Source organism: Microcaecilia unicolor, chromosome 3 (genome assembly GCF_901765095.1).
Source record: "Microcaecilia unicolor chromosome 3, aMicUni1.1, whole genome shotgun sequence".
In the NCBI taxonomy this organism is placed as follows: domain Eukaryota; kingdom Metazoa; phylum Chordata; class Amphibia; order Gymnophiona; family Siphonopidae; genus Microcaecilia; species Microcaecilia unicolor.
In genome coordinates, this window is record NC_044033.1 from 248581879 (window position 1) to 248707037 (window position 125159).

At 46.0% G+C, this 125159-nt stretch overlaps 1 protein-coding gene across 1 annotated transcript; it reads left to right on the top strand.

The window, feature by feature from the left end:
- The first annotated feature begins 16533 nt into the window (after positions 1–16533).
- Positions 16534–118185, top strand: LOC115464578 (vomeronasal type-2 receptor 26-like). Its single transcript, XM_030194942.1, has 5 exons — positions 16534–16745; positions 30076–30367; positions 38386–38613; positions 81693–81819; positions 117275–118185. Exons 1-5 carry the CDS (start codon positions 16534–16536, stop codon positions 118183–118185), a joined length of 1770 nt encoding a protein of 589 aa, XP_030050802.1.
- Positions 118186–125159: the final 6974 nt, after the last annotated feature.

Genomic DNA, 125159 nt, shown 5'->3' on the forward strand with positions numbered 1-125159 from the left:
CCTACAAACTGGGCTCCCAGGAACCTATGGTCAAGTTAACTATAGGGAGCCGCTCAATTCCATTCATGATTGATACAGGAGCTGAACATTCTGTTGTGACGGAGCGATTAGCGCCTGTGTCTGGAAAAACTGTCCGAGTGGTGGGATCCACGGGGGTGCAGAACCGGAGGCCCTTTCTGACGACCCGTAGATGCCAATTAGGCTCACACACAGTCACTCATGAATTCCTGTATATGCCAGACTGTCCAATCCCTTTGTTAGGTCGAGACCTGCTGTCCAAGCTTAGGGCCCAAATTTCCTTTGACTCTGATGGCCAGACTTCAGTCTCCTTTCGGCCCCCGACATCTAGCCCTAAGGGTATATTGAGTTTCTGCTGCCCCCTTGAAGAAGAATGGCGGCTGCATCAGTCGCATGGCCAAGTTGACCTACCCCTGGCAGACAGCTTTCAGGTCAGTGGGGTATGGGCAGAAGATAATCCCCCAGGGTTGGCCCGAAATATTCCTCCTGTCCATGTAGACTTACTTCCAAGTGCCCGGCCAATCCATCTTCGCCAATACCCAATCCCCCGAAAGGCTCTGGAAGGGATCCAAGCACACCTGAATCGTTTGTTATCCCATGGAATTATTCGACCTTGCCAGTCTCCATGGAATACGCCACTATTGCCAGTTCAGAAGCCAGGGACTGAGGACTACCGGCCAGTCCAAGACTTACGAGTGGTCAACAAATCCACTATTTCATTACACCCTGTAGTGCCTAATCCATATGTCCTGCTAGGATTGATACCTTCTGGAGCTACCCATTTCACGACTAGACTTAAAAGATGCCTTCTTTTGTATTCGGGTGGCCCCCGCCAGTCAACTGCTTTTCGCCTTTCAATGGGAAAACCCAGTAACAGGAAGGAAGCTTCAGTATACATGGACCCGCCTGCCACAGGGGTTCAAGAACTCCCCCACCATTTTTGAGACTGCCCTAGGACAAGACCTTAAGACTTTTAAATCTGAGCCTTCCAGGCGAGTTTTACTCCAGTATGTAGATGACCTCCTGATTGCAGCAGTGACTCAGGAAGAGTGTTTTGAGGCTACCAGAGAATTGCTGGAGCTACTCTTGGATGCAGGCTATAAGGTCTCACGCTCAAAGGCCCAACTTTGTCAGTCAGAAGTGAAGTATCTGGGCTTTTGTATTTCCCAGGGAAGTCGGAGATTGGATGTCAGTAGGAAGCAAGCAGTTGCTGCAATTCCCCAACCCAAGTCCAGAAGGGAAGTTAGGGAATTTCTGGGAGCAGCCGGATTCTGTAGAATTTGGATTCCAAATTTTGCATTGATGGCGAAACCCCTTTACCAGGCCACAAAGGGGGGTGAAAAGGAACCATTTGAATGGGGACCTACAGCTCAACAATCCTTCATTGCCATAAAGAAAGCCCTACTCCAAGCCCCTGCGTTAGGCCTTCCTGATGTGGAGAAACCTTTCTCATTGTATGTCCATGAGCGACAGGGGGTTGCTCTGGGTGTGCTGACCCAGATGATGGGATCCTGGCAGAGGCCTGTTGCATACCTGTCTAAACAGCTGGATGGAGTGGCTAAAGGATGGCCAGCCTGCATGAGGGCTATTGCAGCAACAGCCTTACTGGTTCAGGAAGCTGATAAGTTGACCTTGGGGCAAGAACTGGTTGTTAAAGTCCCCCACGCAGTTCTCACCCTCATGGAGTATAAGGGCAACCATTGGTTTACAAATAACCGTATGGTTAAGTACCAAGCTAGTTTGTGTGAGAATCCACGGATACACCTGGAAACAGTGGCTACATTCAATCCCGCCACTCTTTTGCCAGCATCTGAGGGACCACCGGATCATGACTGTATCCAAACCATGGATGAAGTGTACTCCAGTCGACCAGATCTTAAAGATGTTCCTTGGAGGGACCCAGATGTAATTTATTTCACAGATGGAAGCAGTTATGTGGAGAACTCCAAGCGATTGGCAGGCTATGCTGTGGTGACAGAGGACAAGGTGATAGAAGCAAGAGCCCTGCCCCAAGGAACTTCAGCCCAGAAAGCAGAACTTGTGGCCCTCATACGAGCTCTGGAGCTAGCAGCAGGACTGGTGGCCAACATTTATACTGATTCCAAGTATGCCTTCACAACTCTACATGCTCATGGAGCTTTGTATAAGGAAAAGGGACTCATAAATGCCGCAGGCCAACCTGTTAAGTATGGACCTGAAATACTTCAGCTGCTAGAGGCTGTTTGGGCCCCTAAGAAGGTAGCGGTCATTCACTGCAGGGGACATCAAAGGATAGATACTCCAGTGGCCCGAGGGAATCGCCATGCTGATCTGGTGGCCAAGGAAGCTGCTCGAGGACCCCCAGCAAGTACTGTGACTCCCCTGTTCCAAATTCGACTGCAAGAATGGACGCCTATGTATACCCAAATGGAAGAGAAATGGGCTCAAGAGGAAGGTGCAGTAAGGAGACCTGATGGCTGGTTACATCTCCCTGATACCAGAGTTCTGGTGCCACGCCACCTAGCTTGGCCTGTAGTGTCTCAAGCTCATGACCTATCACACTTAGGGAAAACAGCACTAGCCCGCCTACTCAGTCGAGTAGTGGTGCTGGAAGGATTGGATAGTCTGGTTGCCACTGCTTCTGCCCGATGTACTCTCTGTGCCCAGAATAATGCTCGTCAGGGACCCCGTATTCCACCAGGAGTTCAGTCTAGGGGACTAACACCCTTTGAGTCTCTAGTTATAGACTTCACAGAAATGCCCAGGAGCGGTAGGCTCCGATACCTTTTGGTCATGGTCTGTACCTTTTCTGGGTGGGTGGAAGCATATCCTACAGTCACTGAGAAAGCCACAGAAGTAGCTCGAGCCCTCCTTAGGGATGTCATCCCCAGGTATGGACTGCCCCTTGCCATAGGTTCAGATAATGGTCCCGCCTTTGTTGAAGCTACACTTCAGGCCCTGTCCCGCGCATTGCGCATTACCTGGAAATTGCATTGTGCCTATCGTCCCCAGAGTTCAGGGCAGGTTGAGCGGGCAAACAGAACCTTGAAAAATAGCCTAGCAAAGATTTGTCAGGAAACCCAACTGAAATGGCCACAGGCATTGCCACTAGCCCTCTTCCGCCTCCGATGCACCCCAACTAAAGGAACAGCCCTCTCTCCCTTTGAAATTGTGTATGGGAAGCCCCCAGCCATTTTGCAGGGAATTAAGGGAGACATAGGGATTTTAGGGTCTGCCCAGGTGCAGGAGCAGGTAGCCCTCTTGGGCAGGATAATTTCTGAGCTTCAGTCTTATGTGAGAGAAATAAACCCTGTCCCCTTCCAGGCTCAGGTACATTCCTTCCTGCCAGGGGATAGAGTTTGGGTGAAAGACTGGAAGCTCCAGCCTTTGGGGCCCCGGTGGAAAGGACCTTTTACTGTTTTGCTTTCTACCCCTACAGCTGTGAAGGTCGCAGGGATAACTCCATGGGTCCATTGGTCTCGAATTAAGTCTGCTGACCAGACTGAGCCCAGCAAGGATCAGACGGTGCCTAAACAGTGGAGAGCAGAAAGAGATCCTGCGGAGCCATTGAAGTTGCGCTTGACCCGAACCAAAGAATCTACTAGCTGAAAAGAAGGGTCAACTGCATACTGCAGGAGTTGCTGAACTTCGGCTTCACACTGAGACTCTTTCTGTCCAGATTCTGGCTTTCTTGGAATTTGAGAGCTTGATCCTTGTCAGTTGAGGGTCTATCCCAACTGGTATAAGAACTCAAAGACTGAGAACATTATATGAGAATAATCTGTGATTAGCACAGACTGTTGAAATATTATTGCTTAATTAGTTTGCTGTATTTGTTTTAGATTAGGAAGAAAGAAAATGTTGGTAGTTTGGATGCTTTTGTTGTTTTCTACTCCTTGCCTCCTTGTTCCTAATACCCCAACTCGCTCCAACCTTTGGTTACACTCAGTCCAGGAACTAATTAGCCAGGCAAAGATTACTTCCCCTTGTATTGTGTGTTCCCGATTTTCTCCTTATACTACAGATGTCCCAGCTGTTCCTGTTCCTGTGCAGCTCCCAGCTCTTATACCTCCCTACTTCTCGAGTTCAGGCCCTTGGAGCCAGGATTATACTTGGTGGTCCTTTTATAATGCTACTTCCCCCTCTGATTCTTCTCTAAGGCCAGTCTTTACGTCTCCCTATCCAGCTTCTGGAGTGTTTTGTTTAACAAGAGACATCTCAACTGTTCTTCCCATTCCCTGTAACTATACTAATGTTCTCCCAGAAAAAGGGGAATCTGTGTGGGTAGTTTCTCCAGGTACTCCTATGCCCCTACTACCATACCTGTAGATTATGACCAAGGTGATTATCTGGCTCCTAACCTTACTACTGAGAAGACTATAGTGTCCCGGCCTATTTTCTACTTTCATAAGTCCCCGGGGTATGAAGGGGTTGCATCATATGAGCGGTCTGTCACAATTGGGGATTGGCACCTACGGTGTACAAAGTCTCCATTTCTTCTTAGTTCCCCCTGGGATAGGGGCTCGCATTATGGGCATCCTAGTGTCCATCCTGTGCCAACATTTATTGGGAACTTTCCTCGCCCTCTCCTTGGTCATTACTGGCTCTGTGATAATGTCCTCCACATGATTCTTCCCCCCACATATGATTTTTGTGTATTGGTAACTTTGAATTATTTTCCTAAAGTTATTCCTCTCCTCAAGCCACCATCCCCGCACCGCTCTAAGCGAGAGGCCTTGTCCTTACCTTCCTCCGTTGCCACAGAGGATGAGGCGATTGAATTAGCCCTCCAGTACATCAATTCTACTTATCCTCTGACTAAAAAGAGACTTGTAGCCCTTTCTGCTACGGCCTGGATTCCAATTGGGGGCCCGGTAGCGGGTATTACTGAACTGGGCATGGCTACCCGGAGACTTCAGTCTCTACTCCATGTTTTAGTTCATGAGCTGAACGTGGTAGTCAATGCATTGCAGGATCAAATTAATGAATTAAGTATAGTTTCTCGGTATAACCGTATGGGTCTTGACTATCTCTTTGCAGCCCAGGGTGGCCTCTGCACAGTGCTAAATTCTTCAGAGTGCTGTACCATTGTCATAAATAGGACGCATGTAGTTAGGCATGCTATGGATAAAGTCCTACAGTTGGCCAGCCTTAATGTGGAGGATTACCGAGGAGGATTAGACCTTACCTCCTGGTGGTGGTCATTGACCTCCTGGATACGTCCTTTGTTTATTTCCCTAATAGTTTTAGTTTTAGCAGGGTTGTTGTTTTGTTTCCTGGCCTCATGTGCTTCGGCAGTATGCCGTCGGACCTTAACAAGTAAGGTAATGGTGATTCACAAGCCTATTCTTAGTTAGGATCACTATAATCTCCAGAGTTTGAGTTGTGAGACTTATCTCTGCATAAGCTGATTTTAGTCTCAAAGGGGGGAATGAGACAGCATGGGCATAATTATACATATATAAGAAGCCATATTAATTGGGGTTTAAAAGTTTGGTTCAGTTCTGCAAGTACAGTGAAGGAATGCCAGATGGTTTAGATTATTTAGAAATCCAGCGTTGCCAGACTAAAGGTTAGAAAGGTCAGTGAGAAATGAAACTCTGTCCCTTGTGATTGATGGATTGCTAATGCAAACACATATGTATCCTATTATGAACAAGGTATATTGCAGGCAATTTAAAAGGATTAGGCTGAAATGCTGTTTAGTTAGATTCTAAATAATTCTAGATATAAATGAGTTAGATTTTAGAAGTTCTTAATATGTAGATATGGCTTATAAGGAATACTGATTCTGCTTATTTTAGAATATGTTTTTCTGTGTAAATTAATAAGTTTTGTTTCTGTGTAGAATGTCTGTTAAATTCTGTATTACTCTTTGTCTGACGTTTCAAGCAAGGACTGCAGTGAAGAGGTCAAACATGTGTTTTGACTTATCTGCAGTTCTGGCTGGTTTAATGTATGGAGCTGGTGGGTGAAAGAGGTCAGGACTAGTCAACTCTCTTCTCCTTGATTAATTATAGGTAAATGTAGGAATGGATCTTGAAAGAAATAACAAACTATAGCTGTATGCTATTAAGTAAGACTGGCCCTTGACCCTTTAATGAATGCCAGAGTTCAGTTAGCAGTTAGTACTAGGAATATGAGAAATTAATCATAATAACATGCAGGAGTTCTGGAGCCCAAATGTCTGGTGTGAGGGGCCCAGGTCACAGGTCAGTTTAGGATGTCTGGAACCTATGTAACTGATATTTTTATAGAGCTGATTGGCTGAGGCAAGGTAACCAATCTATTCTTTACCATCTGGAGAGTAAGGGGGGCTAGGCTAGGAGGGGGATAGCACTGTATTTAAGTGGGAGTAGAAGCAGCTTACGTCAGAAGGAACAGACAAAAGAAAGAGAGCAGAAGGAACAGACAGAGGGAGAGACAGCAGAAGGAGAGAAGCAGCTGAGACAGAAGCCACAAAGACACAGAGAGCTGAGAAAGAGAAGAAGAGACTTAATGCTGATGTTCTACTTTGTTTGCTGGCAAATAAAGAAGATTTCTCTCTCATTTTGATGTGTGCTGTCTGACTCCTGAAGTACCACAGATTCTGCTAACAATAGGGGTAATTCATGCATCCATTCCTGCAACACTTTAACGATCCAGGCGTGAACTTCTAAACCAGCTCCACATCTGGTATAAGTGGTTGTGTAGACTCCATAGAATTACCGTCTGTATAGATACATTTAAGCCACACACCAGGAATATCCCTAATCTCACCTCCACATGAACTGATACACATGAATGCATCTAAATGTTCAAATGTTGGAGTATTGTGTTCTGTTTTGGAGGCCAAATCTTGCTAACGACGTAAAAAGACTGGAAACAGTGCAAAGAAAAGCTACAAAAATGGTATGGGATTTATGTACAAGGAGAGACTTACTGACCTGAACATGTATACCTTGGAGGAAAGGAGAAATGGGGGTGACATGATACAGACATTCAATTTTGTTGGGCAGACTGGATGGACTCTACAGGTGTTTATCTGCCGTCATTTACTATGTTACTATGTTAAATTGTTATATATAAGCGAAGATGGTTATAAAGTCTCTGTATGACATAAAACCTTAATTCTTCAGATACCCAACTCCTCTCCTTACAATGGTGACACTGTGGAAAATTTTGTGAATACATTTGGGGATTTTTTTTGTTGAGCGGTGAAGATTTATGAGCAGATTTAATTTAATTTTGGCATTTATAATCTGCTTAACCTGGGGGAACAACTATTCCCTCATAAAAAAAACACTATCAAGTTCAAGGTGACGAGCAGGTACTTTCTCTGTCCCTGGTGGACTCACTTCCAACTTCCTTTTTAGGTTTAATCAAAAGTTTATTAAAGCATTCTCCTGCAGAATACAGACTGTGCTTTCCCAGATGCAGTTGCTCAACAGTATTCCAGGGCTCCGTTTTCTCCCACAACCCCAAATTAGACTGCAGTCTGTACTTCAACAGTATCTCCCAGCGTCCCAAGGCTGGGTGATGTCCAGAAGGTGACAAAAAGAGAAAGAAAACCTTAACTCTCGGTTCCTAGAACTTCCGCGGGCCTGCAGGGAATGTAAGGCCCCTGCTTCCCCCTCCTTCTCCACAGTTCAAAACTGTCCCCACTTTTTTATAGTCCGACAGCCAGTTCTCAGTCTCTTCACAAAAGGTTATCCCCACAAACAAAGGGAAAAAAAACCTGTTCTAGTACTGTGCTAAATAGGGCCTTGCCCAGGCTAGGACAACCTTCTCCCATTCAGTGTCTTCTACAAACTATCATAAGTACATAACATAGGCAGGCTGCACACACTCTCGCCCCCTCCCCCTCGCTCTTCCCCTTAACGCACTCACAGATCAAGCATGAGACAGATTTCTTTCTGGGAATAAATGGCCACAGCTTTATTAAAACACATTAAACAATCCCTAGGAAGCACCCGTGCCTTGTGTGTGACGTTGCAGATGCTTCTGCCCACCGCCATGCCTTTCCAGCTAGAGAGCCTGCATCCCCGCCCCACGCGTTGGCCAGCCATGACTCCGCCCCCAACGTGGCCAAGCGTCCGTCTGCTTGAGACTGCACTCCTCGACCAGTGTTCCACCTGCCATGAATAGCCAGCGAGGTGATTGGTCCGCCATCAGTGAGTGTTCCTGTCCCTTGTCTGGAACGGCTGATCTTCCTTTCACCTGTTGTTCCGGCACATCCCAGAATTCCCAGGCTCGGGTGCCTCCGCTGCTGTGACAGTGTACAATGGCTGTTCATAACACACCTAGGGGGAGACAAATGACAACAAGTCCCTTTGGCCTCTCCGAGACCCCCTCCTTCCCCGCAGTCTTAACGGTACAGCAATTTCTATCTAGCATGGTAACGCAAAGAAATGACTATTGAATCTTAACATTACTAGGCAATCCCTGACAATCTTTATAGTAGCGTAGTACCACAGAGAATGAACATTCCACTCAACAGTGACCTAACAATAGCAGTGCATGCAGGTGATCCCCCAAGAGTCTGTAGCCATCCCAAGGGGGATTCACGAATTAACAAGTCAATCCTCAGTGGCTATTTCAAGTTAACAGGAAGTTTAGGAGCTGCTGGAATCCCAAGCCCCTATAACCATGGCCTTGTGTACACCACGCGCCTCCTGGGAGGTGTGAAAAAGAGGGGGGAGGGCTGGGAAACTCACGTACCGCTCGCTGCCGAAGGAGAGACTTCTCTCGTCTCATCAGCAGCTTTTATGCAGTGCAGAGGGCTCCTCTCTCCTCCAGCCTCCCCACCAATGACGGGCTGGGCCCCCGTGACGTCACCTAGGTAGTGGGGAAGCCAGAAGAGAAGGGGAGCTCAGCCAGGGTGCTGCTGTGTGGCAGCCGCCATGTTACGTGCGGCTGCTTGGCAGTCACCTCGCCGGCTTTCTCTAAGATAGGCAGGCTGCACACACTCTCACCCCCTCCCCCTCGCTCTTCCTCTTAACGCACTCACAGATCAAGCATGAGACAGATTTCTTTCTGGGAATAAATGGCCACAGCTTTATTAAAACACATTAAACAATCCCTAGGAAGCACCCGAGCCTTGTGTGTGACGTTGCAGATGCTTCTGCCCACCGCCATTCCTTTCCAACTAGAGAGCCTGCATCCCCGCCCCACGCTTTGGCCATCCATGACTCCACCCCCAGTGTGGCCGAGCGTCCGTCTGCTTGGGACTTCACTCCTCGACTAGTGTTCCACCTGCCATGAATAGCCAGCGAGGTGATTGGTCCGCCATCAGTGAGTGTTCCTGTCCCTTGTCTGGAACGGCTGATCTTCCTTTCACCTGTTGTTCCGGCACATCCCAAAATTCCCAGGCTTGGGTGTCTCTGCCACAACCCGGGAGGCCTGAACTTCAAGGTCCTTTGGGTCCCCCCTTTCCCCAGTCATTTTCAGTATAGTCTCTCAAGCGCCTCCTGAAAGTCATTAAAAAGGAGGTAGTCCGCTATTTCTGAGAGATGGATAGAATCCTGGAGAAAGTACTCTTGAATAAGAGGGGAAGCCCAATGGTGCCAGATCTTTGCTCCACCGAGTTGCTCCACCCACTTGCCAATCTGGCGATTGACCTTGGTCACACCTCTGGACCACAGCCTGGAAGTGGATCCATGCCATCGCGGGATGATGTCCGACCAGAGGATAGTGGTGCTGGTCATAAGCACTTGAAGTTCCAGGAGGTCCTGCTGTGCCATGGCAATCAGGCAGTGGCATGAAGTGTGCCCAATGTCATTGCCCCCCAAGTGAACGAGTAGGACATCTGGATGGGGTGTGGCGTCTAGTAGCCAGAGGAGGGATGGCATAAGCCGGTGCCATCTCATGCCAGGAATTCCGATCCATGTGTCACCCCCTTTCTGTCCAACCCTAGGTGCAGGCCCGTGCCCCGAGCTGTCAAGCGCTTGCAAGCGTTGGCAATATAAGAGTGTCTGATGATCCACACTGCCCGTGGGCGCGGCTGGAGACCTGCAAAAGGGGGATGGTCTGATGTAGGCTTGGTAAGCTGTGGATTTCCAGCTGCCTAGCTGTTTGATGGCATGGGCGGAGAGGCCATGCCGGAATGCAGTAGTCGTTGCACCTATACGGAAAGAATGAGTCCAGTAATTGTCGGGGCACTGGCCATTTTCCCGGAGAGATTGTCTAAAGACAGCCGTAAACTGGAAGCATGTGAGGGGGCTCCACTGGCGGTCTAATGCAAGGTTGGCTAGTGGGCAGGTCGGCAAGCCTGGGACACCATGTAGAATAATGGTGTGCCCCTTCCCCGCCTGATCCATTTTGGACCTAGCGACGTGCAAGCAGACCTGCCCCTGCGTTATGGAGATGTCATCCATCCATAGGCCCCCCGTGGGTTTATGCTTGGATTGAACAGCCAGCTCACCTATGCGTAGAGCAGCGAAGAAGGCCAAAGAGAAGGCTGCCCTGAAAAGTGCAGTCTTGTAATTATCGGGGCACACCTTTTCCAGCGCTACCCATAGCCGATGAATGATGTCGTGCATTACGGGGCGCCTGCTGTCTGGGAGTGCCGGGGTGTACCAAGCCCATCCTTTCAACAGTGTCCGGATCAGGAAACTGGCATGAGGGTTGCCCCATCCGCGAAGCTTGGCAAAGAAGGAGAAACCGGCAATGCGTGAGACAACCGCTGTCCTGGAGAGTCCCACTTTGAAGGCGTCCGCGATGTAAGAAGCGACAAGGTGATCTGGGACCGTTCCCCTTCTCCACCCGTGGCTCTGGAGGTATTCGCACACCTGGTGAAAGGCACGCCGGTATGTGCGCAGAGTAGAAGCGGCTAAGGAGTTGGTGATGAGTAAGCGCACAGCGTTCATACCAGCTGCCATAGTTGTTCAGGCACGGGAGTTGGTTCCTTGTTTGCTGCAGGGGCCAGCTGTTGAAAGAGTGAGAGAGCATCAGCTATGCAGTTATCAATCACTGGTACATGCTTCGCTCGCGCAGTCAGATTAATTTGCAGGCAGCATAGCACGAAATGCCTGAGTAGCGCTGCAACATGCGGGCAATGTGCTGTTTGTTTATGATTTGTACCACAGCTGCATTGTCCGACCACAGGATAACACTTCTATTGGCCAGCGCTGGGCCCCAGATGTGGACCGCTGCGACGATGGGGAACAGTTCAAGGAAGGTGATGTTCTTGGGGAGGCCAGAGAGGATCCATTGCCATGGCCACTGGAGGGCGAACCAGGCCCCGTTGTAATAGGCTCCGCACCCTATGGACCCGGCGACATCAGTATAGAGGTTGAGGTCCACGCTGGAAGTTGGGGCCGATTGTATCAGGGCTCTTCCGTTGAAGTCCTGTAGGAAGCACAGCCAGATGCGGAGGTCCTGCTTCATGGGAAGGGTTATGCGCAAATGGTGGTGTTTGCTAAAGCGAGCCTTTGCACAAACACTCTACCCATGGGGATAACTCTACATGCGAAGTTGAGTGAGCCAATTAGAGACTGCATTTGGTGGAGGGTGATCTTGGATGAATGAAGGGCGTTGAGGGTTTTGCATGCTAACTCCTGCAGCTTGTCTTCCGGGAGTTTGGTGGTTTGGGTTACCGAATCTATCTCAATGCCCAAGAAGGTAATGACAGTGCTGGGTCCTGTGGTTTTGCTGCGCGCAATGGGCACTCCGAACTCATAAGCCACTGTGTGGAAGATGTCCATGAGGTCACTGCAGATGTTGGAGAGTCGGGGCCTGACAAAGAAGTCATCCAAGTAATGTATGATTGTGTACGCTGGCGACCGTTGGGATACCACCCAATGTAAGAAGGAACTGAATGCCTCAAAAATGTTGCAAGATACTGCACACCCCATAGGCATGCATCTGTCAAAATAGTAGTGGTTGGCATGACAGAAACCTAATAACGGGAAACAGTCGGGGTGAACAGGCAGCAGACGGAAAGCGGATTCGATATCCACCTTGGCCATGAGCGCATCACGTCCAGCCACTCGGACCAAGGCCAAGGCCGAATCGAAGGACATGTACTGTACAGATGCGGCACCCTCTGGTATGCAGTCATTCACAGAATGACCTGGGGGGTATGAAAGGTTGTGGATGAGGTGGTACTTGCCATGTTCCTTCTTAGGAACAGCTGTAAGGGGTGAGACAAACATTCTGTGAAAAGGGGGATGGAGAAAAGGACCCGCAATGTGACCCACTGCGTGTTCAACCGCTAGCTTGTCAGAGATAATGTGGGCTAGGCGAGACGTGGAGCGAGATGTCTGTGCAGGGGTTGCTGATGGTATGGGACCTTGAAATGGTTTGAGGAACCGGTCGTGGAAGCCACAGAGGAGTACGTTTGCAGCCTGTCGCTTGGGGTACCGCTTAAGCCAAGGCTGCATAGCGTCCAAGCAGATGGGAGTGGGCGCCCTGGCAAATGGGTCAAGGTTTTGGTGGTCCTCCCTGTCTTGGCATGGGTTTTTTTGGGCACAAGGCAAGGGGATGTGGGACACCGCATGTGGCGCATAGGTGCTTGAATTTGCAGTCCTGGATGGTGCAGGCGCCTTTATTGTACTTCCAACATACTTCCCGGGAAAGCGTGGCAGGCCTGCCCCCTGTGCTGGTAGGGACGCCTTGATGCGAGGTTGGGTCGCGTGAGGACATTCCACAGCCATAAGCCCCCGTCATCCATATCACATGCTATATTAGGGTTCGCTTCCATTTTGTCCCTAAAGTGTTCATCTTAAGCCAGCCAGGCGTGTCCCTCGTGCTCCCGATAGATGCTAATGACTGTTTGAAGGTAAAAGAGCATGGGATCGAGTTGGTCGCGTTGCTTCCTGTGCACGATGCTCATCATGCGTACATAAGATGTCACCCAGCACGCAAGGTTCCGTGGGAGCGCTCTGTTGTAATCTGGTAACAGGTCACCCTTTTTTGCACGCTTCTTAGTGTGTCTTCTGCGCCTGCCCTCAGCTAGCTTGAATATATCGAAGTACTGTTTTTGCTGTACCTTTTTTCGCAGGGTCCTGGGAACCCTCTGCCATAAACGCTCTATGGGAACACCATAGGTAAATGCATGCGCTAACGGCAAGGGCAGTGCATTGGGTGCCCTGGTAGGGGAGGGTGAGGAAGAAGAGGAGGAGGACGAGGAAGAAGAGGAGGAAGAATTGGAGGAGGATGTAGAACTGGAGCGGCCAGAATGCTTACGCTTCTTAACTTTCTTCCCCTTTTTAGCCATATTATGCTTCCTCATTTGGGGTTGCGGTGGAGCAGGAATTTGGGCGTGAAGACTTCTGTCCCCCGTGGGGATGTTGTGTTGCTGGGATGTCCCTGGCGGATCGTTGTAATGCCTATGAACTGTCTCTGCAGCGTCCGGTGTTGTTGTGCTGTTCAATGCACGTGGGGGGTCGTGGCCGCCCAGTCTTTGCTGAGGTGAAGCTGTGGATCCCTGTCACTCGCTGTATACACACCGAGACCTGTGCCGGGCGTGCCGTGGAAAGGAGGGAGATCTGTGATGGTCATGTGAACGGCGATGACCGCGACGACGTTTGCGCCTGCAGCAGGATGGGGATCTGTGTCGGCTGTAGCGGGACCCAGAGCTATGGCTTCTGGAGCGTGCCCTGGATCTGCAACATCCCGAGCCACTCCTGGAACTGTGGGGTCTTGTACTGTCGCTGGACTGCCTTATGTCATCCCGGGGGCGATCATCCCATGTGCGGTGGTCTATGGAAGCAGGCCTGTCTCTGCTGTGTCTGGAGAATGACCTGCATCTATGTCGCATGGTGCTGAATTCATATTGCCTGTGGCCGCTTGGAGATCTCGATCTGTGAGTTGGTGCAGCGGCCTGTGCAGCAGGGAGAGAGTGCAGATGAGAACCAGGACTGGCGCTTTGTGCATGCCGAGGGTGGTTGTTGGATCCTGAAGCACTCAGATTATCTGTTAGCGGCATCAAAGCTGCGGGAGCCGGCGGTAGGGTGTCTTCCAGTTCCAATATGCATTCCTGCAAGGGGGTGTGGCGCTGCGAGGGTAGAGGCAGGTGACGGGAAGTCTGTGTAGTCGAGGGTATAATGGCAAGTGGATGCGGAAGGTCAGCAGCATCCATGTACCTCTCCGGGTGTCTGCGCTGCCTCATGGATGAGCGGTGTGCTCTGGTAGTCATGGCATCCTGCATATTTAGCGGCAGCATGCGGGTTGCTTGGAAACTCGTGCCCCGTGAGGCATGATAATCTCTGGCACGTCGGGAGGTTTTTTCCTGCAGCGCGCGAGGAGGGAGGTCAAAATGGACGGCCGGGGTCCAAAATGTTCGGATGCACCGTCAGCTGAACAGATGTCTTTTTTTTAAAAAATTTTATGGAAAGGACGGCCAAAGCAGGTAGCTTTGGGGAAAGGACGGCCAAAATAAACGATCGTGCTGTTAGAGGACCGCAACGCTCACCACTGTAAATTAGAAGACCGCAACGCTCACCGCTGCTGGCTGGCGTGGGCTGGGAGGCAAAGCTTTGTTCTAGGGAGGCTCGCGAGGCACTGGCTGGCGTGGGCTGGGAGGCGAAGGTTTGTTCGAGGGAGGCTTGTGAGGCAGTAGATCGAGGCAGGGAGTGGCACTGCAGTGATTATTCATCTTCGACGCCCTTCGGAGACTTCTACAGCGAGGCAACGAACACATGCGTGAGGCAAACACGACCGAGGCAACTCAACAACTTCCGCCACTACGCGAAAATCGAAAGGGAAAGGCGGCCAAATTGGACAGCCGTAACGCGAAACTCACTCACCGCTCGCTGCCGAAGGAGAGACTCCTCCCGGTCTCGTCGGCAGCTTTTATGCGGTGCAGAGGGCTCCTCCCTCCTCCGGCCTCCCCACCAATGACGGGCTGGTCCCCGTGACGTCACCCAGGTAGTGGGGAAGCCAGAAGAGAAGGGGAGCTCGGCCAGGGTGCTGCCGTGTGGCAGCCGCCATGTTACGTGCGGCTGCTCGGCAGTTACCTCGCCGGTCTTCTCTATGTATTGCCGTACTGGGACAGACCGAAGGTCCATCAAGCCCAGCATCCTGTTTCCAACAGTGGCCAATTCAGGTCACAAATACCTGGCAAGATCCCGAAAAAGTACAATACATTTTATGCTGCTTCTCCTAGAAATAAGCAGTGGATTTTCCACAAGTCCATTTGAATATTGGTCTCTAGACCTTTCCTTTAGGAAGCCATCCAAACCTTTTTAAAACCCCGCTAAGCTAACTGCTTTTACCACGTAATTATTGCCACACTGGGACAGACCGAAGGTCCATCAAGCCCAGCATCCTGTTTCCAACAGTGGCCAGTCCAGGCCACAAGTACCTGGCAAGATTCAAAACAGCTGTCAGGGTTTACACCAGCGATTACCAAACTGTGTGCCGTGGAACCCTGGTGTGCTGCAGCGAACTCTCAGGGGTGCCACGGTGCATCGCTCCCTACTTTCTCCTCCTGCAGGTCCGGCATCTGCCGCTTCCTGCTTCTTCCACTGCCGCTGCTACAGTGCTTGCATCTTACATTTCCGTGATTCACACAGGCTCTGCGGGGACTTCCCTCTGCCGCATCCAGCCCTTGCAACAGGAAGTTGCATCAAAGAGGGCCAGAAGCAGCAGACTAGGAAGGCCCCAGAGTGCCTGTGTGGCCCGAAAATGTAGGGAAAAGAGAAGGAAGTGGCAGCGATCCTGGACCTGCAGGAAGGAAGGTAGCGAACGATGCTGGATTTAGGGAAGGCAGAGATGTGCTGATGTGAGAGGAGGGGGCTGAGAACATGGTTACACACATAGACTGAAACTAACTTCAGAGCAGGTGTCATAGGAGCCAACTTTTCAAAATTATTGGGAGTGCTAAGCCCAGTGGAAATAACCCTTCCTTGGACACATACAAGGAATTTTGTCAATTTTGTCAGCTCCTATGGCAGGTGTAAACATGTTTGTCTGCATCTGCACATTACAAGAGATAACTTAATAAGTCAGTCCTCACTATAGACGCTATTGTATAAACAGTGACTTCTGTGCTGTCCAGCAGAGAATCAAATACCCGATAGATATGGATCACAAAACACTTTTTCCACACCTGCTTTCTATCTTCTGTGAATCAAATACACAATTGTTTTTTGGTATAATTATCTACTCCAGCAAGAATTGCAGTCAAATTAATATTTGTCTCTCTGTTCATGAAGGCATAGCTTCTGCAAGGATTTTTTTTAAAAAATAAATACCTATATTTAATATTAAATGCACAGATCAGAAGCAGATATCCCTTGAGGCTGGACCTTTGAGCAATAGGGCTATAATGTTTTTATGGAAACCAGATAGTTGTAGGTGATCTATATATATTTAAAATAAATAAGAACATAAATAACCACCACCTGATGTCTCTGCAGAGTTTGGATCTTAGCTAGAAATAGAGTTCGCCTCGGTGTCTGCGTTACACTTTTTCACTGTCTCCCCTCACACTGCTTTGTGGGTATTTCAAAATGTGGAGCCATCAAGATCCGTAGAGCAGCCCCCATCGAGTCCAGAACCTAACCAAAGGGCAGGAATTACCCGAAGAAATGCTGTTTCGCCTCTCGAAAGATGAACATTCACCCGCTTCTAATGTTAACAGTGCTTTATGATGTGCTGTGGAAGACTTTGGAGCAACAATGTAAGCCAGAAATCAGCTGGCAGCTTGTGCCAGGATATTACAAGGACGGGGACATCATGACTGGGGTAATTGTAACTGTGGAACAATTTGATGTAGCTGAACATATGTCCTTCACAGTACCCTTCAACCGTGGAAACATCCAGTAAGTACCATCAGCTTTTTAGCTGTCATCCAAGATCTTAACTGTGCCTGTTAGAGGCGTCTTTACATGCAGGAGTCTTCCCTTCGATTTTACATATCCCTACTGGTATCCTTTGGTCTTCCTTCTATAATTTAAGGCTTTTCTTAAAAACACATTATTTCATTGTAGCTTATTTTTTACCATCTTAAGGGGCTCTTTTACTAAGCCACGTAAGCGTCTACGCGGAACCAACATATGCCAAAATGGAGTTACCGTCCAGCTACCGCATGGCTCTTATGGTAATTTCATTTTTGGTGTGCGTCCGAAAACTAGTTTTTATTTTCAGAGGCGCGCAGGTCATTACCGCCCAGTTACTGCGTAAGACTTTACCACTAGGTCAATGGCTGGCAGTAAGGTCTCAGACCCAAAATGGACGCGCGACAAATTTCATTTTGCCACACATCCATTTTTGGCAAAAATGTTAAAAAGGCATTTTTTTTTTTACAGGTGCGCTGAAAAATGATTCTGCGCGCACCCCAAAACACGCGTCTACACTACCGCAGGCCATTTTTCAGCACACCTTTTTAAAAGGACCCCTAAGTTCTCTTGTTTAACATCTTTGGGATTTACCTGTTATACGGCATCACTTCCTCTCCCTTGACTCTATTTGTTCCCTCCCCTCCTTCTGGATCTTGGTATGATTGTTAACTTGATTCCCCAAATTCTTCCCTTGCCTTTTTATTAATAATTTTAGAGTAATGTAACCTTTGTCTCCCTTCTGTTTATTTTTATCTTTTTCTCATCTATTCCTTTTAATATAATTTTTTTTCTCCCTCTGGCACTAATTTAATACCAAATGCTGCACATTTAAAATTACTTCACATACTGGACTACTTTCTCAGTAAGGGTGTATTTGAATCGTCCACAAAGTGCCTGAAAGAAAAACGCATGTCCTACTTTTACATACACACAAGTTAAAAAAAAAGGTTTCACTGCTCACAGATGCAAAAATAGTCTGAAGCTGAGACGTGTGGGCATCTGTTTAATTCAAACTTGTAATTGGTAAAGGTTTCTTAAACCACGGAGTAAATACTTTTCTACTGGCCTGAAAAATAACTTTTAATATAATTTTTAATGTAAACCACTTAGATATATTATTTGCAGTATAGTAATTAAAGGTGAACTATGAACTGTGAACTATGATGTTAATGTTTACCAAAAGCCTTTTTTATCATAGGTTTGGAAAGAAAGGTTATAAAATATTATTTAAAAATTAAATACACAAATGAGTTGTTCCCAGATTTCTCATACAGGTGAAATCTTAGCAGCCTTGTAACATGATTGCATTAACTGGTATCTTTTTATGGTTTGTTTCCCTTTGCTGGCAAATCCGTATTTTCTGGAATAGAGAAGCATCGAAAATGTCAGATCATATACTAAGGGGTAAATCTTCGAAACGATTTAACTGTTGCTCGGTCAATTTAAGTACATAAATATTGCCATACTGGGAAAGACCAAAGGTCCATCAAAACCCGGAATCCTGTTTCAACAGTGGCCAATCCAGGTCACAAATACCTGGCAAGATCCCAGAAAAGTACAAAACATTTTATACTGCTTATCCCAGAAATAATTTTCCCCTAGTCCATTTAATAATGGTCTATTGATTTTTCCTTTAGGAAGCCGTCCAAACCTTTTTTTAACTCCGCTAAGCTAACCGCCTTTACCACATTCTCTGGCAACGAATTCCAGAGTTTAATCACAAGTTGCACTAGCTAGCTCTCTCACTGATAGTGTCAATACCCGGTTAACTCTATGTTTGATTTTCAAGGTCCTCAGACAAAATGGGCCAGAGTACTTAAAGAATAAGTTAACCCTTTACACACCTTTGAGACCTCTAAGGTCCTCTCAAGGATTATCGCTATCTGTACCTTTGTCAAAAGAAATGTGATACCCACAACACAGCCTTCTCAGGAGTAGCCCCCACGTTCTGGAATTTACTCCCAGAGGGGCTACGTGTTAACTCGAGACTACCTCTAGTTCAGAAAGCAGGTGAAAGTCTGGCTCTTCTCCCAAGCCTTTAATACATAGGGTGACTGACTAGACACTCATTCTATACCTGGAATAGCTTGCTACACACCCTGTAACTTAGATAAGTTCATTATCTCTTGCTTAACTATGCAATAAAGTTGCCTTCAGTTTAGCTATCCATCAAAATTATCCCAACTGACTCTGTACCATCATTTTGTTCCCATCATATATCTGCTCTTGGTCCCTCAGCTATATGGTAAGCCGTATTGTAGAAAATCTTTAGCATCATATCTATGTTAGTTGAATGTTCTAATGCTTATTAGGTGTATCATTAATATTATGCTAACATTGAGGGGCATAATCAAACGTTGCCGGCGATCTATTTTGGCGGCGGCGCAACAGGTGATCAGAACCGTATTATCGAAAAAGATGTCCGGCCATCTTTTTTTTCGATAATACGGTTTAGCCCGGCTAAATGCCAGAGTTCGCCGGATTTGAGATGGCTGGTTGTGTTTTTCAGCGATAATGGAAAGAAATGCCGGCGATCTCAAACCCGGCGAAATCCAAGGCATTTGGTCATGGGAGGAGCCAGCATTTGTAGTGCACTGGTCCCCTTGACATGCCAGGACACCAACCGGGCACCCTAGGGGGCACTTTTAAAACTTAAAAAAATATATAGAAATAGCTCCCAGGTGCATACCTCCCTTCCCTTGTGTGCTGAGCCCCCCAAATCCCCCCCAAAACCCACTGCCCACAACTGTACACCATTACCATAGCCCTTATGGGTGAAGGGGGGCACCTAAATGTGAGTAGAGTGGGTTTTGGGGGGGTTTGGAGGGCTCTACATTAACCACTGATGAACGACGCTTTTTTTTCCATTATCCGCGAAAGCCAGCCATCTGGTAGCCACGCCCTTGCCCGCCCATATCCGCCCATGTACCGCCTTCACTACGCCGCCGACATGCCCCCTTGAACTTTCGCCGGTGCCGCGACGGGAAAGCGGCGATGGTGTCAAAAAAAGCAGCTTTCGATTATACTGATTTCGCCACTTTTGCGAGATCGCCAGCCATCTCCCGATTTATGTCGGAAGATGGCCGGCAATCACTTTCGAAAATAAGCATGATTGTATTATAATTCTGGTATTTGCTGTTAAATGTGTATATTTTTTATACTGTTTCACGTAGTTCAATTATTAGGTTTCAATTTACTGTTTTCAAGTTTACCTCATTTATTGTATTTAGGTTTATTGTTGGTTATTTTACTATTGTTACGCTGTTAACAAAATTGTAACATTTATGTTAAACTGTACCTGCTGTACACCACATAGGGGGAATCTCTTCATAAATTGAACATGAATCTCTTCATTTTCAATTGTGAAGCGTTGCGTACGACTGGTAGCGCTGTAGAAATGATTTGTAGTAGTAGTAGTAGTAGTAGTAGTAGTAGTAACGGTGGTTAAGAAATCCCAATAAAGAAATAAATAAACTTCCAGGAGTCACAAAGTACCTAGATATTCAATTCCAGTACTCAGAAAAAGTCCAGGACTCAATGTTTGGGTCCAAATCAGATCGTGACAGTCAATGTTTATAAAACGGCTGACCTCCACTAGTTTCATGGCTCCATTTTTCATAGTTTTGTGTATATATAGTTTCAATAATAATGTCTCACACATCACATTAATATCGTAGGTTTATTCACATTCACTTTTTTTGCGTGTTTATTTTTATTTATAGATTTGATCGCAACCATATTTCTTCATTAGTCAACACACTTTTTTCTAGCTTGGTATGTCTAGCTTGTTCGTTTTTCCTTAATTAGCTTCATTCACCGTTAAACTGAAGTACATCCATTAGATAGTTCTTGGTCTACTTAGCAGCTTAACAGCAGGAATGCATTTTGCTCGTTTATATTACATTCAATTACATCACTTTTTATTTTAAATATATATTTTTCTTTTCAAATTTAAGTAGAATCTTGTCCATAGATTCTAATAAACAAATCTTAGCTTATCAATTCATCACTTAATAATTAGATATCTCCGACATTCTACTCTATTCAATATCATTCACTCATCATGTTCATTAGCATTCATCGAATGGTGGTCAAAATTACCTCTTAGTTCCAAATAATGACAGCGTTGATTTTAATTTCAAATCATGGTTACTTTATCCGTCAACTTTTGCCTATTAAATATATAATCGGTACTGTTTATGTAACGCAGTTTTTTATTTGCTAATCATACAAGCCGAGTGCTGTAGCATATTCCATTCTTTCACAAACATTGCACAATTAGGTAAGTTTAGCGCTATCTCATTTCCGTTCTTAATTAGCTGTCATTATTTGAAAATCAGACGTTAGCTTTTTCCCTCCATTTTTTTGAAAAACGTCATTTCCCTTATTTCATCTATTTAAGAGGCACTGTCACTACCGCCATTTTTCATAGCATTTTATAATTGCAAACGTCTCTTTGGAGAGGAGGTAAGCACTAAGAATTAGAATATTTTTCGCGTTCCATAGTATTTAACTATCACACACACAATCTATTGATTTTGTTCATAGATCCCCGATAGTTTGACACAGACATTGCCTTTGGAGATTTAGGGTTCAAATGGGTGAAGATATACAAATTAATATAGCGGCACTCATTTAGTAGAGGTTTTGAAAAATCTTCACCGAGAATAGATATCGTTTCAACAGATATCTTAGTGCCCATCACATCTGTAATTGTCATTATGTTTATTTCGTCCATTTTACAAAATCATGCCATTTCATTATCTGATAAGCACACATAAAAAACTTTTTTAGACTGATCTCACCACAAGCTTTTGCTTAATGTTCACGCACTTCACCCCATTTATTTTTCTGGTTATTATTTTTTCCATCTCCCTCTTTCCTCTCTTTTGCAGTATAACAAGCCTGTTCCAATTTTTTGAAGAGAGGAGGTAAGCCTGCTTTGTTTCTCCACATTTGATTCATCACATCACGAACATACCTTCACATAGAGTCTTCATTCTTTAAAAAGTTTTTTACACACATACACTTTATTATATTCAGTTTTGAGTATAGAGTTAGCATTATTTTTTGTAATTATTTAACTTCCTTCATTTAGCGCCTAGTTTGATATTTGCGTTATCATATATGCACCATCCTTCAGGTATATTATATCACAATAAATACCTTTTTTCACTGTTCTATCCAGCATCATTCCATATGATTGATTTCACATACAAATCTTGTTTTTCTGCATCTCATTAATCGTTTTTGTATTTCATGTTTATTTCCATCATTACATAGACCCAAGAGAGTTCTGTTTCACCATTTTCCTTGGAGTACACTTTTCACGTCACACTCTCTGAGGTATTTTATAATTTATTTATTTCATTCTTAACTACAAAATGAGTCATGTACTATTTTCCATCGTGTATGGCTAACTCACCATATTTATGTGCTAATCAGTAGTAATTTAAGTTTTTAGCGATAAATATATAAGATTTTGTTCAGGGTTATTGATTATTTAAGACTAATATATGTTTATTACAAATGCACGAATATTCTTATATTCATTTAGTTTAGATTTCTTAATTACCTACATATTTTTAAATTACATATATATCACACATTTTTTAATTTTCTTTCATTTTTCGTTTTAATTTGTACATAGACACAATGTTCATTTTTAATACAGATTTATGTATCATCCATTACATAATCCATGCGTTCCAATAATTTATATTTGGCAAAACATTTTTTTATATATTTCTCACATATGTTTTACTTTTAAAACTCAAAGTCATGTTTTTAGATCTAGTTGTTGACAATTTTATGCTTATTTACGATGCATATTAAGCTATTGACTGTCACCTGTCATTTTATTTATCACATTATGTCCATGATATATTTGTAACAAATTGCTTTATTTGTTCTATTGTTTTACTTAGGTTTTAAAGACCCCTGAGGCAGGCCTTTGGGCCGAAACATGGCCGTGTCGGGTCACTTTTTATGTGAATTACGTCAATTTGTATGTGAATAAACACATTATTTGGTATCCTCATTCATTCTCCTCACTTTTTTGCTTCATATCTCACGGTTTCATGAGGGTTTTTACCTCCTTTTTGTTTTATCTCCACTGGCTGAATACATTTTTAAGTGTTGTGCTAATGTTTAGTTTCTGTTGAATTTAACCTATTCATATAAATATTTATATGAATTTGGAATACCTTTGTTTTTCTTCATAGTAACATGGAGGGGCATAATCGAACGTCGCCGGTGAAATAGGTTGCCAGTGATCTATTTTGGCGGCGACGTAAAGAGCTGGCCAGAACCGTATTATCAAAAAAGATGGCCAGCCATCTTTTCTTTCATTAATACGGTTTAGCCCGGCCAAATGCCAGAGTTCGCTGGGTTTGAGATGGCTGGTTTTGTTTTTCAGCGATAATGGAAACTAAAAGCGGCCATCTCATCTGCTCCAGCCTGTTCCAGCTTGTTCTAGTCCATCTGTCCCAGCTTGTTCCAGTCCTGCTGTTCCGCTCTCTTCTCCTCCAGCCTGTTCCAGTCAGTCTGTTCCAACTTGTTCCAGTCCGTCTGTCCCAGCTTGTTCCAGTCCTGCTGCTCCACTCTCTTCTGTTGCAGCTTGTTCCAGTCCTACTGTTCCGCTCTCTTCTGCTCCAGCTTGTTCCAGTCCGTCTGTTCCAGCTTATTCCAATCCGTCTGTTCTGTTCCAGCTTGCTCCAGTCCTGCTGCTCCGCTCTCACCTGTTCCAGCTTGTTCCAGCTTGTACCTCTGCATTGTTGACTGTAGCCATACTGTTCCAATTTGTTGAATATAACCATACTGCTAAAGTACCTCAGTCATTTATGGCCCCTATACACATTCTCTTCCTAGCCCTAGCCCTTCCTAATCTTTTCTCTCACCCCCTACCTCTCTCCACTACAGGAACTCACTGCCCATCCATCGACTTCATCACCTCACCTTCTCTCCTACCCTCTTCCTCCCTCTTAGCTTTTAATCTTCATCGCTTTCTTCCCTCCATTTTGCCTTCCCCATTCCACCTAAATACCTCTCGCCTTCGTGGCCACACCTCTCCTCCGCTCTCTTTTAATCCTTCTCTTACTCTAAGCCGGTGTCATCAATCCCAATCCTGGCCCTCCTCACCAACTATTATCCCAACACTACAGATCTCACCGCGACCTCTCTAACCTCATCCCTATTCCTCTACTCCCCTCCTCTTCTCTGCCCTTCTCTTGCGCCCTAAGGAATGCCCTCTCTATCTGCAACAAACTCCCCTATATCCATGACCTCTTTATCTCGCGTCACCTCCATCTGCTCGCCATAACAGAAACCTGGCTCTGCCCCAATGACTCTGCTTCAGTCGCAGCCCTCTGCCATGGCGGTTATCTTTTTTCACATACTCCTCGCCCTGCTGGTCGCGGGGGCAGTGTTGGATTACTTCTCTCTCCCTCCTCCAGATTTCAACCCCTTCTTCCACCTCAATCTCACTGTTTTTCCTCCTTTGAAGTCCACCCTATCCGCCTTTTCTCTCCTCTGCCTCTTCGAATAGCGATCATTTATCGTTCCCCTGATAAGTACCTTTCATCCTTTCTCAGTGACTTTGATGCTTGGCTTGCCTTCTTCCATGATCCTTCCTCCCCCTGTCTCATCCTTGGTGACTTTAATATTCCTGCTAATGATCCTTCTAACTCTTATATTTCCAAGTTACTCACTTTAACATCCTCCTTTAATCTCCAACTATGCTCCACCTCCCCCACTCATCAAAATGGTCACTGTCCTTCTCCTCCAACTGTTCACCCTCTAGTTTCCTTGCCTCTGATCTTCCCCTCTCTGATCACCATCTTATAACTTTCACACTTAAATCTCCTCCCTCCCAGTCCCGTCCTATCTTATCTAATTTATCTAGGAATCTTCATGATATTGACCCTTCATCTCTATCCTCCCATGTTTCAAACCTCCTCTCTACTGTGACACCATCCACATCTGTCAACAAGGCTATTTCTTCTTACAACAATATTCTATCCTCTGCCTTAGACACTCTTGCACCTTTGATGACCCGCCCTATAAGGCGTACAAAACCCCAACTTTGGCTGACTTCTAATATCCGCTACCTATGTTCCTGTACCCGCTCTGCCGAATGCCTCTGGCGGAAATCTTGGGCCTTTGCTGATTTCTTACACTTTAAGTTCATGCTGACCTCCTTCCAATCTGCTCTTTTACGCACCAAACAGGATTATTATATCCAACTGACTAACTCTCTTGGCTCTAACCCTCGACTTCTCTTCACCACATTGAACTTTCTCCTCAAGGTGCCCCCTCCCCCAACTCCCCCTTCATTATCTCCTCAGACCCTTGCTGAATTCTTTCATGACAAGGTTCAAAAGATAAACCTTGAATTTTCTACCTCGCCACCTCTCCCTCCACTAGTCCATTCCCCTCTCTCTCCTTCCCCTCATTCCTTTTCCTCCTTTCCTGAAGTTACTATTGAGGAAACTACATTTCTCCTTTCTTCCTCAAAATGCACCACCTGTTCCTCTGATCCCATTCCCGCCCACCTTCTTAATGCCATCTCTCCTGCTCTTATTCCTTTTATCTGTCACATTCTCAACCTCTCACTTTCCACTGCGACTGTCCCTACTGCCTTTAAACATGCTGTGGTCACACTTCTCCTTAAGAAGCCTTCACTCGACCCTACTTGTCCCTCTAATTACCGACCCATCTCCCTCCTCCCTTTTCTCTCCAAATTACTTGAACGTGCTGTTCACCACCGCTGCCTTGATTTTCTCTCCTCACATGCTATTCTTGACCCACTGCAATCTGGTTTTCGCCCTCTCCACTCAACCAAAACTACGCTTACTAAAGTCTCCAATGACCTATTACTGGCTAAATCCAGAGGTCTCTATTCCATCCTCATTCTTCTTGATCTTTCCGCCGCTTTTGACACTGTCGATCACAGCATACTCCTCGATACCCCGTCCTCACTTGGATTCCAGGGCTCTGTCCTTTCCTGGTTCTCTTCCTACCTCTCCCTCCGCACCATCAGTGTTCACTCTAGTGGATCCTCTTCTACTTCTATCCCTCTGCCTGTCGGCGTACCGCAGGGTTTTATTTATTTATTTATTTATTGCATTTGTACCTCACATTATCCCACCTTTTTGCAGGCTCAATGTGGCTTACAGAGTTAGGTTATGATAGAGTCAGTACATGATTTAAATACAGTTGATCATAAGCTGAGGTAACAGAGGATATAGATGGGCGGATGTTGGATAGGTTGTGTGAGAAGTGTTTTAGGTTTGCTTGGGTGGTTTGGGGGATGATTTGTATCATTGAGGGTGACTTTTGTAAGCTTTGTTAAAGAGGTGCGTTTTCAGAGCTTTGCGGAAGCTTGTTAGATTGTTCATGGTTTTCAGGGCCTTGGGTAACGTATTCCAAAACTGTGTGCTTTTGTATGCAAAGGTCGTAGCGTAAGACTGTTTGTACTTCACTCCTTTGGGTTCTGTTCTTAGTCTTCTACTCTTGTCTATCTACACTTCTTCCCTTGGTTCATTAATCTCATCTCATGGCATTCTCTACCATCTCTATGCTGATGACTCCCAAATCTACCTTTCTACCCCTGATATCTCACCTTGCATCCAAACCAAAGTTTCAGCGTGCTTGTCTGACATTGCTGTCTGGATGTCTCAACGCCACCTGAAATTAAACATGACCAAAACCGAGCTTCTCATTTTTCCCCCCAAACCCACCTCCCTGCTCCCCCCGTTTTCTATTTCTGTTGATGGCTCTTTCATTCTCCCTGTCTCTTCAGCTCGTAACCTTGGGGTCATCTTTGACTCCTCTCTCTCCTTCTCTACTCATATCTAGCAGATTGCCAAGACCTGTCGTTTCTTTCTTTACAACATCCGTAAAATCCACCCCTTTCTTTCCGAGCACTCTACCAGAACCCTCATCCACACCCTTGTCACCTCTCGTTTAGACTACTGCAATCTGCTTCTTGCTGGCCTCCCACCTAGTCACCTCTCCCCTCTCCAGTTGGTTCAAAACTCTGCTGCCCGTCTTGTCTTCCGCCAGGGTCGCTTTACTCATACTACCCCTCTCCTCAGGTCGCTTTACTGACTCCCTATCCGTTTTCGCATCCTATTCAAACTTCTTCTACTAACCTATAAATGTACTCACTCTGCTGCTTCCCAGTATCTCTCCACACTCGTCCTTCCCTACACCCCTTCCCGTGCACTCTGTTCCATGGATAAATCCTTCTTATCTGTTCCCTTCTCCACTACTGCCAACTCCAGACTTCGCTCCTTCTGTCTCGCTGCACCCTACACCTGGAATAGAGTTCCTGAGCCCCTATGTCTTGCCCCATCCTTGACCATCTTTAAATCTAGATTGAAAGCCCACCTCTTTAACATTGCTTTTGACTTGTAGCCACTTGTAACCACTCGCCTCCACCTACCCTCCTCTCCTCTTTCCTCTACATATTAATTGATTTGCTTGCTTTATTTTTTGTCTATTAGATTGTAAGCTCTTTGAGCAGGGACTGTCTTTCTTCTATGTTAGTGCAGCGCTGCGTACGCTTTGTAGCGCTATAAAAATGCTACATAGTAGTAGTAGTAGTAATCTCAACCCCGGCTAAATCCAAGGCATTTGCTCGTGGGAGGAGCCAGCATTTGTAGTGCACTGGTCCCCCTGACATGCCAGGACACCAACCGGACACCCTAGGGGACACATAAACATTTAAAAAATATATAGAAATAGCTCCCAGGTGCATACCTCCCTTACCTTGGGTGCTGAGCCCCCCAAATCCACCCCCAAAACCCACTCCCCACAACTCTACACCATTACCATAGCCCTTATGGGTGAAGGGGGCACCTACATGTTGGTACAGTGGGGGGGTTTGGAGGGCTCTACATTAACCACCACAAGTGGAACAGGTGGGGGGGGGATGGGCCTGGGTCCGCATGCCTGAAGTCCACTGCTACCAACAAAAACTGTTCCAAGGACCTGCATACTGCTGTCAGGGAGCTGGGTATGACATTTGAGGCTGGCATACAGGCTGGCAAAAAAGGTTTTTATTTTTATTTTTTTAGTGTGGGAGAGGGTTGGTGACCACTGGGGGAGTACGGGGAGGTCATCCCCCATTCCCTCTAGTGGTCATCTGGTCAATTGGGGCACCTTTTTGAGGCTTGATCGTGAAAATAAAAGGACCAAGTAAACCCGGCGAAATACTGATGAACGCCGCTTTATTTTTTCCCATTATCCGCGAAAGCTGGCCATCTGGTAGCCACACCCATGCCCACCCATGTCCCGCCTTCACTACGCCACTGACACGTCCCCTTGAACATTCGTCGGCCCGGCGACGGGAAAGCGGTGATGGTGTCAAAAAAGCAGCTTTCGATTATACCGATTTTGCCGCTTTTGCGAGATCGCCGGCCATCTCCCGATTTATGCCAGTGATCACTTTCGAAAATAAGCCTGATAGTAACATAGTAGGTGACGGCAGAAAAAGACCTGCACGGTCCATCTAGTCTGCCCAACAATTTAAACTCATATGTGTTACTTTATGTGTATACCTGACCTTGATTTGCTTCTGCCATTTTCAGGGCACAGACCGTAGAAGTCTGCCCAGAACAAGCCCACCTCCCAACCACCAGCCCCGCCTCCCCCCACCTGCTCTGCCACCCAATCTTGGCTAAGCTTCTGAGGATCCATTCCTTCTGAACAGGATTCCTTTATGTTTATCCCACGCATTTTTGAATTCTGTTACCGTTTTCATCTCCACCACCTCCCGCGGGAGAGCATTCCAAGCATCCACCACCCTCTCCATGAAAAAATACTTCCTGACATTTTTCTTGAGTCTGCCCCCCTTCAATCTCATTTCATGTCCTCTCGTTTTACCACCTTCCCATCTCCGGAAAAGGTTCGTTTGCGGATTTATACCTTTCAAATATTTGAACGTCTGTATCATATCACCCCTGTTTCTCCTCTGCTCCAGGGTAGACATGTTCAGGTGCGCAAGCCTCTCCTCATACGTCTTGTAACACAAATCCCATACCATTTCCATAGCTTTTCTTTGCACTGCTTCAATTCTTTTTACATCCTTATCAAGATACGGCCTCCAAAACTGAACACAATACTCCAGGTGTGGCCTCACCAACAACTTGTACAGGGGCATCAACACCTTTTTTCTTCTGCTGGTCACACCTCTCTCTATACATCCTAGCAACCTTCTAGCTACGGCCACCGCCTTGTCACACTGTTTCATCGCCTTCAAATCCTCAGATACTATCACCCCAAGATCCCTCTCCCCGTCCGTACATAGACTCTCCCCGCTTAACACATACGTCTCCCGTGGATTTCTACACCCTAAGTGCATCACTTTGCATTTCTTCTTTGCCAAACCTTAGACCATTCTTCTAGCTTCCGTAGGTCCTTTTTCATGTTTTCTACTCCCTCCTGGGTGTCCACTCTGTTACAAATTTTAGAATCATCCGCAAAAAGGCAAACTTTACCTTCTAACCCTTCGGCAATGTCACTCACAAATATATTGAACAGAATCGGCCCCAAGTTAGATTCATATATTAATGAGGAGATTTTAAAAAGTACCATTAAAGAAACTAAATAAATCCTGATTCAGTCAGTAGCAGTCAATATTTTATTTATTTATTGCAGTTGTATTCCACATTTTTCCACCTTATGGTATGTTCAATGTGGCTTACATGGAAGAAAGTGGACGGTTACAAGATATTAAACAGGTTAACAATTCGGATAAAACAATGCGAGCCTAAGGGGTTGTTTCTCGGGGAGACAGGGGTTGGGTTACTTCCTAAGAGATTCAGAGGGATTGTAGGACTATTGTTGAAACATTACAGACATGAGATGAGTGGGAACAACACATGAGTATGGCAGAATCATTACTCAGTCAGGATACAGATCTGGTGAATAGGGTGCATGGTGCATAAGGTATTGGGGTATGAGTCTTTGGGGGGGGGGGTGTATTTTGAGTTCAGTATGGGTTGGTCGTAAAGCTTGATCCTTGTTTGTTCAAATTGTCGACTATGTGGGTAGTGTAGGATTGGTCCGTTGGATGGTTAGGTTGGCTCTTTAAACACTGACTATTGTCAGCTAAATTAGCCTGAATACTCAGGTCTCATACTCGCAGTGTTAGGCTTGTCTTTTGGGCAGTCGGTCATACATGCCTGCTTAGCTATACAGGCCAGCAAGTAATATCACCGAGCCTGCATAACTATAAGCTCCTCCTATATGGCTCTATGTAATGTATAATTGTCTTTTTTTATATTGTCTGACAATGTCACATCAGTTTTCTTCCAGAGAACTATTTCAACTTCCTGGCCTTCATTTACGCCATTGAGGAAATTAACCATAGCTCTAAGCTCTTACCCAACCTCACTCTGGGGTTCATTGTACATGAGTCTTACACCAATCCCAAAATAACACTTCAGGCTGCCATGAAAATATTTTCAGGAATGGATACCTGGATCCCTAATTACAGCTGTGAAACATCTGGTGCATTGGCTGCAATCATTGAAGGTCTTCCAGCGGAGGAATCAATTCAGATGTCCAATATATTCAGTATATACCACTACCCGCAGGTGAGGGGGGTTGTTGATATTATTTTATACCCTACTGCATAACCCAACCCTACGGAACTTGATCCTTTGTCAAAATGAAGTCAAATTATTATGTGTGGACCGACTTCATTGTTTAGGGATCTGCCTTAGCTATCAGTCTGAGTGCAAGGTGGCTGATATAACTAATGGATGGTGTCTCCATGCTCATGTTCAGATATAGACTATTCTAACTGCTCAGCTTTCTTCACGTTTTGGATCTGTATTGCAACTGAGCTTTCCTACTTTTAGACATGTGTTGCGAGCCCCTATGCTACCGCCTATACTACTACTACTACTTAACATTTCTAAAGTGCTACTAGGGTTACGCAGTACTGTACAATTTAACATAGAGGGACAGTCCCTGCTCAAGGAGTTTACAATCTAAAAGACAAGTGAACAGTCAGTCCGATAGGGGCAGTCAAATTGGGGCAGTCTGGATTTACTGAACGGTAAGAGTTAGGTGCCGAATGCAGCATTGAAGAGGTGGGCTTTAAGCAAAGACTTGAAGATGGGCAGGGAGGGGGCTTGGCGTAAGGGCTCAGGAAGGTTGTTCCAAGCATAGGGTGAGGCGAGGCAGAATGAGTGGAGCCTGAAGTTGGCGGTGGTGGAGAAGGGTACTGAGAGGAGGGATTTGTCCAGTGAACGGAGGTTTCGAGTGGGAACGTAAGGGAAGATGAGGGTAGAAAGGTAGTGAGGGGCGGCAGACTGAGTGCATTTGTAGATAAGAAGGAGAAGCTTGAATTGAATGCGGTATCTGATAGGAAGCCAGTGAAGTGACCTGAGGAGAGGGGTGATATGAGTATATCGGTTCTGGCGGAATATAAGACGTGCAGCAGAGTTCTGAACAGATTGAAGGGGGGATAGATGGCTAAGTGGGAGGCCGGTGAGGAGTAAGTTGCAGTAGTCAAGGCGAGAGGTAATGAGAGCGTGGACGAGAGTTCGGGTGGTGTGTTCAGAGAGGAAAGGGCGAATTTTGCTGATGTTAAAGAGGAAGAAGCAACAGGTCTTGGCTATCTGCTGGATATGCGCAGAGAAGGAGAGGGAGGAGTCAAAGATGACTCCGAGGTTGCGGGCAGATGAGACGGGGAGGATGAGGGTGTTATCAACTGAGATAGAAAGTGGAGGAAGAAGAGAAGTGGGTTTTGGTGGAAAGACAATGAGCTCGGTCTTGGACATGTTCAGTTTCAGGTGGCGGTTGGACATCCAGGCAGCAATGTCGGATAAGCAGGCTGATACCTTTGCCTGAGTCTCCACAGTGATGTCTGGTGTGGAGAGATACAGCTGGGTGTCATCAGCATAAAGATGATACTGGAACCCATGAGATGAGATCAGGGAGCCCAGGGAAGAGGTGTAGATTGAGAAGAGAAGAGGTCCAAGGACAGATCCCTGGGAACACCAACAGATAGTGGGATGGGGGTGGAGGAAGATCCATGAGAGTGAACCCTGAAGGTGCGGTGGGAGAGATAGGAGGAGAACCAGGAGAGGACAGAGCCCTGGAACCCAAATGAGGACAGTGTGGCAAGGAGTAAGTCATGATTGACCGTGTCAAAAGTGGCGGATAGATCGAGGAGGATGAGGATGGAGTAGTGGCCTCTGGATTTGGCAAGGAACAGGTCATTACAGACTTTAGAGAGTGCTGTTTCTGTCGAGTGTAGAGGGCGAAACCGGATTGAATTGGATCAAGGATGGCATGAGAGGAGAGAAAATCAAGGCAGTGGCTGTGAACAGCGCGCTCAAGTATTTTGGAGAGGAAGGGTAGGAGGGAGATGGGGTGGTAGTTGGAGGGACAGGTAGGGTCAAGTGATGGTTTTTTGAGGAGAGGTGTGACTACTGGCGTGCTTGAAGGTGTCAGGGACAGTTGCAGTGGAGAGAGAGAGGTTGAGGATATGACAGATGGAGGGGGTGACAGTATGAGAGATGATGTTAAGTAAGTTGGTGGGGATGGGATCAGAAGAGCAGGTGGTGCATTTCGAGGAGGAAAGAAGGCGAGCGGTTTCCTCCTCGTTGATGTCAGGAAAGGAGGAGAAGGAGGCCTGGGTTGGTTGGTTGAGGGAGAGGGTTGACGGGTGAAGAGGAGGAGATGGCTTGGTAGTGAACTCAAGGTTGATCTTTTGCACCTTGTCGCAGAAGTAATCAGCCAGTGATTGAGGAGAGAGCGAGGGGGGGTGGGAGCGGAGGGCACTTTGAGGAGGGAGTTAAGGGTGGCGAAGAGACGACGGGGGTTGGAGCTGAGAGAATTGGTCAATTGGGTGTAATAGTCCTGTTTGGCAAGGAATAGGGAGGAGTGGAAGGAGGATAGCATGAATTTGTAGTGAAGGAAGTCTGAATGAGTGCGAGATTTCCTCCAGAGGCGTTCAGCAGATCGGGCGCAGGAGCGAAGATAACGGATGCAAGGGGTCAGCCAAGGCTGGGGATTAGTACGCTTTGTGGGACGGGAGGTGGATGGTGCGAGGGTGTCCAGAGCAGAGGAGAGAGTGGTATTGTAAGCGGAGACAGCCTTGTCGACAGACTCGGAGGACATGATGGAGGGGAGGAGATTAGAAATACTAGAGGATAGGGTGGGAGGGTCAATATCCTGGAGATTCCTGGAGGTAGTGGATTAAAGTTGGAAGGGGCTGAGGTGGGGGGGGTGAAGAAGAGTGAAGGTGATTAGGTGATGATCGGAGAGAGGAAGAGCTGAGGCATGGAAATTGGAGGGAGAGCCGGAAGAGGAGAGGACGAGGTCAAGACAATGGCCGTCTCGGTGAGTAGGGGTGGTGGAGCATAGCTGGAGGTTGAAGGAGGATGTTAGAGTGAGGAACTGAGAAGTGTGAGGGTCGGATTGGTCATCAACGTGTATGTTAAAGTCTCCGAGAATACTGTGAGCTCTGCATGCAACTAACCCACAGTCTCTATGGCTTGCCAGCTAGACAGCCTCTTCTACAAGCTCTTAGCTACAGCCTATCCTGCTTGCCCAATCTGGGTCATGTGGCAGCCCGCTGTAAGCTCTTGTCTCTCCACAGCTATTACAGTTCTTTAAGTTTCCTAGAGATATGTGCAGATAATGTCAGAAGCCAGGAACATATAGAAACAGCATCTAAAATCCTTCCTGTCTGTCTTCAGAGCTCTGCCTAGCTGTAGAGCTTGTTTTGCATGAAAAAGGCCAACACCCCTAACAAAAGAGATGAAAAGGCAGAGAGTCAAGTTAAAAAGGTGGAGGGGAAAAATATACCTCAGCCCTGACCACCCCAGGCTGGCTATGGACCAATAGGGAAATCCTTGACCATGTAGGGAAAAACTGTTTTCTGGCTGAGGTCTCTTTCCTTATCAGATGGGAAGGAATGTGAGGAATCTGGCTACTGAAAACAGATCTTTTCAAGAAGGCATACCATAAACATCCATCTTAAATACTAAATAATAACGCTATATACGATCTATACATAACCGATCTTTTACCTCAAGACTGATTGACCTCTTTATTTATTTATTTATTTGTTGCATTTGTATCCCACATTTCCCCACCTCTTTGCAGGCTCAATGTGGCTTACAATACATCATGAATAGTGGAAATAAGAAGAGAATAGATATTTGGTATTACAGAAGGATTTTGGGTTACATGATAGTGATAAAGCATATTAGTGATAAAACAAGAAAACATTATAAGACAGTTCTGGATACATGTGGGAGATTTCACATGTGTTGATCTTTGTGATATGTCTTGTTGAAGAGATGGGTCTTCAGTAGTTTGCGGAACTCATTCGGAACTCATGATCAAGTATTACCACTTCAACCTTATGCTGAATAGGGACTCTCTATAATCGATGACCTAATGTATGCTACAATCCAATTTATTCTCAGAAACTTTCATGCAATAGTATAAATTATTTTTCTTTACCATGTATGTATGCACATGGTATATACATATACCATGATCTGTTTCATATATGCCATGTTCCATGTATGTTACCATGTATGTATGCACCTTAATGCAATACCATTTGTAATTCTGTTACCCGGTAATGGCAACCGCCATAACGGCAAATGTAAGCCACATTGAGCCTGCAGATTGGTGGGGAAATGTGGGATACAAATGCTACAAATAATAATAATAATAATTTACTCTGACTTAGCTCAGAATGTGGTTTACTAATATTAGCTAAAATAATGTAATACATAGAAATACAATGCCATGCCTAGGCAGCTGCCTGGGCACCAACTAAACTAGGTTACTGGACTAATAACATTACAAACTAGGATGCATGTGTATGTATCTGTATATGCAGGTCAAAAACAAGTAATTTGGTATTACTTAGGCAAATGCCTAACTTCCACATAGCTTGATTTTTTTGCAGTTCCCATCAACATATTCATTATAAATGCTTTTAATTATCAATCAAGTAAAAGCTGGAATTCAATTCCAATTCAGATTTGGAGGTTATCAAATTATTTGATCTTCCTTTTTAGTAGATATTTTGAGTCGGTTTAGTAAGTCTATAGTTCTAGATTGTTTTCTAACCAGCTTTGATTTCATGTTACTATGAGCAGGATATAAATGCTGGGAATAGAATAGAATAGAAAATGAAAATCTGAAGGTACCAAAGAATAGTCAGTTAGGAAATAATTTTATACCAAGTCACCAATTAGGTGCCCATTGTTTATAAAGGTATAAAGGTGACTATAACCGTGAGCCCAGGATAAGAGTTAGAGCCTGCACAACTTTAAACCTATTCTATAAAGAAAAGTCAGCAACTAGTTTTCTGTTTAAAATACAAGTATAAATGTCAGAAAATGTAGAAATGCCCATGACTAGGTGCCTATTGTTTATAAAGGTATATAGGCGACTATAACTGGGTGCGTAGGATAAGATGTGGAAAATGACAAAGATGGAGATGCATTAATGATCTTTTTTTAAACAGATCAGTTTCACCTCTCAGAATCTTTTTACGAGTGACACTGTTAAGTTTCCTTATTTTTACCGGACTGTCCCAAGTGAACTACACCTCTGCGCTGGGATAGTCAAGTTGCTGAAACATTTTGGCTGGAGCTGGGTTGGTGTCATTGCCTGTTATGAAGACAAGAGCCTTAGAGCTGTCCAGATCCTGAAAGAAGGGATTGAACAGAATGGAGGCTGCATTGCATTCATAGAAATCTTCCATCGTGACAAGGTCAGGCCAACCGATTTCTCCAAACTGTATGGAAAAATCAATGCGTCGTCAACTAGTGTGATCATTCTCTATTGTAGTAGAGATTATGTCTGGAATCTAGTTATGAAACAAGAAGATTATAATATTATAAATAAAAAAGTCTGGATTACCACATATGAGCGGGAGTTTACCTCGATTTATCCATTGGGCAGTAATGTGAAGAACAACACCTTGGTATTCACAGTCTCAAAGAAGAATATTCCAGGTTTTGCAAAATTTGTCCGTGAGGTGAATTATACCCTGCTTCCAAGTGATCATTATATTTCGTTGTGGTGGACGAGCCTGTGTGACAGCCAGTGCCAAAAGAGCATTAGAAGATCCTGCATCACTAATGAAACGAAAATCCATGCAACACATTGTTACACCAAATACTTGGGAAGCAGCTACAGTGTGTACAATGCCGTGTATGCCCTGGCACACGCACTGCATGACATGGTCACGTCTGGTATTGGAAATGATACCATGTGGAGCGGAGAAAGGAGAGTTCTGGATTATTTCCCCTGGAAGGTAGGATCCTTTGTTAGAGAACCTGATCACTAGAGTGAGGGAGAGGAGGAGGAAGATAAGACAGTGCTGTGGATAAATTAACTCCCAGATTCTATACAGTGCGTCTAGTGTTCCGTGCTGTAATCCAAGCGGATCCTATAACAGCACGTGCAATTTAATTGGCTTAACGAGCCAGTCAGCGTTGTTAACAGCACTTAACAAGCAATAATGAACAGTAATTAACAAAGATTAGAATTTACACACACAAAACGCTAAGCGCATTCTGTAATTCAGAGCACCTAAATTTAAATGCAAACTGGCAAAAAGGGATGTAGTTATGGGCGGGGAAATGGGCGTTTCATAGGCGTTCCAAAACTTACGCGTGGAGTTATCAAATTTGGCCCACTACGCCTAAATCAACATGCTGGGATTTACACCGTGTGTTCATTGGTGTAAATGGATTTGTGTAGTTTTAGGCGCTGGGATTTCAACTGAGCGTATTCCACACCTAAATCTAGGTGCCAATTAGAGAATGCGCTTAAGTGGAAATGTTTTCCACGTGGATCTTTTAGGTGCCATATATAGAATCTCCCACAAAGCAGTAAATTGAATAACTTAGGCACTAGAATTTATGTGTCAGACGTATGCATCAATGATTAGAATATCAGTGTATATGTGCACATATCCGCTTGTAACTGCTAGTAATCTACCTAACTGTGCACATATCTTTAACAGTGCTTAGTTTGCAGGTGGAAATTCACCTGACTGAGCTGTGCTGACTGACTTCCCTGAGATTTTTACTCTTTTGTAAACCACTGTGACTTTTTATTAGCAACTTCGAGATATGTCTTATATGTAGATCTCCTTGCTTCACCAAAGCCACTCCTCTTTTATATGAGCTACATTGGTTACCAATAAGAGATTCTAATTATGTGTTTTCATTCACCAAATCCTGTTTGGTCAAGCCCCATCATATATGAATAATCTTATTGAATTACCCCTTTGTAATGCTGTTTCATCATTTAGAGAATATCTTGGCTTACATTTCTCTATCTGTAAGAATGTGATCTATAAAATGATTCACTCTGCTAATTTCTCCTATCAAGGCACCAACATTTGGAATTCTCTTCCTAAATCAATCAAGTTTACAGATGATTACCTAACTTTTAGAAGTCTTCTAAAAACACAATTCTTCAGTCTGGCCTTTCTGAATACTAAGAACTACTACTACTACTACTATTTAGCATTTATATAGCGCTGCAAAGCATATGCAGCGCTTTCTTAATCTTGTTTCACATCTAGTCCTGCCTAATTATGCTCTCACCTATCCATCCTTAATTATTTGTTTGTCCTCGAGATAGTCTAAATCCCTGGTTACTTACTGCACATGTATTAATTTGCTTCTTGAACTTTCTTACTCATCTATATGTTACAACCTTGCCTTACTCTTCACTACCAATTTTAATGTTCTAGTACATATTGTGTTGTCATTGCAAGTAGTATACCATTCCATACTTTGTATTATTGTTCAAATATTTTTACTGCTCTAATTGCCTACTGCTAATTTTTGATCTATTCTTACTGTACACCACCTTGAGTGAATTCCTTCAAAAAGGCGATAAATAAATCCTAATAAATAAATAAATACAATTTTGGACATCTTCAGATATGTCCTCCAGGATTTTTAATTTTTATGAAAAGATCCTCCTTTTCTTTTATGTGCTTATGACCAACATACCTACCCACATAATGAGAGAAACCACCTCTGGTCTATTAGTCCGTCTGGGCGCATGGGGGTGCTAAAGAGAGAGAAAGGCATTGCTGAACTCCTCTCTATTTCCCTACTGGTTGAATCTGCCAAAGGAATTTTGTTTGTGCAACACAACTTTAAACATAAGTCATGCAAAGATATCTCAGAAACTTTATGTGCAATTAATTATTACCTGTGTAAGTGGGCCATTTGGAAATTGTCTTATTGCATGCACCTAATATTTTTTATGCATATCCTTGGCATGCATAATTCAACAATGTTAGACAGATGCATTCTGAGGGCCAGAGTTAGGATGTGATTTGAAACAAAGCATGTTGTATTAGATGGAAGAGTGCCTATAGGAAAAGCAGCTGCAAACTTCTGTGGGTATTTTTTTAATTTGGTGAATTTTAAAGCTAATGTCCGCAGGCAGAAAGAGTCCGCGGACTTTGCAGCTATACAGTCAGTATGAAAATTATTCTTCAGATTAAATTAAAACAAGAAAATTGTTTTGCTTTTATGTATGCTTAAAATGACACAGGTAACCTGGAAGTATTGAACATTTACCCTTCATTCTTTAGCTTCATCGTTATCTGAAGAGTGTTCACTTTAAGAATGGTCTTGGTGAAGAGATTTCTTTTGATGAAAATGGAGACCTCACCACTGGATACGATATCATCAATATTGTCTATCTACCCAATGGGATAAAGAGGAATGAAATTGTTGGTAGTTATTACCCTTATGCTTCTCCGGGACAGGATTTCACCATTGATGAGAAGGTGATCGTGTGGGACAGTGACTTCACCCAGGTCAGAATTAAGTAACACTAGAGCATGATGGAATGTGCTGAGTCACGTTACAATGAGTTAGACTTACGATGTGATTGGCTGACATACTATGAGGTCAGTATTCAAAAGATTTGTCCAGATTTGTCCTGAGCTTCATATACAAGTTCTCCATCCTCTGCTCAGTTAAATTTTGCTTGGTCTGAGCAAAATTTACCCATTGCCAAATAGACTGAGAGGTATAGTTATCAACATCAGCTACTTTTATGTCATGTTATTATATCACTAACTCATGCTGTTTTAGCTCAGGTCCCATTTTATGCAAGGAGACCTAGTTACTAATAACTGAAGTTAACAGAAAAATAACACATCTTAACTGTAGCCCATGATAATAACTTCCCCCTTTAAGTAAACAAATGGAAATCACTGCTATAGGTGTAGAATAATCAAACCATTGTGACGTCACTGATGAGGTTGGCTCTTATTTGTAATCCGTTGGGTTGGTCGTGAGCCCTTGGGCCCTGGCCGAGGCCAGCAGGGCGCCGACCCAGGCCAAGGGGAGACCGACCCACCACCGCACACCCCAGCTACACAATACCCCTTAAGCTACCCCTCCCCACAGTCCCTCAGGAAGAAGGGAAATAGGCATACAGGCGGGCCTCGCGGCCGAACCGGAACCCACGCACACAGAGCCACTCGTGCGAGCCTCACGGCTGAACTGGAACCCAATCACACACACAGGGAGGGGTGAAAGATCCCAGAGGGCTCCAAGATGCCAGACACGCGCTGAACACCAGCAATAGGGCAGAGGGGGAAACAAAGGACCAGAGCGGGCCACGCCCACCCAGGGGACTAGCGCAGGACAGGGGAACTAACACAGCAACCCACCCCCCCCCCCCACCAGGGTAGGAGCCCCAGGCAGAAGCCAGAGAGACCAGACACAAAAGGAAGGCAGAAAGCCTTTGCCTCAAACCCACTGTAGACAGAGGCACACAGAACACAAAGGGTTAAGCTTGTAGAGCCAGCAGAGAGAGAGTGCCATAAATCAACAAACAATCAGAGAGAACGCTTCCCCTCCCGAGAGCGGGGCCCATCCAACAAACACACTGGCAGAGGCAGGAATACAATACACACAGTACACAAAGGGTTAAACTCACTGAGCCAGCAGGCCAGGACACTGGGAAGAGAAATCCTTAAAACAAACAAAGGAGAACCAGTGTTGCCAGGTGGGCGGTTTTACCGCCCAATTGGGCGGTTTTCCGCGACCCACCGCGGGAAATTTTTGCCCGCGGCGGGTTGCGGTTTTTTGGGCTGCTTCTTGGGCTTCAGGGTGGTTTTTTGGGCGGCTTTTTCGGCCGCGGGGGCGGGGTTATTGACGTTTTGGGCGGGGTTATTGACGTTTTGGGCGGGGTTAGTGATGTTTTGGGCGGGGCCGATGACGGGGGAGGCGGGGCTGATTACGGGGGAGGCGGGGCCGATGACGGGGGAGGCGGGGGTTGATGACGGCGGGGGCGGGGTGATGACGCGGGGGTGGGGGTGTCAGGGGCGGGGTTTGAGTTTGGGCGGGTTTTGGGCTGTTTTTAGGCTGGATTGGGTGGGGAAAAAATTTTCCACCTGGCAACAGTGAGGAGAACGCTCTCACTCAGCCCAGAGCCCCAGAGGCTGAGCAATGCCCAGCCCCCACTAAACAAACGAGCAGCTGACCCTGATTACAGAGCTACGTGCACACACACACACAGCAGCAGCTAACCCAGAGGGAAGGAAAAGAATACTCTAATACAACACAGATCCCTGTCAGAACCTAGAGCACGTTCTGAGAGAAAACTATCAGGCTTTCCTGTCACCACCAAGTAACGCAAAAGCAGAGAAACTCTTCAGCTGCAGGCTAAAGTACTATCCCCTGACGTCAGCACAAACACTGGCAGCCAATCAGAAGAGACGTCCCCCCCTCCCCCTCAGCCAAACCGGCAGAATCATAACATTATTGGTGGAATGAGGCATTATGATGTCACAATCTCAACTCTGAAACTCTTCACACTGAGCGGGGGAAGTTATTAACATGGGCTACCATTAAGATGGGTTATTCTATGAGTAACTCATGCTGTTTTGGTCCCATTTTATGCAATAATACCTAGTTATTAATAACAGGGATTAACAGTACAATGTTATAGAGCTTGCCGAATGCTGTGATAATGATCCTCCCCTCCGCCTGAGGGTCCTCGGGATCTCCCCTTCACCCTTGCTGCCCAACCTCCTGGTTCACTGCAGTCCACAGGGCAGGGCTCAATGAAATCAACTTCAAAGTAAACTTAACAAGTTCTTTATTTTGCTTGGGATCCAACAGTCCAGCAGTGCAAAAAGACACAATACTTGAATCAACAAAAAACCTCACAATTCCCCCTGTTGCTCCTCTCAGGGGTAAAAACACAGCAAGAACAAAAAAACAACTTTTAACTCCCAGGCTTCCAGCACCCAGCTGGGCTCCTTTTAGATAGTTTTATAGCCCTGGGTCTTCTTTCTCCCCCCCTCTCCCTTGGGAGGGGGCACAATACTGCAAGCAGTTCCACAAAAACAAACAAACACAGTTCTTGAGGCTTCAGCACACAGCTCAACCCCCTTCAGCTTCTTTTAGGCTTCTTAGCCACAGTTCACACTCCACTTTCTTCCTGCTGGGCTCAGCCCACTCCGAGAAAACCTCTCATCCCTCTTCAACCAGAACTCTTTAAACTCAAAGTTCATTCACAGCCTGAGCTCTGGAAAATGAAAAGGCCCCACCCATCTGGGTCACTCTCTCTAAGCACTGACCCATCCTCCCACATGACCTTTCCTCTTTCCTCTCTTAGCCCAGTTACCATACCAGGAAGTTACCTGGTCCCTTATATTGTTACCTAAGGAGTGAGCCCAGGCTGAGAGGTCCATAGGCTCTTCCTCGCTCTCCTCTCTTTCTCTCTGCCCAGCTTCTTGATACTCCATGGGCTCCCCGTTCCACCCACTTTGCAGCTGTTCCTCTTTCCCTTGATTACCCTGCAGGGGCACCACCCTTTCCTTGTTAGAGTTCTTCCCCTGTTCCTGCTGGGGAAGGTAATCTCTGTACCAGGCTTTGTCCCGAGGTTGCTGGGAAATGTAGTCTCTTCCTCTCCTCCATTTTATAGGGGTCACGAACCTTTCTCTGCTCTCTCTCGGGGGATGCTGGGTAATGTAGTCTTTTTCCCTCCACCCTTTTCTAGGGAGCATTACTACTTCTCTCGCTCTCTGGGGATGGAATGGAGGCAAGGCTCTGTTCTGCCTATGTCTGCTCGTGAGCCGCCTCCCTTCTTCCTCTTCCACTTCCATCTTATCTACCCCCAGGTCCTCTCCTTCACAATGCTCAAAGTCAAGCGAGAAATGCATGGTACATAAGTACATAAGTATTGACACACTGGGACAGACCAAAGGTCCATCAAGCCCAGCATCCTGTTTCCAACAATGGCCAATCCAGGTTACAAATACCTGGCAAGATCCCGAAAAAGTTCAATACATTTTATGCTGCTTATCCTAGAAATAGCAGTGGATCTTCCCTAAGTCAATTTAATAATGGTCTATGGACTCTTCCTTTATTTTATTTATTTATTTATTGCATTTGTATCCCACATTTTCCCACCTTTTTGCGGGCTCAGTGTGGCTTACAATAGGATATGAATAATAGAAATACATTTGTTACAATTTGGTTATGGATTACATTGTGCAGAGTTGTGCGAGACATTCGAATATCAATTAGGAATATGACAATGGGACATCAACATAGAAATATTGGAAGGAGACAATGGGAAGCTAAAGGGCAGTGTTAGACAAAGACATATGGTGTACATAGTTCCGTGGATAAGTGTATGATTGACTGGATTGCGGGATGAGGGATCAGAAGTGGATGTATGTTGCATTGATGAACAGTGAGTATGGACTCTATGTGTTTTGGCTCTTTCCGTAAGTTTGTTCAAACAGGTGAGTCTTCAGTAGTTTACGGAAGGAAGCTTGATCGTTAATCACTCTTAGGTTGCGCGGTAGTGAATTCCAAGCCTGCGTGCTCATGTGGGAGAAGGTTGACGCGTGTAGCGTCTTGTATTTCAGGCCCTTGCAAGTGGGGAAGTGGAAGTTGAGGTGTGTTCGGGATGATCTTTTAGCGTTTCTGGGTGGTAGGTCTATTAAATCAGACATGTACGCTGGGGCTTCGCCGTAAATGATCTTATGGACCAGTGTGCAAACTTTAAAAGTAACGCGTTCCTTAAGTGGAAGCCAATGTAATTTCTCTCGTAGTGGTTTTGCCCTTTCATATCTTGGTTTTCCGAAGATGAGCCTGGCTGCTGTGTTTTGGGCTGTTTGAAGTTTCCTCAGTATTTGTTCTTTGCAGCCCGCGTATAGTGAGTTGCAGTAATCCAGGTGGCTGAGGACGAGGGATTGCACTAGGCTGCGGAAGACGAATCTTGGGAAGAATGGTTTCGAGTGTTAGGTGGCGGTCGATAGTGACTCCAAGGATTTTTAGTGTTTCTGAGACTGGGAGGTTTAGGGTTGATGTGTTTATCGCGTTGAATTCCTTTGTGTTGTATTGGGAGGTGAGTATTAGGCATTGGGTTTTTTCTGCGTTTAATTTCAGGCGGAATGCATCTGCCCATGTGTTCATGATGTGTAGACTTTGATTGATTTCGTTGGAGATTTCTTTGGTGTCTTGTTTGAATGGGATGTACATTGTCACATCATCGGCGTATATATATCGGTTGAGGTTATGGTTTGATAGGAGTTTTGCTAAAGGGATCATCATTAGGTTGAATATAGTTGGTGAGAGAGGTGATCCTTGTGGGACTCCACATTCAGGTGTCCATGCCTTGGACGTGGTTGAATTTGATGTGAGTTGATACGAACGCAGGGTTAGGAACCCCTTGAACCAGTTCAGGACATTTCCTCCTATGCCAAAGTATTCAAGTATGTGTAGTAGGATTCCATGGTCAACCATGTCGAAGGCGCTTGACATGTCAAATTGTAGGAGGAGTATATTGTTGCCAGTTGCAATTATTTGTTTGAATTTGGTCATAAGGGTGACTAATACTGTTTCTGTGCTGTGATTCGAACGGAATCCTGATTGGGCATCATGGAGTATTGAATGTTTGTCTAGGTAGTTTGTGAGTTGTTTAGTTACCATACCTTCAGTTATCTTGGTTATTAGTGGTATGGATGCTATTGGCCTGTAATTGGTTATTTCGCTCGTGTTTTTCTTTGTATCTTTAGGAATTGGGGTGAGTAAGATTTTTCCTTTTTCTTTTGGGAAGAGTCCATTTTGTAGCATGTGGTTTATATGGTTTGTTAGGTCTATTATGAATTGTTGAGGAGCAGATTTCATGAGGCTATTTGGGCATATGTCTAGTTTGCAGTTGGATTTGGCATATCTTTTGAGAGTTTTCGAGATGAGGTCTTCTGACAGTAGTTCAAATTCGGTCCAGGTTCTGTCTGCTGGGTGTGTTCCTTCTTCTGGATCTAGACAGTCTAGAAGAGTGGTGTATTCTGTAGGGCTGGCGGGTATTTTGTGTCGTAATAGTATAATTTTCTCCTTGAAGTATGTCGCAAGGTTGTCAACACTTGGTGTATCTTTGCCGTTGGTTGTAACTGGTGTGGTGTCTAACAGTTTGTTCACGAGGTTGAAGAGTTTATGTGTGTCTTTGTAGTTTGGTCCTATTAATGTTTTGTAGTGTAGTCTTTTTGTCTGTTTTATGGTATATTTGTATTTTCTCCGAAGTAGTTTCCAGTTGTTTCGTGTTTGTTCGTCTCTCTTTTTGTTCCAAGCTCGTTCTAGTCTCCTGACTTGTGTTTTTAGTTTTTTCAGCTCTTTGGTGAACCATGGATTTGCATTTTTCCTGTGTGATGTTCTGGTTTGGACTGGGGCGATTTTGTCTAATGTTGTTGTGCTTATATCGTCCCATTCTTGGAGGAATTGGATGGTGTTAGCGTTTGTAGTCCATTCGTTCTGGTAGATCTGTTGCCAGAATGTTGTGGGGTCTATTTTTCCTTTCGTTGTGTAGGTTGTTCGCTCATGTTTATTGTTCGTGTTTAGTTGTGTTTTTCGCCAGCAAAGAGTGACATTTGCTTTATGGTGGTCTGACCATAATGTAGGTGTCCATGTTGTGTTAGCGAGTATGATAGTTGAGTCCGGTTCGAATCTATTCGTTATGATATCTAGTGTGTGTCCTTTTTCGTGAGTTGGTTGTATGTTAGGTGTTTGCAGATCCCAGAGTTTTAGGAATTCTTTGCATTCTCGTGTACTTGGTAAGGTGTCATCTTCTAGGTGTAAGTTGATGTCGCCTAGTATGAGGATGTTTGAGGCTGATACGCAGGTATTCGAGATGAAATCCATGAGTTGTGTTTGGGCGTCTTGCCATTTTCCTGGTGGCCTGTAGAATAGGATTGTGTTGAGGTGTCCTACTAGGCTTGGATGGTTGATTCTAGTCGATGCAATTTCAAGTTGTGGTGAGGTGGATTCGCCCGTGATTGTGATGGTGAATTCAGGTTTGTATATAAAGCGAATGCTACATACCTGTAGAAGGTATTCTCCGAGGACAGCAGGCTGATTGTTCTCACTGATGGGTGACATCCAAGGCAGCCCCTCCAATCGGAACACTTTCTAGCAAAGTCCTTTGCTAGTCCTCGCGCGCCAATGCGCACCGCGCATGCGCGGCTATCTTCCTGCCCGAACCGGCTCGTGCCGGCCAGTCTCATATGTAGCAAGACAAAGAGAAGGGAAGACACAACTCCAAAGGGGAGGCGGGCAGGTTTGTGAGAACAATCAGCCTGCTGTCCTCGGAGAATACCTTCTACAGGTATGTAGCATTCGCTTTCTCCGAGGACAAGCAGGCTGCTTGTTCTCACTGATGGGGTATCCCTAGCCCCCAGGCTCACTCAAAACAACAACCATGGTCAATTGGGCCTCGCAACGGCGAGGACATAACTGAGATTGACCTAAAAAAATTTACCAACTAACTGAGAGTGCAGCCTGGAACAGAACAAACATGGGCCTAGGGGGGTGGAGTTGGATTCTAAACCCCGAACAGATTCTGAAGCACTGACTGCCCGAACCGACTGTCGCGTCGGGTATCCTGCTGCAGGTAGTAATGAGATGTGAATGTGTGGACAGATGACCACGTCGCAGCTTTGCAAATCTCTTCAATAGTGGCTGACTTCAAGTGGGCTACCGACGCTGCCATGGCTCTAACATATGAGCCGTGACATGACCCTCAAGAGCCAGCCCAGCCTGGGCGTAAGTGAAGGAAATGCAATCTGCTAGCCAATTGGATATGGTGCGTTTTCCCACAGCCACTCCCCTCCTGTTGGGATCAAAAGAAACAAACAATTGGGCGGACTGTCTGTTGGGCTGCGTCCGCTCCAGATAGAAGGCCAATGCTCTCTTGCAGTCCAATGTGTGCAGCTGACGTTCAGCAGGGCAGGAATGAGGACGAGGAAAGAATGTTGGCAAGACAATTGACTGGTTCAGATGGAACTCCGACAAAACCTTTGGCAAGAACTTAGGGTGAGTGCGGAGGACTACTCTGTTATGATGAAATTTGGTGTAAGGGGCCTGGGCTACCAGGGCCTGAAGCTCACTGACTCTACGAGCTGAAGTAACTGCCACCAAGAAAATGACCTTCCAGGTCAAGTACTTCAGATGGCAGGAATTCAGTGGCTCAAAAGGAGGTTTCATCAGCTGGGTGAGAACGACATTGAGATCCCATGACACTGTAGGAGGCTTGACAGGGGGCTTTGACAAAAGCAAACCTCTCATGAAGCGAACAACTAAAGGCTGTCCTGAGATCGGCTTACCTTCCACACGGTAATGGTATGCACTGATTGCACTAAGGTGAACCCTTACAGAATTGGTCTTGAGACCAGACTCAGACAAGTGCAGAAGGTATTCAAGCAGGGTCTGTGTAGGACAAGAGCGAGGATCTAGGGCCTTGCTGTCACACCAGACGGCAAACCTCCTCCACAGAAAGAAGTAACTCCTCTTAGTGGAATCTTTCCTGGAAGCAAGCAAGATGTGGGAGACTCCCTCTGACAGACCCAAAGAGGCAAAGTCTACGCTCTCAACATCCAGGCCGTGAGAGCCAGGGACCGGAGGTTGGGATGCAGAAGCGCCCCTTCGTCCTGTGTGATGAGGGTCGGAAAACACTCCAATCTCCACGGTTCTTCGGAGGACAACTCCAGAAGAAGAGGGAACCAGATCTGACGCGGCCAAAAAGGAGCAATCAGAATCATGGTGCCTCGGTCTTGCTTGAGTTTCAACAAAGTCTTCCCCACCAGAGGTATGGGAGGATAAGCATACAGCAGACCCTCCCCCCAGTCCAGGAGGAAGGCATCCGATGCCAGTCTGCTGTGGGCCTGAAGCCTGGAACAGAACTGAGGGACTTTGTGGTTGGCTCGAGATGCGAAGAGATCTACCAAGGGGGTGCCCCACACCTGGAAGATCTGTCGCACTACACGGGAATTGAGCGACCACTCGTGAGGTTGCATAATCCTGCTCAACCTGTCGGCCAGACTGTTGTTTACGCCTGCCAGATATGTGGCTTGGAGTACCATGCCGTGACGGCGAGCCCAGAGCCACATGCTGACGGCTTCCTGACACAGGGGGCGAGATCCGGTGCCCCCCTGCTTGTTGACGTAGTACATGGCAACCTGGTTGTCTGTCTGAATTTGGATAATTTGGTGGGACAGCCGATCTCTGAAAGCCTTCAGAGCGTTCCAGATCGCTCGTAACTCCAGGAGATTGATCTGCAGATCGCGTTCCTGGAGGGACCAGCTTCCTTGGGTGTGAAGCCCATCGACATGAGCTCCCCACCCCAGGAGAGACGCATCCGTGGTCAGCACTTTTTGTGGCTGAGGAATTTGGAAAGGACGTCCCAGCGTCAAATTGGACCAAATTGTCCACCAATACAGGGATTTGAGAAAACTCGTGGACAGGTGGATCACGTCTTCTAGATCCCCAGCAGCCTGAAACCACTGGGAAGCTAGGGTCCATTGAGCAGATCTCATGTGAAGGCGGGCCATGGGAGTCACATGAACTGTGGAGGCCATGTGGCCTAGCAATCTCAACATCTGCCGAGCTGTGATCTGCTGGGACGCTCGCACCCGCGAGACGAGGGACAACAAGTTGTTGGCTCTCGTCTCTGGGAGATAGGTGCGAGCCGTCCGAGAATCCAGCAGAGCTCCTATGAATTTGAGTTTCTGCACTGGGAGAAGATGGGACTTTGGATAATTTATCACAAACCCCAGTAGCTCCAGGAGGCGAATAGTCATCTGCATGGACTGCAGGGCTCCTGCCTCGGATGTGTTCTTCACCAGCCAATCGTCGAGATATGGGAACACGTGTACCCCCAGTCTGCGAAGTGCCGCTGCTACTACAGCCAAGCACTTCGTGAACACTCTGGGCGCAGAGGCGAGCCCAAAGGGTAGCACACAGTACTGGAAGTGACGTGTGCCCAGCTGAAATTGCAGATACTGTCTGTGAGCTGGCAGTATCGGGATGTGCGTGTAGGCGTCCTTCAAGTCCAGAGAGCATAGCCAATCGTTTTCCTGAATCATGGGGAGAAGGGTGCCCAGGGAAAGCATCCTGAACTTTTCTTTGACCAGATATTTGTTCAGGGCCCTTAGATCTAGGATGGGACGCATCCCCCCTGTTTTCTATTCCACCTGGAATAGAATCCCAGCCCTTCTTGCCCGGATGGCACGGGCTCGACCGCATTGGCGCTGAGAAGGGCGGAGAGTTCCTCTGCAAGTACCTGCTTGTGCTGGAAGCTGTAAGACTGAGCTCCCGGTGGACAATTTGGAGGTTTTGAGGCCAAATTGAGGGTGTATCCTTGCCGGACTATTTGGAGAACCCACTGATCGGAGGTTATGAGAGGCCACCTTTGGTGAAAAGCTTTCAACCTCCCTCCGACTGGCAGGTCGCCCGGCACTGACACTTGTATGTCGGCTATGCTCTGCTGGAGCCAGTCAAAAGCTCGTCCCTTGCTTTTGCTGGGGAGCCGAGGGGCCTTGCTGAGGCGCACGCTGCTGACGAGAGCGAGCGTGCTGGGGCTTAGCCTGGGCCGCAGGCTGTCGAGAAGGAGGATTGTACCTACGCTTGCCAGAAGAGTAGGGAACAGTCTTCCTTCCTCCAAAAAATCTTCTACCTGTAGAGGTAGAGGCTGAAGGCTGCCGGCGGGAGAACTTGTCGAATGCGGTGTCCCGCTGGTGGAGCTGCTCTACCACCTGTTCGACTTTTTCTCCAAAAATATTATCCGCACGGCAAGGTGAGTCCGCAATCCGCTGCTGGAGTCTATTCTCCAGGTCGGAGGCACGCAGCCATGAGAGTCTGCGCATCACCACACCTTGAGCAGCGGCCCTGGACGCAACATCAAAGGTGTCATACACCCCTCTGGCCAGGAATTTTCTGCACGCCTTCAGCTGCCTGACCACCTCCTGAAAAGGCTTGGCTTGCTCAGGGGGGAGCTTATCCACCAAGCCCGCCAACTGCCGCACATTGTTCCGCATGTGTATGCTCGTGTAGAGCTGGTACGACTGAATTTTGGCCACGAGCATAGAAGAATGGTAGGCCTTCCTCCCAAAGGAGTCCAAGGTTCTAGAGTCCTTGCCCGGGGGCGCCGAAGCATGCTCCCTAGAACTCTTGGCCTTCTTTAGGGCCAAATCCACAACTCCAGAGTCGTGAGGCAACTGAGTGCGCATCAGCTCTGGGTCCCCATGGATTCGGTACTGGGACTCAATCTTCTTGGGGATGTGGGGATTACTTAATGGCTTGGTCCAGTTCGCCAGCAATGTCTTTTTGAGGACATGATGCATGGGTACTGTGGACGCTTCCTTAGGTGGAGAAGGATAGTCCAGGAGCTCAAACATTTCAGCCCTGGGCTCATCCTCCACAACCACCGGGAAGGGGATGGCCGTAGACATCTCCCGGACAAAGGAAGCGAAAGACAGACTCTCGGGGGGAGAAAGCTGTCTTTCAGGAGAGGGAGTGGGATCAGAAGGGAGACCCTCAGACTCCTCGTCAGAGAAATATCTGATGTCTTCTTCTTCTTCCCACGAGGCCTCACTATTGGTGTCAGACACAAGTTCACGGACCTGTGTCTGCAACCGTGCCCGGCTCGACTCCGTGGAACCACGGCCACGGTGGGAGCGTCGAGAGGTAGACTCCCTTGCCCGCACCGGCGAAGCTCCCTCCGCCGACGTAGTCGGGGAGCCTTCCTGGGAGGCTACCGCAGTCGGTACCGCACACGGCACCGACGCCGGAGACCTCACCCCGGGCAATGGGCCAGCCGGCGCCTCGCTCGACGGTACCGGTGGCGCAAGCACCCCCGGTACCGGAGGGGTAGGGCGCAACAGCTCTCCCAGGATCTCTGGGAGAACGGCCCGGAGACTCTCGTTCAGAGCGGCTGTAGAAAAAGGCATGGAAGCCGATGCAGGCGTCGATGTCAGAGTCTGTTCCGGGTGTGGAGGCTGTTCCGGGCTGTCCAAAGGGGAGCGCATCGACACCTCTTGAACAGAGGACGAGCGGTCCTCTCGGTGCCGATGCCTACCGGGTGCCGACTCCCTCGGCGACCCAGAGCTCTCGGTGCCGATACGGGAAGGGGACCGGTGACGATGCTTCTTCGACTTCTTGGGACAAAGCATGTCACCGGAGCTTCCTGGCACCGACGAGGAGGACGTAGAATCCAGCCGTCGCTTCCTCGGGGCCGAGACCGAAGGAGGTCGGTCTCGGGGGGCTGTACCGCAGGAGCCCTCGGAATGGGGGGAGACCCACCCGAAGGCTCACCGCCACCAGCAGGGGAATGGACAGCCCTCACCTGCACTCCAGACGAAGCACCACTGTCCGACGACATCAGCAGCCGAGGAGGTCTCGATACCGACGCCGACGCAGCCTTCCGATGTCGCCCCGATGCAGAGGGCCGATACCTCGATGCAATCGGGGGCGAAGATGAAGGTCCAGGCGCCGACGACGTCGAAGCAGTCGATACTCCCGGTGCCAATGCCGACGAAGAGCCCGAGAACAAAATGTTCCACTGGGCTAACCTCGCTACCTGAGTCCGCTTTTGTAAAAGGGAACACAGACTACAGGCCTGAGGGCGGTGCCCAGCCCCCAGACACTGAAGACACGACGCATGCCTGTCAGTGAGCGAGATTACCCGGGCGCACTGGGTGCACTTCTTGAAGCCGCTGGAAGACTTCGATGTCATGGGCGGAAAAATCGCGCCGGCGAGATCAAAACTCGAAATGGCGAAAATGGCACCGCAAAAATAGGGGGAAGAAAAACTTCGACCGAGGCCTAAATAGGGCCTACCCCAACGACGAAAGAAAACTTACCGGGGCAAAGACTGGAAGTACGGGAAGGGAGAAAACCATAAAGGTCTCCTTCCGACACCTTTTTTTTTTTTAAACGAAGTCGATAAAACGACGCGCGAGGTCAACTTTGGGGCGCGAACGGCGAAACACGACCGTACCGAGCGCGGACAAAAGAAGACTGGCCGGCACGAGCCGGTTCGGGCGGGAAGACGGCCGCGCATGCGCGGTGCGCATCGGCGCGCGAGGACTAGCAAAGGACTTTGCTAGAAAGTGTTCCGATTGGAGGGGCTGCCGTGGACGTCACCCATCGGTGAGAACAAGCAGCCTGCTTGTCCTCGGAGAATAGCTATTCCGCCTCCTCTTTTTTTTCCATTTCTTGTCCAGTGCGTGACTTTGTATTCTGGTGGGCACGTTTGTAAGATGGCGGGGTCTGTGGGACTTTGGAACCAGGTTTCTGTGATAAATAGGAGGTCTAATTTGTCTGTGATGATCCAATCTAGTATGTCTACTGAGTTGCTTACTGCTGATCTTGCATTGATGTAACCTAGTTGGATTGAGTGATATGGTTCCAAGGTGGGGTGTGACGTGTTTATTTTTATTAGTTGTCTGTTTCCAGACAGATGGCTTTAGGAAGCCATCCAGATCTTTTTTAAACCCTGCTAAGCTAACCGCCCTTACCACATTCTCTGGCAACAAATTCCAGAGTTTAATTACACGTTGAGTGAAGAAACATTTTCTCCGATTCGTATTAAATTTACTACCTTGTAGCTTCATTCCGTGTCCCCTAGTCCTAGTATTTTTGGAAGAGTAAACAAATAATTCATGTCTACCTGTTCCACTCCATTCATTATTTTATAGAAACGTCCAAGTTGCGATTTGGACATCCTTGCAAAACGGCAAAATCCAGGGGCAGGGAAACCCTTATATTCGAAAGAAGATGGACGTCCATCTTTCATTTCGAAAATACCGTCAAAGACATCCAAATCCTTAAATTTGGACGTCCCTAGACATGGATGTTTCTGACTTTCGGCGATTTTCAAAACCAAAGACGTCCAGGTCAAAAACATCCAAATGCAAGCCATTTGGGCATGGGAGGAGCCAGCATTTGTAGTGCACTGGTCGCCCTGAGATGCCAGGACACCAACCCGGCACCCTAGGGGGCACTGTAGTGGACTTCATAAAATGCTCCCAGGAACATAGCTCCCTTACCTTGTTTGCTGAGCCCCCAAACCCAGTACCCACAACTGTACACCACTACCATAGCCCTTACGGGTGAAGGGGGCCCCAATATATGGGTACAGTGGGTTTGTGGTGGGTTTTGGAGAGCTCGCTGTTACCTTCACAAATGTAACAGGTGAGGGGGGGATGGGCCTGGGTCTGCCTGTCTGAAGTGCACTGCAGTACCCACTGAAACTGCTCCTGGGACCTGCATACTGCTGTCATGAACCTGAGTATGACATCTGAGACTGGCATAGAGGCTGGCACGACATATTTGAAAGATGTTTTTTGAGGGTGGGAAGGGGTTAGTGACCACTGGGAGAGTAATGGGTGGTCATTCCCAAGTCTCTGCGGTGGTCATCTGGTCATTTCGGGCACCTTTTTGTGCCTTATTCGTAATAAAAACACGTCCGGGTGAAAACATCCAAGTGTTCGTCAGGGACGTCCTTGTTTTTTTTGATTATTGGTCGAAGACGTCCAAGTGTTAGGCACACCCAAGTCCTGCCTTCGCTACGCCTCTGACACGCCCCCTTGAAATTTGGACGTGCTTGTGACGAACTGCAGTTGGAGACGTCCAAAATCGGGTTTCGATTTTACCGATTTGGAAGTCTCTGGGAGAAGGACTTCCATCTTCCAATTTATATCGAAAGATGGACGTCCTTCTCTTCTGAAAATGAGCCCGTTAGTATTCTATAAATGATGCTATGCACAGCCCTTTACCAAATACTAGCTTAGTGCAGATCATTCCAGTGCCCAGTTTGGGCACCGTTATGAGACTGGGTGGAGTTTGGGTGGTGACACAGGTAATTGGAAACAATACAGGAGCTGAGCAGACTTCTACGGTCTACACCCTGATCGTGACTGAATAGATAAGGAATGGGCTGGAGTGTAAGTTTAAGGGGCTTTGATGTTAGCTTCAGAACTTAGTACAAGAACAGTACTGGGCAGACTTCTACGGTCTGTGCCCTGAGAAAGGCAAGGACAAATCTAACTCGGATATAAAGTATCACATACCATGTAAAATGAGTTTATCTTGTTGGGCAGACTGGATGGACCTTACAGGTCTTTATCTGCCATCATTTACTTTGTTACTATGTTACTCTTTGGGGTTCTACATGGAATGTTACTACTCTTTGAGATTCTATATAGAATCTTGTAACTCTTTAGGATTCCAGAATCTTCAGAACTTTTAGTACAAGAACAGTACTGGGCAGACTTCTATGATCTATACCCTGATCGTGACTGAATAGATAGGGATGGGCTGGAGTGTAAATTTTAAGGAGCTTCGATGTTAGCTTCAGAACTTAGTACGAGAAGAGTGCTGGGCAGACTTCTACGGTCTGTGCCCTGAGAATGACAAGGACAAATCAAACTCGGGTATAAAGTATCGCATACCATGTAAAATGAGTTTATCTTGTTGGGCAGACTGGATGGACCATTCAGGTCTTTATCTGCCATCATTTACTATGTTGCTCTTTGGGGTTCTTCATGGAACATTGCTACTAATTGGGATTCCGGAATCTTGTAACTCTTTAGGGTTCCAGAATCTTGCTATTCTATGGGGTTCTACATGGAATGTTGCTACTCTTTGAGATTCTATATGGAATCTTGTAACTCTTTAGGATTCCAGAATCTTCAGAACTTTTAGTACAAGAACAGTGCTGGGCAGACTTCTATGGTCTACGTCCTGATCATGACTGAATAGATAGGGATGGGCTGGAGTGTAAATTTTATATAGTTCAACAATTTTATTGAAAACAGTATACAAGTAGTGCAAATATCATATACAAAACCAAGAAAATAAACAATCTCAAGCTCAATGCACTTCGAAAAATATAATCAGTCAACAAGTTTTAACTTTTTGTCCCCACCCCCACCCTATTCCGTCCAGACCCCCTCAAAATTCAACTATCAACAGAACAATCATCCCTCCTAGAGTTATGTCTTTAAAAAAAAAGGTCTATATCTAATTCCCCTGTTGAACTCCCCCATCCCGCCCTCCCCTCCACCCCCCCCAAGGAACCTAAGGGAAAACCTCCTCCATAGCAGACTATCCTGCTTATAATCGAAAGAGAAAAACGCCCAAGAGCCGACCTAAATCGGGAGATGGACGTTAATCTCACAAAAACGAGTAAATCCATATAATCGAAAGCAATGTTTCAGTGCGTCCGTGTCGCTCGTACGTGGACGTAAAAACGCCCAAATAAGAGGCGTGTCGGGGGCGTGTTAGGGGCGGTGATACGACGTGGACGGGTACAACGTATAACGAATAGCGAAATGGCTCTGGTTGAGCGGGAAGATGGGCGTAATATGATGGACCCGAAATAAAAGCGACCAGAGCAAGGGGGAAAGCGTCTTTAGACTCATTAGCGATTGTGTGTAGTTGGAGAGTGGCGATATTGTTGGTGGAAGAGCTGAAGTGGTGGTTGCAGAGAGAAAGCCGAGCGTGTTCAGTACCTGTGACGGTCGTCTGTGTGCCCTGCCTCTTTTTGTGTCTTACCCTTTCACCGTTCCTTACTCCTACTCCTTTGCTCTATCGCCCCTTCCCCTCCCCCCCCCCCCCCCCCCTCCCCATTCACTCTTCCCACGTGTATACTGTATTCCCTGACCTCCGTTTGTCTCTGTGTGCCTGTACTGTTTGGCGAGTGAGTGGCCAGAGGGGCGTGGTGGCTGGAAGTGACAGATCTGTGTGTGTTGCTTTTTGACTACTAGTCCTAATACTTGCACTGGTGGTGGGGATATGGATGCACTTAATGCACTTGTGGCATTCATGCTACACGAAGAGGCCACCCACCGCAGGAGGTATTCACGGCCCCGAGTGTTTAGGCCCCGCACCACCTTCCTACAACTCACTGACCAGCAGTGTCTAACAAGGTTCAGGTTTGATAGGGCCACCATTCGTCAGCTGTGTGAGCAGCTGAAACCCCTCCTTCAGCCCCAGACACGTAGGAATAACCCCATCCCTGCCCACCTCAAAATCACTTCCGCTCTCTCTGTCCTGGCCACTGGCAGTTTTCAATCCGTATTAGCTGCTAACACAGGCCTCACCCAGGCTTCTATTTCACACTGTCTCACCCAGTTCCTGGATGCCTTCATAACTCACACCTCACACTACATCACTTTCCCCACCACCCCCCAGGCTCTGCACAACAACATGGCCGCCTTCTATGCTGTTGCTAGATTCCCCTCGGTCATCGGTGTGATAGACTGCACACACATAGCCCTCAGACCCCCCCGGGCACACGAAGCCACCTACAGAAATAGGAAGGCATTTCATTCTATGAACATGCAAGTTGTATGTGATGCCCAGGGGGAGATATTAGACGTGTGTGCCAGGTACCCCGGCTCCAGCCACGATGCCTACATCCTACAGCACTCGGGCATCTTCCGCAGGTTCGAGCAAGGGGAGTTCACTGGTGGATGGCTACTAGGTAAGTGCAACATGCATGTACCACCCATACTAGACCTCCTCCACTGGGCAACCCTCCGCCCTGGCTTCCTCCACCACAACCCACTATCCAAATCCCCCCCGCCCCCCCTGTACCTGCTCCAAGCGATACACACTCATCTATCTCATTCTGCTTTTCTGCAAAGGTGACCGAGGCTACCCGCAGAGGACATGGCTTATGACCCCCCTGATCCACCCACAACCAGGGCCAGAAGAAACCTACAACAGGAAACATCGCAGCACCCGGGGGATCATTGAGCGCACCTTTGGTTTATTGAAAAACCGCTTCCGCTGTCTGGACCGGTCTGGAGGAGAGCTGCTCTACAGTCCAGAAAAGGTGGCCAAGATCTTTGTGGCGTGCTGTATGTTACACAATTTGGCCCAGCGCAGAGGACAGCCTCTCCCAGAGGAGCCACAGCCACCACCAGAAGAGGCCCCAGATGAGCTGGAAGAGGAGCCCCCTCCACCCCCAGCCCACAGAGCAGAGCTCAATGCCTACCAGCTTGGTGTAAGAGCAAGACAAAGACTCATTGAAACAAGTTTTAGGTGAATGTAAGTGAGCATTTATTATTTACATACAGTGCATATGTGTTTGGTCAACCCCACCACCACCACCACCACCCCCCTCCCTCCCACACCCACCCCCCTCCCACCAACCCTCACCCTACAGCATGTCCCATCATTTTCCCCTTCCCTTCCCCCGTCCCCTCCTACCCCTCCCACGCCCTTCCTTTGCAGCTGGTGCTGCACGGGAAGTCTCTTCCCCCTCTTCGGAGCTGCTGCTCCCAGTGTCCTCCTCCCTATCCCCACGGCAGCCTGCGGCTTCGGCTGCACCGTGGAAATCGGGCCACCTTCTTGGTTGTAGTGGTCTGGCCACAGGACCCAGAATGGGAGCAGCAGGAGTGGGTGCAGAGGCTGAGGAGCGCAATGCCCACCTCTTAGCTGGTGGTGGTTGCTGGTGGTCAGTGGAGGAGGAGGTTGATGGCAGGGGCTGCTCCAGCAGCACGGGGGCTGGAGTAGGCGCGGTGCCCTGAGGGTGCAGGTGTTGGATGCTCTGCTCCAGCCGTCTCAGTTGCTGGAGCACCTCCTGGTGGCCTTCACGTTGCGCCTGGAGGAGTTCTTGGTGTGCTCGCTGCTGTGCCTCCAGTGCTTGGCGCTGCAGCTCCAGTTTCTGCTGGCGGTACTCCTCCAAGCGCACGTTGTGGCGGAGTAGTTCCGTGGCCAGCCGCAGGAGTTGCCTCCTTTGGGCGGATGGCCTCTGGCGGGGAGCTGGGCCCTCCTCCTCCTCACCAAAGTCCTCCGGTGCTGGAGGTGCGGCCTCTGCTGGTGCAGGTGGTGGTGGTGGTGGTGGCAGAGCCTGGACAGCTGGTGCAGGTGGTGGTGGTGGTGGTGGTGGCAGAGGCTGGACAGCCGGTGCAGGTGGTGGTGGTGGTGCTGGCAGAGGCTGGACAGCCGGTGCAGGTGGTGGTGGTGCTGGCAGAGGCTGGACAGCCGGTGCAGGTGGTGGTGGTGGTGCTGGCAGAGGCTGGACAGCTGGTGGTGGTAGAGGCTGGACAGCTGGTGCAGGTGGTGGTGGACGCGGAGGATGCACAGCTGGTGCAGGTGGTGGCGGCTGGACTGCTGGTGCTGCAGGCTGTGGAGGTTGAGGCTGGACAGATGGTGTAGGGCGTTGGCCTTGCAGGCCACTAGGGCCAGCCTCCTCTGAGTCTTCACCTGTATAGCACAAGAGTGAGGAATAGTGTTGGTGCAAATAACCCACTTTTGTCTTTCAGCATTCATATACATTGGTATGTCCCCCAACCTGATGACCCAGCAAAGAGATGGTGAGGAGAAATGGAATTGACACGGGTACGAAAGAGAGAGGCCCGCAGGCAGCTGGGTAGAGGTGGTGGATGAGCAGCCAAGAGAAGGACACCACTCACAACGTTGTGCACAAGCTGTTAGTTGTATAATTGTTAAATTGAACAACATTGCAGCATGTGTTGTGTTACTACTGACTTGCTAAACTGCATAGAACTGCTTTATGACCCCCATTACAGGCTCCTTCAGTTGAATGCATGTGGCCCACACTCAGTAGAGCACAGAGGTCACAGGAGGAACTAGGCACAGTTTGGTAATGGGAAAATAGGAGGGAGTAGTAGGGAAGGACGGCCCCCAGAGTTCTGCCACAGTAGTAACCTACACACACCCATAGGAGCCAACTGGAAAGTAGTATTGGGGGTGCTAAGCCCAGTGACCAACACTCCTCCCTGCACAGCTACATGATCTTTCCTCAATATTGGGGGTGCTCTCACACACACACAGCACCCACCCTGTCTGCTTGCTCCTATAACACACATGACCACTACCACTACTCAAATAGAGCTTACAATTAATTCTATAAATATGGGCACACAGGACAAGTAAGAGGAAACCCAATGACAACGGTAGGGATAGGGAGTAAGGGTAGAGAGCTAGTGAGTAGGGGTTACCAGGTCACAACAGCATCATAAAGGTGGCCTGTTAATATACAGAAAGACAGCCAGAGATACTCCCCCCCCATCCCCACCCACACCCACACCCACCTCCCTCCTCCTGCCCCCCACTCCTCACCTCCCTCCCCCTGACCCCAACTTCTATAACACAAGTGTACTGCAGCACAACAGATACCCCAACTGCATAATGAAACACCTACCTGAGTCCTCAGCCTGGCCCGAGGTGTCCATGGAGCCAATCCCGTGGATGCCCTCCTGGGGTAGGAGGGAGTACACCATCAGCTCCATTGGTGTAAGATTGGCAGTGTCATTGCCTGGGGGATTGGCCCCTGCCTTCCTGCGAACATCCCTCCTCAGCTTCCGCCACTTCCTCTTGCAGTCCTCCACGTCTCTCCCAGCATGGAAGACAGCATTCAGGCTGTCCCGTACTGCCTCCCATTCCCGCTGCTTTACTGTTGCTGCCAGCCTCTGCCCTGTGGGAGCAAACAGACTCCGGTGCCGCTGTACAATTTCTTGTACCAGGAGCTCCACCTCTGCCTCGAGAAAATTACCCTTCCGGGTCGGCGGCATGCGTGGTGGCATTGTACCAATGGTGTTTTCGAAAATACGGAGTGGGCGTTTATATAGGCGCCAAGAACGCCCATTGAGACGGGGGAATAGGCGTTTCTGATTTGGGCGCTACTTTTTCAATTATACACATAATTCCTAAGCGTGCCCAGCTCAGATAGCGATTAGGAACACATGCTTTCGATTATGAGTAGATAAGTATGGGCGTCTCCACCTGCCTTCCCTTTCTTCATTGCCATTTTACCTGCCATTTCCTGCACTGAGACCTTGCCGGTTGTTCGTAATAATCATTTACAGGGTTTTACCCTCACTTAGCATGCTTGGGTACACCTGTGTATTTAGGGGGGGGGGGGGGAATAATTGTTGGCCCTCAGCCACCACGCCTTCCGTTTCCTGTCTTCCACATCGCCTGATGCTCCCTTCCTTTCTCCCATTCTCTCTGCCTGGTTGTAGCAGGCAGTGTGTGGGGGCCACGAATTTGCTACACTCACCCCAAATCAAGCACCCCTCGGTAAGGGTCATTTCAATCAGGGAGATGTGCAGCTAATGTTCCAGAAGATAAAAGGCGCACTACACAGTCTTGAAACAGACGTTCATGGTAAGCTCTCGTTTGTCTGCCACCTCTTCTCTTTGTGCTCATAGTCAAGGAGTGTGCATTCACTGTATGTATGTAGTCTGGAGTCAGATGTTAGGTAGCTCTGTTTTCACCAGGTTCCTGTGCACTGTACTGTGGGGTTGGCAGGTCCTCAGTGGTGTGGGCCAGCTGTTGGAGGTGCTGTATTGGTTCCCGGTAGCTTCCATCTTCCTTGTTTATGTGGTGTACCCCAGTCCCCATTTATGAAGTGGCCACCCATTCTCAAGGTCCATAGGCGGGGGAGGGGAGAATGATTAATGCAATGGATGTGTATAGCACTTTATGCAACACCTTCCTAAATTGCTCCATAGGTAGTAGGGTAGGGAACATGCACATTACATTGTTTTTAATCGGTAGCCTGGACAAAATGATCGAGGTGGCTACAGGTAGTGCCACTGAGGCCTATGACGTGGTGGTGAGGGAAAGGGGTGTGTGTACAGGTACCAACCCAAAGTAACTGGTGGTGGATAAAGCCTGGTGGCTGCTGTGGCCTAGTGGTTAGAGCACCAGCCTTATAATCATAAGGTTGCTGGTTCAAATCCCACCTAAGGCAAGTCACTTCAGAGACAAAGTTGGACACAAACCCAGAATACTTGAATGTAACACACCTTGGTTCACTACTGGAGAAAGTGTGATCACACCTGCAAATAATGAGCACCATTGTTATTTGTGCCCTTCCCTAACACAAGTATTACATTGCAACTGTGATGAAGTAACCATCCATCTATTGGGTTTCCCATTGTTTCCCTTTTGCTCCTCAGCATTATATACCATAGCTGATGTATTCAATGTGAAAATATGAGCCAGCTGTTTGTAGGTCCTTCTTGGGCCCCCCCCCCCCACCCACCAATGTGGCTTGTGGGTAAAGATATGTGTCCATCAGACAGCAAACACTGTGTATGTGGTACCTGGAGTTATGTGGAAGTGTGTACCTGGCAGATCACACGTGGTACACTATTAATCTCTTATTGATGGCACTCTGTAATGTGGGTCAGTATGGTGGAGGGGAGGGAGGGAGGAAGGGAGAGAGAGATGCTGGCTGGCCATTTTTATTAATGAACACAAATATCCATCCAGCCTCCCCGGCCCAACCCCCCTGCACATATGGGCCATGCAGGTTGGAATGAACAGGTGGCGTTCTGTCTGGCCAACATTCTCAGACATACATCACCTTCTCATTCACACAGCACATTTAATGCTATGCATATTGCTGCCTCCTTCCTCTCAACTCAACAGCACCATTTGGTGATATGTAATGCACAAGGGAGACAAACACACACACACACACACCCTGATAGTTATATTATAACAAAAATTTATTTGCCCCCCATCCCCACCCCCACCCCTACAAAATAACCCCAACAATGCCCTCCTCCCCCCCACAACTCCCCACACACCCCAACAATTCCCTCCCCCACCCCCCACAGAACCCCCAACATTTCCCTCCCCCCACACACACAACCCCAACAATTCCCTCCCTCCCTCCCCCCACACACACAACACCAACAGGCCCCCCTATTTAAATTAAGGGCGGCCACGCCCTCTTAGTAAGGCCCTCTGTAGCAGGGCAATGAGCAGCCCCAGCAGTACCCTTAGTGGGCCCTGGAGCTGCTCATTGCCCTGCCGTAGGGCTGTCACCTCCTGCAGCAGCTGGTGCTGGCCAACTATAATCTGCTGCTGGCCATCTACCAGCTGCTGCAGGAGGCGCACTACAGTCGCTGGCCCAAAGGCTGGAGGTGGGCCAGGGGACATGGATGATGGCCCAGGGGATGGAGGTGGGCCAGGGGACACAGAAGCTGGCCCAGGGGATGGAGGTGGGCCAGGGGACACAGAAGCTGGCCCAGGGGATGGAGGTGGGCCAGGGGACACAGAAGCTGGCCCAGGGGATGGAGGTGGGCCAGGCGATGGTACTGCAGGTGGGGAGGGGTCCTCATGCAGGTCTATAATGAGGACTCCCTCCTCCGAGTCCTCCTCCTCCTCTTCTTGCTGGTGGCCCGCCTCCTGGCCTGGCTCCTGCTCCTCCTCTTCCTCCATGTGCCCCTCCTCCTGCTCTTCCTGCTCCTCCTCCTCCTCCTGCTCCTCCTCCTCCTCCTCCTCCTCCTGGAGGTGGTGGCCCTCCTCATCTTCCCGCTCGGCTTCCTGCTGGTGGAGCCCTGTGTATGTAAAAGGAGTGTGATTGAGATCAGTGCATACAACATGGCTTGCATAGTGCAGTAGCTGGGTGGCGTGAGGCAGGGGATGGGGCAGGGTGTGGTAAGGCGTAGCCTATGCCCATGGGGAATGAGCTGCATCAGATGACATGACACAGAACCCTGGACCCTCCTCTGATACACACCACGCAGGACATGTTGCCATACCAAATTCATTGCTGACCAGCATGTTTGCATTGTGAGATGCAACGAGGGGTTGATGGGCAGTTGTTGTAGGAGTTATTGGGGGGGGGGGCAGTGGGAAGGGTGTTGAGCACAATTCTTTTATGTGAGTTAGGCCATAACATGCAGTAAAAGTAGGGCCTCAGGCAACTGTACCAGGACACACTAATCAGCCACCACAGTAAGGGGAATAGTAAAGTGTGGCATATCATCTCATTCATCTCGGGGGGATGGTCGGACGTTGCAAGCACGCTCATGGGAGAACCCCTGCAACCTGCATCCTTGATCTGGGACAGATATGGTATTACTAGGTGGCTATTAGGCACATGGGAAGTGATATTGTACAACACATTTGCTTTATTCATGAAATGTATGTAGTAATCTGTACAGGTGTCCTGTTTTTGAATACTTACGGCGAGCCCTGAGGTGCCTTCGCACCGCCCGAATGACGTCGGGCCTCTCCCGCCTCACCCTGCGGAACCGCCTCCGCAGGGACTCGAGGTCCCGGTGGACTCCAAAGCGTCTGTAAGATATAAGTTTGGAGAGCAGGGGTCAGGGGTGTTGGTCCTTTTTGTCCCCTGCACACATTCATTTGCTATTCACATACCAGAGAGAGAGGGTCTACAGTGTTGGGGGGGGGGGGGCACCTCCATTGGTAGTGAATCATAGGAGCCACCTTTTTTCCATTTTGGGGGGTGGAACCCCCAGTGGAGATGACCCCTCCCTCCATACATATTTGATATTGGGGGGTGGGGTGGTGAAGCACCCACAGCAGCCACCGAGTTGGTTCCTATGCAGATGATGCCAGAGAGGTGGCCATGAGGCCAGACAGTACCGTTTGTATACATTATAATGTATGCTTGTTAAACTACTTTATATGTGTTATCATGACCATGTTATAAAGTATGGTATAGGTTTCATTGGTCTCATGCTTCCACTATTCAGAGGCTCCAAAGAGGGGTTGGAAAATGTGGCCTTCACATAACTAACGAAATTGTCACATAACACTAATAGAATAGTCACATACCTAACCTAACGAAATACATTCTTGTAGGGATGTGGGAATGGTGGTCGTTTCAATAACATACAAATTATTGGTGATTGTGCATGTTCCTATATTACTCATGATCCTTGCATGGACACTCCAGTTACTGCTGGTAACATTGATGACGGAGCTGTTATATGTGTAGGTACAGGAGGGGAGGGGGGTTGGGCCATAACCTTACCTCTCTAATCTTTCCCGGATGCGGGACCAGGCTCGCATGGCCTGCAGCCTGGGGGGCAGGTGGTGGTGCTGGATGAAAAGGCGATGGCGGTGCCTTAGGCAGAGCCGGACAAGCAGCAGGCTCTCCTCTTCTCCAAAATTTGGCTCCCTGCGTTGTGCCATTTTTCCACGTGTTGGAAAAGAAGTGCCTTATATAGACGACCTTGCGTGAGGGACGTCGTTTCATGCACAGCTCCATATATGGATGACCATTCCATATATGGCCCCTATCAGCACGTGGACGCCCTCGTAAGCATAGACGTCTTTGACGTGCACATGCCTGCAGGAGTGTGAAACGTGCCTTCTATAGATGAGTATGACGCACCCCACCCGACCCTTTTCACATATACACAATATACATTTACTGCATGTTCAGTAGGTGTACAGTGCATGCAGATCCGCACATTTAGATGGGCACATATGATGAATGTATGGGTGGAGCAGCATGATATGTCTGTAGTTGACACATATATGCGTTCGTCATATATTTCCGTACCTGGATGGCCTGAACAACATGTACTGTACTTGCGATACACCTATGTACATTATTTTACACACCACGTGATTTGGTCGTTTGCACCTGCAATAGTCGACCGTGTTAGGGCGCCCAATTTAGTCACGCTTATGCGCTCGTCATTTGATTGTTTTCTTACAGGGATATTCGATTGTCGAAAAACGCCCACACTATTTTTCCATTATACAGGTCTATTTTTGGACGTTATCGTAAGAACGCCCTAATTCGTACTTGGACGATCTTTCCATTTTGCCCCTCTATACTTTCATCCTTCATTAAGGAGGAGACTGCGGCCTCTAGGACTTAGACTTTGCAAGTAAGGACCCCAAATTGCCAAAAAAGCAGTTCTCTTCCTCTTTGAAAACCTAGCTTCTCTAGCCTCCCAGGATACCATCAAGTGTAACTGGTTCCTCCAGTGCCAATATGCCGGAGGGCCTTTGACCATCCAATACTGTAAAATGCATTTTCTGGTTAATAGGCACATCTTACAAAGCATCAATGTCTCATAACGATTCATCCCTCTAAAGGACCCCGACACATCCAAAATTAACTGTTCAACTGTCCCCAAGACCAAAATCCCCAGTTGCCTCTCCCAAAAACCGCGGATTTGCCTCCAGAACCTCCCCACCGCTGGGCATCCCCAGAACATATGTAGTAATGTACCAGGACTCTGCCCGCAGCCCCTTCCCATGTGCGCCAATTGAGAGGGGGCCACGTACCCTCTGTAGATACATCAATATGCACATTCTCTCATGCGGGCATCTGACACTAACAGGGGTATTCTGGCTACAGATTTAGTTATATCCCATGAGGTCACTGAGAAGCCCAACTCCTTTTCCCATGCGCTCTTCAAAGACTTGTAGTCCCTGGGAGGCTGCCATCCTGATAGTTTCTTAAAGAGGGACGAAATAGTGGGCTCTCCTTCCCCCAAAGACCTGAAAAAATCCCGTATCTTACCTCCAATCTGTGTTCTCAGGGGGTCTCCCGTCAAGGAGGCAACATAATGCCTTATAGCAAATCTATTACTCCAGGAATCTCCCACCACACTCGCCAAATCCTCATCTGAGAGGAGCTGCCCATCTCCGCCTGCCAGATGCGCCAAACATGTAATCCCCCGCTTTGCCCAGTCACTAAATGTGCGGCTCGACAGCCCGGGCAGAAATTCACAATTCCCAGAAATTGTAAGCTGATCCGTTACTACCGGGTCTCCCCCGAGCTGGCGCACTAGCACTCCCCATACCGCTCGGAGTGACCGCAACATCATGTTTTTGCTTAATCCCTCAGGTAAATTACATGTTTTGTGGTGTAAAAGCGAGAAGAACTGGTAAGGCTTCAAATATGCAATTTCTAATGCTATGGGAGTATACCTTTGTGTGCCCAAGAACCAATCTCCTAAGTGTCGCAGTTGGCACGCCTGGTTATACAGCGCTAAATCTGGCATGCCTACTTCACCTCGACTCCAACCTCCTATTAAGTGTGAAAAACAGATCCTGAGCTTCTTACCCCTCCAACAGAACTTCGATACTAATTTATAAAAGCTTTGTGAATCTTTACGCCGCAGCCAGATTGGTAGTGTCTGAAGCACATAAAGCCATTTTGGGAATAGTACCATTTTTACCAGATTCACTCTTCCTATTAATGATGGGAAGTCCATCCATCCTTGTAACACTTTGCGGGTCTCCTCTAGCAACCAAGTAACGTTAAGATCATACAACTTTAGCGTATCCATAGGCAGCGAGATTCCCAGATATTTGAAAGAAATGTGTGCTCTCCACAATGGGAAAGCACCTCCCCAGTGTCTCCAAACCTCCTCTGAGGAGGCCAAGGCCTCCAATTTCTCCAAATTCAGACGGAGGCCCGCATAGTCCCCGTATTCTAAGAAGATCTCCAGCAATGCTGTTAGAGACTTTCATGGTTTTGCTATGTGAACCAAAACGTCATCGGCAAAAGCCGCCACTTCGTCTCGCTCCCTATCTCTATTCCCGCTACTGCCGGTTGTGCCTCGATATCTCTCAATACCGGACGTAAGGCCAGCACAAATAAAAGGGGTGATAAAGAGCAACCTTGTTGGGTTCCCCGGCGTATCTCAAACTCAGGGGTGTCAATGCCATTGAACGAAATTCTTGCCATCGGCTTCGAGTATAATGCTTTTATATCAGAAAGGAATCCTCCCGTGAACCCGCATTTCTGGAGTACCGCGTACAAGAACTGCCAGTTTACGTGGTCACAAGCTTTCTCCGCATCAAAGCTTACTAATAAAGAGTCTTTATGACTCCGACTTCTGGCTTCTAGCAAGAGTAAAACTTTCCGAACATTTTTAACTATCGTCCGTCCCCTCACAAATCCCACCTGAGATTCATGTATTAGCTTTGGTAAAATTCTCGCTAGTCTATTTGCCAAGATCTTAGCCAACAGTTTCACCTCGTAATTGAGGAGCGAGATAGGTCTATAAGATTCAACTAATTCCGGGTCTTTCCCATTCTTAGGGATCACAATGATACGAGCGGTATTCAGAGCAGGAGATATCTGTTCCTGTTCTATGAGCATATTAAACATAGCTGCTAATGGTGTTACTATCTCCTCTCCCATGATTTTATAGAATTCCGCCCTATAACCATCTACCCTGGGTGCCTTAGCTAACCACTCTGATTAATGGCCAACAATATTTCCTCTGATGTTATAAGCATATTAAGCCATTGTTCATCCTGAGAAGAAATCACCGGCATCCCAATCTGTTCAAAATATTGATCCCCGGTCAAGCCTTCTTCGTGCGGAGCCTGGTATAGCCGTTGGTAATAATTATAAAAAATCTCACTAATTTCCTGATCCGTATGTACTTGTACTCCCTGACTCTTTTTCATAGTTAAGATCCTAGCCATACCTCGTTTAGCCACTATCAAACGCGCCATCAAACAACCCCCTTTGTTCCCGTACTTGTATAGTATGCACCGCCAGGAAACGGTACGGCCAGATACCCTCCTTGGAGAATAAACAACACTTATTGTCCATGCAGATGGTGCTAAATGAGCTTCTGCATAAGAGGGCCGTGAAGTCGCAGATCTACTATAAGTTCCAACTCTCTCGATCTCTAGTCTTACGTTTGTGTGCCGTATAGCTAATAATCTCCCCACGGAGGACGGCCTTGGCTGCCTCCCAATACAAGACCGGATCTCCAACGTGTGCTTCATTATGTACCTTGTAATCTCTCCAGCTGTTATGAAGGGAGGCCTTAAATGTCTGATCCCGATAAAGCTCCACGGGGAACACCCATCTTCCCTCCATTCTCCTCACCTCTGTCGGTACCCAGCTCATCTCCACCCAGGCATGATCAGAGATCACATAAGCTCCTAGAGCGGAGCTTTCCGCTGACCCAAACAACTGCTCAGAGATTAACATATAATCAATACGGGCTTGCGTGCCATGCGCTTGAGAGAGATGTGTGTAATCTTGCTCCTGCAGATGAAGAGTCCGCCAGACATCCACCAGCCCCACCTGTCGGCAGAGATTAGGCAGCCCTCAATCCTCCTGTCTAAGATCATGTCTTCGAGGCCCTGTGCTGTCCATCCCAGGGTCCATTACCATGTTAAAATCCCCACCTACTATAATGGACAGAGACTGTCCCGTCAACAATTTTGATGTGCGCACCCTATAGAATTTTCGGTCATAATGATTCGGGGCATACACATTCCCCAACAAGATTTTTTTTTTTTTTAATTCTTTATTTATTAATTTTAACATTCATAATATATACTATGAGTGAAAATACACCAAAAGAAAAATCATCATTCAATATACAAATATAATCGACCTCAAGGGTATTCAACTATCGCCCACAAATTTAGGTAATTGATCCAAGAAAAAGGAAATATCTATACTTAAATCTTAAGCAGTTTCACAAAAGGGAAAAAAAAAAACCAGCTTAATTCCTAAGTGGGTTACTCTAATCTGCCATACAGTGTTGCATATGAGACTAAACCTGTACTCTGACCTCTTCTCTGCTTATTATAAAGTCCTCCAGCTGTTTTGGTTCAAAAAATTGATATTGTTTAAGTTGAAATTTTATTCTACATATACATGGGAATCTGAGAAGAAAGTCTGCCCCAATTGCTATTACCCTAGGGCGTAACAACAAGAACAGCTTACATCTCCTCTGAGTTTCCCTGGATAAGTCAGGAAATACTCTAACTTTTGAACCCAAAAACAGCGAATCCAAGTGTCTCAAAGAAAGTTTGAGCACAGCGTCTCTATCTATTTCCAACGCAAATGTGACCAGTAAAGTGGTCCTTTGGGTTATAACCTCAAGAGAAGACTCGAGGAATGCCGTGAGATTCATTGCATCTTGCCTCTGTAAATTTTCTGGGATATTCCCATCCACTTGTATATAATAAGCACGGGTTATAGGTGGCAATGAATTCTCAGGCATTCCCAGAGTTTCTATTAAATATTTTTTAACCATCTGGATTGGAAGTATTAAAGGGGATCTAGGAAAATTTATGAAACGTAAAGTCAATCTCTTAGAATAATTCTCCAAATACTCCAAGCGTCTTAAGGTGAAGTTTTTGTCCTTAATTAAAGTTTGTTCCACCAGTGCAAGTTTTTCAGTTTTTTCTGACAATTTCTTAACCTCCGAAGCCTGGAGTTCACAAGTTTGTATTTGATTTAACGCAGTCTCCGAAAGTGCTTTAATTGTCTCCATATTTTTCAAAACTAAAGCTTGTAGTGCAGATTGGGTCGTAGAGGTTAAGTCCCATAGTGATTCCAAAGTCACTACGGCAGGTTTCACTACCATTCCCACTAGAAACTCCGGGAGAGGGGCCTTGGAGGCTTGCTCCAGGATACTCACTGTTTTGGAAACAACGTGAGTAGATGGTAGTCCCGGTCCCTCCTGCTTATCGGCTCCAGATGTCCTCTCGTGCTGGCTCCCTCCCTGTTCGCCTTGTATTCCTCCTAGGATTGCAGCGACAGGGCTCGCACTTAGAGCTTCTCTTCCGGGTTGTGGAGGTGCCGCACGCTCGACGGGGCTCAGGGAAGCCCCGTCTCCACTGCCGTCTAGCGTCAACGCGCCAGCTTCGGCTGAAGGAGTAGACGCCAACTCAGGAGCGGAGAAAACTCGGAATTGCACCAGCGTCGTCTGGAGTAGCTGGGGCGTTCCGCCCGGGACATGGGGAGCCTCCCGGACTTTGACTCTCCTCTTCCCCATCGATAGATAGGTAAGACGCTCTCACAAGAGTCAGCTGCTGCAAACTCTGAGTGTGTCCGCTTAAGCTGTTCGAACCGTCGCCATCTTGGATCGTGAATCTAGATTAGAGAAATCTTATCTCCAATACCCCCAACAAGATTTTTTGCCATTTTATCATAGCCTCACATAGCAATATTCTCCCTCCCGGGTCAGCAAAATGAAAATCCAGCTTGTCTGCTACTCCCTTCCTAAACAGGATGGCAACCCCCCCTTTTTTACCCTGAGCTGCTGCAGACACACACTCCCCCACCCACCAGGTTCGCAGCTTAGCATGTTCAGAGGCGGATAAATGGGTTTCTTGAAGGAGGGCAATGTCTACTTTATGCCTCTGCAGATGTTGCAGGATCTTGGATCTTTTAATGGGGGAGGTGATGCCTCCTACATTCCAGGTAACTACTTTCAGGGATCCCAATTCACAAATGATATCCTCTCATCAGATTTATACCAATCATACAGAGAAGAGGGGCGCCCCAGCCACCGCCCCCCCTCCTTCCTCCCAAGTGAACATCATTCCTTCCTTTTCAAGTCTGATCAACATTAGTCCCCAGGTTCCTACCCCCCCTACCCCAACCCCCCCCCCCACCCTCTCCCCTGCTATCCCTATCCCACTCTACTATCCCTATCCTCCCCCTAGGTCTCCCCATGTCTCTATATGAGACCATCACATTTAACGCCCCTTATCCCCAACCCCTCTTGTAAACAGAATTCAACAGCCAGCTCCCTCCCCCAATTATCCCCAACAGATTAACACCATCATCTCATATGTCACAGTCATACCTTACCAAAACCAGAACCAAACAAACAAACAAAAACATCATTTTGTCCACAGGTGCTAAGGAGTCTCCATGTCTGGATTATGTAGTGGTCTCCTTGCCCGCATCCATCAGGAATCAGAAGGCTCATACAACTATGCCGCTCCAACTTAACCAGTCAGCTCTTCCCAACTCCAAAACACTGAGGTCGACCAGGATTCCTCTTTGTCTTATAACATTTGCGGCTTGGTTGCCTATCCCAAATCCCACAATGGTCAGCACCTGCACATTTTATGCCAGCCACACTAGGTGTTCATAAGTTAGTCACTCAAACTGCTGTTCTCTCCCTTCCATTGTGTGGCCCTCTGACTGCTGAATAGTCACAGGGAGTCAATCAAATTATATGCTATTCTACTTAATCAGCCAAATTATAATCCACCTTTGTTAAGACGTTCAGGTCAGCTGTCCCATCTTCCTCAGATCAATCCTCAATCATCATAGCTCCACTCAATCATCTGGGCTCCAACGTGTTCAAAAAGGCCTGTGCTTGTTCCACTGTATTATAGATCCTCGTCTCCGCCTGGTACGTCACTCTTAATTTAGACAGGTATTGCAATGCAAATCTGATTTTCATGTCAAAGAGTTTAGTGCATATAGGTGAAAACTTCCTTCTCTGCAATGCTACTGCTGCTGAGTAGTCTTGAAAACACACATTTTTTTTTGTTTTCATAGCGCAGCTCCTGATCTCTTCTTAAAGCCTGTAATATGGCCTCCTTATGCACAAAATTCAGTTTACGGCAGATCACCACTCGCGAACGTGCTGTCTCAGGGTGCCTGGGGCCCACTCGGTGTGCTCGTTCCACCCAGAGGACACCCAAGGCCGCTGGGAGTTGTAATTGCTCTGACAACCACTTCTCCTTGAACACTCTTAGATTGGCATTGTCCAACTCCTCTGGTAACCCCACAAACCTTAGGATGTTCCTCCGGGATCTATTTTCAAGATCTTCTAACTTCTGCTCATATCCTTCCACCAGAGTTTTGAGCCTTGTTGCTTCATCCTCCATCTTTTGCACTCTGTCCTCTAGAGCTCCGTGGCGCTGCTGAAAGTCTGCCAAATCTTTATTGAGCTGCCCCAGATTCTCCTGAACCAACGTTAATTTATTATCGATGGGCCCCAGCCTTCTATCCAGCAACAGCTCCATGGCGCTCATCACCTCGGCTGCAACTTCCGCTACCCATGCTGAGCTTAAGGTGCTTGCCGTCGGGCTCGCCGGGGCCGCCATTTTCTCGTCGCCAGCTCTCGTCTTCTCCTTCTCCCTGCGCACGCCTTTCGCCGGAATTATTTCGCTGGAAATAATCAGCTCTAATGCTGCCCCGCGATGTCCGATGATGTTGTTGGAAAGGAAACAGCTCATGGTGAGGTTAATGCAGCCGATTTGGAGGGTTTAGTGGGTAAGCTGGCAGGAGCGGAGTTTTCAACAGCCGCTCCTTTTCATGGCGTCATGTGACATCCTGGAGTGTAAATTTTAATGGGATTCGACATTAGTTTCAGAACTGAGTACAAGAACAGTGCTGGGCAGACTTCTATGGTCTATGCCCTGAGAAAGGCAAGGACAAATCAAACTCAGGTATAAAGTATCGCATATTATGTAAAGTGAGTTTATCTTGTTGGGCAGACTGGATGGACTGTTCGGGTCTTTATCTGCCATCATTTACTATGTTACTATGAAATGTAGAAATATGCTAGCCCTTGCTCTCAGTAAAATGCAGGCCAATGGCTCAGGCTAAAGATCTAGGCTTCTTAAATCAGAGATCACCTTTGACACAGTTACATTTCACTGTGGCAAGTGCTGAAATGAGGTAATTGAGAGCTGACAGAGGATGGGGGAAATCTTCTCTGTAAACAATGAGGAGACTGGCACCTACAAGACGTCATGAGCAAGATTGTTGTGGTTATGTAGAGATAGTACTGGGTCAGCTGCACCCCGGGTGAGAACATCCAAAGGGGGGGGGGGGCTAGAGGAAGGTTTGGGAACATGTGAAGTCATTCTGATCAACTGATAAGGGCCAAAGAGCTCTGGTGAAAAAACTGGGGTCCATTGGAATCAATGGGGCCAAAATGCTATAAAAAACAGTCTGAAGGGTACCGCATGCTAGAAAGCTCTAGACGGCAGAAGAGAGGGATCAGATTGCACCTGCTGTGCGATCCAGAGATGGATGCCTGATTTGCCTGTATTATTATCTGTGAGATTGTAATAAACTATCTTATTATACCCCAGCGAGTCCTTCTGATTATGGAGTTTGTAAATTCCTGGACTGTGTAAAGAGCAGTCTAGGGGAGTATGAGATCAGAATAGTTGGTGGGAACACGCAAATTATTTACATTTTTGGTAACCCCGAACGTGTGCCTTAAGCAGCCCACCTTTGCTGATGCATGCTGGGATTTAATCTGTATCTATCTATATCTATTTGCTTTCTTTTTTTTCCTTCTTTTTCTTCGTTCTGACTGTTTCAGTTCCATGAACAGCAGGCAATCTAATCTAACTAGAAATAACTCTACAAAATACTGGAACATCTCTTGCTAGTCTTAACTTTGCTTGTTTTAAAATCTTTGCTCCATAGTAGTTTTTTTCTAACCTTTTCAGATCCTGGCAGTATATCTCTTTTCTTTCCTTTCCTAATTTAACTCAAGGTTTCTTCTGGGACAATTGCCAGAGTAAAATTGTTTATACAATTTACCCTGCATGCTCCATTCACAGAGATTACAGAAGCAGAATTGTCATACTGAGTTTAAAAATCATTTTTTGTGTGCTTTCGGCTCTGTCCTGACAGACCTGTAAAAATTCGGCTTACATTCCAGTTACTTACTGTCCTTGTACAAAGCTGTGGGTTTCTCTTAGGGTCTCTCTTTTTTACAGAGAATTGTTGCGACCCTATGCCCCTTTGTGAATACCAACAAGTGGTTTTTGGGTTTGCCCTCATTCAGGTACTATAATTTTAGCTGGCAATTACATTTTTTTGAGGTTTTGAAGTGATCACACTGTGTGTTCTTTTTCCGGTGTAAAGATTCACCGAGGGTTTTTCTGGTCTAAAGATTGACCGAGGGTTTTTCCGGTGTAAAGATTCACCGAGGGTTTTCCGGTCTAGGGTTGACAGAGGGTTGTTCCGGTCCAAGGTGGATCAAGGGTTTTTTGTGGTCAAGAGGTTGACCAAACCGTAACTGATCAACGGTATTCTTTAGCGACAGCGTCTTTAGTGTCCTGTAATGGCTCCTGCTGCGAGAAGTTATAGTTAATGGACGCATTAATTAATAACTCAGGTTTGGACCGCAGGGTCTGCTAAGTACAGGGCTTTTTTTGAGGGGGTACTTGGGGGTACTGAGTACCGGCACCTTTTCCATTGTCTGCTAAAATTGACCCATGGTCTCCAAGTTTTAATAAAAGAGCTCAAGCTCTACACACCAATTCTGCCTTGTCATAGATTCTGTGACTGGTTGCAGGGGGCCTGGCTATTGTGGGGTGGGTCCCTTAGTGATCACCCCACCCCCTGAAGGGTGGCCTGGCATTTGAGTACCGGCACCTTTTTCACTAGAAAATATGCACTGACTAAGTACCTTGACTCTTACATATTGAATTTTTTGTTTTGTCTGTGCACATATTGAAGTTTTTTATTTTTGTCTGGTTCAGCTAAAATTGTACCTTTATGACATTGCCATAGGCAACCCTTTCTTTTTACTTAGACGTATTCATAGGTCTCCTTCCCTTTTGTGAAGTATCCCTGCACACTGGGAAGTTCTGAAGACAGGTAAGTATATAATTCACTCTAATTTTTTGGATTAATTTTTAATGAAGATTTAGCCATAGTGCCAGCCTTGTTGCATTTTCCTTTAGTGATAGTTAGTCTATTAAATCCCTTTCACACTGCAATAAAGTTAAGCACATAATTCCACCACACCATTTGTACCACCCTTTGTGCCATCTACTTTTCTGATCATGGCCATGACCCTAGAGACTGTTCTAAAGTTCTTCCCTTTTGATAAACACCTTAATGCGCTAGATAAATTTATCCTTATTGGGGCAGAAGAAGGTAATTCCAAATCTCTGCACACTTCCCAAAACCCGGCACATCCTTCTGTGGATGAAGCCGCACCTACAGCTCCATCTCCATGTGAGGGGGCTCCGTCTCTATATGAGTCGGGGTTCTCCAACGAACCTTTAACCTGTAGCATTGTCGTGGGTTATACATCTTTGCCACTACACCTCCTGAACCTCACAAATCCCCTCCCTACTCCTCCTTCACATCCCATCACTCTTGACAGATCTACAGAAGTTTCAGGACCTGCTACCCCTGTAATCCATCAACCTGTACCCCTGCCAAATGTCCCTACTACTGCTCTCCCTTCTATCTCTGGACCAGGCTCCCTGCTGCAGACTCACCCTTCAGTGCCAAAGTCTGTAACCCTTAAACAGCCCACTAAATTAGTAAACCCCTTGTCACTCTCTATCCCTTCAGGCAATGCTTATCCAGGTCAGCCACAAATTGACACTATGACTGCCGTTGACAAAATAGACCAGGCTCCCAATGTCTTGCAGCAACCAGAAGTTGCTAGCCCACATCAGCACGCACATATAAAGTGTTTCCCTTGTCATCGCCTAGGTCATATTGCCGCCACATGCCACAAAAACCCGCAGTACTTTCATAAGCATGCCCTGCGTAATAATCCCCCTGTCCAGCAATCGTTCCCCTTCTGGAACCCGAACCAACGCCATTCTCAATAACTAGGCATGGCCCGTACCTAAGCAGACTATTTGGACCCATTAGAAGTTATCCTGAGTATATTTAGTTAATTCTTATTTCTTGTGCTATTTAACTTTTAGTAGACTCTTCTGACTTAATTCTAAATAGTGGTTATGTCCTAAACTGTCTTGTATTATTGTCTTAACCATGTATGTTATTTTTTTTAAACATCTTATACTAACATACCCTGGTCTCATGACGTAGGAATAAAATGGTCCAAGTTCATCAGGCTCTTCAACTCCTGAATCCACTGTAATAGATTTGTTTTTAGCTACATTTGCAATTAAATTGTGCAAGTTATTCTTTTTAAAATGAACAGGATTGGTCTTGTGTCCTTGCTCTAATTTATCATAACAGCGAGCTATATCTCTGTTTCTACAGACCTGGCTGGTTGCCTAGAATTCAAGTAGCTAAGTCTCTGCTTTCTTTTTTCTCATGTTTAATTCTGATAGCATGCTATAACTTATAACTTTCTATTCGTTGTCACCACATTTATTACTGTTTGTTTTGAAATGCAACTTTTAATTAAACTGTGATGTCGTTCTTTTACTTGTCTATAACACTATTAGGCATATTTTCAAAGCACTTAGCCTTCCAAAGTTCCATAGGTTTCTATGGAACTTTGGAAGGCTAAGTGCTTTGAAAATATGCCTCAATGTTTGCTTTCGAAATGATTAATGCTTTTTATCCCGTCTCTAACGGATTTACAAAAGACTCCTTATCTCTCACTTTCTGTCTTCTTTAACATTATTCTCTGTAGCACAGTGCTGATTCCTTTAACCCTTTAAAAATAAGCAAACTCCGTTAGCAAGGCACAGTAATGATTTTGCTGAGCTATTAGGAAAAATCTATGGATTTGCTTTCTACTGCAGCTCGATATAAACCTGACTCTATTTTTCCCCCTTCCTACGTATCTTTCCTACTTTTTACTTAAAACAGATTTGTGAGCAGTTTAACATCTTGTCACATTAAATTATTTACTTTGAAAAAGTGTCTGATTTATTGTGTAGACTGTCTGGTTTGTTGTTTTTTAAAAAACACAACGGTCTGGTTAATAAAATGCTTACCATGCACTGCTTTCTGTCCAAATGTCTTTTTTATTTTCTGCTACTGGAGAACTTAAAGGCAATTCTTTCCCTTCCATTTGCTCTCCGACGTCACTGTGTGTGTAAAGATTTATGACCAGTCTTGTTTATTTCAACTTTTTTTTTACAGCTGACTATTCCTTCCACCCCCCTTACTCTCCTCCTCCTACCCCCCTTTCCTCAACCCCCCCCCCGATCCCCCTTCAACCCCTCCTCCTCCCTCCCCCTTCCCTTCTTCCCTCCTCCTGACACACCCACCCCCTGCTGACATTGGAGCCGACTCTGTGGTTGCTGTGGGTGCTTGAGCACCCCCAATATTGAGAAAATTCCTTGTATGTGTCCAGGGAGGAGTCATTTCCATTGGACTTAGCACCCCCAATAATTTTGAAAAGTTGGCTCCTATGCCTGCTGACCCATCCTACCTTACCCCTCCTTCACCAGATTTTGCTTCTACTTTGCAGTCTTCAGTTATACAAGCAGAACTTATGCAATGGAAATGAACAGGCTGCTTTCTCAATCCTCATAGTGTCTGGACACACCCTCATGATCAGTTACTCAGTACATACTCTCTTTACTACTACACTCACTCCACTACCCACTTCACCTGAATGCAGCATCTAAGTTGCTGGATTCAAAGCTTGTTATTCAACTTTATATTTTATTTTTTTCTGACTTTGAAAACTGTCTTTCTCCTTCTTTTTAGCTACTAGAGGAGACTACAATGATACAGATATCCAGTATAGTTTTGTTTAAGTTGTGGAGGAAGGCTAATGGATGTGAGAATCCCATTCATGTTGGGATAATTGTAAAGGATATACAGGGATTGATATTTCCATATGACAGGTTTCAGAGATGTTTGTACAATGGTTTAGCTGTTTATGTGCACTATGGATGCATTGTTATAAGTGCATATTGTTAGAAACTCACATAACAGAAAATTTAGAAAGAATTTCGCAAGTCGAGATGGTGAGAGAATGTGCTGAAGGTACAGAGGTTTTGTTGAAAAGTTTGAATAGCGTAATGTATCTGGTATCCTCTGTGCTCTATTTATTCTGATATTTGCCTCCTTTTGAAGCATGATGTGAGGCCTTCTATTCTATAAATAATGTGCCACCTACATTCTTTTTGAATTACAATGCTTTCTTCTGTTTACAAGCACTGTTTTGTTCTTTCATACCTATATCTTCTTTTTTGTGTTTCTATTTCTCTTTATATGCTCTCAAACAGCTCACATTTCTTTGAACACACAATAGTTGGAGTCTCTAAACAAACTACTTATTTACATATCGGTCTATTCCATATAAATAAATACCCTTCCTGGATTAGTTATTTTACAAGAGGGGGTATCCCTTAGAATTTACCCAATACTGTATTTCCCTAATTCTATAAATTTTTAGATTCATAATGTTGGGAGACCAGGATTGACTTCCTTTGCTTTTCTGTTTCTCAGACAGTATATAAGAATTACTGGTAACATATTTGAATACCACAAAAGAAAGTTTCTGTCTGATGTCATTCCAGATCAGTATATTGTCTGCTGCATACCTACTGGTCACTTGCCCATTGTGCAAGGGCCAGGCCGATACTGATTTTACAGATATGCAGATACCTGTCAAAGGTAAACAGGTACCTGCTTGTCTGCGTGGATGCTTTCTAATCAAATTTAAAACAAAAAATGAATAGAAGCTTATCCTTGCATCAGAGAGATTATTCCCATATTTGGTATTTTTAATGGGTTCCTCAATTCTTTTATACCTGCACTGAGTATTTCACACCACCTACTAGCAATGGCCTGGTTGAGCACTACTATGGACTTTAAAGAAAACCTAAATTAATACAACTTATGGTAAATTGAATTAAAAATTGGCTCACTGCTCTGCCACTTGCCTTATTCGCTCTTTAAGCTGTCTCCTTTTTAGATCTGTACAGGCCTTAATATGCGCCTTCTTACAGCCAATTCTGATAACCACTTGCCTGACCAATATTCTGTATATTAGGATATGTTACCAAATATCATTACTTTTCTGTCTTCGATTTCACAGGCAATCTTAGTCAGAAGAGGGGAGGGTAATGATAGCCCTGCCCCTGTCACTGGTCATCCAAAATCTCTCAAAGTTGGAGATTTGGTTCACCGGAAGTACTACACCCCTATTTACGTAGGACCCTTCCAAATTAGTCAAGTTATGAGAACACACTTCCTGGGTCCACCTAAAAGACATCCGCATCTACAAGGCTCCTGATTCAGTCCCCATTCAAGCCACCCCCACCAGCTCAGTAGTTACCACTGGTTCTGCAGCCTCCGCCACCACTTCAAGTTGATGGACTAAAAGAACATTATCCAAAATTTCTCACTCCCATGACCGAGCATCTGATAACTACAGTTATTACCTTACAGGAAGAAATCACCTTACCTGAACGGAACATTGCCCATCAAAGCGAGCCCACCGCTGCACTTGCCATCTTTCCAGTGGAACCGGGTGACGCAAGTCCAACTACCCACAAGAAGACACTGTACTCTGTACACCAAAAACTGTGTTGGGACTTGTTGTGCTTATATCACTCTTAATTTTGGTTCTAGGACTGATCTATTATACATTTGAAAAGATTCAAGGTTTCTTCAGTATACTCATTAATGTTACATGGAGGGGCATAATCGAACAGAAACGCCTATCTCCATGGGCGTTTATCTCCGAGAACGGGTCCGTGAAGGGGCGGAGTGAACCGTATGTTCCAAAAAAAAATAGACGCCCATGTTTTATTCGCCAAGGTGTGAGCTGGGCGTTTTTGCTTTTCACCGATAATGGAAAATGAAATCGCCCAGCTCAAAAACGAATAACTCCAAGGCATTTGTTCGTGGGAGGGGCCAGGATTCATAGTGCACTGGTCCCCCTCACATGCCAGGACACCAACCGGGCACCCTAGGGGGCACTTTTACAAAAACAAAAAAAAAGGTCAAAGAGCTCCCAGGTGCATAGCACCCTTCCCTTGGGTGTTGAGCCCCCCAAATCCCCCTCAAAACCCACTGCCCACAAGTCTACACCATTACTATAGCCCTAAGAGGTGAAGGGGGGCACCTACATGTGGGTACAGTGGGTTTGGGGGGGTTGGACGACTAAGCATTAAGCAGCACAATTGTAACAGGTAGGGGGGGGGGATGGGCCTGGGTCCACCTGCCTGACGTCCACTGCACCCCCTAACAACTGCTCCAGGGACCTGCATACTGCTGCTTGGGAGGAGGGTATGACATTTGAGGGTGAAAGTAAAAAGTTGTGAAACATCATTTTTTTGTGGTGGGAGGGGGTTAGTGACCACTGGGGGAGTCAGGGGAGGTCATCCCCGACTCCCTCTGGGGGTCATCTGGTCATTTAGGGCACTTTTTGGGGCCTTATTCGTGAAAAAACAGGGTCCAGGAAAAGTGCCCTAAATTCTAGCTACAAACGTATCCATTATCGGCGAAAGGCGCCCATCTCTGTTCGGGTGATAACCACGCCCCAGTTCCGCCTTCACCACGCCTCCGACACGCCCCCGTCAACTTTGTCCGCATCTGCGACGGAGTGCAGTTGAAAGCGTCCAAAGTTCGGCTTTCGATTATACCGCTTTATTTGTTTTTGTGAGAAAAACGCCCATCTCCCGATTTAGGTCGGAACTTGGGCGTTTTTCTCGTTCGATTATAAGCAGGATAGTAATAATCACAAGAATCCACCCTAGGTACCCCAACAGTAGACTTACCCTGTTTTAATTGAAACCCTATATCTAATCATTACTTGCCTTTTTAATTCTATTTAATTCTATTATTCCTGACAATACGAATCATCATTTGTTTTGTTTTATTATTTTCTTTTGACTTGACATTTCATACTTCTTGCATTACACCTGCCTAGCTATCAAATGGCTGGTGCTCACTCTAATGAGCCCCTGAACGGTGCCTGTCCCACTCACCCCCTAAATTGGGATCCTGGAATGGATGATGATCCTAACTGGGACCCTTTAACTAGATTTGATATCTTGTGTTACCCTTTATTTGATACATGGACTACTGTATCTAATAGGTCCGTGTATGATAACTTTGAAATTTTCCAGGGATGTGGACAAATTCAAATTGAACAGAGTACACATCCAATAATCAGACCCTCCACCAGAGAACCTGTATATTTTTGGTATGTCACTTATAACTTTGATCAAAGTGGATGGCATCCTTAGTTTTTCATCCTTAAAATTGGAAATAGATATATTGAAATTTATAAACTTTTTTCCGCGTACGGATTGACAGGTGGTGTACCTCTATTGTCACTATAGATGCTATAGGAGTGTCAAGAGGGGTACTCGATCAATTTAAAGCCAGAAATCATTGATGTACTTACATTCCCAATAATACTGACACTGATGATTCTGTTAAAAAGGCATTACAAGACCTTTCTGCCTTAGTCAACAAAATTAGCTGCTATATCAGGTGTTGATACTGTTGTCTGGTGCATTACTCCCTATGTCTTAAGCCTCCTTGTTACTACTCTCAGTACAAGACAAACTACATTTCCACCATAAATTTTGTGTAGGACTACTGCTGTTTATTTTCCTTTTATTGCATGTAACGCAAGTATACCTCTTTTGTTAAGGAAGATATTTATTCTGCTTATGCTGTTTAATTGAACTATTATAAGTTTCTTTTTAGTTTGTTACATTCTGCCAATTTATATAGACAGGTTTAGATTGTTTTTCTTTCCATTTTTAAACTGTTGTACCTTTCATCACTGGACCTCAAATAGTAACTAAGCAGACTGTTTTCTACTGTTGATGATGTCTTAATCATCAAGAGAGAAATGTATTGATTTGCTTTATTTTCTGTACAAAGGAAGAAGAAGATTATGTTCCTATGTATTTTCCAAAAACACTATAACTCAACATGCCTTCATATACGATCTAGATCTATTACACTACTGCAGGTTAAACAGTGCAACACTCATAATTATAATGCTCTTGAGTTTGCAGTAGTTATTTATTATTTCGCCAATATTAACCCTTTTTAAATGCTAAAATGAAATATTTGTTCCCTATTAACACCAGTTTTAGCCATATTCATACAATCAAAATTTGATTAATGATTGGTTTTGTAATCATGATATATTAATTAATTGCAATCATACACTCAACCTTATTGATTCCATTGTATGACACACAGACTTAATTGACTTCTCATGTTTCCAAGTCTCACTCCGTCCCAGAGGGGTAGTTGTAGGATAGTTAGGCCCCTTGGGTTGGTTATGATAAAAAGGGAAACCCAATGCTGCATTTCATCCAGCATATAATTATGTATCCACATACTGACTCTTGCTATGGCCTTGTCCCTCACTATGTCAGAGCACCCCTGTCACCTCAAACCTATACATCCCCCCCACAGAACTCTAAGAGCCCTCTGGAAAGGACGGCCCCACACACTTGTAGTCATGTGTGCAGGCCCCCCTGAGGGGGCCCGGCAAGAGGGGAATGTAGAAATATGCTAGCCCTTGCTCTCAGTAAAATGCAGGCCAATGGCTCAGGCTAAAGATCTAGGCCTCTTAAAATCAGAGATCACCTTTGACACAGTTACATTTCACTGTGGCAAGTGCTGAAATGAGGTAATTGAGAGCTGACAGAGGGTGGGGGAAATCTACTCTGTAAACAATGAGGAGACTGACACCTACAAGACGTCATGAGCAAGATTGTTGTGGTTATGTAGAGATAGTACTGGGTCAGCTGCACCCCGGGTGAGAACATCCAAAGGAGGGGGGGCTAGAGGAAGGTTTGGGAACATGTGAAGTCATTATGATCAACTAATAATGGCCAAAGAGCTCTGGTGAAAAACCTGGGGTCCATTGGAATAAATGGGGCCAAAATGCTATAAAAAATCAGTCTGAAGGGTACCGCGCGCTAGAAGGCTCTAGACAGCAGAAGAGAGGGATCAGATTGCACCTGCTGTGTGATCCAGAGATGGATGCCTGATTTGCCTGTACTACTGTTGGTGAGATTGTAATAAACTATCTTCTTATATCCCAGCGAGTCCTTCTGATTATGGAGTTTGTTAATTCCTGGACTGTGTAAAGAGCAGTCTGGGGGAGTATGAGATCAGAATAGTTGGTGGGAACAAGCAAATTATTTACAGAAATCTAGCCCTAAGTCCATCTGCACTAACAGCACACATGACAGTGTATGCAAATTACCGCGGGCTAACTGTAACATTTTGGCACATTGGCTAAAAATTTGACTTAAATAGGTGCACAGTAACTTATGTTATGAGGTAAAATGCGCAGGTTCCCTTTTATTCCATTCACTGTGTATGAACAAGATTTAGTGGTCATTAAAAAAATAACAACTAAGTCTCAAATAAATTTATGTAGCTTGTTTTCTCAATCCTCAGACACCTCCACAGTCTGGATGTAGCTCCAGTTGCCATCCTGGTTACAGGAAAGTAACCAGGGAAGGACAGCCTGTCTGCTGCTATGACTGTATTCCGTGTCCAGAGAGAGAGGTCTCCAACCAAATCGGTAGGTGATATCATGGAACATTGGGCTGCTTGTGGCTGTAGATTATTTGTGATGGTTCATCTCTGGGAAGTTAGGCAGGAGAGAGCATTAAATGACATAGGAAATGCTGTTCCCATTTTCCATATCTTTTCACTACTAAATGCTCACCACAATCCCAGAACACCTATGTCTTGTGGAGGGTGGGAGGGGGGGTTATCAACGTGTAAGTAAACTGTGGAATTTGTTGCCAGAGAATGTAGTAAAAAGCAGCTAGTTTAGCAGGGTTTAAAAAGGGTTTAGATGGCTACCTAAAGAAAAAGTCCATGGATCATTATTAAAATGGACTTGGAGAAAATCCACTGCTTATTTCTAGGATAAGCAGCATTAAATGTATTGTACAATTTTGGGATCTTGCCAGGTACTTGTGATATTGCCAGGTACTTTTGACCTGGATTGGCCACTGCTGGAAACAGGATGCTGGGCTTGAGGGACCTTCTGTAGGAACTATGACTTCATGGACCTTCTGTAGGAACCATGACTAATCCACAGTTTGCTGGCATTATATTTCTTTGGAGAAACAAAGAAAAACGTAAGCATTTATGGTCTCTATCCTAAAAAAAAGCCTCACTAGATGGTAGATTCCTCCAACACCAAAACGATACATAGTTTAGAAGGGCCAACAGATGCTATTTTAAATACACATGGACCCCTTTGTGGTAAAGGTGGTTAGCTTAGCAGGGTTTCAAAAAGGTTTGGACGGCTTCCTATGGGAGGTGGTGGTGATGAAAATGGTAATGGAATTCAAACATGCGTGGGATAAACACAAAGCAATCCTGTCTAGAAGGAATGGTTCCATGGAATCTTAGCGGAGATTGGGTAGCGATGCCGGTAATTGGAAACAAAATGGGAGCTGGGCAGACTTCTACTGTCTACGCCTTGATCGTGACTGAATAGATAGAGAGGGCTGGAGTGTAAAATTTAAGGGGCTTCGACGTTAGCTTCAGAACTTAGAACAAGAACAGTGCTGGGCAGACTTCTACGGTCTGTGTCCTGAGAAAGGCAAGGACAAATCAAACTCGGGTATACATATAAAGTATCACATACCATGTGAAATGAGTTTATCTTGTTCGGCAGACTGGATGGACCGTACAGGTCTTTATCTGCCGTCATTTACTATGTTACTATAACCATTATTAATTTGACTTGGGGAAAATCCACTGCTTATTTCTGGGATAAGAAGCATAAAATGTACTGAACTTTCTCCGAGGACAAGCAGGCTGCTTGTTCTCACACTTGGGTTGACATCCACAGTGGCCCCAGGAACGGCAATTTTTCATAGCAAAAATCCACAAAGTTTTGCCAGAGCATTCTGGCGCGTGTATCGCGCATGCGCAGCTGTCTTCCCACCCATCATGCAAGTGTTCCCACTTAGTTTCTGTTTTTCCGTGGTAGAGAGCGGTTGTTTTTGTCCGCTCTCTTCTCGGCCGTCGGAAAGAGCCTTCGCCGTTTTACAAAGTTTTACTTTGTTTTTTTCTTCTTTTCTTTAGGTTTACCCTGTTCCCTTAAAAAAAAAAAACTTTCCCTTATCTTCTTGGTTTTTACCCTGGTAAGTTTTCGTTCGCATCCGTCGCAGCCCTCTTAGGCCGTGCGTATGCGTTTTCTCCTTTTTGTGTGCTTTTTCAAGCCACAATCGCGGATTTTGATTTTGCCGCTGCTATTTTTCCATCTATGTCATCGAGGACTCCCAGCGGCTTGAAGAAGTGTACTCGGTGCAACCGGTCGATCTCAGGTACCGATCCCCACGCGTGGTGTCTTCAGTGCCTTGGGCATGACCATCGCCCAGACGCATGTAAGTTGCCTGAAAAAGTGGACACAAGCGTCGAGACAAGCTCTTCGAGACCAACTTTTCAGAACTTGACCGGTTCCTCGGCATTGACGTCGACATCGGTACCAAGGTAGGCATCATCGATATCGGCACCGGGGATGGCATCGACTTCAGGAGCGCAGGTAATGGCTGTCCAGAGATCACCACACGCTGGGAGCAGTGAGGAGTCAAGTGGGTCTCCACCTTTCTTTAAGTCTCCTGCTGTACAGGCCCCACCGGACCGACCAGATTCGGACCCGAACCCGAGGAGGCGTGTGGATTCCACGTCCTCCTCATTGGTACCGAGGAGTGCCGATGACGCGCATCGAGTGAAGGCAAAGAAGCATCGTCATCGGTCTCTTTCCAATCATGGTACTGAGAGCTCCGGGGCGTCGAAGGATTCGACACCCGTGAAGCGCCGACGCCTGCAGGAACGCTCACTCTCCATTCAACAGGTGTCGGTGCGTCAATCTATGGACAACCCAGTACCGCCTCCTCGACCTCCACAGATTCTGACGCCGATTCCTACACCGACCCCGCAGCCTTGCTCTACGGCGACTATAGATGAGTGCATCCGAGCCATTCTTCTAGGTCTTTTGGAGGGGTTGCTGCGTCATTCTGCTCCGGTGCCGGAGGTGCTTGCGCCTTCCGCATTATCGGTGGAAGTGGCAGCTGGCTCTATGCCCGTGGTGAGGTCCTCGTTGCCGGTACCGCCTGCGACATCGGCGTCGGCTGCCACCCAAGTCGATTCTCCGTCGACATCGATGGAGGGAGCTTCATCGCCGCCGGCGTGGGAGTCAACCTCTCAACATCGCCATCAAGGACATGGTTCCTCAGTGTCGAGATGTGCCCGGTCTAGGACTGCAGTTAAAGAACTCTTGTCTGACACTGATGAGGATGCCTCATGGGATGAAGGGGAGGATCCCAGGTATTTCTCTTCTGAGGAGTCTTGTGGTCTTCCTTATGATTCTGGTGAAGGAGTAGAATGCTGGAGTGTCTTTCTTTCTCTTCATTTTGTCCGGGAAATGTCTGTGGCCATTCCCTTCCCAGTGGTATCTGAGGATGAGCCCAGGACTGAAATGCTCGAGTTCCTGGACTATCCTTTGCCACCTAAGGAGTCATCCATAGTTCCTTTGCATAATGTGCTCAAAGAGACACTTAACCGGAACTGGATGAAACCGTTAAGTAATCCCTACATTCCCAAGTAAGCTGAGTCCCAATATCAGATTCACAGAGAACCTGAGTTGATGAAGTCGCAGTTACCTCACGACTCTATGGTTGTGGATTCCACTCTCAAGAGAGCCAGGAGTTCTAGAGACTTTGCCTCGGCACCCCCAGGAAAAGAATCTAGAACCCTGGACTCTTTTGGGAGGAAGGCGTATGAGGCCTCTATGCTAGCAGCCAAAATTCAATCTTACCAGCTCTACACAAGCATTCAATTGAGGAACACGGTGAAGCAACTGGCGGACTTGGTTGATAAGCTCACTCCGGAGCAGGCCAAGCCTTTTCAGGAGGTGGTCAGGCAGCAGAAGGTGTGTCGTAAATTCCTATCCAGGGGTGCTTACGATACTTTTGATGTTGCATCCAGAATCGCTGCCCAAGATATAGTGATGCGCAAACTCACATGGCTGCGTGCCTCTGACCTGGACAATCGAGTCCAGCAGCGGATTGTGGATGTCCCTTGCTGGGGGGATAACATTTTTGGTGAGAAAGTGGTTGATCAAATCACGCAGCGGGAAACTGCTATGTACAATCTCTCCCGCCGGGTGCCTTCTGCTTCTACCTCATCTGGTAGACGATTTTTCCGGGGAAGGAAGAATGCTCCCTATGCCTATAATGCGTAGGTACAATACTCCTTCTTGACAACCTTCTCAGGCTCATCCCCAGCGCGCTCGTTCTCTTCAACAGCGTGTGCCAAGGCAGGCCCCTGCAGCTCCCCACCAAAAGCAAGAGACGTGCTTTTGACTGTCTCCAGCTGAGTATAGCCACAATAAAAGTGTCCGTGCCAGGCGACTTCCCAGTCGGAGGGAGGTTAAAATTTTTTCACCAAAGGTGGCCTCTCATACTGAACAACACACAACCTCCATCCCTTCCGACCCTCCACTTATACCTCATACGAGCATTATACAACCTTGTATCTGTTACCAACCGACTGGGCAAACGTTTCTGATGATACTATGTAAGCCACATTGAGCCTGCAAATAGGTGGGAAAATGTGGGGTACAAATGCAACAAATAAATAAATAAATAACCTCTGACCGGTGGGTTCTTCAAATAGTCCAGTTCGGATACTCTCTCAATTTAATATCCAAGCCTCCAAATTGCCCACCGGGAGCTCAGTCTTTCAGCTTCCAGCAAGGCAGGTACTTGCAGAGGAACTCTCTGCCCTCAAGCCCGTTCCACCAGGGCAAGAAGGGCTGGGATTCTATTCCAGGTACTTCCTTGTGCAAAAGAAAACAGGGGGGATGCGTCCCATCCTAGATCTAAGGGCCCTGAACAAATTCCTAGTCCAAGAAAAGTTCAGGATGGTTTCCCTGGGCACCCTTCTTCCTATGATTCAGGAAAACGATTGGCTATGCTCTCTGGACTTAAAGGATGCTTATACACACATCCCGATACTTCCAGCTCACAGGAAGTAGCTTCAATTCCATCTGGGAGCGCAGCACTTCCAGTATTGTGTGCTGCCCTTTGGTCTGGCGTCTGCGCCAAGGGTCTTCAAAAAATGCCTGGCTGGTGAAGAACACCTCAGAGGCAGGGGCTCTACAGTCCATGCAGATGACTATTCAACTGTTGGAGCTACTCGGGTTTGTTATAAATTACCCCAACTCCCATCTTTTCCCTGTTCAGCAACTGCAATTTATAGGAGCTCTGCTGGACTCACAGACAGCTCGGGCCTATCTTCCCGAGGCGAGAGCAGACAATCTTCTGTCTCTAGTCTCCATGGCCAGAGCGTCTCAGCGGATCACAGCTCAGCAGATGTTGAGACTTCTAGGCCATATGGCCTCCACAGTTCATGTGACTCCCATGGCGCGTCTTCACATGAGATCAGCTCAATGGACCCTAGCTTCCCAGTGGTATCAAGCTGCGGGGGATCTAGAGGATGCAAAACAGCTGTCCACCGATTTTCACAATTCCCTTCAGTGGTGGACGATTCGACTCAATTTGGTATTGGGTCATCCTTTTCAAATTCCTTAGCCACAAAAAGTGCTGACAACGGATGCATCCCTCCTGGGGTGGGGAGCTCATGTCGATGGGCTTCATATTCAGGGAGTTTGGTCCCTCCAGGAAAAAGGTCTTCAGATCAATCTCCTGGAGTTGCGAGCGGTCTGGAACGCTCTAAAGGCTTTCAGAGATCGGTTGTCCAATCAAATTATCCTAATTCAGACAGACAATCAGGTTGCGATGTATTACATCAACAAGCAGGGGGGCACTGGATCTCGCCCCCTGTGTCGGGAAGCCGTCTAGATGTGGCTTTGGGCTCGCCGTCACAACATGTTTCTTCAAGCCATGTATCTGGCAGGCGTAAACAACAGTCTGGCCGAAAGGTTGAGCAGGATAATGCAACCTCACGAGTGGTCGCTCAATATGGGCATTGCCCACAAGATCTTCCAAGAGTGGGGCACCCCCTCGGTGGATCTTTTTGCTACTTAGCTCAATCACAAGGTCCCTCAGTTCTGTTCCAGACTTCAGGCCCATGACAGACTAGTGTCGGATGCCTTTCTCCTTCATTGGGGGAGGGGCCTTCTGTATGTATATCCTCCCATACCTCTGGTGGGGAAGACTTTGCTGAAACTCAAGCAAAACCGTGGAACCATGATTCTGATTGCTCCCTTCTGGCCGCGTCAGATTTGGTTTCCTCTTCTTCTGGAGTTGTCCTCCAAAGAACCATGGAGATTGGAATGTTTTCCAACCCTCATAACTCAGAACAAGGGGGCGCTTCTGCATCCCAACCTCCAGTCTCTGGCTCTCACAGCCTGGATCTTGAGAGTGTAGAATTCGCTTCTTTGGGCCTTTCTGAGGGTGTCTTCCAGGTTTTGCTTGCTTCCAGGAAAGATTCCACGAAGTGGTGTTATTTTTTCAAATGAAGGAAGTTTGCCGTCTGGTGTGATAGCAAGGCCCGAGATCCTCACTCTTGTCCTACACAGACCCTGCTTGAATATCTTCTACACTTGTCAGAGTCTGGTCTCAAGACCAACTCCATAAGGGTTCATCTTAATCCAATTAGTGCTTTTCATTGTCGTGTAGAAGGTAAGCCTATCTCTGGACAGCCATTAGTTGTTCACTTCATGAGAGGTTTGCTTTTGTGAAAGCCCCCTGTCAAACCTCCTACAGTGTCATGGGATCTCAACGTCGTTCTCACCCAGCTGATGAAGCCTTCTTTTGAGCCACTGAATTCCTGCCATCTGAAGTACTTGACCTGGAAGGTCATTTTCTTGGTGGCTGTTACTTCAGCTCGTAGAGTCAGTGAGCGTCAAGCCCTGGTAGTGCATGCTCCGTATCTCAAGTTTCATCACAACAGAGTAGTCCTCCGCATACACCCTAAGTTCTTGCCGAAGGTGGTGTCGGAGTTCCATCTGAACCAGTCAATTGTCTTGCCAACATTCTTTCCCTGTCCTCATACCCGCCCTGCTGAACGTCAGTTGCACACCTTGCACTGCAAGAGAGCATTGGCCTTTTACGTGGAGCGGACAAGCCCCTTCAGACAGTCCGCCCAAATGTTTGTTTCTTTTGATCCAAACAGAAGGGGAGTCACAGTCGGGAAACGCACCATTTCCAATTGGCTAGCAGATTGCATTTGCTTTACTTATGCCCAAGCTGGGCTGACTCTTGAGGGTCATGTCATGGCTCATAGTGTTAGAGCCATGGCGGCGTTGGTGGCTCACTTGAAGTCAGCCACTATAGAAGAGATTTGCAGGGCTGTGATGTGGTCATCAATCCACACATTCACATCTCACTACTGCCTTCAGCAGGATACCCAACGCAACAGTCGGTTTGGGGTACTGCAGAATCTGTTCAGGGTTTAGAATCCAACCACCCCCCTAGGCCCACTTTTATTTTGTTCCAGGCTGCACTCTCAGTTAGATGTTCTGGTTTTTAGGTCAATCCTTGTTATGTTCTCACTGTTGTGAGGACTAATTGACCTTTCTTTGTTGTTTTGAGTGAGCCTGGGAGCTAGGGATACCCCAAGTGTGAGAACAAGCAGCCTGCTTGTCCTCAGAGAAAGCGAAGATACATACCTGTAGCAGGTGTTCTCCGAGGACAGCAGGCTGATTGTTCTCACAAACCCGCCCACCTCCCCTTTGGAGTTGTTGCTTTTGTTGTTTCTGCTATTGGACATAACTAAGCGGGAACACTCGCACGACGGGCGGGAAGATGGCTGAGCATGTGCGATGTGCGTGCCTCGCGCGCCAGAAGGCTCTGGCAAAACTTTGTGGATTTTTGCTATGAAACATTGCCATTCCTGGGGCCGCCGTGGACGTTGACCCAAGTGTGAGAACAATTAGCCTGCTGTCCTCGGAGAACACCTGCTACAGGTATGTATCTTTGCTTTTTTGGAATCTTGCCAGGTATTTGTGACCTGGAGTGGCACTACTTCTGTACTTATGTGTTGTAGTGTCAGCCAGGCTCAATTATTTATATGTTGTTTACAAGCTCTACCACTGATAAATACAAGCTTCGTGCTGCTTTTGACATATTACAAAATTATAGGAGTTGAATTATTTATTATATTTTGTTTACTGTGGCAGCTATTTTCTAAGGTTTTGCATTAATCTTGCACTAGTTGCCAGAATTGGCAAGTGAAAACTGAAAAAACTCTGCATTAACAGTTAGGAGCATAAGTTTTCAGCTGAAAAGTCATCTTACTTTAGGAGCTTAAAAGTTTGCATATAAATGTAAGCCTGAAATTCATTTGCCTAGATGTTCAAACTACATTCCATTGCATTTAGGTGTCATTATATAGAGTAGGGTTGTCTTACCTCGGTCCTCTAGGGCTACAATCCAGTTGGATTTTCAAGATTTCCCCAATTAATATGTATTCTAAATCCTTACTGAGTTCCCTCATTTCAATCTAATTACAATTATTTCTATATTAACCACGTAATCACTATTGTCAGTATATATGATTTCAACCTCCTTTATTAAAGCAAGGAGAGGTGACTCGAGGAGCAAAACTAGAAGATAAAGGAATAACAGGTAAGGAAAAAGAAGTTATGATTACGTTGGAAAAGTTGTGAATTGGACTGATTGTTCATTTCAACGTTAGAGAACTGAGATATGATGATGTATAGTCAGATGTATTGACAAATGACAAACGGAACAACAAAATTCATGTAACTGAAGAAAATGCAAGTTCCTTATATGTAAAGGCAAAAGAATAATAATGTAAAGAGCTTGCTATGAACAAATGTGTTATAATCTCATTAGTCTATTTATGATGGCGATGTAAATTGAAGTTATATGAGTTATTGCGGAAGAGCATAATAGTTAGACAACGGAGTACAACAGGGTTAAGTATGAAAGAAAGTGAATGTAGAGTGAATGTGGCAAGGTTTGGATTATAGAATTTTATAGAATGTCAACAAAGTATAAAAGATTATTTTAAAGTAATTGTTTAATAAAGGAGGTTGAAATCATATATACTGACAATAGTGATTACGTGGTTAACAATGAATATGTATGAGATCTATTTGCATGCCCTGCCTTCATTGTATGCAAATAACATCTCATTCATATCCAATGGGGAAATCATGAAAACCCAACCTGGTAGGGATGAGTCAGAAAACTGGCATTTGCATGCATGTATGCCAGTGTTCTATTAACCTAGATTCCGCTTATAATGCCCCTGTTCAAGTCGTTGGTGAGGCACCACTTGGAGTACTGCATTCAGTTTTGGAGGCCGTATCTTGCAAAGGAGTAAAAAGGCTTGAAGTGGTTCAAAGAAAAGTGACAAAAATGGTATGGGGTTTATTTATTTATTTGTAGCATTTGTATCCCACATTTTCCCACCAGTTTGCAGGCTCAATGTGGCTTACATTATGCCGTAATGGCGATCGCCATTACCGGGTGAAGGATTACAAATGATATTGCAATTAAGGCACATACATGGTAAAGTGGAATATAGAGTGGTATTACATAGAAGTTCCTACTTGATAGAATAGGTTATAACATAGGTTAAATAGTCAATTATAGAAGAACATTTCCAGCATGAGAAATAAAGTGGTAGTGTGTATTGCGTAGCTTATATTGGTAGCACCGAGGTAGTCAGTCAGGTATAAAGAGTTTGTTTTTGTCGAGTTCATGTAAAGTCTAGTTGTCTGGTATTTAGGAAGGATCGTTATGGTGTGCCTTCTTGAATAGGTCCGTTTTCAGTAGTTTTTGGAAGATTGTTAGGCCATTCGTTGTTTTTATGGTCTTTGGCAGTGCGTTCCAAAGCTGAGTGCTAATGTAGGAGAAGCTGGATGCATATATGGTTTTATCAAGCTGTACAAGATGTACAAGGACAGATTTGCTGACCTGAACATGTTTACCGTGGAGGAAAAGAAAAATCAGGGTGATATGATACAGACATTCAAATATTTGAAAGGTATAAATTCTCAGACAAACATTTTGCAGAGACGGGAACATGGTAGAGGACATGAATTGAGGTTGAAAGGGGGCTGACTCAGGAATAGTCAGGGAAGTATTTTTTTACTGAAAGTGTGTTAGATAACCTGGAATGCCCTCCCACGGGAAGTGGTGGAGATGAAAACAGTAATACAATTCATAAATGTGTGGGATAAACACAAAGGAATCCTGATTAGAAGGATCGGATCCAAAGAAGCTTAGCGGAGATTAGGTAGCAACCAGTGGTGTGCTGGAGCCGGCTCGCACTGGCTCGCAAGAGCCGTTTGTTAAATTTTTAAAAATTTTGGGAGCCGGTTGTTAAAGTAGCTACTTTAACAACCGGCTCCCAAAATTTGGGCTCAGATGCTCTCCTGGCATTGGTGTCCTCCTCCCTTATCTATGTGGCTTAGGTTAGGCATCTTTTGTCCCTACTCTCCCCCCCCCCTTTCTGTGCTCAGTTTTTGCCCTCCTGCACCTCCTTGCCTCCTGTATTGGCGGCCGCGGCGCGATTAATTTTTGTCAAGCAGTGCTGTTACACATCGGCAGGAATAGACTGCTTCAGCCAATCCCAAGGCTTTTCTTCAGCCCTCGGGGGCGGGACAGGCTGAAGGAAGGCCCCTGGGATTGGCTGGAGCAGCCTGTTCCCTGCCAATGTATACCAGCACAGCTTTAACAAAAATTAATTACGCCTCAGCCGAGCATGTGCTTACCTGCGCGCCTTTTTTGTGTAAGAGTGACCGTCTCTCCAGTCATTGCCGGCAATGCCACTGGTGGTCTCTGTGCCCCCCGGCCCTCCTGACCGCAGCTTTTTAATGTGGCTTGGCCTGTGCCTCTTGGCTGTGCCGCAGCGCGGAGACAGACACCAGATGGACGGTGTCTCTGGTGGCGGGTCCCTCCTGATCTGCTCTTAGAGTCAGAGAGAGCAATCAGAAGAGAGGGACCCATGGCACCACCATAGAGAACGGAGACAGAGGAACCACAGAAAGCGTGAGTCTGGGATGGGGGATGGACGGAGCTGGAGCAGATCGGATCGGATATGAGCTGCTACAACCACGTTGCTATGCTTAATTATTGGTAGCATTTTTATTTAATCTCATTTATATTTTCAAACATGCCAGCCAGCTTCTGCAGCATACGGATGTACTAGAGAAAGTATAAATTTTTATAGAGTCGTAAAGCGAAAGCTACATACCTGTAGAAGGTATTCTCCGAGGACAGCAGGCTGATTGTTCTCACTGATGGGTGACGTCGACGGCAGCCCCAGAACCGGAATTCTCGCTAGCAACAAAGAGTTTGCTAGCCTCGCGCTCCCGTGCGCATCGCGCATGCACGTCCGTCTTCCCGCCCGAACGCGAGCATACTCCTCAGTCCAGTAAAAAGCAAAAAAAGGGAAGACACAACTCCTAAGGGGAGGTGGGCAGGATTGTGAGAACAATCAGCCTGCTGTCCTCGGAGAATACCTTCTACAGGTATGTAGCTTTCGCATTCTCTGAGAACAAGCAGGCTGCTTGTTCTCACTGATGGGGTATCCCTAGCCCCCAGGCTCACTCAAAACAACAAACATTGGTCAATTGGGCCTCACAACGGCGAGGACATAACTGAGATTGACCTAACTTATCCAACTAACTGAGAGTGCAGCCTGGAACAGAACAAAAATGGGCCTAGGGGGGTGGAGTTGGATTCTAAACCCCAAACAGATTCTGCAGCACAGACTGCCCAAACCGACTGTCGCGTCAGGTATCCTGCTGTAGGCAGTAATGAGATGTGAATGTGTGGACAGATGACCACGTCGCAGCTTTGCAAATCTCCTCAATAGTGGCTGACTTCAAGTGGGCCACTGACGCAGCCATGGCTCGAACATTATGAGCCGTGACATGACCCTCAAGAGTCAGCCCAGCCTGGGCATAACTGAAGGAAATGCAATCTGCTAGCCAATTGGATATGGTGCGTTTCCCTACAGCTACTCCCCTCTTCAGGGCTGGTCTTAGGCCGAGGCGGCCGCATAGGGCCCCGCGCTTAGGGGGGCCCCGCGCGGCACCTCAGTCAGCCTCTTCCCAGGGCCGGCAGCGATCCGACGACACGCTATTCTGCCCACCCTGGCGCCCTCTTCTCCCCCCCCAACCAACAAGGATCCTTTTTCTTTTAAATTTACCCGCCTCCGTCGCCGACTCGCTGGAATCTGACTGGACAGCACAGCAGGCATCGTCGCTGAAAGCGCTCCTCCCCTCCCAAGTGCACCCGACATCTCTAGCAGAATGGAGAAGCTTCCTTATTCGTTCATTCTCAGTGTCCCGCCCGAGGGAGGAGCGCTTTCAGCGACGATGCCTGCTGTGCTGTCCAGTCAGATTCCAGCGAGTCGGCGACGGAGGCGGGTAAATTTAAAAGAAAAAGGATGCTTGTTGGTTGGGGGGGAGAAGAGGGTGCCAGGGCGGGCAGGCAGTTGAACATGGGAGCGGGAGGGCAAGGGAGAGAGGACCTGGACATGGATGGCAGGGAGAGAGGGGGATTGCTGGATAGGGATGAATGGAGGGGGCAGGGGACAAAGGAGCATGGGAGGGCAGGGCTCAGGGAGAGAGGGGAATTGCTGGATAGCGATGAATGGAGGGGGCAGGGGACAGAGGAGCATGGGAGGTCAGGGCTCAGGGAGAGAGGGGAATTGCTGGATAGGGATGAATGGAGGGGGCAGGGGACAGAGGAGCATGGGAGAGCAGGGCTCAGGGAGAGAGGGGAATTGCTGGATAGGGATGAATGGAGGGGGCAGGGGACAGAGGAGCATGGATGGGAGGGCAGGGCTCAGGGAGAGAGGGGAATTGCTTTATAGGGATGAATGGAGGGGGCAGGGGACAGAGGAGCATGGGAGGGCAGGGCTCAGGGAGAGAGGGGAATTGCTTTATAGGGATGAATGGAGGGGGCAGGGGACAGAGGAGCATGGGAGGGCAGGGCAGGGCTCAGGGAGAGAGGGGAATTGCTGGACATGGAGGGCAGGGGAGAGAAGAGAAATGTTGGGCAAGAATGGAGGGAAGGAAAGACTAAGGAAGGAGATGCACATGGATGGAGGGGAAGGGATAGAGGAGAAATGCTGGCCATGGATGTAGGGGAGGGGAGGAAAGTAGGTGCACATGGAAGGAGGGGAGTGAGGAGAAATGCTAGATATGCATGGAGGGGAAATTGCTGAATTTAAGGGCTGCATTGGAACACTGAAGGCAGATGCTGAAACTCGAGAAAGGATAGGGACAGGGCTACAGATGGTAGACAGGACACATAAGGACACAGGAGGATGGTGGACATGGTGAGAGAAAAAATATCAAATGGAAAGAAGACACTGCATAAAACAGAAGACACTGGGACCAAAGCGAATAGAAAAACCAAATAATCAGACAACAAAGGTAGAAAAAAGTATTTTATTCAGAATTTATTAATTGGAATATGTCAGCTTTTGGAAATGTGCATAGGGCCCCGCACTTGCTAAGACCGGCCCTGCCCCTCTTGTTGGGATCAAAAGAAACAAACATTTGGGCGGGCTGTCTGTGGGGCTGTGTCCCACCAAATTGGTCTGCATAGGGCCCCGCACTTGCTAAGACCGGCCCTGCCCCTCTTGTTGGGATCAAAAGAAACAAACATTTGGGCGGGCTGTCTGTGGGGCTGTGTCCGCTCCAGATAGAAGGCCAATGCTTTCTTGCAGTCCAATGTATGCAGTTGACGTTCAGCAGGGCGGGTATGAGGACGGGGAAAGAATGTTGGCAAGACAATTGACTGGTTCAGATGGAACTCCGACACCACCTTCGGCAAGAACTTAGGGTGAGTGCATAGGACTACTCTGTTATGATGAAACTTTGTATAAGGAGCATGAGCTACCAAGGCTTGAAGCTCACTGACACTACGAACTGAAGTGACTGCCACCAAGAAAATGACCTTCCAGGTCAAGTACTTCAGATGACAGGAATCCAGTGGCTCAAAAGGAGGTTTCATCAGCTGGGTGAGAATGACATTGAGATCCCATGACACTGTAGGAGGTTTGATGGGGGGCTTTGACAAAAGCAAACCTCTCATGAAGCGAACAACTAAAGGCTGTCCTGAGATCGGCTTACCTTCCACACGGTAATGGTACGCACTAATCGCACTAAGATGAACCCTTATAGAGTTGGTCTTGAGACCAGACTCAGACAAGTGTAGAAGGTACTGAAGCAGGGTCTGTGTAGGACAAGAACGAGGATCTAGGGCCTTGCTATCACACCAAACGGTAAACCTCCTCCATAAAAAGAAGTAACTCTTTTTAGTGGAATCTTTTCTGGAAAAAAGTAAGATTCGGGAGTCACCCTCTGAAAGACCCAAGGAGGCAAAGTCTACACTCTCAACATCCAGGCTGTGAAAGCCAGGGACTGGAGGTTGGGATGCAGAAGCGCCCCCTCGTTCTGAGTGATGAGGGTTGGAAAACACTCCAATCTCCACGGTTCTTCGGAGGACAGCTCCAGAAGAAGAGAGAACCAAATCTGACGCGGCCAGAAAGGTGCAATCAAAATCATGGTTCCGCAATCTCGCCTGAGTTTCAGTAAAGTCTTCCCCACCAAAGGTATGGGAGGATACGCATACAGGAGGCCCTCCCCCCAATGAAGGAGGAAGGCATCCGATGCTAGTCCGCCGTGGGCCTGAAGTCTGGAACAGAATTGAGGGACCTTGTGATTGATCTGAGTGGCAAAAAGATCTACCGAGGGGGTGCCCCACGCTTGGAAGATCTTGTGTACTACTCCCGAGTTGAGAGACCACTCGTGAGGTTGCATTATCCTGCTCAACCTGTCGGCCAGACTGTTGTTCACGCCTGCCAGATACGTGGCCTGAAGAAACATGCCATTCTGGCGAGCCCAAAGCCACATTCTCATGGCTTCCTGACACAGAGGGCAAGATCCTGTGCCCCCCTGCTCGTTGATGTAATACATGGCAACCTGGTTGTCTGTCTGAATTTGGATAATCTGATAGGACAGCCAATCCCGGAAAGCCTTTAGAATGTTCCAGACCGCTCGTAACTCCAGAAGATTGATCTGAAATCGTCTTTCCTGGAGGGACCAATATCCTTGGGTGTGAAGTCCATCGACATGAGCTCCCCACCCCAGGAGAGACGCATCTGTAGTCAGCACTTTTTCGGCTGAGGAATTTGAAAAGGACGTCCCAGGGTCAAATTGGATCGAATTGTCCACCAATGTAGGGATTCGAGAAAACTCGTGGATAGGTGGATGATGTCCTCTAGATTCCCAGCAGCTTGGTACCACTGGGAAGCTAGGGTCCATCGAGCTGATCTCATGTGAAGACGGGCCATGGGAGTCACATGAACTGTGGAGGCCATGTGGCCGAGCAATCTCAACATCTGCCGAGCTGTGATCTGCTGAGAAGCCCGCACCTGAGAGACGAGAGCCAGGAGATTGTCAGCTCTTGTCTCGGGAAGGTAGGCACAAGCTGTCTGAGAGTCCAGCAGAGCTCCTATGAATTCTAATTTCTGTACTGGAAGAAGGTGGGACTTTGGATAATTTATCACAAACCCTAGTAGCTGCAGGAGTTGAATAGTCATCCACATTGACTGTAGGGCTCCTGCTTCTGAGGTGTTCTTCACCAGCCAATCGTCGAGATAGGGGAACAAGTGCACTCCCAGTCTGCGGAAAGCCGCCGCTACGACAGCCAGGCATTTTGTGAATACTCTGGGCGCAGAGGCGAGACCAAAGGGTAGCACACAGTACTGAAAATGCCGTGTCCCCAGACGGAATCGCAGATACTGTCTGTGAGCTGGCAGTATCGGAATGTGAGTATAAACAACCTTTAAGTCCAGAGAGCATAGCCAATCGTTTTCCTGAATCATGGGAAGAAGGGTGCCCAGGGAAAGCATCCTGAACTTTTCTCGGACCAGGTATTTGTTCAGGGCCCTTAGGTCTAGGATGGGACGCATCCCCCCAGTTTTCTTTTCCACAGGGAAGTACCTGGAATAGAATCCCAGCCCTTCTTGCCCAGGTGGCACGGGCTTGACCGCATTGGCGCTGAGAAGGGCGGAAAGTTCCTCTGCAAGTACCTGCTTGTGTTGGAAGCTGAAGGACTGAGCTCCCGGTGGGAAATTTGGTGGTTTTGAGATCAAATTGAGGGCGTATCCTAGTCAGACTATTTGGAGAACCCACTGGTCGGAGGTTATGAGAGGCCACCTTTGGTGAAAAAATTTTAACCTCCCTCCGACCGGCAGATAGTCCAGCACAGACACATTGATGTCGGCTATGCTCAACTGGAGCCAGTCAAAAGCCTGTCCCTTGCTTTTGCTGGGGAGCTGCAGAGGCCTGCTGAGGCACACGCTGTTGACGAGAATGAGCGCGCTGGGGTTTAGCCTGAGCCGGCTGTTGGGAAGGTGGATTGTACCTGTGCTTATTAAAAGCATAGGGAGCATTCCTCTTTCCCCAAAAAAATCGTCTACCAGTTGAGGTAGATGCTGAAGGCGCCCGGTGGGAGAGCTTATCGAAAGCAGTATCCCGCTGGTGGAGCTGTTCTACCACCTGTTCGACCTTCTCACCAAAAATATTATCCCCCCGGCAAGGCACATCCGCCACTCACTTCTGGACTCTACTGTCTAGGTCAGTGGCACGCAGCCATGAGAGCCTGCGCATCACTATACCCTGAGCAGCAGCCCTGGATGCAACATCAAAAGTATCATAAGCACCCCTGGACAGGAATTTACGACATGCTTTCAACTGCCTGACCACCTCCTGAAACGGCTTGGCTTGCTCAGAAGGAAGCTTGTCCACCAAGTCTGCCAACTGCCGCACATTATTCCGCATGTGAATGCTCGTGTAGAGCTGGTAAGACTGAATTTTGGACACGAGCATAGCAGAATGGTAGGCCTTCCGCCCAAAAGAATCCATAGTTCTAGACTCACGCCCAGGGGGCACCGAGGCGTAATCCCTAGAACTCTTGGCCTTCTTAAGGGCCAAATCCACCACCCCAGAGTCATGAGGCAATTGGGTCTTCATTAACTCTGGGTCCCTGTGGATTCGGTACTGGGACTCAATTTTCTTGGGAATGTGGGGAGTAGTTAATGGCTTCACCCAGTTCGTCAACAATGTCTGCCTAAGGACATTATGAAGAGGAACTATGGTGGATTCCTTAGGTGGAGATGGATAGTCCAGGACCTCGAACATCTCAGCCCTGGGCTCATCCACCGTCTCCACGGGGAAGGGAATGGTTGTAGACATTTCCCGGACAAATGAAGAGAAGGAAAGACTCTCCGGGGGAGAAAGCTTGCTCTCAGGTGAGGGAGTAGGATCGGAACGCAGACCACAGGACTCCTCATCCGAGAAATACCTGGTGTCCTGCTCCACTTCCCACGAGTCCTCTCCATCGGTATCGGACATGAGTCGGTGAACCTCGGTCCGAAGCCGAGCCCGTCTCGATGCCGAGGAACGATGTCCTTCGTGGCGGTGTCGAAAGGAAGACCCCCGAGCCGCAGGCGATGAAGCTTCCTCCAGCGACGTCGGCGGAGAGGCAACCTGGGTGGTGGCCGATACCGGTACCGGGGTCGGAGACCTCACCACGGGTGAAGAGCCAACCGCTGCCTCCCTCAACGGTACCGACAGCGCAAGCACCTGCGGTACCAGAACAGACGGTACCGATGGTGCAAGCACCGAAGGTACCGGAGATGGTCGCAACAGCTCTCCCAGAATCTCTGGCAGTACGGGCCAGAGGCTCTCGTTCAGAGTAGCTGTAGACAAAGGCAAAGGAGCCGGTACAGGCGACAACGACAGAACCTGTCTGGGGCTCGGAGTCGGTACCGGGCTGTCCTGGGCAGAGCGCACCGACACCTCCTGAATGGAGGGCGAGCGATCCTCCCGGCGTTGGTGCTTCTCAGGTGCTGATGTCCTTGGTGTCCCGAAGCTCTCGGTACCGTGGCGGGAAGGTGACCGATGGCAATGCTTCTTAGCCTTTGCTCAAAGCACGCCAACGGTACCCTCCGGTACCGAAGAAGGTCGATCCCGGGGAGGCCTGTAGAACAGGAGTCCTCGAGGCAGGTGGAGACCCGCTCAATGGCTCACCGCCACCAGAATGGGACCTATAGACAGCCCTTACCTGCACTCTGGACGTCGATGCAGTCTCCGGTACCGACATCGATACCGGCAATGACCTCGATACCGCCGACTTCGTCGATACCGAAGGACCGGACCTGGCTCCGAACAAAATGTTCCACTGAGCCAATCTCGCCGCCTGAGTCCTCTTTTTCAATTGGAGGCACAAAGTACAGGCGTTGGGACGATGACCAGCTCACAAACACTGAAGACACGAAACGTGTCTGTCAGTGAGCGAGATTGTCCAGTTGCACGACGTGCACTTTTTAAAGCCGCTGGTAGGCTTCGCGGACATGGGCGGAAAAATCACGGCGGTGAGGTTGAACACGATGGTGTCGGAAAAAAAGGACACCAAAAAAAAAAGAAAAAAGGGGTCCCGCATGGGCGGCCCAAAATGGCCGCCGAAGAAAAAGAAAGAAAACTTACGGGAGCAAACTTCTACGAAAATAAAGGAAAAAACTTTTTTTTTTAAACAGAAGATCGCGGAAAACAAAAAGAGCCGAAAAACCGGCAAAAAAACTCACGGGGAGTCTGTAGAACCGCAGCGAGGGGTCTCTGGGGCACAGAACAGCAGCGAAGCAGCGCCCCGAACCACGGAAAAAACAAGACTGAGGAGCACGCTCGCGTTCGGGCGGGAAGACGGTCACTCATGCGCGATGCGCACGGGAGCGCGAGGCTAGCAACCTCTTTGTTGCTAGGGAGAATTCCAGTTCTGGGGCTGCCGTCGACGTCACCCATCAGTGAGAACAAGCAGCCTGCTTGTCCTCGGAGAATTTGTTATAAATCGTAATCAGTGTGTCATTTGGAGGGTCTTGTTATAGGGACACCCTAGCACGTGTTTTAAGTGCAGAGATTTTTTTTCTCCTGGTAAAAGGTCCACTAAAACAGACATCATGTTATGAGAATTAGGTGCTCAACATTCAGAGTTCTATCTATCTATTTACTTATTTTTGGCATTTTATCCCACATTAAACATGAATTAGATTTGAACCTGGGAACATTTAAAATCTTTTTTTTTCTGGCGAGAATAATGCATTTCCCCCTCCCAGGCTCTCTCCCTGGGTATAGCCAGCCCTACAATTTGGGGGGGGGGGGGGGCAGAGTTGGACTGGGGCCTCCAGTCCACCTCTGAGCCCTCCCCCCCAAAAAAAATTGCACGGCTGACTATACCCGGGGAGAGAGCCTGTTGTTAAACATTTACCAGCACACCACTGGTAGCAACGCAACTAATTGGGAAGCAAAGCAAGTGCTGAGCAGACTTCTAAAGTCTGTGCCTTGATTGTGGTTGAATAGATTTGGATGGACTAGAGTGGAGCTTTTAAGGGGCTTTGACAGCTTCAGAAATTTAGAACAAGGACCATGCTGGGCAGACTTCTACGGTTTATGCCTGAAAGGCTCCGCTTAACACAAGACTACCTCTACTTCAGGAAGCAGGTGAAAGCTTGGCTCGTCAACCAAGCCTTTAATGGAAGAAGTAACTAACTTGCTAGTCTCACACACACACACAAAGATTGACTCGGGCTGCACATACTGCAGCAGGACATGCTTATCCACTCCTACCCTAGCTGACATAATATTTAACCATCTCTCTGACCTCACGTGAAACTTTCTTCAAATCAATCACTTTACTTTCTAATTCTTCCTACTTTCTTACTCATCTATATGTTACAACTTTGCCTTACCATTCACTACCAATTATAATGTTCTAGTACATATTGCGTTGTCATTGCAAGTAGTATACCATGCCATACTTTGTATTGTTGTTCGAATATTTTTACTCCACTAATTGCCTCCTGCTCATGTTTGATCTATTCTTACTTTACACTGCCTTGAGTGAATTCCTTCAAAAAGGCGATAAATAAATCCGAATAAATAAATAAATATGGCCTGAAAATGGCAAGGACAAATCACAATCAGGTATACATATGAAGTATCACATCATAAATTGGGCAGACTGGATGGACTGTACAGGTCTATATCTGCCACCATCTACTATGTTACTCACGTTATAAAATCATCCTCTACCTACATGAATTTGCATGCACTAAAAGGGCAGTTATATGAAATAGGTGCTAATTTGTACACATATGTTATTTGAGTAGGGGTCAGATTCAGTGAATTCCACCAAAAAGTAGGTGCTGGGAAAAATTTATGCTCAGTGCTATTCTAGACAGGTCACTCCAGGCTTGACAGTGTTTATAAAAGATTGCTTAGTGCATATTCTAGTGCCCAGCTTTGAGTATAAGGACTTACACCAACTGAAACCTGGTGTAAATTCTGTTCCGCAACTTGAGTGCGCAACCTCCAAATTCTAGAACACTGCACGTAATTCTTTGGAATGCCCCTGACCCGCCCATTCCCCTCCCATAGACACGCCCCATTTTGGGTTGCACAAGAGGATTTGGACGCAAATCTTTATAGCATTGCACACAGCCAGACCCGTGCGTAAACCCAAATTAGAGCCAATTGACATCAATAATTCTTAACAATTATGTAATTTATTGGCGTGCAGATCTCAGGAATGATCACAATTTTGGGGGCCCAAATTTGGGATCCATTTATAGAATCCAGGGGTAGATGTTCAGAATACATACATACGAGTGTGTAGGCCAAAAGGCCATGCATGGGGCAGATCCTGGGTGGAGAGTACGTGGGCTCACACTTAACATACATGCCTTTATACATGTACAATAAGTTGCATGCATATGTCCTGCATTTCAGGGTGAGCATTCGCACCAGCTCTATGACTATCATAGGGGATCGCACCTAACATAATGTATTGTTTTAAATTGACCTCTTTTAGACCCCTTCTGGACTTTTCCAAATGGGGAGGGGAACATCTTAAGTTCATCCAGAAGATTCTTTATAGTTTCCCTCCAATCCCAGGGTGGTTGGTTCTGGGGAGGCATCAGAAGGCGTAATTCAAAACTGATCCCCATGACCTCTGCTTTCTGCCTTTCTGGATCTAGGTGTATTCTGGGCCATTTATGTTCCCACATATAGTCTATTTGAATCTATCAGTATTTTGTGCACAAAATGAGTGTCTGGTGTGGGTTTAGTTTAGTTAGTAAAATAAGTGACAAGTAAGGAATACTTGAAAATGAAGACAGAGAAAGGTTTCAGATAGAAGGCATTTATTCTTACCAAAGTTTCAAATTAATACAGACATCGGATGGATTCTGGGTTCAATGGCACAGCGCTCTGCCGTCTGAGAAGTGTTGGGGACGACTCCGAAATTAAGCCCAAATCACCCTTCTTTTATACTCTCTTCTCTCAATAGAAGTCTATGGCTGGACCTATTTTGGGACCTGTTTTTTTTCAACTATTTCTCAATTTCTGTGGTTAAACTGTCGTGTCCTGCCATCTGTTGTTCTGTACCCAACTCTTTCCGTTCCAGCTATTGCAAGTTATTTCGCAATTTCCTCTTTTGTCAACATGTTTTTCTCTTCTGCCAGAACATCTTATTCTTAGCATATCAGTTTCACTTCCCCTTTTTCTATTATCTTATGATCTAAGTTTCATCTTATAGAAAGACAAACTCCATTTTAATAAGTGCTACATTCAATTTGTACCTGGCCTAGTCAGTGCTTTTCAGCTGCACAAAGCTATGTAGTTTGGCCTGCCACTATTCCAGTGGATAGATCTTAGGGTAGAACACATATTAACTTGCAGGAAAAGCAAGTCCATGCTCAGCCAGTCATAGATTTTTAAACCTAGCTGGTATTTTTACAGCCTGAGTCCTAAAATCTGGCCTTCCACCCTTTCGGTGGGCATCCAGTGAGGGCCTCTTGCTGTAGTATAATTATACATTCCCCACTTGTCACCCCCTCTGGAGAGGGGTGACACAAAGCTCGTCAAGCTTGTCATCATCCATTCCAGAAGGTGGTAAGCTATCAAACGAGAGGGGGAGTTTTGGTCTTACTAATTGTTAGAAGGTATGGTGCAAGATAGGAAACTTCATTCTCAGGTGCTATATTATTTGGGCATATGGAATTCCCTTTATATTACCCAATCCCTTGGGCCTTAATCTTGATGTTACCCCTCTTGAGGCTAACTCAAACCTGTAGTGAGAGAGGTTTTATGAATGGGACAAATCCATGAGTTCATCTGCAAAATCTCATGAAGTATAGGTATGTGGGTAATAGCAATTTAAGGTGGATCGTACTAATAAACACTTTCAGGTCTTTCTATGACTTCTATTGCATCTGTTGCATAGTACATGGGGAGATAATCTAATGTATCTATTTCAGTGGTCCTCGGAAGGAACAGTGGTTTTGATTAAGCATTGTTATGGTGGCTCAACAAATATACGGTTAGTACTCTGATTGCAGGCTGTTTTAGGTTGTAGGTATTCAGAATCCTTAAACAGGTCGGAATGCCTAGACCTTACTATTACTCATCATTAGCATCCAATCATGAGCACTAAAAAGTGGATAGCAAGTATGAGGTTGCCTTATACAGCAAAAATGGTTAATCCTAGGAAAATTTATATTAACAAAGGTCATGCATGAATCTTGACATATGCATAATGACCTGAAAGTATGGGAAACATTTTATATATCCGTTACCCCACTTGGAGCTTAGTCAAACCTACAGAAAGACATGCAGCTTAAGTAAGCCTAAGTAAGCCTACACCAAAGTTAAACAATTGCATAACAGGTTGATACTAACAGGGTTTACACCTACATTATGATATCAGAGCCAGTATTAGGGTTTGATGTTACCCTTGTATCGGAGAATATCAACTTCAAGTTAAATTACATCAACAGAAATAACGGGGAAACTCTTAGAAAAACATTTAGAACAATAAAGGAAATAATAGGAAAATAAAAATAAAACCTTTTCAATATATAGACAGTATTACTGCTAAACTAAAAATAAGACAAAACATGAATCTATAATGTCCATAAACAGCAACAGGAAATCTCAAGTTAAGTATCAGTTCTAAAGTCTCTTTCATCGATCATGGTTGAGACGGTGGAAGCGCTGAAGAATCTGGACGGAGATCTGGAAGATCTAACAGGGCTGGATTTTCAGACTGGCCTGCTGAAGGGAGTGGCTGGTCTTGAGATGGTTAGGCTGGTAACATCTGGTTCTGCGGCTGAGTAAACACGTATATCTTTCACATGGACCCAAGACTTGTGGTCCAGTAGTTTGCAAGGTGTAAAGATCATTGCCACAACCTTAGGGGATCTAACATCATTTGGGCCTGGATAGATCGTGAAGACGTACTTGTGGTGTACAAACTTGGATCTTTCCATGTCTTTATTCTAGGCATGCACCATCATTATTAGTCCATCAAGAGTCAGAGGCTGGCAAAGGAATAAGCAAAATAACTGTATGCCTGAATGATACATCGCTATATCTTGGTGGGCATAATCAGTGTGAATTGAATAAGCAAAAATAATATATAAATGTCAAGAGAAATGAAAGACAATGTAAACATGGAGAAATCAGTGCTAATTAAGTGCAAAAACAAAAGGGAAACCATAAGGGTTAAATAATGAAAAGCCAATTTTCATTAATAGCAATAGTATATATAAAATTATATCTCCTGTTTGGTAGGGGTCAATTGCAACCCTCTTAATACTAGAAATTGGGATGTGCATAATATATCCCCACTTCTGGCTTGCATAACGTGCGAGACAGATTGGTAATTTTAACGAACACATGATCAAAATAACAATGGTTAAGTATATGGAACAAAATAAGTACAAAAACTAACAATAAAAATTTAGAGATGATGGTAAATGTTCAAGTTATTGATGTATGGAGGGCAATGTGTTGCCATCTATCGCCAATAGATATGGAATCTTCACCTGCGATGACTAACATTCACCAAGGGTTGAGCCCTCAGCTGCAGGAGGCCAGCAGGACTTACGAGCTAGACGATTCAGAAAGAAGGGTAGAGGCCAAAGCTTCTTGCAACTCCAGTAAGTGGAGAGCCTATCTCTTTCGCTCATGGACCAATCGATGTATCTGTTGAAACTCACACTCAATAATGTCTCGTATCTCACACCGGGTAATGTTGGGGTCTGTGCATCTGTCCTTTAATGTAGCGATTCTTTGCTGCAACATAGCCTTCAGATCAGACACATTATCGGGTAGCTCTTCTTTGCTAGCAGTCGTCTCCTCGGTGAGGGACGTCAGCATCAGAGAGGAGGGCCGTGAGGTGTATCCCTACTATGGTGTGTCCCCAAAACAGAAAAGTATCGAAAATGAAAAATTAAAAAAAAATTAAAAAAAAATTAAAAAAATGGAAAAAAAAAAAAAAAAACACTCTGAAGGGTGTAAGATAAAAATAGGCTTAATAAAAAAAAATAAAAATAAAACCAAATATGATACATCTGAATTGCAGCAAGGCATATTCAGAAGGCAATGCCAGAAAAAGGTTCCTTTAAAAAGACAAATGAAAAAAAACATTCAAAAGTTATTGACCTTCACATAGAGTTTAAGTAACCCTTTTTCAATCAGACAAAGAAGTAGGAAGAAGCATATCGCTTCAAGACAAAATCACCACGTGGCAAGAGTTAGTTGAAGCAAGGTGTTAGTTAAATACACAAAGCATACTGTTTTAAATAGAAAGGAATCAGAAAGTTGAATGCATAATTTTCCTTATTTATGACTGAAAGCTTCACCAATTCTCAATTCAAGAATACTACAAAATCTATGATCAGCGCAAAATGTTCCCCCAAATGGCCAGTTCAAGGGAATATTTCTCGCATTTATTCCATAAAACGGATAATGGTTATTAAATATTGCTTCTTTCTTAGACAAGGAAATAATGAAAAGCTTTCAGATATCACACATACCATAGAGAGATTTCAAAAATGAAGGCTTTATATTCATGAAAAAACTAAAGAAGTGAATGTAAACAGCGTAACAGTTAAAGCAGAAAACATTTTAACAATGAGCAATACACAGCTTTTATTTAAAAGGGATCCCGTATAAAGTAAAATGGCATAAATAAGTCAGTTCAGGTATATATAAAAAAACATAAAATGAATATCCTCTGGGGATCGCTCATCCCTGCAGTTGATAAGAACTCCCCAGGGAAGGTATGCATAGAAACAAATAAATAACTTGCTGACTTAGTTAGGTCATTTGTATGGTACCATAAATATACACTTGCTATTAAACCTAGAGGAATATAAAATAAAGACATGTTACCTGTAATGGAAACAGAAACATCAAACCAACACATATACAGAGAAATGGTTACCGGATACTAAATGAGGAGCCGAGTAGTTTTGAGTAACTGAGAGCAACAAAATCAAATCGTGTTCGGATTACGCCTAGTCATTATGGGGTGGGTAATATTGATCCCTAAATCTGTGGTCACTGCGGACGGTGTTGATCCGGGTTCCATAAAGGGAATGACTGCCGTTCAGGGGGATTTTGACGGATCTGCGATTTTCTAAATCTATATGGCTGTGTCTGAAGACATTCAGCAGCATAATGACCGTATTGTTGGCAGCGATAACAGAGCACATCAGGATAGCGATCAGGGCTAGGCCAGGAACGATAGTCTCGTTTTCGCCTAGTATCTCCAAGAGGGCCCCTTGGGGGACCTCGCTGGGGTTGAGAGCGACGACCTCTTTCTTCAGGGTAATCAATTCTACGGTCTGGGCGGTAGGGCCGTGGGCCCTGATTTCGGGTGTTATTGTCATAGCGTTGATCAGCATACATAACAATAACAGGGGGAGAAGTGTTAGGAGTATTGGTATTGGTGTCAGAGCTCTTAGAGGCTCTTTTCTCTTTGAGATCTTCAGTCTGTAGCACCTCCAAGTTAGTGTGTACTGTCTTACGATGTTGGGCTTCATTTTGCTTGCTTTTAATAAGTCGTCTGCAATGATGAAGGATGTGTTCACGAATTTTAGGCCATTTTTCTAATTGGAGACCCACGGTGTTCTCTAACTTAAGTTTAATTTCTGAAGGTAAGGTTCCCTTCAGTAAATGGTAGAATACTGGGAGGGCATTATCAGAGTCAAATTTTTCCTCTGTTTCTTCCTTATAGAGGTCTTGGAGTCTGAGTAAATAGGCCTCAATAGGCTCTGAATCCATTTCCCATCTTTGGGAAGTGATAACCGAAAAGTCTTTAAGAGCCGGATACATGGTCCGGATTTCCTGGAATACTTTGGTCTGAATCTCTGTTAAAGGATTGCCATCATACTCGGTATCTGTTACAAATTTGGCATATCCTGATTGGGTGAATATGTCAGTGACACTGGCGTGTGGGGTTCTGCCCAAAAGCGCTTTCATGTCTCCAACTGACAGGGTGGTACCTAGTGTGATGTCCTGAAATTTCTTCAACCATCGGTTACCTCCTAATGTAATATCCGGGAGTTGCAGTATGAGGCTATTTAATTCAACTGCTGAAAGTGGAGTGTACTCCGTATGAGGAACACCACCTGACATCTTATTTAACAAGGGAAAAAGTTTTACTTTTTCAAAGGGTTTAATCAATGAAGATGTAAGGAGATCAATTGATGCGGTTGGGGGAAATTGATTCTCGTACTTTTTCCAAACCTGAAGACCTTGGATTAGATAAAGGGTTGTTTTCTGATCCCAATGGGGGTCGGGGTGGTCATAAATTAGATCTCTTACAAGTGAAAGCTTGTCAGAACGTAAGGATCCTTCACGTGGGAAGAGAGCGGACTGGGGCTGGAGCGCCTCAGACCATCCTGCGAGATTATCAACCCATGGGTGAACGTAATGCCATGAATTCTCATGCAAAGCCACATATTGGGCAGGTGTGCTAGGCGGACTAGATAAGATAGGGTCGGTACTGATATTCAAACTTGTAGGGTGTGGGGAATTGTCAATAACCGCAAGGCAGCGGCTAGATCCTTCATCAGTAAGATAACTGTGAGGATGGCGCTGTCTAGTATGATGAGAAATAACATCATGTTGTTGAGGAAACTCAGATTTTGGTGCAACAGATACCACGGTGTCCGGGGTATCAGGGTGCGGTTGCGTTGTCAGGGACTTGTGTAAGGAACGAAGTCCTTCTGAAACAAACGCGAGGCCATCTCCCATACTAGCCAATGTGTGATCGTATTGTTCTTCCGAGGGGACTGGGGTATTAGGTAACGTGAAACGAGGTGAATCGTCTGCAAGGGAAGGGATTACTTCACTATCTGAAAAAGAGGAGAAATGGAACATCGGAGGAGGCTCGTTTCGAATATCCTCTATGTCCGATTTTGTGGGGAGTTGTTGTTTTAAAACTTCCCATGCTTCGTCTAATGGGGAGAGTCTAACCTTCGGTCGCTCCTTATTAGCTGGTTTGGCTGGGAGTACCAAGGGACGCATTGGCCGTGCACCTAACGTGTCCCATCTAGGAGGAATAGAACACTGAGGTTCTAGAATGGGCATTGAAGGGTTCACTGGAGCAGGGGGTGGTTTAATGAAACCCCGATCATAGAGTTCCTGACAAATAGCCCGTGTCTGTGTAGCAGGACTACATGGAATGAAACCCATCTGTCGTAATTGAGACAGGATAGACTGTAGGGATTCAGCTGGCAAGGGACCAGTTTGGACAGAAGAGTCCAAAGGTAGTGGTGGAGGTGATGTCTGAGTTGTGTGTCCCATATGTGGGTAGGTAGTCGTTTGGGTGGTCATGTGTGAGGTCAATCCTGATCCTAGGCTAGGGTAGGTGGAGGTCTGGGCAGCTACGTCAATTTGACTGATAGCAGGGTACTGGACGGTGGCCGGAACTGATGGGTTCGGGACACAAGGATATTGCTCAATAATGGGAGGGGGTATCTCCATCTCATAGCCTCCAAGAGTACGATATACATGAGGCGGTGGTGGGGTTAGCGTCTGGGTTGTTGCTTGCATCGTTGGAGCAGAGGTAACAGTGGGTAATTGGGCCGAAATCAGGGCTACTGGTTGGGCCACTGGGATTGTTGAAGGGGTTAAAGGCGTCTGAGTTTGTACTGACCCCTGAGATATTGGAATTGAGTTTTTTTGTGATGAGGGAAGAGATAGATCAACAACACCGGCGATGTGCACGGTAGTAGGTGGGTCAAATATCATAGGAGCGGGAGGTACCGCAGGCAGCGAGGGTATCACTGTCTGAGATCCTTGAGATAAGGGGGTCTGTGTCTGAGATCCCTGAGAAATCTGTAGCTGAGGTTTATCACAATATCCTGGGGGTATTGGTGTATATCCCACTGCACATGGTAGAAGCTTGGTAGTACCTGCAGCGGTAGCAGCATCATAGGGTGGTGGGGCAGTAGGTGTTATTGCCTCTTGGTAAGGGGCTTGATCGCAATCAGACTTCGCTAGGGCTCTGTCATGCTGGTTTTGTGCAATAAGTATAAATTTATTAATAGCAGCTAAATGCTTATCCCTAGATTTTCCTGTTTTGTTGGATTCATTATAGCAGACCAAGGCTTGGAGTTTGCCCTGATCAAATGAGCCCCTTGATGGCCATTCCAGTCCTTGATCCTTAGCGGACCAAGCGGTATGCCAGGTTTGACATAACCGGGTAAGTTCTTTTCTATCAGCGGGAAAGAAATTAAGGACTCTTTCCAAGGGAGTAGGGGACGAGGAAGTGGGCATAGTGGGATCAGAAATAGGGGGAAGACAATTCACATAGGAACTCATAGAAGAGTGTATTCAATATAATGCAATATCTACAAGTGAGATGGTTCAAATCAAAATGCTGAGGTCTATAACAGGGGCAACTAAACAAAACCATGCACGGGAAAATTATCTAAACAAAAGAACATGCATCATGCGTATAACAAAAACACTTATACTCACGCGTCTTCAAGAGCGTCCCATTGGCGGAACCTAAAACATAAATTACTAATTGGCGGAAAGCTCAATGCTTTTGCCGCAGGTTATATTAACAAAGAAATGATAGCCATGAACATGAGAATAGTGCAGGAGTCAGTTGTGTCACTTACTATATATAACCTACTCTAAAAATACTGCCCTCCAGAGTATGCTTCTATAGAAATTGACCATGGGATAACACTCGCCATGAATTTTGACATGGGATAACACTCGCCATGTGATGGGACTACACTCGCCTGGGATCGCACATGGGATAACACTCGCCATGAATTTGGATATGGGATAACACTCGCCATATTGAAAACCCCAAAAGTGGGGGAAGCAAAAACTCCAAAAAAAGATTTTAGCGAACAGCGAAAATAAGTTCTCTAAAATTAAAGGGCAGCGATCTAATTGGTTTTCGCCGGTTAGAAATATGGGAATACACTCGCCATATATGGGAATACACTCGCCATTTTGTCGCTAACCCCCAATAGATGCTTAAATATTCGTCTAGAAGAGAACAAAAATTTAGGGCCCCAGTCAACCTGTCTAAATTTGCAACTAAAGGATTTTAGACGTCTCTGTGTATCCCCAGCGCGCATCTGTACCGGTAACTTCTATATGGGCAATAGTCCAATTCAGTGAATGCAGGCCATTCCAAAAATAGAATGGGGTTCTGCTTAAAATCTAATAATTGCGATACCGTCATCCACCTTCGATGGATGTAAGCCCCAGGCATCGATATCAAACCCAATAGTTATAGCGTGACACTGGTATATAAGAAAGTATAGTATGTTCCAGGGAAAAGCCTCTGAAAATTACTATAGAAGTGGTAGAAAAATAGAGAGAAAGACGAAATATTCCAAGGCAAAACAAAACAAATGTAAGCTCTTCGGGGAAGGCACAGTCACAAAAAAGTCATTAGTTGGAACACATTAGCCAGAACTAAAAATGCCAAAGACATCACTTGTCATGCAGCAATGGAAAATAGAATTTTCCATCCAACAAGCCAGTGAAAGGAAACACCGATTTCAACAAAAGGCAAGAAAATGTATATTAACAAAGACATATTAAATATAAGAGAAGCATATAAATCAATAAATTTTGAAACAGGACACCAGAATCGTGGTGTAAAGATGACAAGCTCATACCCATAAATATACACTCAGAAAAGGGACATAAAAATAAAATAAACCCGAATGCAATGGCAGGAAGCTTTTGTGGCTAAACAGGTGAAAGAGGAAAAAGAACAAATTAAAACATGTGATTCTTACATCAAGAACTTCCAATGATACGGCATAAAACATACATACTAGTCAGTGACTGAAATGTTATGTCTAAATGATGACAAACAGAACAGCTGCAGCATTAGAAGGAAAGAGAAGGTTGGGTTATAAAGAACCAACAGGAAATAACTGAAGAAGTTAAGCAACGCTGTATTCTCCTGGTACGCAGCCATCATCTTCTCAACCGGAAAGGTAAAACATATTTTATATGCATATCTGTTAATGTAAAAGCAAAGAAATGTTTCTCTATAGTTCAGAATACTTCCACTATCATATAAGTTATACAAGGGGTTATCTAACTGTTAATGTAACAATAATCCATTGTAATTTCATGTGACTTTCTGTGTTGCATCCTAGTTCATATCAAACTTGTTATAAAGACTTACACAATTTAACTCTTTATAGAACCATATTATTTAAAAGCGATTGTCATTCTCAGGACGTGGAAATATTCATCCGGAAACATTATAACATAAGTCATTACTGCAAATGTTTAAAATAAGCCAGTGCAGGCTGTATGCACTCGGAGGACGAAAACCACAACGCAAACGAGGAAGTGCAGTATTTCCTGTAGATAACGTTATAATATAGTCAGGCTCACCGATGATTAAAAAGTATTAAAAAGCATCCTTAAAAAGAGACTTTTATAAATTTTTCTAACAATCTATAATACTGGTCAAAAGCAGGATTCAAAAACCCATGTTCCCTGAAGATAAGCAGGCTTGTGGTACAGTTTTAAGTCAAACCATGAACTAACACGATAGCACGGTGCTGGGGCTCCAACAGATATTTCTTTCAAACAAATACGCCATTAAAGCAGAGCACAAGAAACCAAAACTATATGAGTATCGGAGATCAAAAGCATATGAGAATATTATCTAAAGGGTGTATAAGATCCCCTCATATCTAGGGCAGTATAATACAAACAGATAGGAAAATAAATGACAAACCTTAAGCATTATTAATTGAAAGTATAACATTGTCCCAAAACAAATTGTGAATTAAAAGGGTGTGATAACAACTACTAGGACAAGTACAAATTTAAAATTACAACTGAAAATTAAAAAGGAATACATTTCACAGTAGCAACTATACAGGAGCAATTAACAAGGACAAGGCAATAGAATAGCGACTATGAAATAACATTAGTTATATTTTATTTGACACCCAGTGGATTAAACACGCAAAAGCAATAAAAAAGTGAGTAATGCAAACCGGAAGATGGCCGTATACTATGATAGCCAGCCATAAATTATAGTATAAAGTACTGACAGTACATGAAGGAGAAGAGCATGCTTCTGAAGTCCAGATAGCTTAGAAAAACAAGTCACAGAGACAGGGGACAGGAGAATGCTGTATAATGGACAAGAGACCTTTTGCAAGGAGAAAGTATAGGTGGAAGTGAGATAAGTTTAACAGTCTTACAGCCAAAGCTGTGACAGGAGTGAGGGGGTACAGAAAAAGTGACAAATTCACTCTGAGAAGCAGTAACAACGGCAGCTTACTGTCAGGATCGGTGCAGGACTTTTAGGACTTTTAGCAAAGACAAAATACAAAGGTAGAAGACTTAGAGCGTAGTAATAGTTGCATATATAGTGAGTATGACAGAAAGGTGTCGAAAGTGGCAGAGACGGGATTAATGCAGAGAAAAGTAAACCCGGAAGTGTAGCTAAAAGTGGCTACGGGGAAACTATGCACTTATATTCAAAGTCAGATAAATTATCTGTGGTTTCCTGTAGTTTCCGGTAGCTATAGAATTATTTAGAGTCAGATCAAGACTAGCAATCATTTGGAAAAAGCACATAAGTTATTGTTCTGTCCGTTTCCAGCTGTACGGCCCTTGTACTGAAATGCTTTTACAGCTCTGAATATGGTTCCTTAATAAGGCTGTGTTATAAAAACAGTTTTAGTTACTAATAGAAACTTGCATGTTCCTGTTTGACAGAAAGGGTGTTGCAAAGCAGGTTAGAAAAACAAATTAAAACGTGTCATTCTTTCATCATAAACTTCAAGTTTACAGTATATAACATATTGAATCAAGCAGTCCAAATACAATGCTTAATGATGACGAACAGAACAGGCTTAGCATTTGAGGGAAGGGGGGGTGAAAAGTTACCGTTCTATCCATAGGCAGAAAACACATATCTGTGAATAAGATTCCGTTTCAGCATGGCTAGGAAGTCAGCACAGTCTGAGGAGACATTGTGGTTAAGATATATACGGGTTTACAGAAAATTGTTAAAAGGATTTAATGTTGATGCAGATGTTAAAGGAAAAGGAAAATAAAAACCAGAAGGGAAGTGTGCTTCCTGTGCTTAATTTGAGTTTAGTGCTCACTGCAAGCATCGGACATTACGGCTACTGAAAATAGGACTAAACAGCACATAAAAACTTTATGCTGGTATAATTAATCAGGATAGGATTTTATCAAATCAAACATATAGAAGTTCTTAGAAACTATTATGTAAGGAAGCAGGGAGTTAATGTGTGAGGAAGTATGACAAATCTAACTACGTTGCTATTTTACTTGCTCAGATAGACCGCCGTAATCATTCTGTGTTCATATAAAAGCTGTCAATTCTACACTTGATACGGCAACTCCTTCAAAGCAAAAAAATTTTTAATGTCTTCTACTGTGTCTTTAAAATAACGGCAATCTAAATTTCCTTACTACCAGTATATCACTTGATTCTGTAAAGTAAGGGTTAATTTTTAGTTTCCGGACTAAGGCTTCCTAGACGATTACAACTGAATTTATGTGCTAAGAAGTATTTTGTTTTGGCATTCTCTTGAGCCTTCCTCTGTTATAGAAGCTGAACAATCAAACTTAGCACAATTGAAAACCCATTTTTAGAAGGAAAATGCATTAAAAGGGCAGACACTATAGCATTATATCCAAAGGGTTAGAAAGTAAAGGTCAAGGGATGAACGAAAACTGTGACATAATCATAAAGATATAAGCGAGGAAGTAGAGAGAAAGAAAGGCATTCGAGACAGCTTCATTTCTCTTAAGAGAGGTCTGGCGACCATCAAAATCTAAGAAGGAATTCATTACACGCATTTATAAATGGAGAAGCTAAGGATATAGAAAAATGTGACTCGGGCAGAAATAAATCCCAAAAGCAGTGAGAAAGCAGTGGCGTGAGACACTAGAGAGGAAATCCTGGGTCTTACTGAGTGCAAGATCTACAGACAGATAGACATGAAAGCAGAACAGGAAAAAAAAACAATGGACGGCCCTAAAACACAGGGACAGTTGCCTTGAGAGGAGGACAAAGAATAAGGAGAGACGGAGATGACACAGGGATGGCTAGGAAAGCAGGAATAAAAAAATGAGCAGCATAGCACATGCAGAAAACTATAGTAGGGAGAAAGGTTAGTGGGATATAGGTTAAACTGGCATAAGGTTAAAAACACCAGCTTCTTAACGGCAAAACAAATTTTGTGGTTTCATATGTAGCTTGCATCCGGAAATGCTACAAGTATAGGAAATGTATGCCTATTAATCATGTCACATAAAGACAATGGTAAAAATCAAATACCGGAGTGAAAACCACCCTCTTTTGACTGGACCATAACAGAACAAAAACCTAAGGGGGGGCCACGCATGCAAGTACGGATTATTAGGTAAATGTTCCCTTAATTAATCCTATAAGTAAAAGTAATTAGAAAAACCATTATACAGATGTAGTTTAACTGTAATGGCAGGAAACCAAATCATATTACAAAAGGATGTACCGCAATAGTAACAAAAGGGTTTCAGAGCAAAGCTGTAAAAAGACAGAATCTGAAATGTAAGGGTTTTTGTAACAGAGAGGAAATAGAGAGAGAAAGGAAGCTAAGCGAGCCATGTGTGGTCATACAGAAAAGTCAAGGTTAAAAATGCAGAACCACATTGTGGGTTACGATAAGATCTACCAGTCTGTGTTTTGCAGCATAAAAAATTATAGAGGGAAAACGAAACCCGTCTCTAAGTTCAACTGTTCAAAGTGTCTGAAAACGGGGGAAGGGAAGAAGAAAAGATAATACAGCAATTCACAGAGACAGTGCGGGACAATTTCTTACAAGGTAGAAGCAGAATCGGAGGTTTAAGTGCAGCGCTGAGAAAAAGAGCGCCGGTCTTTTTAGAGGGAGATCACAGCAGTGTATAGGCAGGAAAAGGGGCTGTCAGTAGTTAAGTGCAGAAAAGACACAGACCGGAATGATGTCAGAGAACTGCAGTGAGAGAGAACAGGGATCAGAGTAAGTACGAAGAGAGCCAGAATAGGCAAGTGAGACGAAAAGGAGGGGGGTAATAAAAACAGGGCAATAGGGGAGGGCAATCAGGACAGAGAGATATCCTAGTTGAGAGCGCAGGACATACAGGAGGGCAGATGGAGTGTACTGTCCAAGAACTGCAGTGAGCAGTGAATGAAGGCTCGGACAGAGGTAGGAAAGGAATCAAAAGGATGGACAGAAGAGAGTGGCAGAAAAAGAACAGAGAAGAAACTGGAAAGACAGGAAAGAAATTTTTGAACACATAGATGTATCCCCTCTGGGTTCAAAAATTAGCGTGTAAAAATACAGCGTGCGAGGGTCAATATACCCTCTGGCGTACAAATGGGGGGGAGGAAGGTCAGCGAGTACGCTCAGCGACCGGGGCTCACCACTGTTTTAAATTGACCTCTTTTAGACCCCTTCTGGACTTTTCCAAATGGGGAGGGGAACATCTTAAGTTCATCCAGAAGATTCTTTATAGTTTCCCTCCAATCCCAGGGTGGTTGGTTCTGGGGAGGCATCAGAAGGCGTAATTCAAAACTGATCCCCATGACCTCTGCTTTCTGCCTTTCTGGATCTAGGTGTATTCTGGGCCATTTATGTTCCCACATATAGTCTATTTGAATCTATCAGTATTTTGTGCACAAAATGAGTGTCTGGTGTGGGTTTAGTTTAGTTAGTAAAATAAGTGACAAGTAAGGAATACTTGAAAATGAAGACAGAGAAGGTTTCAGATAGAAGGCATTTATTCTTACCAAAGTTTCAAATTAATACAGACATCGGATGGATTCTGGGTTCAATGGCACAGCGCTCTGCCGTCTGAGAAGTGTTGGGGACGACTCCGAAATTAAGCCCAAATCACCCTTCTTTTATACTCTCTTCTCTCAATAGAAGTCTATGGCTGGACCTATTTTGGGACCTGTTTTTTTTCAACTATTTCTCAATTTCTGTGGTTAAACTGTCGTGTCCTGCCATCTGTTGTTCTGTACCCAACTCTTTCCGTTCCAGCTATTGCAAGTTATTTCGCAATTTCCTCTTTTGTCAACATGTTTTTCTCTTCTGCCAGAACATCTTATTCTTAGCATATCAGTTTCACTTCCCCTTTTTCTATTATCTTATGATCTAAGTTTCATCTTATAGAAAGACAAACTCCATTTTAATAAGTGCTACATTCAATTTGTACCTGGCCTAGTCAGTGCTTTTCAGCTGCACAAAGCTATGTAGTTTGGCCTGCCACTATTCCAGTGGATAGATCTTAGGGTAGAACACATATTAACTTGCAGGAAAAGCAAGTCCATGCTCAGCCAGTCATAGATTTTTAAACCTAGCTGGTATTTTTACAGCCTGAGTCCTAAAATCTGGCCTTCCACCCTTTCGGTGGGCATCCAGTGAGGGCCTCTTGCTGTAGTATAATTATACAGTATATACCCAGTTAGGTTCGTATTCTATACAGGACTAAGAAGTTACATTCCTGTATTGAATATGCTCCCATTGCTACAACAGAAAATTATTCATAATATAGAAAAAGTACTTTCACTGTCCTAAAAATGATTTTATTAATGAGATACTTACACAATATTCTTCATTCTTAGATGGCGATACCTGTTGGAAGTGCCCAGAAGACCAATGGCCCAATCAAAAGAGAGATGCCTGCATTCCGAAAGTGATAACCTTCCTGTCTTACGAAGAGCCTTTGGGGATTGTGTTGACTTCCATCAGCATTTTCTTCTTTCTGATCACTGCTGTCATCCTGGGAATCTATATAAATTACCGAGACACTCCCTTAGTGAGAGCCAACAACCGAGATCTCAGTTATTTTCTCCTCATCTCCCTCATGGTCTGTTTTCTCTGCTCATTAATATTCATTGGCCGTCCGAACAAGGTGACCTGCATTCTCCGACAGACTGCTTTTGGGATCAATTTTTCTATTTCTCTCTCCTCAGTATTGGCAAAAACCATCACTGTGGTCACGGCCTTTCATGCCACCAAACCTGGAAGTAAGCTCCGGAAATGGATGGGTTCCAGGGTTTCAGTATCTATAGTCCTTTCTTGTACCTTTATTCAAACTGTTCTGTGTCTTGCCTGGTTATTCACTGCTCCCCCATTTCCATATCTTAATATGAGATCAGAAACTGGAACGATATTAATTGAATGTAATGAAGGATCTGTAATTGCATTTTACTGTGTTCTGGGTTACCTGGGATTTCTGGCTGGTATCAGCTTCATTGTAGCTTTCCTAGCAAGAAATCTCCCCGACACTTTCAATGAGGCCAAGTACATCACCTTCAGCATGCTGGTGTTCTGCAGTGTCTGGATCTCCTTCATTCCAACGTACCTGAGCACCAAGGGCAAGTACATGGTAGTAGTGGAGGTATTTGCTATCCTGGCCTCCAGTGCTGGACTCCTGGGCTGTATCTTTGTCCCCAAGTGTTACATTATTCTGCTAAAACCCGATAGGAACAGCAGGAAATACCTAACAAAAACTACTGGAGAAAATATTTAAATACATGCTACTCAATAAAGATAAATTGATATTGTGGCAAAATGGTGAATTTTCCAGCATATGAATTACAAAAATATTTCATGAAGTGTATTTCTCTAGTTTGGCCAGCAGGTAGTGCATGTTTATGCTTACGGCTGTTATAGAGAAGAAGTTAACCTGCAGTGATATGGCCAGCTACTTTTTAAAAAATGTTGTTCTGGGCCCTGATTGGCCCAGGATTTTAAATTCAGCTAGGATGTACTGGCTTTTTCTCTGGTCTTAGCTAGGGAGAAGAGAGAGAGAGAAAGATCTCTTTGCTGAGGTCCTGTGAACAGTTATATTAGATAACCTGTGAGAAGCTATATGTCCTGAATTTCCCAGGTACCATTTAGATAGTAAAGAAATGTTTAGATAGTGTTATAATTGATCCATATTTCAGTTACCTGTTATTGTTTGCTGGTTGCACCTTTTCTGTTCATTGTTCTAGTTTTTCATGACAATATAGTAACATAGTAGATGACGGCAGAAAAAGACCTGCACGGTCCATCCAGTCTGCCCAACAAGATAACTCATATTTGCTGCTTTTTGTGTATACCCTACTTTGATTTGTACCTATGCTCTTCAGGGCACAGACCGTATAAGTCTGCCCCGCACTATCCCCGCCTCCCAACCACCAGCCCCACCTCCCAACCACCGGCTCTGGCACAGGCACAGACCGTATAAGTCTGCCCAGCACTATCCTCACCTCCCCAGCCCTGCCTCCCAACCCCGGCTCTGGCACAAACCGTACAAGTCTGTCCAGCACTATCCCCGCCTCCCACCCACCAGTCCCGCTTCCCACCACCGGCTCTGGCACAGACCGTATAAGTCTGCCCAGCCCTATCCCCGCCTCCCAACCACCAGCCCCGCCTCCCGATCTTGACTAAGCGCCTGAGGATCCATTCCTTCGGCACAGGATTCCTTTATGCTTATCCCACGCATTTTTAGTTTATTGCCTCTGCTTATCTGGACTAAGAATCCTGGTGGTTTGTGTGTTGGGTTTGTGAGTGCTTTCTAGGAACTGTGGGACCACTGGGAGTGTGGCCCTAGTAACCTAGAAATCACTGGGGAATACCTTGAGAGCAGGAGACTCACCCATAGGCAGTTGGGACCCAGTTGGTGGGAGGAGGGTGCTACTGTACAGCACATGGCCAGGTCCATCAAGCCCAGCACTCCGTCTCTGACAGCGGCCAATCCAGGCCCCAAGAACCTGGCAAAATCCCAAAATTTAATAACGATCAATGGACTTTTCCTTCAGGAATCTGTCCAAACCCCCTTTAAACTCAGCAAGGTCCTTTTTGATCAGTGATTTTCAAGGCAGTCCTCAGGAAAAACCCAGTAAGTCAGGTTTTCACGATATTAACAGTTAATATAATAAGTAGTAGTAGTAATAGAATTTGGATACACTGTATTCAAATCTTTATAAAATCTATCTCATTGTGGTTATCCAGAACACCAAATTGAGTAGATGCTGCCAGTTAAGTAGAGGCTACATTAAAAAAAAAAATTAGTGTCAAAAATATGCAACGGAGGATTAAGGACAATTACAGGCTTATTTTCGAAAGTGATCGCCGGCGATCTTCCGACATAAATCTGAAGATGGCCAGCGATCTTTCAAAAGCGGCGAAATCGGTATAATTGAAAGCGGCTTTTTTGACACCGCCGCTGCTTTCCCGTCGCCGCGCCGGCGAAAGTTCAAGGGGGCATGTCGGTGGAGTAGCGAAGGCGGGACATGGGCGGGCATGGGCGTGGCTACCAGATGGCCGGCTTTCGTGGATAAAGGAAAAAAAAAAAGCAGCGTTAATCAGTATTTCACCGGGTTTACTTGGTCCTTTTATTTTCACGACCAAGCCTCAAAAAGGTGCCCTAACTCACCAGATGACCACCGGAGGGAATGGGGGATGACCTCCCCGTACTCCCCCAGTGGTCACCAACCCCCTCCCACACTAAAAATATAAAAATAAAAACCTTTTTTTACCAGCCTGTATGCCAGCCTCAAAAGTCATACCCAGCTCCCTGACAGCAGTATGCAAGTCCCTGGAGCAGTTTTTAATGGGTGCAGTGCACTTCAGGCAGACAGACCCAGGTCCATCCCCTCCCTACCTGTTACACTTGTGGTGCTAAGTGCTGAGCCCTCTAAACCACACCAAAACTCACTGTACCCACATGTAGGTGCCCCCCTTCACCCATAAGGGCTATGGTAATGGTGTAGAGTTGTGGGGAGTGGGTTTGGGGGGATTTGGGGGGCTCAGCACACAAGGTAAGGGAGCTATGCACCTGGGAGGTATTTGTATATTTTTTAAACATTTTTTGAAGTGCCCGGTTGGTGTCCTGGCATGTCAGGGGGACCAGTGCACTACAAATGCTGGCTCCTCCCATGACCAAATGCCTTGGATTTTGCCAAGTTTGAGATTGCCGGCATTTTTTCCATTATCGCTGAAAAACAAAACCGGCGAACTCTGGCATTTGGCCGGGCTAAACCGTATTATCGAAAAAAAAGATGGCCTGCCATCTTTTTCGAAAATACGGTTCCAGCCAGCTGTTGCGCCGCCGCCAAAATAGATCACCAGTGATCTATTTCTCCAGCGACGTTCGATTATGCCCCTCTTAGCTACCTTAATCCCTTGTGTCAAGCCCAGGGCAAAATGAACACTTTATAAAATTTATGCATGTCTCTTAGCTAGTGCCATACGCAATGGGGAAAGCTTTTAACATGGATGTATATTCTCTAGAAAACAAATCAAGAGCTTTTGAGGATACTTAATGTTAATACCAGCTAGAAAATCATCCTCTTCCCATGAATATTACTGAGACGAGACTCTCAATAAAAGTATCATCAATTTCTTAATTTTAAGAATTTTATATTTAAAAATAGAGAGGAAAAGCCTCAACAGACCTCCTTCTTGGTTGGACTCCTTTTGGGCACAAGAACTGTTAACTCAACTCTTAAGAGTACTTGTGCTGTCATCATAGGCTGAAAATCCTCCCCAGTTGTTTTAATTTCAAAGTCAAAACAAAATATCAAAAACTTCAAAAACGTATCTCATGACTATGCGCAGACTCTTCCCGCTCTCCACGGCCGACAATGGTCAAAGTTTTGGTGACTTTGTCAGGGTCCATGGTGTATCCACTCACTTCACGCTACAACTGTCTAGTTTACCTCTGTATATTCTCTAGGCAAGATGGATAATACAAGTGTAAATTTTAACCTACCCAAATCAAGATCGGGCCCAAGCAAACTAGGCCCCTTTGAAATCTCTACATCCCAGTGTACTCCATGTGTAAAAAGAGTCTTTCTGAAATCTCTATTTACACACCAAAGCAACCTACTTGTACAAATGCTGTTCTTTAGTGTGAAGATGCTCTTAAAATAAAGACCTTTGTATAGCAAAGAGCGTTAAATCTTCAAATGCCCGTCTTCTCTCCAGATAATGGCGATGCAATGAATGTTTTTGGAATATAATCTGGCCAGTCAATATTCTGCCTGTAACAGTCAGCGGTTTTTTAAGTGCTCACCTTGAATAGCTAAATTAACAGAGCAAAGCAAAAGGCACAAATAGGCCTTCAGGAACAGGACAACGGAAAATCTTTATTAAAAAGACTTGACATGGGCCGTGTTTTGGCGACTAATTGCCTGCATCAGGGGGTCACGAGAGTGTTGCAGAATTCTTTGTAAAACCAATGCAGATTTGCCACTGAACATAAGTAGTGCAATCCTACTTCTAGTATCAGATTATGCATGCTGAAAATTTGTAACAAATGCCTTAGTCCTGCGCAGGCGAAAAACACTGTTGGAAGAAAACCGCCAGAGCAGAAAAACAGCTAAATGAACCCCAGGTATTCAATGCCAAGCCCCAATCGGGCACCAGCATTGAATACCCAACTCTCGCTGGATATGTGCGAGATGCCCAAATGTATGTGAGTCCTGGCCGATACTCAGCCGAAACTCACGTAAGGTAATTATATATATATATGGGAAACTGACCTATAGCAATAGTACTGTGAGACTAACAATAGAGGTCATGGCAGCTATTTTACAGATGTAGCCACTAGGGACAGGAACCAGTGGGCATCACTGCTGCCTGGGCTACCCCTTGACCCACCAGGGAGCATAAAGTAGGCTGGGGAGGGGTAAGGAGCAGTTCTCATAGGAGGGTTCACAGGACCTGCTTTCAGGGCGCACCGAAAAATGGCCTGCGCTGGTGTAAGCACATGTTTTGGACATGCGCAGGTCCATTATTCAGCACGCCTGCAAAAAGCCTTTTTGTTTGGCTGAAAAAGGACGTGCAACAAAATTAAAATTGGAACGCGTCTATTTTGGGCCTGAGACCTTACCGCCACCCATTGACTTAGCGGTAAGGTCTCACGCATTAACCGAGCGGTAATCGTCAGCGCACGTACACTGCTGATTACCGCCCAGTGAGCACCATGCACCCGGGGTACTCGGTAGCTGGGCGGTGGTTCCAAACTGACGTGCATATTTGCCTACGTTCCTTAGTAAAAGGCCCCTTGGTGTCTGGTGGGGGAACCATTCGTAGTTGGGGTGGTGGGATTGGGTGATGTTGCTGTTCCCATTCACATTCATGTGTGTGTTTGACAGCCCTTTTGGCATTCTTTAAAATATAGTATATCTTGTAAAAGGCAAATAGAACAGGAACCACCTCTGTGGCATCCAATGGTTGAAGAATCTTGTCAATTTGAGATTGGATGAAGTATAGATGCAACCAGTCTGTCCTTTAGGTTATGCTTATGTCATGATTTAATTTATTTTCTGCAAAACACTTAAGTCCCTGTTAAATATACCTGTAACATCTCAAAATGTTTGTTATACCCTTAAATAAACGTGCAAAATGTGAAGTGCCAACTCAGTCTGCTTGTTTCAAGTTTATTTCACACTTTTTTTTACCCCCCTCTACAGCAATGCCATCTAGGCAGTTTACAATCTAAAAAGAAAAACAAAACTAGGGAAAGTGCCTGAAAAACACAACACAGTGAAGGGAAGAAAGGGCAGAACTACAATGTTGATAGAAAAGCAAGGGAAGGAATACACACAAGGAAACTCCAGTGTCCTGCAGGCCCTGCATAGTTCAATGCCCTACATATATATTCAGGCCTCTCATAAACTGTCCTCTAAGTTTAGATATCCAGACATTTAACCTTGGCACCCCAATTCACACGTAAAGACTCTATATTTCTGAAGTTCCTTTATTGAATAACACAAAGATTACTCACAGTCAGATGTAATTCAGAAGCACTGCCCCATGGCATAGAGACTCTGTAATTCTGAGAAGACAGTAGCTCACAGCTGGGTGACTGGACTGCAATATCTCTTCAGTAAGATATACATAAGGTAAAAAACCAAGTACATTAACAGGGGCTATGGCAGGAAAGGATGCTGTCTTAACAAGATAGAGCCTGCCTCCATGTGAGAGGGATAGAGAAGGACACACACTGGCCCTGGCCCCAGGGAGCAGGGGGAGACCCACCAATGGGAACAGAGCCTGACATCTAGCAACAGCACAACCAATAATAACAGTTCTACGCAGTCAGGCCAGTGTAGCCAGTGTTGCCAGGTGGGCGGTTTTACCGCCCAATTGGGCGGTTTTCCGCGACCCGCCGTGGGAAATTTCTGCCCGCGGCGGGTCGCGGTTTTTTGGGCTTCTTTTTTTTCTTTTCCGCAGTTTTTCGGGCGGTTTTTTCGGCTGCGGGGGGCTGGGTTAGTGACGTTTTGGGCGGGGTTAGTGACATTTTGGGCGGGGCCGATGACGGGGGAGGCGGGCCGATGACGTGGGAGGCGGGGCCGATGACGGGGGAGGCAGGGCCGGTGATGGCGGGGGCGGGGTTGATGACGGCGGGGGCGGGGTGATGACGCGGGGGTGGGGGTGTCAGGGGCGGGGTTTGAGTTTGGGTGGGTTTTGGGCTGTTTTTACGCTGGATTGGGTGGGAAAAAAATTTTCCACTTGGCAACACTGAGTGTAGCTACATTCCCTGAGAACCACACCACCCACAATGCATGGTTCATGTGACTCTGTATTGAGAATGACAGCAAAGGTATCAAACTCATCCCAGGGCCACATTATAAATCAAGGTAAGGCTGTCAGAGGACACAACAGTATATGTATCTTGAAATAAATAAGTTTTCAGGGTCTATTTTAAATTGAGATAAGGACGGCTGAAGACGCAAGTGAGATGGGAGGGAATTCCACAAAAGCAGGCCTTATACTGAAAAAATACACTCTCTGATATGTTCATGAAGTATTTGTATTTTCTACACTACTTCAGTGACCCAGTGGACAGTACAGTAAGACCAGTGGAGTGGAAAGGGTAGACGTGAAGCGTCTGTTTACTCTTTCCAAAAATACTAGGACTAGGGGGCGTTCGATGAAGCTACAATGTAGTAAACTTAAAACAAATCAGATAATTTTTTTCTTCACTTAATATGTAATTAAACTCTGGAATTCGTTGCCAGAGAATGTGGTAAAGGCAGTTAGTTTAGCGGGTTTTAAAAAAGGTTTGGACGGCTTCCTAAAGGAAAAGACCATAGACCATTATTAAAATGGAATTGGGGAAAATCCACTATTTCTGGGATAAGCAGCATAAAATGGTTTGTACTTTTTGGGATCTTGCCAGGTACTTGTGACCTGGATTGGCCACTGTTGGAAACAGGATGCTGGGCTTGATGGACCTTTGGTCTGTCCCAGTATGGCAATACTTATGTACTTATGAGCATTGGCTCTATGTCTGTCTCAACTGATGCTATCTTTATGATAGATCCATTCCTGGAAACGTTGCTTCATATCATCTGCTGGAGTAAAAGTCTATAGTCTGCTATTGAGATAGAAATGGGGAAAGACACTGCTTGCCCTGCGATCGATAGCATGGAATCTTGTTACACTTTGGGATTCCAGAATCTTGCTACACTTTGTCCTTATCCCTTATTTGTCCTGCTTGTCTGT

What these genes read in the sequence shown, in the direction of transcription:
- LOC115464578 (XM_030194942.1), top strand. Translation starts at nt 16,534, where the DNA reads ATGAACATTCACCCGCTTCTAATGTTAACAGTGCTTTATGATGTGCTG. An exon ending in GTATATACCACTACCCGCAG is followed by an intron (nt 30,368 to 38,385) that starts GTGAGGGGGGTT and finishes TTCATTCTTTAG; the next exon opens with CTTCATCGTTATCTGAAGAG. An exon ending in AGAGGTCTCCAACCAAATCG is followed by an intron (nt 81,820 to 117,274) that starts GTAGGTGATATC and finishes CTTCATTCTTAG; the next exon opens with ATGGCGATACCTGTTGGAAG.